At 44.2% G+C, this 144,179-nt stretch overlaps 2 protein-coding genes across 3 annotated transcripts in view; one reads left to right on the top strand and one right to left on the bottom strand.

The window, feature by feature from the left end:
• Positions 1–34,818: 34,818 nt before the first annotated feature.
• Positions 34,819–123,472, bottom strand: LOC111953453 (zinc finger E-box-binding homeobox 1-like). Its single transcript, XM_023972739.2, has 9 exons — positions 123,379–123,472; positions 58,767–58,922; positions 50,171–50,329; positions 48,715–48,917; positions 48,262–48,367; positions 47,375–47,817; positions 45,342–46,688; positions 38,783–38,963; positions 34,819–37,851 (listed from the first exon to the last, which is right to left on the bottom strand). Exons 1-9 carry the CDS (start codon positions 123,434–123,436, stop codon positions 36,950–36,952), a joined length of 3,555 nt encoding a protein of 1,184 aa, XP_023828507.1. The 5' UTR covers positions 123,437–123,472; the 3' UTR covers positions 34,819–36,949.
• A 15,601-nt stretch (positions 123,473–139,073) lies between these two features.
• LOC111953748 (zinc finger protein 438) overlaps positions 139,074–144,179 on the top strand; it is a 103,212-nt gene continuing 98,106 nt past the window's right edge. For both annotated transcript variants that reach the window (XM_023973215.2, XM_023973216.2), the window contains exon 1: positions 139,074–139,290. The gene's annotated coding sequence lies outside the window, so the exon portion shown is untranslated. The remainder of the gene's footprint in view (positions 139,291–144,179) is intronic.

Below are 144,179 nucleotides of genomic sequence, written 5' to 3'. Positions count from 1 at the left end.
GCATCCCCATAGCATTATGCTGCCACCTCCGTGCTTCACAGTAGGGATGGTCTTAAATGGGTGATGAGCTGTGCCTGGTTTTCTCCAGACATAGTGCTTTGCATTCAGGCCAAAGAGTCAAATGTTTATCTCATCAGACCACAGAATAATTTGCCTTAACCGGTTGCTCAGTTTGGTTGGAGTCTGGGTAGTTCCATATTTTTTTCCATTTCCCAATGATGGAAACAACTGTGCTCTTGGAAATGTTCAACACTCTATTTTATACCCTTCCTCAGATATATGCCTCCATCTCGGAGATCTACACACAGTTCCTTCTGCTCTAACATGCACTGTCAACTGTGGGACCTTATATAGACCGGTGTGGTTCTTTCTAAATCATGTCCAAACAATTGAATTGGCCACAGGTGGACTCCAAGTTGTAGTGACATCTCAAGGATGAGCAAAGGAAATTGGATGCAGCTGAACTAAATTTTGTGTGTCAAAGCAAAGGGGTATGAATACTTATGGAAATTAGACATTTATGTATTTAATTTTCAATAAGTTTGCAAACATTTCTAAACTTGTTTTCACTTCGTCATTATGGGGTTTTGTGTGTAAAACATCAATTGAATCAATTTTGAATTCAGGCTGTAACAACAAAATGTGGAATAAGTCAACGTACTGTACATGCATCATGCTATTAAAATATTTAGTCAAGGGAATTCATTTCCACAATATGTCCATTTCTATCAAAACTGAGCGGTGAAAAATGTTAGGGAAAATGTCTCGCTTTATTAAAAGTAATAGCTCTAGAAAAGAATACCTAAATAACATAAAGCATTTAATTTATTTAAGTAGTCTCAACGTTTTTTTTAGCAGTATTTTTTTGTCAATTTTGGAGATCAAAACAGGCATATGGAATGGAATAACCTTTTAAAACCAACAATGATTCAGTTTTCTCTGGCATAGAAAATAGTGTGCCGAGGAATCTTTAGCGAAAAGAAAAAAGAAAGAAAACAAATACTTCAGCTTTTTTTTAGGTGAGGGCCTCCGGTGCAGTGGAGTGAGTAGTATAACGTTTTCTTGTGCTGTGCAGGACTACGGCATGTCATCTCTATTTAGGTACACCTCAAAGAAAACAAACTCCTTCCATGCACTGCCCTGTAAGAGATCTCAGGTGAGTCAGGACGTTACCTGGTGTGTCAGTTGTTTCCCATTTCCTTACCAATTTTGTTTTTTTAAGCTGCCGGTGTCATGGTACAGAAACTCGGGTGCCGCCAGCTAGCCCTAACAAGCCATCTCTCTCTTGCTTTCTACCTTTCCTTCTCTGCCTCTCTCTCTTTCTCTGCCGCTCTCTCTCTCCCGCTCTGCCTCTCTTCTCTCCCTCTTCTCTCCCGCTCTGCCTCTCTCTCTCTCGTTCTCACATGGCACACACGCTCGCACACTAGGCAGAAGAGAGTGATGAGAGAGAGTGTTGGCCCGTCTGTGCTCACAACAGGGCAGGGCAGTGCTGGGCCTGAGCCCTGCAGTATCTAGTAAACAGTCGCTCTCACACAGCCAGGGTGACCTGTGCTTAGCTGGCATGCTGGGACGACAGAGCAGCACAACACAGGAGACTCCGCCTGTCCTCTTTAGTGTCACAAAGAACACACACACTGCAGGCATGCACACAAACACACACTAACTCTTTTGACTCATCACATGCACTGCTGTAACTGTTTATTGTCTATCCTGTTGCCTAGTCACGTTATCCCTAACTATATGTACATATCTACCTCAATTACCTCGTACCCCTGCACATCGACTCGGTACTGGTACCCCGTGTATAGCAAAGTTATTGTTACACATTGTGTATTTATTCCCTGTGCTATTTTCTTAATTATTTATCTTTTTTTCTCTCTGCGTTTGTTGGGAAGGGCCTGAAAGTAAGCGTTTCACTGTTAGTCTACACCTGTTGTTTACGAAGCATGTAACAAAGAAATGTGATTTGATTTGACATCCACCCCACACACACACACACATGCTCTCTTTCTTTAGCCTCAGAGAGAACAGGAGAAATGAGGGGTTTTGCTGTAAAACCCAGGTAGCTGACACGGACAGCGCTACAGGCTAAATGATGTGAAGAGACGAGAATGATAATTCTGCTGTGTCGGCCATTTGTGTGGCTGACTAGCCGCCAGGCTAACAACAGGGGCAACCTATCTCCTATGTAGTGTACTATTTTTGACAATTTCTGTCCCAGTCTTCCCTGGCTGCAAATGAAAAACCCTGTGGCTGTAAAAACACCACGCTCCCCTCTCTCCTCTTCTGCTCTCACACGACTGTGAAGCTGCCATCTTCTATCTACCCTTTAGAGGAGGGGGATGGCTTCAGACAACCAGCTAACCGGCAGGGATAGCACAGTCAGATCTATCTACCTATCCCCAAAAAGTGTCAGGAGTGCCTTCACACACACACTCAACCACACGCACAACCACACACACACACACACACATGGGAAGATTTACACTCGTCAGCGTGAAGGGCGGTGTGATGTGGACATCACATCTCACCTAGGTGAGAGAGAATGGAGAACGGAGCAGAAGCAACATGGTTTTAAGATCTGTTTCACATTGGTTCCACCATGATTAGATCCGGCTGGAGTCTGGGTTTTCTCTCTCTTGCCAGTCAGACCTCAGTGGAACTCTACTTTAGCGTGAGTTTGGACGGTTCTGCCAGAACCTACAGTCTGAGCTGTGTGTTTTTATGATGATGTGTTCAGTGTGTGTGTGTGTTGCAGTTGTGATAGAGGATATAAGGCATTGATATTTTCCCTCGGCCGTCTGTGTCTTTGGGTCTGCCGTCTGCCTGAGCAGATAGTGGCATGAGATGTCTTGCATTTCAAAACATTTCGAGAAAAAGGCGTCCGTGTCCTTGCTCAGTAGAGATGTTTAGTTTTGAATGAGGAGAGACCGCATGAAACAGTAACATCAATTTGTTCTCATCTGGGAAAACCTCACCTCTGCAATTTGTCAGTGACATGGGTCAGAAAATGCAGAGACCATGCCCGACAACCTGCCCACTCGACCCCATCCCCTCCTCTCCAGACCATCTCTGGAGACCTTCTCCCATTCCTCACTTCCCTCATCAACTCACTTCCCTCATCAAAAATGGCCAGAGTCGCTCCCTTTCTCAAAAACTACAGACCGGTATCCCTTCTTTCTTTTCTTTCCAAAACACTTGAGCGTTCTGTCCCTGACCAACTTTCTCTATCTCTCTCAGAATAATCTTCTTGACCCTAACCAGTCAGGCTTCAAGACGGGTCAATCAACCGAGGCTGTTCTTCTTCAGACTGCCAAAGCTGACACTCTCTCCTCTTTTTCTCATCCTCCTAGATCTATTGGCTGCCTTCAACACTGTAAACCATCAGATCCTCCTCTCCACCCTCTCAGGTCTGGGCGTCTCTGCACACTCTTGGATTGCATTCTACCTGGCAGGCCGCACGTACTCTCACTACTCTCACTACTGGTGTGTCCCAGGGCTTGGTTCAAAGCCCTCTCCTCTTCTCTCTATGCACCAAGTCACTCTGCTCCATCATACCCTCACATGGTCTCTCCTATCATTGCTATGCGGATGACACTCAACTACTTTTCTCCTTCCCCCCTTCTGACACCCAGGTGGCGACACGCATCTCTGCGTGCCTGGCAGATATCTCAGTTTGGATGCTGTCACACCACCTCAACCTCGACATGATGGAGCTGCTCTTCCTCCCGGGGAAGCCCTGGCTGCTCCAAGACCTTTCCAAGAAGGTTGACAACTCCACGGTGCCCCCCCCCCCCCCCCCCCCCCCTAGCACTGACTTTGTTGATAGCTACTTTATTGAGGGAAAATTAAGTTACTATGACTAAGATATGTGGTTGTCCCACCTAGCTATCTTTAGATTAATACACTTAACTGTAAGTCACTCTGTGTGTGGTTGGTGCTCAGATACTTACTGGCCAATCTGCCCTCTATCTCTCTCTCTCTCTCTAATTAACCTCACACAGCAGGGGTTAGAACACAATGTCCTCTACATTTATAGAGGAGAAGAAGAGGAGAAGGGAAGGGCTGCTAAACAGAGAGAAGGATGGAGGGAGGGAGGGATGACGAGGAGTAGAGAAATGCATTCTTTGTTGCATGATTCGCTCCTCATTCCCTATTGTAATCCTGTTGTTATTTGGATGTTAAAGGAAAGTGTTTTGCAACTTCCTTCTTCCTCTTTCTCTTTTCCCTCTCTGCTTTGTGTGATGGATGTTCCTTAAGCAGCCAGAAGTGCTGTTTATAAATGCATTGTGCCCCGAACATTTCGAAATCAAGTTAAGAGGGGAAGAAAAATTACCTCAGGAAAAGAACTAAACCTGAGCAATAAAAACGTACTCTTAATCTTACCTTGAAAGCCGCCCGGCGATAGAGGTGGGTGCCTCCCTTTGGAAAGAAAAACAGGACTGCAGATTATTTCCATTTGAAAGAACACGCCAAATTACAGAAATGTGTTTTCAATCGCTCTTTTTCACAAGCAGAAACAGATGGATGGAAGCTGGGCTGTGTGCGTGTGCGTGCGTGCGTGTGTGTGCGTACATCAGCAGATCGTCTGTGTGTATGCGAAATGGAACTTTGCAGCCAGCACCTTCCTGTCTCAGTGATTATCACATACACTCAGATACATAATGAGTAAATCTCAGCGACAACAGTATGTGTCACGGAACAAGACAAAATATGATGAAATAACTATCTGTATCTCAAATATGAGAAAAAAAACTGAAGGATACATTTTTTGAGCGGATCTTGTCTTACAAAAATAGTCTGTGAACAGTATCGAGAACTAGATCCAGATATTTATTTATTTATTTATTTCACCTTTATTTAACCAGGTAGGCAAGTTGAGAACACGTTCTCATTTACAATTGCGACCTGGCCAAGATAAAGCAAAGCAGTTTGACACATACAACAACACAGAGTTACACATGGAGTAAAACAAACATACAGTCAATAATACAGTAGAAAAATAAGTCTATATACAATGTGAGCAAGTGGGGTGAGATAAGGGAGGTGAAGGCAAAACAAAGGCCATGGTGGCGAAGTAAATACAATATAGCAAGTAAACACTGGAACGGTTGATTTGCAGTGGAAGAATGTGCAAAGTAGAGATAAAAATAATGGGGTGCAAAGGAGCAAAATAAATAAATAAATACAGTTGGGAAAGAGGTAGTTGTTTGGGCTAAATTATAGATGGGCTATGTACAGGTGTAGTAATCTATGAGCTGCTCTGACAGCTGGTGCTTAAAGCTAATGAGGGAGATAAGTGTTTCCAGTTTCAGAGATTTTTGTAGTTCGTTCCAGTCATTGGCAGCAGAGAACTGGAAGGAGAGGCGGCCAAAGGAAGAATTGGTTTTGGGGGTGACCAGAGAGATATACCTGCTGGAGCGCGTGCTACAGGTGGGTGCTGCTATGGTGACCAGCGAGCTGAGATAAGGGGGGACTTTACCTAGCAGGGTCTTGTAGATGACCTGGAGCCAGTGGGTTTGGCGACGAGTATGAAGCGAGGGCCAGCCAACAAGAGTGTACAGGTCGCAGTGGTGGGTAGTATATGGGGCTTTGGTGACAAAACGGATGGCACTGTGATAGACTGCATCCAATTAGTTGAGTAGGGTATTGGAGGCTATTTTGTAAATGACATTACCGAAGTCGAGGATTGGTAGGATGGTCAGTTTTACAAGGGTATGTTTGGCAGCATGAGTGAAGGATGCTTTGTTGCGGAATAGGAAGCCAATTCTAGATTTAACTTTGGATTGGAGATGTTTGATGTGAGTCTGGAAGGAGAGTTTACAGTCTAACCAGACACCTAGGTATTTGTAATTGTCCACATATTCTAAGTCAGAGCCGTCCAGAGTAGTGATGTTGGACAGGCGGGCAGGTGCAGGCAGCAATCGGTTGAAGAGCATGCATTTAGTTTTACTTCTATTTAAGAGCAATTGGAGGCCACGGAAGGAGAGTTGTGTGGCATGGAAGCTCGCCTGGAGGGTTGTTAACACAGTGTCTAAAGAAGGGCCAGAAGTATACAGAATGGTGTCGTCTGCGTAGAGGTGGATCAGAGACTCACCAGCAGCAAGAGCGACATCATTGATGTAGACAGAGAAGAGAGTCGGTCCAAGAATTGAACCSTGTGGCACCCCCATAGAGACTGTCAGAGGCCCGGACAACAGACCCTCCGATTTGACACACTGAACTCTATTAGAGAAGTAGTTGGTGAACCAGGCGAGGCAATCATTTGACAAACCAAGGCTGTCGAGTCTGCCGATGAGGATGTGGTGATTGACAGAGTCGAAAGCCTTGGCCAGGTCAATGAATACGGCTGCACAGTATTGTTTCTTATCGATGGCGGTTAAGATATCGTTTAGGACCTTGAGCGTGGCTGAGGTGCACCCATGACCAGCTCTGAAACCAGATTGCATAGCGGAGAAGGTATGGTGGGATTCGAAATGGTCGGTAATCTGTTTGTTGACTTGGCTTTCGAAGACCTTAGAAAGGCAGGGTAGGATAGATATAGGTCTGTAGCAGTTTGGGTCAAGAGTGTCCCCCCCTTTGAAGAGGGGGATGACCGCAGCTGCTTTCCAATCTTTGGGAATCTCAGACGACACGAAAGAGAGGTTGAACAGGCTAGTAATAGGGGTGGCAACAATTTCAGCAGATCATTTTAGAAAGAAAGGGTCCAGATTATCTAGCCCGGCTGATTTGTAGGGGTCCAGATTTTGCAGCTCTTTCAGAACATCAGCTGCTTGATGGTCACATTGACATGCAAAACAAAAGCATAGCATGATGATGGGGTTGATGATTATGATGATGTTGATGATGATAATAATTATGATGATGTTTATGATGACCATGATGATGACAACAACGATGATGACGATGTTGACGATGATCACAATGGTGATATTGATGGTAATGATGTGATTACACACTCCTGTTCCCCACAGAGAGAGTGAAGTAATAACAGCCAGACCTAGCATCAACAACAGTGTTAGCATGAGTCACAGGGAAGATGAGGTGAGTGAGTGGTAAATTACAGCAGTGACTGTAGATGAGTGGTGAGCTGCTGGCAGACTGAATGACTGTGAGTGGACGGTGACTAATGACCTGCCTAATCAATTTCACCTGAAAGCAGGAAAGGATGGGAGGAGGAGGAGAGGGGAAGGATGGATGGAAAGGAGATGAGGGAAGGAGAGTTTACCATGGTGGCAGGCGGCTAAGTGAGAAAAAGTGTCTCGTCTTGTTCTGTTCTCTCTTCTGAGCAACCTGTCTGTCCTTTTCTTCCCCCTGAGAAGCACTGCCCAGGCTGAACTCTGACCCCCTCCCCTCCTTACCACACTCCTCTCCACCGGGTTGAGGGAGGGAGAGAGAGAGAGGAAAAAGGAAAGGATGGATGGATGGCGGGATGGAGGGACGTCAGGAAGATGGAGTGGTTTGTGAGAGGACACCTCTTCCCAGCGGCTCGTGGTCTGATTTGAATTATTCAACTTGTCATGCCCACCTCCAATACTACGCTCTCTTGCTCCTCTCTCTCTCCTCGCTCTTTTTCTCTCTCCTCGCTCTTTCTATTCACCTCTTTCTCCATCTCCCACTCTCTCTCTCACACGAGCGTTGAGCCAGGAACCGAAAGGTCGCTGGTTCAAATTCCCGAGCTGGCAAGGTGGAACAATATGCCGTTCTATCCTTGAGTAAAGCAGTTAACCCCCAACAACAACTGCTCCCCTGGCGCCGATAACGTGGATGTCGATTAAGGCAGCCCCCCCGCACCTCTCTGATTCAGATTTGAGAAAATTAGACATGTTTCTCAAATGTACAATTTCAAAGTTGAACCAAACAAAACATTTTGAAGTGTTTAAGTGGCACAGCGGTCTAAGGCACTGCATCTCAGTGCTAGAGGCGTCACTACAGACAACCTGGTTCGAATTTAGGCTGTATCACAACCGGCCGTGATTAGGAGTCCCATAGGGTGGCGCACAATTGGCCCAGCGTCGTCCGGGTTTGGCCGGAGTAGGCCGTCATTGTAAATAAGAATTTGTTCTTAACTGACTTGCCTAGTTAAATAAAGGTTTAAAAAAAAATAAGGTTAAGTTCAGGAATTAAATCAAAATGGTTAAGGTTTAGGATGGGCTTAATTAAAAACAATCAAAAACAACTTTCTATCACAGGATTCGGGCTTGCAACCAGAGGCAGATGCTTACACCCATCCGCCATCCCTGTCCACAACTCCCAAGCAAAGCCGGAACCTACTTGAAGGTAACAGCGCTCACTGTTGCCCCTAGTGTCTGATTTCCACGTAATTTCCAGACATTCTCAGACATGGATGTCGAATGCTGACTTGTATCATGGGTGACCTGGCTGTTCTCTCTCTCTCTCTCTCTCTCTCACTCATTCTCCTCAAAAGGCTTGATTCAAAAGCGGTAATCAGTGAACTGTCAGGCTGACGAGGGCCATTAGTTCAGGTGAAGAGAGAAAAGATGGGGCCCTCCAGCTCTCCTTCCCTCCTTCCCTACCTCCATCCCTCCTTCCTCCCTCCTTCACCTCCTTCAGCTGACAAATGCAAAACATCCCCTCAGGGTTCCACTCCATAATCTCCAATCACCAACACCTCGGATGAGTCCCAAATGGCACCCTATTCCCTATATAGTGCATTACTTTTGACCAGGGCCCATTTGGGACAAATCCCTTGAGGTCTGTCAGGACAGTCCTCCAACACAAATATATTCTCTCATTTGGGAGATGGATTACAGTATATGAAATGAAACCAACCTGCAACAGACTGATGTATCCAATGTGTTATAGAAACATATTTTACTTATGTCATGATGAAAGCTCTTTACAATGATGTAATATAATACATTTAGCAGGAAAGTTGTCACTTGACAGCCACGATTGTGAAACATGCTAGGGCCATGATACTGTTCAGCACTTCGTCAAACATCCAGGCACTCAGGGGAATACTACCAGTGTGATGGAAAGAAGAACATGTAGAGAAGGCCTTTCTGGACACGTCCGAAATGGAACCCTTTTCTCTAAATAGTGCACTATTTTTGACCCAGGCCCCTTAATCGATCGCCATTGACATTATCAGGGGGCACAGTACTAAGTCAAATGCAGGCTAGGAAAGGTATCGCCAGCAGCCTGGCCTCTCTCCCCCTCTCTCCCTCTCTCCCTCTCTCTCTCTCTCTCTCTCTCTCTCTCTCTCTCTCTCTCTCTCTCTCTCTCTCTCTCTCTCTCTCTCTCTCTCTCTCTCTCTCTCTCTCTCTCTCTCTCCTTCTCTCTCATCCTCTCTCTCCTCTCTCTCTCTCTCTCTCTCTCTCTCTCTGTACTTTCTGCCACGGGAAGAGATAGCGAGGCATTGAAGTCGATCCCACTGTGAATAAAGCAGAGGTTCTTCTGAATCTAATTTGAGAAAGGAGACGTAGTCGGCAACACGAGGGACATACTAAAACAGGTACAGTACAGGCAGATGAATCAAGAATATGAAGCTGCCTTCAGGTTTGAAATATCAAAGGATTTATGGAAAGGGGGGAAAGGCTGTTAGAGGTTTTTTTGGAAGGTCTTCAGGGGTATTTTCCACCTCTGAGGTCCCTGGTCTGCCACTCAGTCTGCCAGTGCTGCTGCTGAAAGCCCACAACTAAACTACCAGGTTCCAGAGCCTCGGGTTCTTCTGAGGGTCATTATGCATGGTTAATTTTGAGTATTACCTTTTCCTTGTAGAGCTTTACCACATTTCCTGGATGAAGGGCCAGCGCATCAGTTTAGAAGTGATTGATTATGAACTTTCTGAGAGGTCTCAGTTATATGCACATCAAATCTACACCTCACATTCCAGGGTTAGAATGTATTTAGTTAATGATCTATTGTCTTATCAAAATTGTGAAGTAGTGAGACAAAAAAAACAACACACTAAATCTATATAATCTGTGTTGGAGAAAGATGAGCCATCGTTCACCCCTGGCTCTGAGGAGCTATATGTAGCTGGTGATACAGGGCAGCCATATGGTCCCATGGTGCTGCCTGTCTTTCTGCCCACTACCCAGCCCTGCCCATGGCCATGGAGGAGATCCAGCCCTGTGAGGGGTGTGTCACCATTTGTCTACCCGGTTGAGGCTGCCTGTAGCTGGGGATAATTTGTACCGCCTGTGCCCTACAGGGCTCTGCCTCCACATGGGGACTGACATAGGTTGTGTCCCAAATAGCACCCTATTCCTATATAGTGCGCTACGTTTAACCAGAGCCCTATGCACAAAAGAAAAGTCACAAAACTGCAAACTTGCCCACCTGGCACTGCAGACTCAAGCAAACGCTCAAAGTATTTGAAAATATTTCCATGTATTTGATCCCAGATCTGTGTCAAATATGAGGGATTCCTCAGGGTTATGTTGTGTCACCACTGGAGGTCTCTGTGGTGCTGTCTGTCTGTTTAGAAGAGGTGTTACAGTACAGGGTGTGTTGTCTACAAAGACTACGAACAGATGATTCTACTTTCAGTCAAAGAGATAGGATTGGGGTTGAGGCTAGGGTTAGTGTTACATACTGTAACACTGTTGATACTGTACACCGCCCTGCTTATTAACCTCTTTTTGTGTCTTAAATGGCACCCTATTCTCTACCTAGTGCACTACTTTTGACCAGGGCCATAGGCACTCTGTAATGAATAGGGTGCCATTTAGGATGTAGAAACTCTCATCAGAGACCAGAGGACAGGAGGGTTAGTGAGGTATTGTGGGAGTGAACAGAGCTGTCATGTCATGCCCTTTTATGGGCTTATCCCCTGACCTATAAACTGGGTGGGACAGAGATTACACGCTAAGGTCCCAGCATCCCTGAGGAGGGGGAAGATGAGGGGGAAGTGGAGGCGATGGGATTATAGAAGAGAAGAAAAAGACAATAGGTTAAATAGAGGATAGTGTTACGGAGAACAATTGATGTCAAGTGAAGGACAGATGCAATCCTTGTTGTGTATGTACTGTATGTGTGAGTGTGTGCTTGCGGAGGTATATTTAAGCAATAAGGCATGAGGGTGTGTGGTATATGGCCAATATACCACGGCTAAGGGCTGTTCTCATGCAAGGCTGAATCCAACGTGGAGTGCCTGGATACAGCCCTTAACCGTGGTATATTGGCCATATACCACACACCCTCATGCCTTATTGCTTAAATATACCTCCGCAAGCACACACTCACACATACAGTACATACACACACACACAACAAGGATTGCATCTGTCCTTTACTTGACATCAATTGTTCTCCGTAACACTATCCTCTATTTAACCTATTGTCTATTTAACCTATCTCGGCGCCGACCGAGATGGCCGCCTCGCTTCGCGTTCCTAGGAAAATATGCAGTATTTTGTTTTTTTATGTGTTATTCCTTACATTGGTACCCCAGGTAATCTTAGGTTTCATTACATACAGTCGGGAGGAACTACTGAATATAAGAGCAACGTCAACTCACCATCGTTACAACCAGGAATATGACTTTCCCGAAYCGGATCCAGTGTTTTGCCTTCCACCCAATACAATAGATCTGATCCCAGCCGGCGACCCTAAGCGATGCCGAAAAAGGGGCAAACGAAGCGGTCTCCTGGACAAGCTTCGGAGACGGGCACATCGCGCTCCACTCCCTAGCWTACTACTCGCCAATGTCCAGTCTCTTGACAATAAGGTTGATGAAATCTGAGCACGGGTAACATTCCAGAGAGACATCAGGGATTGTAACGTTCTCTGCTTCACGGAAACATGGATAACTCAAGAGACGCTAACGGAGTCGGTGCAGCCAGCTGGTTTCTTCACGCATCGCGCCGACAGAAACATACATCTTTCTTTCTGGTAAGAAGAGGGGCGGGGGMGTATGCCTTATGATTAACGAGACGTGGTGTGATCATAACAACATACAGGAACTCAAGTCATTCTGTTCACCTGATCTAGAARTCCTCACAATCAAATGTCGACCGCATTATCTACCAAGGGAATTCTCTTCGATTATAATCACAGCCGTATATATTCCCCCCCAAGCAGACACATCGATGGCCCTGAACGAACTTTATCTGACTCTTTGTTAACTGGAAACCACACACCCTGAGGCTGCATTCATCGTAGCTGGGGATTTTAACAAGGCTAATCTGAAACAGAAACTCCTCAATTCTATCAGCATATCGATTGTGCTACGGCTGGTAAAACCTTGGATCATTGTTATACTAACTTCCGCGAGCGCATATAAGGCCCTCCCCCGCCCTCCTTTCGGAAAAGCTGACCACGACTCCATTTTGTTGCTTCCAGCCTACAGAACGAGAAACTAAAACAACAAGCTCCCGCGCTCAAGGTCTGTTCAACGCTGGTCCGACCAATCTGATTCCACGTTTCAAGACTGCTTCGCTCACGTGGATTGGGATATGTTCGCATTGCGTCCAACAACAATATTGACGAATACGCTGATTCGGTGAGCGAGTTCATTAGAAAGTGCATTGACGATGTCGTACCCACAGCAACGATTAAAACATTCCCAACCAGAAACCGTGGATTGACGGCAGCATTCGCGTGAAAACTGAAAGCGCGAACACATGCTTTTAACCAGGGCAAGGTGACCGGAAACATGACCGAATACAAACAGTGTAGCTATTCTCTCGCAAGGCAATCAAACAAGCTAAGTCCCAGTACAGAGACAAAATAGAGTCGCAATTCAACAGCTCAGACACAAGAGGTATGTGGCAGGGTCTACAGTCAATCACGGATTACAAAAAGAAAACCAGCCCGTCGGGACCAGGATGTTTGCTCCCAGACAGGCTAAATAACTTTTTGCTCGCTTTGAGGACAATACAGTGCCACTGACACGGCCCGCTACCAAAACCTGCGGGCTCTCCTTCACTGCAGCCGAGGTGAGTAAAACATTTAAACGTGTTAACCCTCGCAAGGCTGCAGGCCCAGACGGCATTCCCAGCCGCGTCCTCAGAGCATGCGCAGACCAGCTGGCTGGTGTGTTTAAGGACATATTCAATCAATCTTATCCCAGTCTGCTGTTCCCACATGCTTCAAGAGGGCCACCATTGTTCCTGTTCCCAAGAAAGCTAAGGTAACTGAGCTAAACGACTACCGCCCCGTAGCACTCACTTCCGTCATCATGAAGTGCTTTGAGAGACTAGTCAAGGACCATATCACCTCCACCTACCTGACACCCTAGACCCACTCCAATTTGCTTACCGACCCAATAGGTTCCACAGACGACGCAATCACAACCACACTGCACACTGCCCTAACCCATCTGGACAAGAGGAATGCCTATGTGAGAATGCTGTTCATCGACTACAGCTCAGCATTTAACACCATAGTACCCTCCAAACTCGTCATCAAGCTCGAGACCCTGGGTCTCGACCCGCCTGTGCAACTGGGTCCTGGACTTCCTGACCGGCCGCCCCAGGTGGTGAGGGTAGGTAACAACATCTCCACCCCGCTGATCCTCAACACCGGGCCCCACAAGGGTGCGTTCTGAGCCCTCCTGTACTCCCTGTTCACCCCGACTGCGTGGCCATGCACGCCTCCAACTCAATCATCAAGTTTGCGGCAGACACTACAGTGGTAGGCTTGATTACCAACAACAACGAGACGGCCTACAGGGAGGAGGTGAGGGCCTCGGAGTGTGGTGTCAGGAAAATAACCTCACACTCAACGTCAACAAAACAAAGGAAATGATTGTGGACTTCAGGAAACAGCAGAGGGAGCACCCCCTATCCACATCGACGGGACAGTAGTGGAGAAGGTGGAAAGTTTTAAGTTCCTCGGTGTACACATCACGGACAAACTGAATTGGTCCACCCACACAGACAGCGTTGTGAAGAAGGCGCAGCAGCGCGCCTCTTCAACCTCAGGAGGCTGAAGAAATTCGGCTTGTCACAAAAAGCACTCACAAACTTCTACAGATGCACAATCGAGAGCATCCTGTCGGGCTGTATCACCGCCTGGTACGGCAACTGCTCCGCCCACAACCGTAAGGCTCTCCAGAGGGTAGTGAGGTCTGCACAACGCATCACCGGGGGAAAACTACCTGCCCTCCAGGACACCTACACCACCCGATGTCACAGGAAGGCCAAAAGATCATCAAGGACAACAACCACCCGAGCCACTGCCTGTTCACCCCGCTATCATCCAGAAGGCGTGGTCAGTACAGGTGCATCAAAGCAGGGACCGAGAGACTGAAAACAGCTCTTCTCAAGGCCATCAGACTGGTAAACAGCCACCACTAACATTTAGTGGCCGCTGCCAACATACTGACTCAACTCCACGCACTTAATAATGGGAATTGATGGAAATTATGTAAAAATGTACCACTAGCCACTTTAAACATGCCACTTAATATAATGTTTACATACCTACATTACTCATCTCATATGTATATGTATATACTGTACTCTATATCATCTACTGCATCTTGCCATCTTTATGTAATACATGTATCACTAAGCCACTTTAAAACTATGCCACTTTGTTTACATACCCTACATTACTCATCTCATATGTATATACTGTACTCTATACCATCTACTGCATCTTGCCTATGCTGTTCTGTACCATCACTCATTCATATATCTTTATGTACATATTCTTTATCCCTTTACAATTATGGAATGGTTAGGTTAGATTACTTGTTGGTTATTACTGCTTTGTCGGAACTAGAAGCACAAGCATTTCGCTACACTCGCATTAACATCTGCTAACCATGTGCATGTGACAAATAACATTTGATTTGATTTGATTTGACCACAAACCCCCGAGGTGCCTTATTGCTGTTATAAACTGGTTACCAATGTAATTGGAGCAGTAAAAATAAATGTTTTGTCATACCCATGGTATACTGTCTAATATACCAACGGCTGTCAGCCAATCAGAATTTAGGGCTTAAACCACCCAGTTTATAATTGCATTTAATCATAAGCAAACATGTCCATTGGTTGGGTGTGGTTTGGTTGTACTGTCCTTGTGGGGACCAGAAATCCTCACAAGGATAGTAAAACAAGGAAAATTCGGACGTGTGGACATTTAGATGGTCCCTACAAGGAAAAGGGCTTTTTTTAGGCTTAAGTTTAGGGTTAGGGTTATAATTAGGGTTAAATTTAGAGTTAGGATTTAGGTTTTAGTTACTGTTTTAGGGTTAGGGTTAGGGGTTTGGGTAAATGGGATTTTGAATGGGAATCAATTGTTTGGTCCCACAAGGTCAAGGACAGTAAAACAAACGTGTGTGTCTGTGTGCACATGCTCAGGTGTTTCTGTGTGTGTGGGTTGGTGGCGGTCACACTTTAAAGGAGTAGTCATACCATTTAATTGAATTCTGCGGAGCTACTGTGCCTTGTTATTCCAGTCATGATTGAAAGCTCTGCTGTGTTTTCCTAGCAGTGTAGGAGTGCAGAAACAGACACACCTGGAGACAGTGACTAGCCCTAGGCGCGTACACATAGGCAGTCATAGGGCTGTTACAGTGACCATATTACGGCCACACCGGTGGTCACAAATCATGATGGCAGTCAAATTCCACATGATCGTTTTGTCACAGTAATTAGGCTTCTCCAAGCTCTGATGCTGCTGATGGTCATTAGTAGCCTACCTGTCACGACTTCTGCCGAAGTCGGGTCCTCTCCTTGTGCGGGCGGCGCTCGGCGCTCGGCGTCGCCGGTCTTCTAGCCATCGTCGATCCACTTTTAATTTTCCATTTGTTTTGTTTTGTTTTTCCTCACACCTGGTTTCAATTCCCTCATTTACTTGTTGTGTATTTAATTCTCTGTTCCCCCCATGTCTTTGTGTGGGATTGTTTATTGTAGTGCTTGTGCACATTCCCCTGGAGCGCACAACGGGTTATTTTGTACCCATTTACTCTTGTTGTTCTGGATGCCGTTGGTTTTGCTTAATAAATCTCCGGTTATTACCAAGTTCTGCACTCCTGCGCCTGACTTCTCTGCCGCCCATTACGCACCCCGCTACACTACCAAACTTGCTAACTGCCTCGTACTCAGCACTCTATTGTCCCTCTAATCACTCTGACATCAATGCAAATGTAATTGAAAATCTAATCAAACACTTCATCAGAGCCCATGAGCTCATGTTGCGCAGCATTTCTATAGGCTATGATGCAATTGCGTGAGAAAACAGAAATTTGATGGCCTCTTATAAAGAGGAGGATCTCATCAGCTTTCTATACGCTATAGGTTATTTTTCAACTTTCCTAATATTAAGCACATTGCTTCACATTACAATATATCCTACCTGGCTGGCATGAAAACAAACCACTGGAAAAGCGTCCTCCATTCGTTATTTAAGTGCATAGATTACATATTCTTCCCCCTGCCCCTGTTCTGAAACAGGTGCATGATAATGGTCCATTCTAAATCAAAACTTATTTCACACATCTTATTTAATATATGTAAAGACAACATTGAATTAAGAATGGTCTGATGGGTGACAATATTAGCCTATCACTTGTGAATGATGTAGTAGGCTATCACTTGTGAATGACGCCCAGCGTGTGCAGCAAAGCAAGAAACACTGCATACCTTTTTTTGTGACTTTTTCAAATCATAGTAGCCCTCATGTATGTACTAGCCCATAGGCTTATGTGTTTTGATAAGGCTTGTTTCACAACTAAAGTAGCCCAAAAAACTCTTACAATTATGCACATTAATCCACTTTATAACCGGTGTAGACCCTAACTGGCATACATAGGCTACGTATGAGTTTCATGTTTGGGGAAGATCATTTTCACCGAAGAAATGTACATTTATAATAAAACGTTACATGCGTAATCGCATTTGGCGTCACTTTCGAGAACAGTGTTTCCCCGCTAATTGATTGCGTTTTGGAACGTTTGTTCTTATATCCTACTGACATGTTCGGCATCGCTGTGCTTATAATGTGAAGAAATAGCCTGATAGTTGATCAACATTTTAAACTAAACGTTCTGATCTGTTGCATCAGCCTCATTGCTTTTAAACGGGTTTTTTTATGTGAATGGTTGAATTAATTTGGGATATATTGCATCCCACAACTGTCCCAGAGTATGTTTGGAATATGTATTTCTTGCACAGAAGGACAAGTTGACCAATAGAATAGGTTAACTTTTGTACTGTGGAGAATAGTAGATTGTCATCTTGTTTGCTGATGAAAGTAAATGTGGACAGTTCTAACATCTTCAATATGTGCCTTGGTGTTCGATATGAGGGACTCGTGCATTTGCGTCCGTGATGTGTCTGTCTTCATTCACTTGTAGCCTACTTCTTGTGAGAAGGACCCTATCACATGAGGGGCATTGGCTAATAAGAATTGAAATATCTGAGAGAGCCATGTGAGTGAAAGGTGCTTCGCAGTACGGCAGCCAGTAGAAGGGAATTATAATGATTATATTCAGCCTAGGGCACAACTGGCACTTTGACCACAAAAGGCATGGATTTTTTAGGGGGCATTACGGCCACACAAGGGGGATGCTGCCGGGAAATTTGAGGCCTGGTGAGAATATTATCAAGTGCTTGTCAAACTGTGAATGAGAGACTGATGAAGTGTGTGCAGCTTGCAACTTTTTTCAGATCATTATTAGAGTCCCATCATGCAGCCTTAGAATGTATTAAAAGTCTAAACATTGCCCAATGTTTGTATCACAACTAAAGTTGCATAAACAACTCTAAATATATGAGGACCAGTTTCTTTGTTAACCACTCAACACAGAATAGCCGCATGTGCGCACTTCCTTTGAAATCGATTGGAGAAAATATCCTTTCTAATTTTATTATGCTATGTTCGATTGTATTCGTCATACTATAAAATAATAAAAAATAATTCCACAGAATTCTAAGCAAATCTTGTCTGCTAAATGAACTAGTGTAGCACACAGCCATATTGCTTAGCCATATCAGAGCCTAACATAAGGACAACTCAGAGTATGCTATTCTTCTGAAATAGATTGCATTTTCTTCATATCATGTTTCTTTAGACCTGTCTAAAATAAATAATGGATTTATTGTGAAGGTGTAGGCTATATTAAATTGATTTATTATACTTTTTTTAATTGTAAATGTTCCAAAGGTGGTTTGTGTGGAAGCCAGGACATGCTACACGTGTTTATGTTAATTAACGGTCAATTACTGTGAGACAGGCAGTTATTTGCTTGACAATCAGCAGCTGACAAAATGGCATGACCTACACACACACACACACACACACACACACACACACACACACACACACACACACACACACACACACACACACACACACACACACACAGACACAGAGAGAGAGAGAGAGATACTGAAGAGAGGGGAGTTTTGGATGGACTCTGGAGGCCCCACACCACTAGGTCAGTCAGGGCTTATAGGTACATTATGAGAGGGTTACGGGGTGGTTGTGGTTAATTGCAATGTTTTTCTAACAGATCTCAGAATCCCTGACTGGTAACTCCAGGGGAAGTGATGAAATTGAAAGCAGTAATCTCTGCAACTCTGGAAGGCTCAATTAGGGAGCATTTCAGAGTCTCAAAGTGGTAAAAGTCCAGTTCTGGAATGGAGCCCCAAAATGGCTGGAGAAAGTGAAGTGTATTAGAGGAATGGATGAGGAGAGTAATTGTGAGAGCAGAGAGGATGTGATGTATTAGTGTCACTGTTCAGCTCTCTTAACTCACTGCATCATTTATCACACCTGGAGTACAGAAAACGGACTGGTCTGTACGCTATCACTGAAGTCCCGATGGGTTGTGTGCGCAATGTACTATGCACATGTATGTGCTGTGGTCTATAGATTTTTTTATAGATTTTTATTCAGATCCCCATTCAAGAAGCAGCAGCTATTCTTCCTGGGGTCCACACAGAACATAGAACATGACAAAATACAGATCACTAAAGGAAAATAACAGCAACACAAATTGTTACTTAGAACAATACGACTAAAGAACAATACGACTATTTAAAAAATAATAATAGGAAAGAAAAAATAAAGAAAATAAAGGAACAAATAATACTCATCTCAAACATTCAAGAATGTGTGTGTGTGTTAGTGTATGTGTGTGTCTCTTCACAGTCTGTGTTTTATCTGTTTTTTTTAAACTATGAAATAACACATATGGAATCATGTAGTAAACAAAAAAGAGTTAAGAAATTCAAAATGAATTTTATATTTGAGATTCTTCAAATAGCCACCCTTTGCCTTGATGACAGTTTTGAAAACTCTTGGCATTCTCTCAACCAGCTTCATGAGGTAGTCACCTGGAATGCATTTCAATTAACAGGTGTGCCTTGTTAAAAGTTAATTTGTGGAATTTATTTCCTTAGAATCTCAAATAAAAAAATATTTTGATTTGTTTAACACTTTTTTTGGGGTTACTACATGATTCCATATGTGTTATTCATTGTTTTGATATCTTCACTATTATTCTACAATGTAGAAAATAGTAAAAATAAAGAAAAACCCTTGAATGAGTAGGTGTTCCAAAACTTTTGACCGGTAGTGCACATGAAATATGACATTTTGTTATTTGTTTGCTCAGTGTTAACTGGCTGAACAGACCATTTGGTACTTTCAGAATGTCAATACTTCTTACAAAGACAAGCAGTGATGCAGACAATCTCTCTTCCACTGAATCAGGAGAGACTTACATGCATGTTATTGACATTTGCCCTTCATGTACATTTGAAGGCCAGACGTGCTGCCCTGTTGTGAACCAGCTGCATCTTGTCTAGGTCCTTTTTTGCCCCACCTGATCATACAACTGGGCAATAGTCAAGATGTGACAAACCAGAGCTTTCAGGACTTGTTTGTATGTGATGATATAAAACAATCTCAGCATCTCTTTATCACAGACACAGTCCTCTCCCCATCTTTACAACAATATAATCAATGTGTTTTGACCATGACAGTTTACAATCTAATAGAACACCAAGAAGTTTTGTCTCTTCTACTTGCTCAACAGCTACATTATTCATTACCAGATTCAGCTACCTAGGTAGTGATTTGTACCAAATACAATGCTTTTGGTTTTAGATGTCTTCAGGACTACTTTATTCCTAGCCACACATTCTAAAACTGACTGCAACTCTTTGTTTAGGGTTGCAGTGATTTCACTAGCTGCCGGTGCTGACATGTACACAGGCTTTGTTTAACACTAATGGTAGATCATTAGTAAAAGAACAGTAAAGGGCCAAGACAGCTCCCTTGTGGAATACCACATTTGACATGTTTTACGTTGGAGAAGCTTCCATTAAAGAAAAACCTTTGTATTCTATTAGATAGATAGCTCTCTATCCATGATATGGCAGATGGTGTAAAGCCATAAAACACATTTTCTTCAATGACTACTTATGGTCAATAATAGGCTGCACTGAAATCTAACAATAAAGCTCTCACACTCTTCTTATCAATTTATTCCAGCCAATCATTAGACATTTTTGTCAGTGCTGTACATGTTAAGTGTCTTTCCCTATAAGCGTGCTGAAAGTCACCGGGAAGTAGCATTGTATCTGGTCAAACACAATATTTTTCCTAAGAACTGTCGACAAGCTGATTGGTCGGCTGTTAGAGCAAGCAAAGGGAGCCTTATCATTTTGGGGAAGCGGAAGGAGTTTAGCTTCCCTCCAGGTCTGTGGAAAAAAACTTTTCTCCAGACTCCAGACAGATTAATTTCTTGCCGCACGGATCATTTTCGTAAACAACCGCTGAATTACAGAGCGCCAAATTCAAAAATAATACTAAAAATATTTCTAATCATGAAATCACAAGTGAAATATACCAAAATACAGCTTAGCTTGTTGTTAATCCACCTATCGTGTCAGATTTTGAAAATATGCTTTACAGCGAAAGCAATCCAAGCGTTTGTGAGTTTATCAATCACTAGACAAAACAGTAAGAACAGCCCCAAATTAGCTTGGTCACGAAAGTCAGAAAAGCAATAAAATGAATCGCTTACCTTTGATAATCTTCGGATGTTTGCACTCACGAGACTCCCAAGTTACACAATAAATGTTCTTTTTGTTCGATAAAGATTAGTTTTATAACCAAAAACCGCCTTTTGGTTTGCGCGTTATGTTCAGAAAACCACAGGCTTGTTCTGGTCCTGAAAGGCAGACGAAAATTCCAAAAAGTATCCGTAATGTTCGTAGAAACATGTCCATTTGGAAGACCCATTTGCGACCAAGCTTTAACTTCCTGACTGATGTCTTGAGATGCTGCTTCAATATATCCACATAATTTTCCTGCCTCATGATGCCATCTATTTTGTGAAGTGCACCATACCCTCCTGCAGCAAAGCACCCCCACAACATGATGCTGCTACCCCCGTGCTTCACGGTTAGGATGGTGTTCTTCGGCTTGCAAGCCTCCCCCTATTTACTCCAAACATAACGATGGTCATTATGGCCAAACAGTTCTATTTTTGTTTCATCAGACCAGAGGACATTTCTTCAAAAAGTACAATCTTTGTCCCCATGTGCAGTTGCAAACCGTAGTCTGGCTTTTTTATGGCGGTGTTGGAGCAGAGGCTTCTTCCTTGCTGATCGGCATTTCAGGTTATGTCAATATAGTACTCGTTTTACTGTGGATATAGATACTTTTGTACCTGTTTCCTCCAGCATCTTCACAAGGTTCTTTGCTGTTGTTCTGGGATTGATTTGCACTTTTCGCACCAAAGTACGTTTATCTCTAGGAGACAGAACGCGTCTCCTTCCTGAGCGGTATGACGGCTGCGTGGTCCCATGGTGTTTATACTTGCGTACTATTCTTTGTACAGATGAAAGTGGTACCTTCAGGGGTTTGGAAATTGCTCATGAACCAGACTTGTGGTCTCCAATTTTTTTATGAGGTCTTGGCTGATTTCTTTTGAATTTCCCATGATGTCAAGCAAAGAGGCACTGAATTTGAAGGTAGGCCTTGAAATACATCCACAGGTACACCTCCAATTGACTCAAATGATGTCAATTAGCCTATCAGAAGCTTCTAAAGCCACGACATCATTTTCTGGAATTTTCAAAGCAGTTTAAAGGCACAGTCAACTTAGTGTATGTAATCTTCTGCCCACTGAAATTGTGATACAGTGAGTTATAAGTGAAATAATCTGTCTGTAAAAAATGACTTGTGTCATGCACAAAGTAGATGTCCTAAACCGACTTGCCAAAACTATAGTTTGTTTAACAAAACATTTGTGGAACGGTTGAAAAAATACGTTTTAATGACTCCAACCTAAGTGTATATAAACTTCCGACTTCAACTGTAGTTACGAGGCAAGGTATGGATTTGGACAACTAAATTCACAGTTTATCTTTACAAAAACACTATCTTTGATCGGTATAATACACACAGTATGTATATATTATGAAAACTTTTCAAGTTCCAATGTTTTCGTAGACTTTTAATAACATAACAAAAACGACAATAATTTTCATATTCCATATATCGTTGTTACCACCTTTTTGGCTGATGAAATATGTTGTCCCAAAGTCCATTTATTGCATGTTACCATTCTGAGGTAGTTTCTCCATAGACCCACCATACATTTCAATCCTCCACACTGAGAGGACAAATGATTTGTTTGCTGCCTAAAGATTTACAATGGGCGTGTGGTGTCATAAACCCCCCCCCCCCCCCCCGTCCTCCACGTCAATCCCTCTCCCCCTCTGCGGGGTTGAGAGATGTCTCTGCAGGACTGTGATCCACGGTAACCTGACCCGAACAGGCCAGTCATGACACACCACATCAAGGCCGACTGCAAATAGGGACATCGATGTGAAATTAACCGTAGCACAAAACAGCTGACTGCGAATGCAAACTATTCCAGATAAATTCTACACATGCATTGAAATAAAAGGCAAACATCAAAGCAATGACTTAGGTATACAATTGACAAGGAAGCATAAAGACAAACAAACTCAACCAAGGAATGAAGAAAAATCTGCACATTTAACACCACGATTACACCGACAGCATCATTGCATTATGGTACACCAGAAGTACATTCATTTCCAATGGGATGCTGCTTTTGCCTTGAAGCATTGCGTTGCAGAGTTAGCTGCAATGCGTTCTGTGTGGCGCAAACGTTGGATTTATCGAATGTATATGTCTAACTGTATGCATAGACGGCTTGACGGAAATGGAAGCAGAAGTTGAATGTTGAACTTTTGTTGTACACAAGAAACTATTGGTGTGATCGAGGCGTAAGGCCGTGCCCGTGATTCAGCACAGCTGAATGGACAGCGCCTCGGTACATAGAGGGCACTTGAAGCTCTCTGTCTCTTTCTCCTTCTCTCTATCCCTCTCTCGCTTTCTCCCTTTCTCTCCTCCCATCCTGCCTCAAGGAATACATGGATTGTGTAGTAGACCAATGCATTGTTATTGTTGTGACTTTGTATCTGTTAGGTATGTGGTGCTCCCAGAAATCTGATCACCTTTACGGTTCAATACAGCCGTCTGTAGCTCACCAAAAATAAAATCCAGCTCCACGTAAATCTTGTAAACCTTGTTGTAATTTTATAGCCAGGGGTTAATCTAATTGGTAATTGGGAGCTGGGGAGCCCTCCATTTTGGTGACCGTCCGAAACCAAAAGCTGTTTTATTACTATTGAAATATACATTGTGATAGCTGTAAACCTTATTATTATTATTTTTGCCCATTTTGGTTTCATGTAGGCCTATTGGTATGAAAATAAACACCTGAAAAACTTGATTTTGAGAGCATTTCCCCAAAGTACATGTCTTGTTTTTGGCTTAAAACAATTGTAGGCTATGACAAATGTGCATTGTCATGCAGCTACAGAATGATAATTGAGATAATGCAAATAATGAATGATTACCTAGTTGGGCTAACTTTTTTTAAGTTCGTGCTGTCGGCCTACATCATCATTCTCTGCTGAGTAGGCAACCCAATAATATCAGACAGAGACAAGTTGGCCCGGAAAAACATTTTCGCGGGCCGCCTCCTGTGTTGGCTAATATGTTGCAATATTACTTTTCTCAGAGCAGTTTTGTTGATACAGAATGTTTCAATATGCTAAATCCAGCACATTGACAATCCAATCACCGGCATCCACACATTTAGGACTTCCACATTGACCGATGCAACCAATTGACATTGGAGGTGGGGGGTCTTTTTCTAATGTTATGACTGCTATGACGAYACAACTTCTTATGGTACCTACTTCTGTTTATGGTTCTATAGTATATATGTAAATGTTCATGAACTACTCCAGCAGGTATATTTCAATGGTCATCCCCAAAGCCAACACTTACTTTGGCCGCCTTTCCTTCCAGTTCTCTGCTGCCAATGACTGGAACGATTTGCAAAAATCACTGAAGCTGGAGTCTTATATCTCCCTCTCTAACTTTAAGCATCAGCTGTCAGAGCAGCTTACTGATCACTGTACCTGTAAATAGCTCACCCAACTACCTCATCCCCATATTATTACTTACCCTCTTGCACCCCAGTATCTCTACTTGCACAGCATCACTCCAGTGTTAATGCTAAATTTTAATTATTTAGCCTCTGGCCTGTTTATTGCCTTACCTCCCTACTCTTCTACATTTCCACACACTGTACATAGATCTTTCTATTGTGTAATTGACTGTACATTTGTTACTCTGTTTTGTTTTTTACCTATATTTAACTACGCAAGTCAGTTAAGAACAAATTCTTATTTTCAATGACAGCCTAGGAACAGTGGGTTAACTGCCTTGTTCAGAGGCAGAATGACAGATTTTTACCTTGTCAGCTCAGGGATTCGATCTTACAACCTTTCGGTTACTAGTCCAACGCTCTAACCACTAGGCCACCTGCAGCCCGTGTTGTTGTTTTTGTCGCACTGCTTTGCTTTATCTTGGCCAGGTCGCAGTTGTAAATGAGAACTTGTTCTCAACTGGACTACCTGGTTAAATAAAGGTGATTTTTAAAATGTTATTATGTATGTGTTTCTTATTATGGTAGAGAAGAAATGGAGGATGTGGGAGGAATTACAGCAGTAGGTAGTAGTCTGAGTCAATGTGCTGATTGAAATATTCATTTTTTTATACTCTACACACCTGAAAGCAGTAGCACTTACTGTGATGAAAGGTCTCTAGATTGATTTTCAAGCAATGGTCACTTTTTGGATATGTATATCAAACCTGACCACATGCTGTTGGCCAAAGAAGGACCATTTGTCCCAAATAAATATTCTGAATAAAAACACTTATTAAACATTTATTGCACAAACACACACTCATACATGTTTACATTGACATTTTAGTCATGTAGCAGACACTATTATCCAGAGCATACATTTTCATCCTTCTTTTTTTACATACTGGTCCACCATGTAAATTAAACCCACAACCCTGGTGTTACAAGCGCAACGCTCTACCAACTGAGCTACACGGGACTCACGCACACACAGACACACACACACACTGTATACCGTACAATCCGGTATTTAGTGGTTGAGTAAATGGCCATGATATTTTAGTGAGTGCTATTTCCTGAGCACCATTTTTTCTCTCCTATTGGCTTTTCCTCTAAATTTCCCCTGGGACACTGTCCCCTGGGTTTGGTTCCATGTCAGAGACACAGCAGCCATGATAGCTCATCAGGCTTCTGCTCCATTATTGGCACCGGTGCGTCATATCCTCTTAGCAGTTATCCTCTTAGGCTGTGTACCAAATGGCACCCTTTCCCTATACAGTGCACTAACCAGGGCCCATAGGCCCTGAAAACCTTTATGCTATTGGTCTGGAACAACCTGTTTTGACACCTTGTGATTTTACTGGCTTACATTAAAAAAAAACTTTTTGCTATTGATATCAAAATCATAAAACTGATCAAAAATTGTCGTAATTAGTGAAGGCAGTTGGACATGACAATGTTACAGAAGATAATGTCATTATCATAATGCTATGGTAGCGCTGAAAGATTTTACCTTATCCCTCCTCCCCCACCTACTCAGCAGACACAATCACCAGCTCACTAAGTGCCATGTGACAGATTACTCTCTCACACACACACTTTGGGAACATTCGAGCAGAGCACTTTGTCAAGTCGTTGGGCATCGTTGGTCACCGCCTTCCAAAGTGTGTTGCATTATGGGATATAAATTGTCCAACTTGCGCCTACAGACGACTGCATGAACTTTACAAAAATCCTGTTATCAAAGGTCATGAAGTTTTGACTGCTGTCCACTACAAGTTTCTGCAGTTGCTCTTCACTGACTTCATCCTGCAGCAATCACCTGCATTGTGGGATGATCTTTTGTCAACCAATCAATAGTTTTTTTTGGTTTGACTTGTTTGGATATACAAATGAATGTGATATTTGAGGCTCTCTCTCACTGATTGATTGTACAATGTACACACACATATTTCAGTTTGTGAGTGCGTGATCTGGGTTTGGAGAAGAAAACCCCCCATTAATGTCCGACTTTCGGTTGTCAGTTGCACCTCTCCCTGAGTTTCGTCTACAGTCGTTTGCTTTAGCCTTACAACTCAAACACACCCATTCTCTTCTCCACATTCATCATACCCACTCTCCACATAGACAAGGGAGGCACTGCAATTGTTGAATCCCCTCCCACACAAACACACCCACACCTGCTCTCAATTTCTTTTAACCATAGAAACAGATGTATTGTATACTGTCTCACACCTACAGACATGGACCAAATCCCTCCTGAAAGTATCCCTTTTCCAGTCCTAAGGTTGAGAAGAGTAACAGTAACTGACATGTTAGAGTATTGTATCATTTTCAGCTCCTCATCAGACTATAGATTTTGGGTCCCTTCCATTACTAATTCATGTTACGGGTCGACCCTCCTTCTCCTTGCAGGAAACCTGAGCTAGATCAATAGGAATGACCTTAGGCTGGTCTGGGCAATGTTCAGGAGTGAACACAATCAAATCAAATACTTTTATTTGTTACATGTGCCGAATAAAACAGGTGTAGAGCTTACTTATTTACTTAAGAAAATATTTACTAAATAAACTAAAGTTAAAAAAATACAATAAAAAGTAACACAATAGGCCTCCCGGGTGGCGCAGTGGTCTAGGGCACTGCATCGCAGTGATAGCTGTGCCACCAGAGATTCTGGGTTCGCGCCCAGGCTCTGTCGCAGCCGGCCGCGACCGGGAGGTCCGTGGGGCGACGCACAATTGGCCTAGCGTCGTCCGGGTTAGGGAGGGTTTGGCCGGTAGGGATATCCTTGTCCCATCGCGCACCAGCGACTCCTGTGACGGGCCGGGCGCAGTGTGCGCTAACCAAGGTTGCCAGGTGCATGGTGTTTCCTCCAACACATTGGTGTGGCTGGCTTCTGGGCTGGATGTGCGCTGTGTTAAGAAGCAGTGCGGCTTGGTTGGGTTGTGTTTCGGAGGACGCATGGCTTTCGACCTTCGTCTCTCCCGAGCCCGTACGGGAGTTGTAGCGATGAGACAAGATAGTGATTACTAACAAATGGATACCACGAAATTGGGGAGAAAAAGGGGGTAAAAAATTTAAATAAATACATTAAAAAAAATAAAAAAAGTAACACAATAAAATAACAATAACGAGGCTATATAAAGGGGGTACTGGTACCGAGTCAATGTGTGGGGGTATAGGTTAGTCGAGGTAATTTGTACATGTAGGTAGAGGTAAAGTGACAATACATAGATAACAAACAGTGATTAGCAGCAGTGTAAGAAGAAGCATGGGGGGGGGTCAAAGCAAATAGTCCGGGTGGCCATTTGATTAATTGTTCATCAGTCTTATGGCTTGGGGGTAGAAACTGTTAAGGAGCCTTTTGAAACTAGACTTGGCGCTCCGGTACCGCTTGCTGTGCGGTAGCAGAGAGAACCGTCTATGACTTGGGTGACTGGAGTCTTTGACAATGTTTTGGGCCTACCTCTAACACTGCCTAGTATATAGGTCTTGAATGGCAGGAAGCTTGGCCCCAGTGATGTACTGGGCCGTACGCACTACCCTCTGTAGCGCCTTGCAGACAGATGCCGAGCAGTTGCCATACCAGGCGGTGATGCAACCGGCCAGGATGCTCTCAATGGTGCAGGTGTAGAACTTTCTGAAGATTTCAGTCTCCTGAGCGGGAAAAGGTGTTGCCGTGCCCTCTTCACGACTGTCTCGGTGTGTTTGGACCATGATAGTTTGTTGATGATGTGGACACGAAGGAATTTGAAACTTTCAACCTGCTCCACCACAGCCCTGTTGATGTGAATGGGGGTGTGTTCAGCCATCCTTTTCCTGTAGTCCCCAATCATCTCCTTTGTCTTGCTCATGTTCAGAGCGGTTGTTGTCTCTGACCTCCCTATAGGCTGTTTCATCATTGTCGGTGATCAGGTCTACCACTGTTGTGTCGTCAGCAAACTTAATGATAGTGTTGGAGTCGTGCTTAGCCACACAGTTGTGGGTGAACAGGGAGTACAGGAGGGTACTAAACTCACACCCCTGGGGGGCCCCCTGTGTTGAGGATCAGCGTGGCATATGTGTTGTTGCCTACCCTTACCACCTGGGGGTGGCCCGTCAGGAAGTCCAGGATCCAGTTGCAGAGGGAGATGTTTAGTCCCAGGGTCCATAGCTTAGTGATGAGCTTTGTGGGCACTGTTGTACTCTGAGCTGTAGTCAATGAACAACATTCTCATATACAGTGGGCTCCAGAATTACTGGCACCCCTGACTGGCAATGCACAAACGATACTTAAAAAATATAAACAATATAATTACAGAGATAAACTCAAAATACCAACATGTGAGAAATACTGTACTTTATTAATGTTTCAATGGAACCAACCAAAATCATACAATTATTTAATACGAAATAAATTGAACCCAAATCAAGGTTTCATAATTATTGGCACTCCTCATTTAGTACTTAGTGCAACCACCTCTGGCAAGGATAACAGCATGGAGTCTTTTCCTGCAATGTTTGACAAGGTTAAGGAACACATTTGGAGGGATTTTGGACCATTCCTCTATTCAGATCCTTTCAAGATCCATCACATTCTTGGGCTTGCGCTTATCAACTGCCCTCTTCTACTCAGCCCACAGGTTTTTGATTGGATTGAGGTCCGGCGACTGAGATGGCCATGGCAGAACATTGATTTTGTTGTCACAGAACCATTTCTGTGTGGATCTTAAGGTATGTTTCGGGTCATTGTCTTTTTGGAAAGTCCAACTACGGCCGATGCTGTATCTGACCAAAACTTTCAATTTTGGTCTTATCTGACCAGAGCACCTTCTTCCAGTCATAATTTAAATGACATTTGGCAAACTCCAAGAGCTTGCGTCTATGTCTTGTGGTCAGAAAGGGCTTTCTTCTGGCAACCCTTCCAAAAAGCCTGTGGTTGTGGAGGTGGCGTCTGATGGTGATTTTTGAAACCTGCTGACCCCAAGACGCCAACAAGGCCTGCAATTCTTTCACAGTGATTCTTGGGGATTTTGTTGCTTCTCTCACCATCCTCCTTCCTATCCTGGGGGGCAAAATGCATTTGCGTCCTCTACCTGTGAGGTTTTCAACTGTTCCATATCTTTTGCATTTTTAAATAATTGCCCTGACAGTGCTCAGTGGTATATTCAATCGTTTGTGGATCTTCTTGTAGCCATTACCAGATTTATGAAGGTCTACGACCATCTGTCTCTTTTGAACTGCCAGTTCTTTTGTTTTCTTCATGGTGTTGGATGACAGTGGGATATTGAATGTGTGTTACCTCATTTTTATACCCTAGTGAAACAGGAAGTGATGTAATGGCTCAATYTAGTTCCTTAAAACTTAGATAAACTTAAATAAGTGGCCTTAATTTGTGGTTTAATTTATTTACAATAATCTTTAAGGGTGCCATTAATTGTGAAACCTTGATTTGGAGGACATTGATTTTTAATTAAATTATTTTGGTTGGTTCCATTGAAACATTAATAAAGTATCGTATTTCTCACATGTTGGTATTTTGAGTTTATCTCTATAATTATATTGTTTATATTTGTTTAAGCATTATTTGTGCATTGCCAGTCAGGGGTGCCAGTAATTTTGGAGCCCACTGGAGATGTTTCTTTTGTCCAGGTGGGAAAGGGCAGTGTGGAGTGCGATTGAGATTGCATCATTTGTGGATCTTTTGGGGCGGTATGCAAATTGGAGTGGGTCTAGGGTTTCTGGGATATGATGGTGTTGATATGAGCCATGACCAGCCTTTCAAAACACTTAATGGCCACCGACATGAGTGGTACGGGGCGTTAGTCATTTAGACAGGTTACCTTCGCTTTCTTGGGCACAGGGACTATGGTGGTCTGCTTGAAACATGTAGTCATTAGAGACTCGTCAAGGAGAGGTCGAAAATGTCAGTGAAGACACCTGCCAGTTGGTCCGTGCATGCTCTGAGTACACGTCCTGGTAATTCGTTTGGCCCCACGGCCTTGTGAATGTTGACCTATTTTAAGGTCTTGCTCACATCGGCTACGGAGAGCGTGATCACACAGTCGTCCGGAACAGCTGGTGCTCTCATAAATACTTCAATGTTGCTTGCCTCGATGCGAGTTTAAAAGGTATTTAGGTCGTCTGGTAGGCTCACGTCGCTGGGCAGCTTGCGACTGGGTTTCGCTTTGTAGTCTGTAATAGTTTGCAAGCCCTGCCACATCCGACGAGCGTCAGAGCCGGTGTAGTAGGACTCAGTCTGAGTCCTGTATCGATGTTTTGCCTGTTTGATGGTTCATCTGCGGGCATAGCGGGATTTCTTATAAGCGTCCGGATTAGTGTCCCACTCCTTGAAAGCAGCAGCTCTAGCCTTTAGGTTGGTGCGGATGTTGCCTGTAATCCATGGCTTCTGGTTGGGATATGTACGTACGGTCACTGTGGGGACGATGTCGTCAATGCACTTATTGATGAAGCTGGTGACTGAGGTGGTATACTCCTCAATGCCATTGGATGAAACCCAGAACATATTCCAGTCTGTGCAAGCAAAACAGTCCTGTAGCTTAGCATCCGCATCATTTGAGCGCTTACGTATTTACTGGTACTTTCTGCTTTAGCGTTTGCTTGTAAGCAGGAATCAGGAGGGTAGAATTATGGTCAGATTTGCCAAATTGAGGGGGAGGGAGAGATTTGTATGCGTCTCTGTGTGTGGAATAAAGGTGGTCTAAAGTTTTTTTCCCTCTGGTTGCACATGTGACATGCTGGTAGAAATGAGATCAAACTGATTTAAGTTAGCCTTGCACATGCGCATGTTGATTTTGTCCCCCTACACCAGATGCGATCAGGACACACAGGTTGAAATATCAAAACAAACTCTGAACCAACTATATTAATTTAAGGACAGGTCAATAAGCATTAAGTGTTTCTGGTCATTTAGCTAGCTAGCTTGCTGTTGCTAGCTAATTTGTCCTGAGATATAAACATTGGGTTGTTATTTTACCTGAAATGCACAAGGTCCTCTACTCCGACAATTAATCCATATATAAAATGGTAAAAGGTTGTTTTCTAGTAATCTCTCCTTCCTTCAGGCTTTTTTATATGGCTGTTGGCAACCAACTTTAAGGTGCATTACCACTATCGACTGGAGTGTGGACCTCAGTTCATCTTTCAATCACCCACGTGGGTATATACTCCAAAAAACAAATGAGGAGATGGCATGTGAATATATGCTCCTAAAAACCAATGAGGAGATGGGAGAGGCGGGACTTGCAGCGTGTTATGCGTCACAAATAGAACATTTACATTTACATTTACATTTAAGTCATTTAGCAGACGCTCTTATCCAGAGCGACTTACAAATTGGTGCATTCACCTTATGATATCCAGTGGAACAACCACTTTACAATAGTGCATCTAACTCTTTTAAGGGGGGGGGGTTAGAAGGATTACTTATTCCTATCCTAGGTATTCCTTAAAGAGGTGGGGTTTCAGGTGTCTCCGGAAGGTGGTGATTGACTCCGCTGACCTGGCGTCGTGAGGGAGTTTGTTCCACCATTGGGGTGCCAGAGCAGCGAACAGTTTTGACTGGCGGAGCGGGAACTGTACTTCCTCAGAGGTAGGGAGGCGAGCAGGCCAGAGGTGGATGAACGCAGTGCCCTTGTTTGGTGTAGGGCCTGATCAGAGCCTGAAGGTACGGAGGTGCCGTTCCCTCACAGCTCCGTAGGCAAGCACCATGGTCTTTAGAGCGGATGCGAGCTTCAACTGGAAGCCAGTGGAGAGAGCGGAGGAGCGGGGTGACGTGAGAGAACTTGGGAAAGTTGAACACCAGACGGGCTGCGGCGTTCTGGATGAGTTGTAGGGGTTTAATGGCACAGGCAGGGAGCCAGCCAACAGCGAGTTGCAGTAATCCAGACGGGAGATGACAAGTGCCTGGATTAGGACCTGCGCCGCTTCCTGCGTGAGGCAGGTCGTACTCTGCGAATGTGTTAGAGCATGAACCTACAGGAACGGGTCACCGCCTTGATGTTAGTTGAGAACACAGGTGTTGTCCAGGATCACGCCAAGGTTCTTAGCACTCTGGGAGGAGGACACAATGGAGTTGTCAACCGTGATGGCGAGATCATGGAACGGGCAGTCCTTCCCCGGGAAGAAGAGCAGCTCGCTCGGTCTTGCCGAGGTTCAGCTTGAGGTGGTGATCCGTCATCCACACTGATATGTCTGCCAGAACATGCAGAGATGCGATCACCACCTGTTATCAGAGGGGGGAAAGGAGAAGATTAATTGTGTGTCGTCTGCATAGCAATGATAGGAGAGACCATGTGAGGATATGACAGAGCCAAGTGACTTGGTGTATAGCGAGAATAGGAGAGGGCCTAGAACAGAGCCCTGGGGACACCAGTGGTAGAGAGTGAGCACGTGGTGCGGAGACAGATTCTCGCCACGCCACCTGGTAGGAGCGACCTGTCAGGTAGGACGCAATCCAAGCGTGGGCCGCGCCGATCCAGCTCGGAGGGTGGAGAGGAGGATAGATGTTCACAGTCTGGCAGCCAGCGTCAGAGGATAGCATGGAGAGTAATACTTAGAAGGATGAGAGCAGAGGAGAGAGAGTTAGCTTTAGCAGTGCGGAGCGCCTCGTGACACAGAGAAGAGCAGTCTCAGTTGAATGACTAGTCTTGAAACCTGACTGATTTGGATCAAGAAGGTCATTCTGAGAGAGATAGCAGGAGAGCTGGCCAAGGACGGCACGTTCAAGAGTTTGGAGAGAAAAGAAAGAAGGGATACTGGTCTGTAGTTGACATCGGAGGATCGAGTGTAGGTTTTTTCAGAAGGGGTGCAACTCTCGCTCCTCTTGAAGACGGAAGGGACGTAGCCAGCGTCAAGGGATGAGTTGATGAGCGAGGTGAGAGTAAGGGAGAAGGTCTCCGGAAATGGTCTGGAGAAGAGAGGAGGGATAGGGTCAAGCGGGCAGGTTGTTGGGCGGCGGCCGTCACAAGACGCGAGATTTCATCTGGAGAGAGAGGGGAGAAAGAGGTCAAGCACACGCAGGTAGGGCAGTGTGAGCAGAACCAGCGGTGTCGTTTGACTTAGCAAACGAGGATCGGATGTCGTCGACCTTCTTTTCAAAAGGTTGACGAAGTCATCAGCAGAGAGGAGGAGGGGGGGAGGAGGGGGAGGAGGATTCGAGAGGGAGGAGAAGGTGGCAAAGAGCTTCCTAGGGTTAGAGGCAGATGCTTGGAATTTAGAGTGGTAGAAATTGGCTTTAGCAGCAGAGACAGAAGAGAGGAGAATGTAGAGAGGAGGAGTGAAAGGATGCCAGGTCCGCAGGGAGGCGAGTTTTCCTCCATTTCCGCTCGGCTGCCCGGAGCCCTGTTCTGTGAGCTCGCAATGAGTCGTCGAGCCACGGAGCAGGAGGGAGGACCGAGCGGCCTGGAGGATAGGGGACTAGAGAGTCAAAGGATGCAGAAAGGGAGGAGAGGAGGGTTGAGGAGGCAGAATCAGGAGATAGGTTGGAGAAGGTTTGAGCAGAGGGAAGAGATGATAGGATGGAAGAGGAGAGAGTAGCCGGGGAGAGAGAGCGAAGGTTGGACGGCGCGATACCATCCGAGTAGGGGCAGTGTGGGAAGTGTTGGATGAGAGCGAGGGAGAGATACAAGGTAGTGGTCGGAGACTTGGAGGGAGTTGCAATGAGATTAGTGGGAAGAACAGCATCAGTTAAAGATGAGGTCAAGCGTATTGCCTGCCTTGTGAGTAGGGGGGGAAGGTGAGAGCGGTGAGGTCAAAAGAGGAGAGGAGTGGAAAGAAGGAGGCAGAGAGGAATGAGTCAAAGGTAGACGTGGGGAGGTTAAAGTCACCCAGAACTGTGAGAGGTGAGCCATCCTCAGGAAAGGAACTTATCAGGGCGTCAAGCTCATTGATGAACTCTCCAAGGGAACCTGGAGGGCGATAAATGAATAGAACCAAGTTCTATTTTAGCGCCTGGCTACTCAGACGCTCGCAAGCGTTGTGGGTGCAGTGATTGAATAATATGTATGTGTACATTTATTTTGCAACGGTCGCGACGCGAGCGGTGTGGTCAGCATGTTAGTGCCAGCATCGGTTTGTGGTGGTAAATAGATGGCTATAGCATGCTTGACATTTAAAGGTCATTTCCAATTGAGCCTACATCTGCAGCGTTTACCTTGAATACAATCTGCAAACTTTGAAGATGGAATCCGCAGTATGGGAATCAGCGCCACTGTCTGCCTAACGGCCGTTGTTGTCGTTTTTATTTAGTTGACAAAGCAGAGCTGGCGAATGTCTCGCATCGTCGTAAAAACAATTGTAGTACATATGCTCGCTGTTCTATCGCGCACGCAATAATGACAGAGCGGAAAAAGCCTAATTATGCAAGCTAATATAAGAAATAGATCAACAAACAAGGGGTATGTAATTGATGTATTTTATTGTGAGATGGGGAGTCATAAAAAAACAAACGCAAAAACTATCACTATAAAAATGATTGTGGATTAAAACAGGGACATATAAAAAGAGGTTGTGGCCTTGACATAGCAGACATACAAAGTAACAAATTGGCACAAATAAAACAAAAAAGGTCAATATTATTTTGGCTTGGCAAAAGGACAGATTCATGGTTATGGATCATCTGTCAAAACAACAGCACACTCATGCTATTAGACATACAGTTAGTTCTCAAAGAGTTTCAGTAGCTTCATATTAAAGTGGGCAAAAGGTCAAAACTAACGTGAGAATTAATGGATGCAGGAAGGCAACATGTTCAAATTTCCTGCTTGTGGGGTGTGCTGACAACTTGAGATAGCAGTACATTTTATTTTTGTTCTAAAACATACTTCAAAATGCCAGACTCTTTTATGTTCCAGCTTTGTTGTAGTCATTTTACCTTTCAAATTATTTTCATACTAAAATATATTATTGTGTTAATACAAACTACAGTATTGTACACTACACTGTAATAAATAACCATAAAGAAATATAAAAAAATAAGACACATAAATACAAAAGTTTTCTATAACTAAACAGATAACCCATATCATTGGGAATGGTAATAATACCGACATTGCTGAAAACATACAGTACACACATTTAACATATACAAAAAAACATCAACAACATAKTAATACTGACAGGTAAAAAATATTGTCTGAATAACCATTCTGGTATCATATTTGCCTACTTTTGTTACCTGAAGAGAGAGAGTTTCACATGTGTTAAACAAGTGCACTGGGACTGGACTGGGGAAAAGGATACATTTCAAGGCAGGAAATACTTCAAAATCATGTTTCATCATCCCGTTACAAGTCCTTTTTGCCGTTGATTGCTCTGATTATAAAAGAGGCAGATTTTTATCTCAAATATATAATTCCAGTCTAAATTATAATATATGGTAATGCTATCTTCTACAACATCAGGACTAGTGGTAGTGAGCCAAAAACAGTATATCAACTCAAAGAGTTGACATGTTTGAGCTACTATCAAATCTGGGCTTTGAAACAACCTGACAACAGCTGCTAAGGAGAAACAGCAGTATGCAATGGCACTTTTGATATGCATGGTGTATTTTTTTTATATATATTTTTTTTTGCATAAGGCTGGGAGTGGGAATAGGGTCCAGGGCTTAAGGGTCAAATGATCTCTACTTACTAGGCCTAGATCATGAATGTTCTTCTTTATTCTTCTGCTTGATCTGATTCAGTAATGATGAGAACAGATTTATTAAATGAACAAAACGAACTAACAAAACATTTAGAACAATGTGTCATTGCAGACTTGTGTACCTCCTTCCATACTCCCCTTGACGTCTTCTTCATCTATAAGGTAATAATCAACTACTGGAACATCATCATGGCTGAACTTCATCACCTCACCATAGTTTTCATCTTTAAGGCTCACAATCCATGTAAAACAAACAAAAGGTATGCTAACATTATCAGCTAACGTGCTGATGCTGTATACTGTAGGTCTAGTGCGATAATACTGAAGGGTAGACAACACATAACTGTTAGAGCCATAAGTAAACCAAGCCACTTGTAGTGCACAGGATCTTTTTTTCCTCCAACTTAATAAAATACTGATTTTTTTGTTCATTGGCAATAAAAAGGTATAGAAATCTCTCCCAACTGTACAGCTTTTTAAAGGTTAAAATATGAATAATAACACTGATAAAAAGAAATGACCCAAGGTTGTTTTAGTAATAAAACATTATCTAAAACGTGTCGGTTCTAGCTTACAAAGTCTGTATAATGCATTTTTTGTCTTTAAACTTTGTTTTTGATTTTTACAAATACATTTTCCAACACTGAAAATTGTTTCTCCTTCTGTGGAGTAAGTCACTAGTATTTTTTTCAGGCACACCTGGATTCATACACAGTAGTGAACTGAAATGCATCGTCCGTCAGAGCAACCCAAACGTTATCCCTTTCCTCTCCCCCAACGTCATGGGGAGAAAAAGGATCCTTCCATTTCATAGAGGAAGAAATACAGGTCTGCTTCCTCCCTGTTTTATTTTGTATCTCCTTTCGCTCTGGTCGGTGTTTTGTTCTAGTCTTCTGAAACAGTGTTCCCGTTTGTTTCACCTTCATTCTCTTTCATGACCTCCCCTGATTCTTCCTTCTCCTCTGAGGTCACCGCTTCCTCTGTGTCCATTGTCTCCTCCTTCACCTCCTGAGCCTGCTCTGACTGCTCCTCCTCCACCTCCTTCTCAGCCTGCTCCTTCTCTCCTCCATGTTCCTCCTCTTTCTCACTGTTCTCCTTCACCTCCTCTTGCCTTGTATGTGCCTTTTCCCCTGTAACCTCCTTTTCTTCCTGCTCTTCCTTTACTTCAACCCCCACTACCCCCTCTTCCTCTTCTTCTCCTTCCTCCTCTTCACCCCCTACCACTATTCTCTTCACTTCTTGCTCTTCCTCTTCTTCATTCTCTCCCCCCTCCTGACCAGTGTCTTCTCCCTCCTCCTCTCTTCCCTCCTCCTCGTCCCCTCCCTCATCTCCTATCCGCACCACTTGTATATCATCCATATCCAGAACGCTGTCCGGATCTCCCTCCACCGCCTCCCCTGCCACTGTCTCCATGTCCTCATCACTTTCCTCCTCGTCCTCCCTGGTGCTGCTCCCTCGCTCGTCAGAGTCCAGGTGGGAGGGAGGGGAGGAGGTGGGCCTGCTGTCTGACTGCTCCTGCTGCTCCTCTCCCAGGCCCAACCCCACGGGGCTCTCAATCTCCAGCACTTCCTCCCCTACACCTCCCTGACCTCCCCCCTGCGCCTCCTTCTTGCAATAGGAGTAGCGGTGGTTCATGTGCTGGGAGTAAGAGCCTGAGTGAGAGAAGCGCTTGCCACACTTGTCGCACTGGTAGGGTTTCTCTCCGGAGTGGAGACGCATGTGTTCTATCAAGTGGTGCTTGTGTTTGAAGGCCTTCCTGCAGATGCCACACTCGTGGGGTCTCTTGCCTGTAGCACGGGAGAAAATAAATATACAGTAAATAAAAAGATATCTCAGACAGAAATTGATAAATCATTCAGGACAGGATTATTGTTGAGTGAAATCTTCTCCTGTCAAATTGTTGTAATTCCCCAGACAGGTGTGCTTGTGAAACGGTTGATATTATAGCGCCAAAGGTCGGTGAAATCTATATTATTTATCATCACGTATCCATGGGAAATATCTTAAAACAACACACAACAAAAGAGAAAACCTGACCAGAAATGCTTCAGGGTTGAAGGCTGAACATTACACCAACGAGAGGAACGGGTAGTTCCAGGCTAAGTGAAGTCACTTGGATGTAAAACGGTGGTTCTACGCCAGGTATCAAAGTCATAAAGACAGAACGCCTCAGAGTAGGTTGACCTGTGCTTGGCCACAACACTACCCATGTTCTCATGTAAAATTACTAACAGAGCTCTTTTGCAACATCCCTCCAACATTTCATATGGGAAGGTAATGTCGTTGGCAGGGGGAGCTTGGCGGCAAGCAATTCCCAGGCTTTACAGCGTGTGTGTGTTTGAATGAGTCTGTGTATGTGTTTGTGTGTGTATTGGATAATAGCTACCCAAGATTGTGTGTATGTGTATTGGAGGTGTCCTCCACCCTTCTGCAATACACAATAGTAATAACAACACTGCAGTCAGTCTGTGTGTGATTTCTGAAATTACCCCCTTCAGTTTCACTTTGCCTCATATTTCCCTGAGGTTTCTCTGGGGAGGTGCAGTAAGGATGATAATCAGTAGGTATGAAATGGAAGAAAACAGTCTGAAACGGGGAGGTACTATCTAAACTTAACCAATAACAAACACTCGCTTTCATTTTCAGTTGCAAAGGGATTCGCTACGTTGCACCCTAATGAACATGACCCAGATTTGATTGATCTAGTCCCCGACATACCTGTGTGTTCGTATTTATGTCGGAGCAGAGAGCTGCTCTTCTGGAAGATCTTGTCACACAGGTCGCAGGCGTACATCCCACTCTCCGTCTTCCTCATCTTCTTCCTGGAAGGGGTGGTGTCTGAGTCATTCTGCTCCTCCATGGTAGACACGCCCTCTGAGCTTGTGTCCTGACGCTCCTCCTGAACAACAAATATAAATACATGTGAATATACACTCGGCCATTTTATTAGGTACACCACCCCATTCATAAAAATGGTTCGCTCCTACAGACAGTGAGTCATGTGGCTGTGGCTTGCTATATAAAGCAGGCTGACAGGGACTGCATTTCAAACTCAAAGTAGACAACCCTCGGCCCTATAATGATGTTTAACATCGTCACATTCCGAGTGTACCTTAAATGTCCCTTGCCAAGCGAGGGAGAATGATGATCGGAGAGGTAACGTCCTTGGTGGAAATCTGGAAGTTGAGCTTAAAAGCAACCAACTTAAAGCGATTAATGTACCTACTAGTAAGCCAACATATCTTGCTAGCACTCCTGTCAGGTAGCTAGCTACAGTTACCCATAGCTGGCAAGCTAGTTTTATACTTTGGTCATTTATTCCAATACATTTCAGAATTCCCCAAAATATGTTTATGAATCTAGCTATGTTTTATAAGCTCCTCACTATGAGACTAAGCCAATTTGCCAATGGTAAACTCAATGTCTGTATATATTTTTTAGCAAGCTAGCTTCATATTTTTTTCCTGACATGCCGAAAATGCAGCCTTGTTGATTAATTTGACACTTTGCGGCCACCAGAGTTTGACATGTGACTACAGTTTGCTACTTTTAATTGTGGGTTTGCTACATTGAATTGTGGGTCATATCAACCCCACAAGTGACCAAAGTTGTTCACTCGCTCCCTCGAGCTAAATCGAGGGGGCAAGGTAAGTGAATTGAACCACTTAAGATGGCAATCAAACTGCATCCAGTTTCGATGGGGATTCCCCCGAGGGAAAGTGGCTAGCGCAATAGCTGAGGGGGTAAAAATAAAGTGTTTGAACTCCAGCCAGGCATTTAGTTACTGTTTGATTGAACATTCGAATGAGCAGAACGAGTGACCTAAGCAACTTTGAGCATGGTATGATCGTCGGTGCCAGCCGCAAGTTCCAGTATGTCACAACCGGCCAGCCTCCTGGGCTTATCACGCACGACAGTGTCTAGGGTTAGCGAGAATGATGCGACAAACAAAAACCATCCAGTCAGCGGCAGTTATGTGGGGAAAAAACAGCTTAATTATGAGAGGTCGAAGGAGAATGCCAAGAATCATGCAAGCTAACAGGCGGGCCACAAACAGGCGAATAACGGCACAGTAAAACAGTGGTGTGCAGAACGGCATCTCGGAACGCAAAACTCGTCGGTTCTTGTCATGGATGGGCTATTGCAGCAGACGACCACACCGGATTCCACTCCTATCAGCTAAAAACAAGAAGAAGAGGCTCCAGTGGGCATGCGATCACCAACACTGGACTCCCAGTTTCTGATGCGTCATGATAAAAGCAGAAAAAGGATTTGATGTAAGCAGCATGAGTCCATGGCCCCATCCTGCCTGGTGTCAACGGTACAGGCTGGTGACGGTTTTGTAATGGTGTGGGAAATGTTTTCCTGGTACACATTTGGTCTTTTGATACTAACTGAGAATCCATGTCCCGAAGAATTCAGGCTGTTCTGAAGGCAAAGGGGGGTTCGACATGGTACTAGATTGGTGTACCTAATAAATTGGAGTATATGTTATATAATGTATTAGAAAGAGGTGTGATTATTATAACGATCTGAGCTGATGTTCTGCCTCTCCTCCGTGGGATAGAAGGGAATAACATCAAATCAAATTTTATTGGTCACATACAAGTGATTAGCAGATGTTATTGCGGGTGTAGCGAAATGCTTGTGCTTCTAGCGCCGACAGGGCAGTAATATCTAACAAGTAATATCTAACCAATTGCACAACATATACCCAATACACAAAAAGCTAAGTAGGAATGAATTAAGACTATATACATACGGACGAGCGATGTCAGAGCGGAACAGACTAAGATACCGTAGAATAGTATAGAATACAGTATATACATATGAGATGAGTAATGCCAGATATGTAAACATTATTAAAGTGACTAGTGATCCATTCCTTAAAAAGCACTTCATGATGACAGAGGTGAGTGCTACTGGGCATAGTCATTAAGTTCAGTTACCTTTGCCTTCTTGGGTACAGGAACATTGGTGGCCATCTTAAAGCATGTGGGGACAGCAGACTTGGGATAGGGAGAGATTGAATATGCCCGTAAACACACCAGCCAGCTGGTCTGCGCATGTTCTGTGGATGCGGCTAGGGCCTTGCGAGGGTAAACACGGTTAAATGTTTTACTCACGTTGGCCACGGAGGAGAGCCCACAGTCCATGGTAGCGGGTTGCGTCGGTGGCACTGTGTTATCCTCAAAGCGTGCGAAGAATGTGTTTAGACTGTCCGGAAGCAAGACGTCAGTCTCGGCGACGTGGCTGGTTTTCCTTTTGTAGTCCGTGATTGTCTGTCGTCCCTGCCACATACGTCTCGTGTCTGAGCCTTTGAATTGCAACTCCACTTTCTCTCTAAACTGACGTTTAGCTTGTTTGATTGCCTTGCGGAGTGAATAAATACACTGTTTTTATTCTGCCATATTACCAGTCACCTTGCTATGGTTAAATGCGGTGGTTCGCGCTTTCAGTTTCGTGCGAATGCTACCATTTATGCACGGTTTCTGGTTAGGGTACATTTTAATAGTCACCGTGGGTACTACATCTCCTATAAACTTCCTTATAAAATCAGTGTATGCGTCTAGATTATTTTCGCAAGCTACCTGGAACATATCCCAGTCCACGTGATCAAAACAATCCTGAAGCGTTGATTCCGATTGGTCAGACCAACGTTGAATAGTTCAAAGCACGGGTACTTCCTGTTTGAGTTTCTGCCAAAAGGACGGTAGGAGCAAGATGGAGTCGTGGTCAAATTTGCCAAAAGGAGGGCGGAGGAGGGCCTTGTAAGCATTCTGTAAGTTTGAATAGGAATGGTCGAGTCTTAGCAGCGCGAGTAGTACAGTCGATATGTTGATAGAACTTCGGCAGCTTAGTCCTCAGATTTGCTTTGTTAAATCCCTAGCTACAATAAATGCAGCCTCAGGATATGTGGTTTCCAGTTTGCATAAAGTCCAGTGAAGTTCTTTGAGGGCCGTCGAGGTAACGGCTTGAGGTGGGATATAAACGGCCGTGGCGATGACAGAGGAGAATTCTCTTGGGAGATAATATGGTTGGCATTTAATTGTGAGGTATTCTAGGTCGGGTGAACAAAAGGACTTAAGTTCCTGTATGTTTCTAGAATTACACCATCAGTCATTAATCATGAAACACACCCCTCCACCCTTCTGCTTCCTGGAGAGATATTTATTCCTGTCTGCGTGATGTACTGAGAATCCTGCTGGCTTTACCGACTCCGACAGACTATTCCGAGAGAGCCATGTTTCCGTGAAACAAAGGATGTTACAGGCCCCGATGTCTCTCCAGAAAGAAATCCTTGCTCCATGCTCATCAACTTTGTTATCCAAAAACTGAACATTAGCGAGTAATATACTCGGAAGTGGTGGGTGATGTGCGCACCTCCTAAGTCGAACCAGCAGGCTGCCTCGATTGCCTCTCCTCCGCCGGCAATGTTTTGGGTCGGCCTCTGGAATAAGTTCAATTGAACAAGTTCAACAGAGGGCGGCAGGTAGCCTAGTGTTTAGAGCATTAGGCCAGTAACCGAAAGGTTGCTGGATCGAATCCCCGAGCTGACAAGGCAAAAATCTGTCATTCTGCCCCTGAACAAGGCAGTTAACCAACTGTTCCCTGGTAGGCTGTCATTGTAAATAAGAATTTGTTCTTAACTGACTTGCCTAGCTATATAAAGGTTAAATAAAAATAAAAAATTGCTCTGGGGAGAGTGAATAAAGGATCTGCTCCAGGGAAGTTGTAATGCTGGTAGTTCTGATGAGTTATAATGTAAAAAAAAAAATTACGTAAAAAAACTAAAAGTGCAAAGTTTCCTAAGAGCTAGTCGCGATCCTGCCATCTCTGTTGGCACCATCTTACTTATAGATATGTAATTTACGTGAATCTAATTTACGTCACAATCTTTGCATTCTCTCAACCAGCTTAAAAACAAAATGTGCCAGGTCAATGACCCAACACACCTCCAGGCTGTGTAAGGGCTATTTAACCAGGAAGGAGAGTGATGGAGTGCTCCATCAGATGACCCGGCCTCCACAATCACCCGACCTCAATCCAATTGAGATGGTTTGGGATGAGTTGGACCGCAGAGTGAAGGAAAAGCAGCCAATGCTCAGCATATGTGGGAACTCCTTCAAGACAGTTGGTAAAGCATTCCAGGTGAAGCTGGTTGAGAGAATGCAAAGAGTGTGCAAAGCTGTCATCAAGGCAAAGGGTGGCTACTTTGAAGAATGTGTAACACTTCTTTGGTTACTACATGATTCCATATGTGTTATTTCACAGTTTTGATGTTTTCTCTATTATTCTACAATGTAGAAAATAGTAAAATAAAGAAAAACCCTTGAATGAGTAGGTGTGTCCAAACTTTTAACTGGTACTGTATTTAATATAGTGTTTACTGTTTTTAAGTATCAATTCTAACAGTAGTACAGTAATACAGTTATGGAGAAGCCTGGAGAAGTAATTTCATTGTCTGATTAAAACAGCAAACAAAATGTGCAGGACAATAATACAAAACAAGTGATATGGAGCTAAAATGGATTTATAACTGATTTAGTTTTAAATGGTCCATTGGTGTGTCATTCTGTTTCCCAGGAAAAAGAGAGTATCAGGAAGGGATGGTGTAGGTAGGCTGACTAATACCACTTCCTGTTTATGGCTCTCAGGGAATCATAACCTCGCCATAACAATTTCACAGTTAATCTTTTACTGGCTGAGTGAAAAATACCATCATGATGACATCATCCCACCTTGGTGTGTTGGCCCTGAAAACCAGTCCTTACCCTCATCATGACTCATCAATGGTGAGTAAAAACTTTTCATGAGCGTAGGCTACGGCTGAGTTGCAAATGGCACGGCATCCTATTCCCTTTTGACAAGGATCCATACAGCTCTGATCAAAAGTAGTGCACTATATAGGGAATAGGGTGCCATTTGGGACACACAAACTACTTTTGAGTATTCAGCAATGAGAGACAAAGAGGAAGTGTGGCAGGCAGCATCATCATTAAGGAACTGATATACAATAGCTTTATGGACAGTTATGGGTTTTAACAAGGCATGCTCTATGCCAATCCACTTAATAGTTCAACATAATGCAACAACAAGTCAATGGTGAGACAGGAGCCTGTGCGTTTAAACAGATTCCTACAGATCAATAGGTCTCTACAGTAAGTGCTGCCTCATGTCTTCTGGCTGGGTGACAGCAGCAGCAGCTCAGGTCTGTGCTCGGGGAGTGATGGCTCTCACACATCTATCCATCATTATGGATTCATTACATGTCCTGGCTCTGACTTTACCACTGTATTAGAGTTTGCTGGCAGAATTCAGCACTTTCTGTATAATGTAGAGTAATTTATTAGGCCAGTTTCCTCTGTTGTATAGCATTGTCAAAACATTTTGACACTAACACTTTTAGTCATTTTGAAATGTTTGGCAATACCCACTTAATATCCTTCTACTATTTCTCCCTACATCCCTGAGAGAGAAGGGAAGAGAGAGAGCATGAGAGAGAGAATGATCGAGAAGAGAGGAGAGCTAGGTCTTCTCACTAGAGTCCTGTCCAACTTTCCCCCTCTCCTCCTCCCCCCAGCGCTGAAACAAAACAGTTCATCACAGGAGACACAGACAGTGGTGCCAAAATACCACCACCTCCACCCAGAGCTACAGGAGAGAAACTCATTCAGCTGGGAGAGTTCCCAGCTCAATAGGTGGAGCTTAACCTTCTCAGTATGGCTGAGCTGTAGTGGAACAGAGCCAAAAGAATTGAAGCACTAAAGGGGCAATAGACTGACTCCTGAGTGTTGAGGCCGTGTTGTTTCACTCAAAACAAATAAGACACGGGTAGAATGAAAAATAGGAGGAATGATTACATCTCAGAACTTCCCATTCTTCCAGCACCTCCTCCCTCACTAAACCTGAGCCAAGTCAGGCATTGAGTAACAAGCAGCAACATACCAGACGAGGGACTTAAGCAAGAGAACATGATTCTCAGTCATGCACCTGCAATACCGATCATGGTAGACTGTTTCCATGTAACAGGGTCATTTTCTCTAACCGGCAAACACATTCAAATACATGTAGTTAAGGCCATACACACAGCAGATGATTTTCTTGCAACTGACTGAATAAGAGCATCTGCTATGTAAAAGACCAAAATGTAATGTAAATGTAAACGGCTGCTTTCTCTTAGCTGGGTTACTGTAAAGAACTTTGACTGCTGCTTTGAAAAGAGCTATACAAATACATTTAAATTACTGATTGATTGATCCACTGATTAACAAACCTTGATGCCGTTGATCTGCAGTGTGGTCTTCTCCTGTGTCTCTGTCCCTGCAGGGCTGCTGGCTGTAGCTGTAGTGGTATAGGTGTAGGCCAACTGCGGGATGAGGATAGTCTGGTTGTTATTGGTGGTGAGCGCCCGGAGGCAGGGCACACCCGTGCTGCCCTGATCAGTGATGGCATAGATGGTCCCGCTGGGCAGCTGAGTGGTCATGATGCTGATGGGGTTGGCACTTTGTGGGCCGGCGGTGTACAAGGACAAGGTTTGGCTAGTCACGTGGTGGCCTGCGGCGCTGGCAGAGAGCGGACGTTCTTTCTTGGTTGTGCAAGTCTTCGTCAAGTTCAGGGGTTCGTCCTGATGGGAGTAAACAGTGGCTTGGTAGGAGGCCGCGGTGGCAGCGGTCTCCTCTCGGGTGGGCTTTGGTAGCGACAGGTCCAGGGGGACCTCCGTGCTGTCTGGGGAGGAGGGTTTGGCTGGGACGGGCCCCCCGGTGGTCAGGTTTAGTGGTGTAGGGGAGGCCGGGCAGGGCCCAGAGCCGTTAACCTCAGCCGGAGTGGCCTCAGCTGGGCTGGACTGCATCAGGGTGGGGCTCTCTGTGTCCTGCTCTGATCTTACTTTAGGGGACACAACAATGGCCCCATGACACTCAGACAAGGGCCCTTCTTCCTCAGACGGAGGGGTCGGGGCCCCTAGTGAGACCTGACCGCTCTGCATCTTGTCAAACCACTTCTTGACTACGTCGGCAGGCAGGCTGACCGAGTCGGAGATCTTGCTGAGCTCCTCCTTGGTGGGCTCAACATTTAAGGCGAAGTAGGCCTTGAGGAGAGACAGAAGGTTCTTGGGCTGGTCCCCGAACTCCTCAGACAATAATGAATCGATGGCAGACTTTGATTTGTCCCCATTGATCCTGAGGCCTGAGGCTTTCTTACAGTGCTTGAGTGTGTGGAGAGCGTCCAGACCATCGGGGCACTCGTTACAAAGCAGGCAGGTCTTAGTAGTCTCCTCTTCCATCTTCTCCTCTTTGCTCCTGGGGGGCCTGCTAACTGTCAGGTCCTCTGGGAGTTTTTGCTGGGTCTTGCTGGAGGGCTCTGTCTGGGCCTGGCCTGGTGTTGTAGCCAGGGTCGGGGGCTCCTTTTTCAGGTTCTGGGCAGTGAGCTGGGTGTGTGTCTGGCTGGGGTCCAGGCTGTAGTTGATGATGATCTTGGTGGCGTTGCCGTCCTGACCCATAATGGGCAGACTGATGGCTGAGATGAGCTGCTGGTGAGGAACACCTGTCGCCCCCATGCCAGTCCCCGCTGACTTAGCGTTGTTCTCCAACATCTGTCTGATCATGTTACTGTCCACCGCCACCTTCAAGATTAAGATGAAAATGGTTTGTGCATTGTTTAATAAATCATTGTACAAATAGCAACAACAAGCGCATTACAAGTATTTCATGAATTCTAAGTTGTATTTTGGTATTCTATTATGATAACCATTAACTGTTGCAAAAGCAGCAGCTYCTCTTCCTGGGGTCCACACAAAACACGAAACATGACATAATACAATACATTAATAGACAAGAATAGCTCAAGGACAAAACTACATCAATTTAAAAAAGGCACACGTATCCTACATATCAATACATATACACAAACTACCTAGATCAAATAGGGGAGAGGCGTTGTGAGGTGTTGCTTTATCTGTTTTTTTAAACCAGGTTTGCTGTTCATTTGAGCAATATGAGATGGAACGGAGTTCCATGCAATAACGGGTCTATATAATAAATACTGTGCGCTTTCTTGAATTTGTTCTGCATTTGGGGACTGTGAAAAGACCCCTGGTGGCATGCCTGGTGGGATAAGTGTGTGTGTCAGGGCTGTGTGTAAGTTGACTATGCAAACAATTTGGGATTTTCAACACATTAATGTTTCTTATAAAAAGAAGAAGTGATGCAGTCAGTCTCTCCTACAGTCAGTCTCTCCTGTACTTGAATTACAAATACATTATTAAATACAGAGTACTATTTTTAGTCCTATTACAAATGTACAAATCACCTTCAAGACGTTCTGTAGGTCTGCCAGGTTGATGCTGATCGGAGAGACCAGGCCCATGGTGGGGAGCATCACCGCCTGCACCGCGCCCTGCAGGGGGGCAGCCGCACCCCCGTTGAACACCCCTCCTCCGTGACCGTTCACTCCTGTTGCCCCCGCTGCTGGAGACACTACCATGGGCTTGTACTCGTAGTCCATTGGCTCGCTCTTGATCTGGTTGAGGGGTAGTTGTTCCTGCAAGGGTTTGTCTCGGATCTGGGTGCGTGTGGTGGAGGAGGGCGAGGCGGGCATGGCTGGGGATGGGCATTGGGAGGCCTTTGCGGGCAGGGGTCGGCCGTTGACTGCTGAGATCACGCCGATGCACTTCTTACTGCTGATGTGGGAGCTGTAGGAGCCGGAGTGGGAGAACCTCTTCTTACAGTTGGAGCACTCGTATGGCTTCTCTCCTGTAGGGACAGACACATACACATACACGCACACACACACACACACACACACACATACAAGACCTCCATTAGGAGCAGAAGTAAATGAATAAACCTCCCAGGGAAAAAGGGTCTAATGCATTTCAAAAATGCTTAAACGCTGAGGTAATGGCACCATTGGGAAATACTCTTTAATTGTTGGCCGGCGCGCCAACACAAACACAATTATATCACATTAGGACAGAGCACAATGCTCTGAAACTCAATCAAGGACACATAAATACACAGAGTTACTAAACATAAATATTTGTTTGACGGAAACAGAAACATCTGGGCGGATGGCGTGGCCAATAGTAACTAACTTCTACAATTACCCCAACCCTTTTCCACATTAAAGAATACACACGCACACACACAAACACACAAACAAACAGGGCTGCCATGGTGACTGAGGGGTCCACTCACCGCTGTGGATGCGTAGGTGCTCTTTCAGGTGGTGCTTGTACTTAAATGCTTTTTCACATTCAGTGCACTTGAATTTCCGGTTGCCCCCCGACTGTGTCATGTGCCTCTGTCAGACACAGGAGGAAAGGCGGGAGGGGATGGTCAGTCACACAAAAATTAACTTTGTACTAGTACAAATGTATGCAAGAGGAACATTAGACAATGGCCATTGGCCCCAAAAAATCCAATCCTTGGATAAGAAATGGTCAAAATGTCTATTAAAAAATAATGAAGTTATGAGGGAATACTGATCAACACCTACTTTCCCACTTCCTGGGTTTTGGACACAAATTTCACATCACATGACCTTTTATCTACATAATCTTCATACACTATGCGGTGCTGCACGTAGTAGTTGACAAACAGCATGTATTTTTGTGTATCTATCTAGTGTTATGTTATGTTACCAGGTACCTGGTCTCTGCCAGCTTTGTGGGCACTCATGTGTCTCTCCAGCTGAGTGCGGTAGGCGAAGGTGTAGCTGCACTGGGAGCAGCTGAAGTTGTCCTCGCTCTTCTCATGGCGCAGCTTGATGTGCTCCTTCAGGGACGTGTAGCGCTTGTAGCCGCGGGCACAGTAGGGACAGGTGAGGAGCTGTGAGAACGCATCCGGAGTGCCTGGTGGGGGGGAGAGAGCGAGAGGAAGGGAGCACGTAAGCGAGCGCGTGTGTGTGTGTGTGTGTGTGTGTGTGTGTGTGTGTGTGTGTGTGTGTGTGTGGTGTGTGTGTGTGTGTGTGTGTGTGTGAGAAAGAGAAGGGGGAGTCTGTGTATGTATGTGTGTGTGTGTGTGTGTGTAGTATGGAAAGGGGGCTAGTCTGTAGAGTAATCAGAGGGTCAATAGATAGTAAGGGTCATTTGATTATGATGATTGATAGACACAAGAGCTCTGGACAGTTTTTTTTTTTTTTTTTTACCTATTTCACCAGGTACTAAGCGATCCTCTATTAAGACTCACAGTTTCCACACTAACTACATGACAGATGCAACATACTCTCACTTGCATTCAAGAGAGCTGGATACTGTAGATGCTGTTGGTAATTCATGAATAACATAGTAGGTGTTGTAAATGTGCAATCAATGGCACTAGTATACATGAGTAACATGAGTAATGTCTTTAAAATATTGGAATTCTAAGCCTATATCTTTCTCTAAAAAAACACCCACTGGTTTCAAATGAATGCCCAGACATTCAATAAAAGCCTGCTGGAAACACGGTAGAACACGGCGAGAAGACCTAATGCACACCGAGCTCCAGTTCCCCAGGGTTGTTTTGCTGCTCCAGTGGGTCCCACACAGGTAAAGTATTACCTGTTAACAGGTGATGTATTAAGCCTCCCTACTGGCCACACATAATGTCTCTCACACACACACACACACACATTATCACCCAGGTACTAGTGAATCATCACTGACACAGGTGTGAGACATTTGCTCAGGTGTTGCTGTTTTCAAACTCTCTGGGGATGACAGGTAACAGCCAAAAGCTCTTTGGACACAGACTGGGCTTTTATGGCCTTTCACAGCTGTGTGTGTGTGTGTGTTCGTGCGTGTGTGTTAATGTGGGGGGAGTTAACACCTTTAGAGGGAGAGACAGAAGCCCGAACAACAAATCAAGGTGTTGCCTGGAGGCATAACACCTGTAGGGGATGGGGGGGTGGTGTCAAGGTACAAAGTATTTTTGGGGGGATGTGTGCTACCCCTGCTCTGTGCTGAGCTTGACTCAGAGGGGAATCTATGGCCAATCAGGGACACTATTTAATGAAAACTGGTACTTTGAACCAGTACAAAGCAGAGGAGTGATGAAGTGAGGTGTGTGTGTGTGTGTGTGAGAAAGGTGTGCAGGTGAGGTGTGTGTGTGTGTGTCTTTGTACCATTCTCGTCATGTCCGCTGGCCTCAGGCGTCCCCTGGCGGGGCTCGTCCTCAGGGGCTTCTGGGTAGATGATGGTCGTGTCTCCCTGCTGCAGTATCTCCTCCACCAGAGCATCTGTACTGCCGTCATCCTCCCCATCAGAACCACACTCCTCCCTCACTGAAACACAGGGACAGGCAACTATTTGGACAAGAACATGAGGAAAGGGACATCAAAGATCCTCTCCATTGTTATAAAACATCACAATTGTAATACATTAGAACTGTGACCTACAACTAGGTGAGTTAGTAAATCTAATGTATCCCTAGAATCAACCAATCCCAATGCAATAGACTTCAAACCTAAACGTCTCTCTGCCTCCTCCAACCCCAGGCCTAGATCAACCTCCTCTCTGGATAAGAAAGAACAACCTGGCCACTGTGGGAACTAATATCCTAATACAACAGTAAATGAGATCCGTTATCAGGGAGCATATTCTCTCCTCCGGATCACATTTGCTGCCGTTGCGCCACTAATGAGGGCTAATTGACGAGCTAAATAAGGCTGTAGGAAACAGCATAACTCGAGGACACATTTAGGAAGTGGAACGCTTCCGTCTCTCTGCTCGGCTTCGCTTCCTGAAGCACGTACACAACAGGGTATAGCGTGTCAGCAGTTAAAACAATAACGAAATACACCTAGTTATTATCATTATTACTAACCCTTATTTTGCCAGGTAGGTTGACAGAGTAAGAACACATTCTATTCGACAGGAAGTGAGAAAGTATGATTATAAAACACCTAACGGCATTGTTTACCTCCCTAAAGAGAGACAACTTTTATTTACTGAGCAGATGTATCAGGCTAGGGGAATTTAATTCTCCTGTTAGTTTCTTTAGTGTCGAGGTTTTTCTGTGCGTGTAAAGGTCTGTGATAGTGAGACCCAGCTGTGTGTTGCTGTGTCAGAGGGGAGCTTGTACGCTCCGTGACTCAGCCAGGCAGGCCCAGTAAATTCCAACAGCCCTCCTACTTAACAGGGCCCAGCCCTTGGCTGGCTCTCTCCTGGCTCGCTCCTTGCTCTCTCCTAGCTCTCTCCTGTGCACTATAACAGTGGATGAGACAAGGTGAGAAATGGACGGTTCCACTACACGGAACACACATCCCTACTCCAACCACACGGTACACACACACAGTTATTGGTTACCATGGTTATTAAACACATTCAGCCGAACCTCCTCCATCCCGCTGCCTCACAGCAAAAAAGGAGAGGGAGGAGAAGGAGAGCGAGTGAAAGTGAGTGTGAAAGAGAGAGTGAAAAAAATCCAGTGGCCAACACAGTGTATGTGAGAAAGAGAACCAGAGAAAGACAGCGAGAGATACAGAGAGAGAGAGAGAGAGAGAAAAAGAGAGATGTAATCACCAGGTGCTGAGAAAGTCTGACTGCAGGATTATATCCATCCTCAGTATAGGATGGAGGGGGAGAAACAGATGAGTGCCTCCTAACCCTCACATTAAGCCACAGCGTTACTTCCCATGACCTCAATGGATCCCTCACTCTCTCTCTCAACCATTCAGAAAAGTCTTAAGTTTTTCACCGTTGAGCTAGATTTGTAAGATTACATTTTTCTTGCAGTTCAACGTTCTTTTAATAACACTAAGCAGCTAAATAACAACCTATTTCAACAGTCACACATGTTGCTGTTTTCTGTATCTACAGTCCACTACCCTGGCCTGAAGTTACCTGATCCCTGCCTCACTCAGGGTCTCAGAATGATGTAACAGCCTACATCTCCAACACACACACCAACTCGGGACACTGAATGTCGAGTGTGTGTGTGTGTGAGATAGGGTCGCTCTGGCGGTCGGCTCTGAGGTGTTACAGGTCTCTGGTTGTTACGGTTACGGCCCCATTCACCGTCTCTCTCAGACCTCTGCTACAGTAAATAAGAGCTGAAGGCCACAAGGGTCAAAGCCAGTCAGGCAGTCTATGAAAAGTCAGTTTATCAGCATGTTTCAACATGGCCAAACATGACACATGGACGTGAACTCACTGAAGCATGAGTGGAAAACTTGGACAGGTTCTGGAGTTATCTGACTAGACCCTAAAGAAGATTTATAAAAATTGTATTTTGTAATTGTCTGTGGCAGGGCTTGCAAAACTATTACAGACTACATAGGGAAACCCAGCCACGAGCTGCCCAATGACGCGAGCCTACCAGACGACCTAAATGCCTTTTATGCTCACTTTGAGGCAAGCAACACTGAAGCATGCATGAGAGCACCAGCTGTTCCGGACGACTGTGTGATCACGCTCTCCATAGTTGATGTGAGCAAGACCTTTAAATAGGTCAACATTCACAAGGCCGCGGGGCCAGACAGAGTACCAGGACGTGTACTCAGAGCATGCGCGGACCAACTGGCAAGTGTCTTCACTGACATTTTCAACCTCTCCATGACCGAGTCTTTATTACCTACATGTTTCAAATAGACCACCTTAGTTCCTGTGCCCAAGAAAGCGAAGGAAACCTGCCTAAAAGACTACCACCCTGTAGCACTCACATCGGTAGCCATGACTTACATCATCATCCTGGAAACCCTAGACCCACTCCAATTCACATACTGCCCCAACAGATCCACAGATGACCCAATCTCAATCGCACGGCACACTGCCCTTTCCCACCTGGACAAAGGGAACACCTATGTGACAATGCTGTTCATTGACTACAGCTCAGCATTCAACACCATAATGCTCACAAAGCTCATCACTAAGCTAAGGACSCTGGGACTAAACACCTCCCTCTGCAACTGGTAGACAACAACACATCTGCCATGCTGATCCTCAACACTGGGGCTCAGGGGTGCGTGCTTAGTCCCCTCCTGTACTCCCTGTTCACCCACAACTGCGTGGCCAAGCACGATTCCAACACCATCATTACATTTGCTGACGACACAACAGTAGTAGGCCTGATCATCGACAACGATGAGACAGCCTATAAGGAGGAGGTTAGAGACCTGGGTGCCAGGACAACAACCTCTCCCTCAATGTGAGCTTCCTGCCATCCAGGACCTATATACTAGGTGTGTCAGAGGAATGGCCCAAAAATTGTCAAAGACTCCAGTCACCCAAGTCATAGACTATTCTCTCTGCTACCGCACGGCAAGCGGCACCGGAGCACCAAGTCTAGGTCTAAAAGGCTCCTTAACAGCTTCTACCCCAAGCCATAAGACTGCTGAACAATTAATAAAATGGCCACCTGGACTATTTACATTGACACCCCCCCACACTTTGTTTTTACACTGCTGCTACTTGCTGTTTTATCTATGCATAGTCACTTTACCTACATGTACAAATTACCTCGGCTAACCTGTACCCCCGCACATTGACTCCGTACCGGTACCCCCTGTATATAGCCTCGCTATTGTTATTTTATTGTGTTACTTTTTATTTTGTACTTTAGTTTATTTAATAAATATTTTCTTAACTCTATTTCTTGAACTGCATTGTTGGTTAAGGGCTTGTAAGTAAGCATCTCACGGTAAGGTCTGCACCTGTTGTATTTGGCGCATGTGACAAATAACATTTGATTTGAGTCGGTATTAAAATGTCCCCACCGCGGGGGAATTCTCATGTTGCTTATGAGTGCATTTCACACTACTTTTGGATTATAATTGGATTGTAAGGCTCGTATGAATCTCCTGCATACTCCTGCTTAATATAATGTTTGTGTCATCGTTGCCAATCAACTGCATTCAACCAGTATAAATGCCCTTTGGCTAACTTCGCTACAGCCTATGTCAATGAGCATTAGCATACTAGCTAACAACTACTGCATCAAGAATAGGTATTTTGCAAAAAATACCAACGAAATATAATCTTAGCGGCTGTTCAAGCAATAATCAAATCAATGTTGTAAGCATATGAGAACCCCCAAAAAGCGTATGAGAACCCTAAGCGTATGTTTAGAAGTAATAACTATGTACATCTATGCTATGCTGTATGAGTGCAGATCGGGAACAGCAGCTGTTTTCCCCCATGGTGGCCGTTGTTCAGGGACTACTTGTTTATGACGTGAATAGCGACCTTGATCCTTGATATAAAAATCCTCTTTCCTTGTTGTGCTTAAATAAAGAGTTCAATTCTAGCTTACGCTAGAAGGCCGGAATCATCAGAACACCCACACACTATCTCTGTAACCTGATACAGAGGGGTCCCATGAGCGTAACTATACATGACGACCACATCAGCATTTCCTGTCCTGGGTGAGCTGGACTCACCTTTGACCCCTACTTCCTGTGGCCGTGCATCCTGCCCCTACTAGGTGTCTTCTATCGGGGAAGGAGAGGGGGAGCCAGCATGTCTCTGCGATAAGCAGTGAGTGATAGACCCAGTCTGTTAAAATAATCTTGAAACAACAGGATGCAAGCCAGTGGGATCTGGGATGAATGTGAGGTTTATCTTATCTAGGCTCGGGATGATTTACTTAACTTGAGTTCAGCATTATCACAGAGTCAGTCCCTGAGTATCCACCACACAACTTTCCCAGTGCTCTATCCCTCTGTCGGTTTCCCTTTCCTTTCCTGTTCTTCCATGGTGTCTTAACTTACTGACTGAGAAATATCATGACTTAAGCCCTACAGGAATTTATTATGTGCTCCGCAATGCCCATGACTCCTGCTGTAGCTATTATCCTGAGTTAGGGCATTCAAATGTTTTATTGAGACTCATCTTCAGGGGAAACGCATGGCCCATTGCCGATGAGCTATTAGGTGAACGGCAGTGACCAGACAGAAGGAATTTACTCAAACGAAATCATCATACTGTGTATCGACCATATGACGTGAGCACATGCCATGCCTAATAACACACTAATCTTACAGAGTGGAAAGAACTCTGTATATTTCCATAAGGCAGGTCAGTTAAACCTGGGTTTCATGAGATCATTGTATTAGTTACCTCCACTGACTATATATTAGTGGCTACCTCCTAGTATTAAACCACACATTCTCCTTTCCTCTCCTCCCTACCCGTTCACTCTGAACTGAACAGAGAATACAGTCATTATTGAATCAGTAATGGAACAAATCCCACCTCAATACATTTTTTTCACCTCTCCTTGGTACATTGAATCATCCGGCCTCTTCACTGAGGTGGTGGGTACGGCAATGCTTTACTCCAAGGGCTGTGGCAGTACTACAGTGGATATTCATTTAGAACGAAATGAGTAATGACAGTGAGCAGGGGGCCAGTGATACCATATGATCAGGAGAAATGATTCAGGAAGAGAGGGGGAAAACGGAGGGAGGGAGCGAGGGACTGCAGCAGGGTGAAAACCACGTCAAGACTTTAATTTGAGCCAGCGCCACAAGCAGCCAGGGTAAGGGAAAGATTAGTGGGTGGCTGCAGCTTTCAATGGTTACGCCGACCTAGAGTACCGACAACTGTTTTCCATAGAGAAAAGCAATGGGGACAGAGAGAGAGAGAGAGACGGAGGATGAGTGTGGAGGTGTGTTTGTTTTTAAAGGAAAAGGGCTGAGACTTGCAATATGTTTCATCAGTTTATTCCCACAGAGCTGGCCTTTATTAGAGAGAGAGAGAGAGAGAGAAAAAGAGAGAGCGAGAGGGACGAGGAGAGAGAGTGGAGGACGAGCAGGGAAAGAGAGAGAGAGAGAATTAGGAGGGAGAAAAGAGGAAGGGAGAAGGAATGTGCCTGATCAGGCCAGCAGCCAGCTTTCTAAAGCCTCTGCAATTTAAGTATAACTCATGCTTTTGAAGTGTTTAATGTTCTGAGAGACCAATGACATTCTTCCCCGACTTCCCCTTTAAGAGGGAGCATGCAGATGGACAGGGGTGGATATGGCATAATAGTGATGTCAATGACAGCAGGATCTGTCTGGAGAGTAGGCTACAGTATGTCAGTCAGGTGTGAGACAGCTGTTGAGAGCTTGAAACTGTCTGCATCACAGGCAGTACACAAAAAGAAATGCTCAAATCGGTTCTGTACTGGCAGCTATACTGATTACCATACTCATCTATCTAACCATGAAGAACATTCTGTTCTATAAGTCTGTTTACGTACATAGTCACCATCATCTAAACACAACTCTGTCACATCACACTGTGTCAAATAACCTGTCCCTTCCATGTCATCCACCAGCAAACATACTTAGTAGATGTCATCCACTGCATATACCATAGCTAAGACACTGGGCAAACTGAACCAGCTCCATACAATATAATCAACGATCCAAATCAATCAGCCCTGCAAATGACCTGTTACATTGCATGTACAATGCATTCATTTTTCCACATTTGGTTACGTTACAGCCTTACTCTAAAATTGATTAAATAAAAAGACATTTGCATCAATCTACACGCAATATCCCATTATGAACAAAGCGAAAACGGGTTTTTAGAAATTGTATTAATACATTTTTAGAAATGTATTGAAAATAAAAAACAGAAATACCTTATTTACATAAGTATTCAGACCTTTTGCTATGAGACTCAAAATTGAGCTCAGATGCATCCTGTTTCCATTGATCACCATTGAGATGTTTCTACAACTTGATTGGAGTCCATCTGTGGTAAATTCAATTGATTGGACATGATTTGGAAAGGCACACACTAGTCTATATAAGGTCCCACAGTTGACAGTGCATGTGAGAGCAAAAACCAAGCCATGATGCCAAAGGATTTGTCCGTAGAGCTCCGAGACAGGATTGTGGCGAGGCACAGATCTGGGGAAGGGTACCAAAACATTTCTGCAGCATTGAAGGTCCCCAAGAACACAGTGGCCTCCATCATTCTTAAATGGAAGACGGTTAGAACCACCAAGACTCGTCCTAGAGCTGGCTGTCTGGCCAAACTGAACAATAGGGGGAGAAGGGCCCTGGTCAGGGAGGTGACCAACTACCCGATGGTTACTCTGACAGAGCTCCAGAGTTCCTCTGTGGAGATGGTTGTCCTTCTGGAAGGTTCTCCCATCTCTGCAGCACTCCACCAATCAGGCCTTTATGGTTGAGTGGCCAGACGGAAGCCACTCCTCAGTAAAAGGCACATGACAGCTCGCTTGGAGTTTGCCAAAAGGCACCTAAAGGACTCTCAGACCATGAGAAACAAGATTAAACTTTGGCCTGAATGCCAAGTGTCGCGTATTGAGGAAACATGGCACCAACCCTAGGATGAAGCATCGTGGTGGCAGCATCATGCCTTGGGGATGTTTTTCAGTGGCAGGGACTGGGAGACTAGTCAGGATCAAGGGAAAGATGAACAAGCAAAGTACAGAGAGATCCTTGATGAAAACCTGCTCCAGAGTGCCCAGGACCTCAGACTGGGGCAAAGGTTCACCTTCCAACAGGACAACAACCCTAAGCACACAGCCAAGTCAATGCAGGAGTGGCTTCGGGACAAGTCTCTGAAAGTCCTTGAGGGGCCCGGACTTGAACCCGAAAGCTTCAAGTGTGCAGCAACGATCCCCATCCAACCTGACAGAGCTTGAGAGGATCTGCGGAGAAGAATGGAAGAAACTCCCAAAATACAGGTGTGCGAAGCTTGTAGCGTCATACCCCAAAAGACTTGAGGCTGTAATCACTGCCAAAGGTGCTTCAACAAAGTATTGAGTAAAGGGTTTGAATACTTATGTAAATGTCATATTTCAGTTCTTTTTTTTTTTATACATTTGCCAAAATGTTTTTGCTTTGGCATTATGGGGTATTGTGTGTAGATTGATGATGGGAAAAAAACATTTTAATCCATTTTTGAATAAGGCTGTAATTTTGGGTGGGGAAAGTCTAGGGGTCTGAATACTTTCTTGGGGACCAAACAATTAATTCCCATTCAAAATTTTCCCAAACCTAACCTTTAAGCGAAACCTAACCTTAACCTTAACCCGAACCCCAAACTCTAACCCTAATTGTAACCCTAACCCTAAACCTACTGTAACCCCTAAGCCTAAAATAGCCTTTTTCCTTGTGGGGACAGGTGAAATGTCCCTACTTGCCTGAATTGTACTTGTTTCACTATCCTTGTGAGGACTTCTGGTCCCCATAAGGACAGTAAAAACAAAAACACACACACACATATATACACACCATGAGCTAATTCTCTATGCGAGATTGCCTTGGTACAGCTGTTAAAATGTTAACATCCTTTAATAACACCTCACATTGTTGGTTTTGGGACGTGACATCAGACCCTTCTCGCGGTGTTTGTGTAAGTATGTGCGTAAGGTAAGCTCAGTTCAGTCACAGCGCGGTACATCACTCCAATGCCCACTAGCAACATCAAGCTCTCACCATGGCAGGTCTATTTTGGAAAGCTGAAGGTCTCTACCCTGGTGGCATTGTCCTGTTTGAATACCAGGATTCCTGTCAACCCTGCAGCCTGTAGTACCTGTTTCCTTTCACTGTATCACAGTTACACGCAGGTAGAGCCCGGTCAAGGTACTAGGTATTCTTAACTGACATCACCTTTTACTGAGTTCAGTGCAAGGAAAAATCAGTAAATCGGTACTACAGTAAACGCTCAGCAAAAAGCACACAGAGAAACAGACACGGAGAGAGAGAACGAGATCTGTCTGCGTGCGTGTCCCACTCTGTGTGTGTGTGAGACCATCACCTTCATCCCAGCGGTCTCCGTTGTGATCTTCACTGGGTACGTTGCTGTCACAGTCAGCCCCGTCTGCCAGGCTCCCGTCCTCCTCCACGATGTGCAGCTTGTCCTCATCATCTGAGTCTGAGCCAGGGGTCTTCACCACATTACTGTAGTTGGTTACTGCGGGCGGAGAGAGAGGAGAGGGGTTGGTCATTTCACTGTCTATCAACCGTTAATATGATAGAAGTGAGACGCGATTTAAGACAATGAAGATGGAAGGTGCTGTATTGGATGAGAGAATGGTCCCCAGTAGGGATGCAAATTTTGGTAAATTTTGCTGTCAACTAACTGACCATCATTAACCGGTAAACAATTTTTTCCCCCAAACAGTATAATGACGTGGCCAGCAGAAAATACTATCAGACATCTTCATATAATGATGAGATGCTTATGTTTCTGCCCTAACAATGGGAGTCGTCTAAAGGCAGGAAACAAGTTTAGGCCCAAAATAAGCCCATAGAAACGCATTGGACATATTTTGGACATATTTTGGCGAGAGTGAAACCTCTCACTTCGCCTCTTCCTCTCTGATACATACAGTACATGCATACACAGACCGGACATTTTTCATGAAGAGCTTAATGGAAACATGCAACAATAGCAAGCCTATCGTCTTACAGTCAAAAGGCTATATATAGCCTATTACTGAACATGCAACTCCTGTAATGAAGCAGCTAATAAAACGTTCTTTTTTTCAAACATTTGCCAAAATGCAGTTTGCGGGAAACACAGTTCTAAACAGAGCGCCTAATGCCAGCAGTTCCAAATGTGACAGAGATGAAAATCTATAGGCCGATAAGCATGACCGGTCAAATGTATTTTCGGCAGCTAACCGATTAACGGTTAACCATTAACATCCTTAGTCTCCAGTCTTGGAATATAGTCAATTATGCCTGGAGATTAGCCAAATCTAGACAGAAAATACACAAACAAATCAAATGTAGGCTAAAGCCAAAGCACGGCATTACTAACAACCAAGGAAACAGAGCACTCCTGAATGGTATCTTCTCGACACAGAACGGCTTTTCTCAAACCACCTCTCTAAATTCAGTATTTTACTCCTGGAGGTGCCCACAGCCAACGACCTCCATTCCATTTCAGCGTTAGTTTACACAGTGGAATGGGAGATAAGGGAAATGGGTTTGATTCTGTGTAGCAGCCTAAAGTCTAATTATCTGTGGTGTGCTAAGGTATATGCTAGCCTAGCCTAGCATAGCACACTGACATTCTATTATACAGCAGGAGAACAGAGCGTTCTGTGAAATGGTTATGTACTGCTTATGAATATGATATGTATGGGTTATAAATATGTAATGAAGTGTTCAGACCCATAAGAGGATGTACAGTAAAGGGAAAGATTCATATATTGGAACTCGTGTGCTTACTAATAGCCTATAGTCAACATAACCTAATCCAAGGCTGACTCCATATTAAACCTTGAACTCTCCCCTCCCCCATCCATGTGTACATCTTTACCTCTACATTATTACTGGCAGAGTGAGATGTGTAAGGGTCTCTTTCGCTCTCTCTCTCGCTCTGTCTGTGTGTGTGTGTGTGTGCTACAGGGTTAGAGCGCTAGGAGAGCCTCAGTCTACAGAAGTGATTATTAGAGACATACATAACACTGATGCTCTACAGAAGGTGTGTGTGGTTGCTTGCGAGTGCGCTAGTTGTGCGTGGGTCAGCTGTTTGTTCACCCGCACCCGCCCGCAATTGCTAATAATCTATCAGCAACTACCTGACTGTATGTGATAAAGGGAAAATCTGAGGCCCGCACCTGACCCTAACCCGCTAATATAGAAAATGCTCTATAGGCTACAGTCAATTTCTTTTTTTTGACAGGGAAGGCAGTTTTTTTTGTTGTTGCCTGATGTAGATATGTTTCTGCTTATAATTTCCAACATTTAGATAGGCTATTTGTTAGTCAACTTGTCTATAATTAGATACATGCAGTTATCACAAGGATAGTGATTTTATCTGTCATAAAATGTTGCCCTAGAAGACTAAATAAACCCTTGCTCAGCAGAATGTAATAAATCGATAGAATTGAATGCTTCAATCTAGTTGACAGCGGTAAAGTTATCTCTGTCATCTCTGCTTCTTACACAGAGCAAAGGTGTTAAGGGACCGGGAATAAAATGCAATAACAAAACAAAACAAAAAGTGATGTGCAACATTTTCAAATGACATCAGTTTGACCGGTTGTAAGGAAATAGAAAGTTGTGAAAACAAACCAACATGTTTCTGATAAGATTTCAGTTCTGCTTGGATGCATATTTTAAGTGGTTAAAATAAATCAGCTTTTATGATGCTGATATTGATGATGAAACCGTGGATGGATGGCGGCATTCGCGCAAAACTGAAAGTGCGAACCACCGCATTTAACCATGGAAAAAGGTCTGAAAATATGGCTGAATATAAACAGTGTAGTTATTCCCTCCTCAAGGCAATCAAACAAGCAAAATGCCAGTACAGGGACAAAGTAGAGTCGCAATTCAACGGCTCAGACACGAGACATATGTGGCACGGTCTACAGGAAATCACAGACTACAAAAAGAAAACCAGCCACGTCATGGACACCGACGTCACACTTCCAGACAAACTAAACACCTCCTTTGCCGACTTTGAGGATAATACAGTGCCACCGTCGCGGCCCGCTACAAGGACAGGCCCCCCCCCCCCCTTCTCCTCCGTGGCTGACGTGAGTAAAACATTTAAACATGTTAACCCTCGCAAGGCTGCTGGCCCAAACGACATCCCTAGCCGCGTCCTCAGAGCATGCACAGCTGGCTGGTGTGTTTACAGATATATTCAATCGCTCCCTATCCCAGTCTGCTGTCCCCACATACTTCAAGATGGCCACCTTTGTTCCTGTACCCAAGAAGGCAAAGATAACTGAAATAAACGACTACCGCCACGTAGCACTCACTTCTGTCAACATGAAGTGCTTTGAGAGACTAGTCAAGGATCATATCACCTCCACCTTACCGGCCACCCTAAACCCACGTCAGTTTGCATACCGCCCCAACAGGTCCACAGACGATGCAATGCAATCGCCATCACACTGCACACTTGTCCCATCTGGACAAGAGGAATACCTATGTAAGAATGCTGTTCATTGACTACAGCTCAGCATTCAACACAATAGTACCCTCCAAGCTCATCATCAAGCTGGAGGCCCTGGGTCTCAACCCCACCCTGTGCAATTGGGTCCTGGACTTTCTGAAGGGCCGCCCCCAGGTGGTGAAGGTGGGAAGAAACATCTCTACTTCGCTGACCCTAAACACTGGGGAGAGCCCCCTCCTGTACTCCCTGTTCACCCACAACTGCGTAGCCATGCACGCCTCCAACTCAATCATCAAGTTTGCAGACGTCACTACAGTAGTGGGCTTGATTACCAACAACCACGAGAAATCCTACAGGGAGGAGGTGGGGGCACTCGGAGTGTGGTGTCAGGAAAACAACCTCTCACTCAACGTCAACAAAACAAAGGAGATGATCGTGGACTTCAGGAAACAGCAGAAGGAGCACCCCCCTACCCACATCGAAGGGACAGCAGTGGAGAAGGTGATAAGTTTCAGATAAACTGAAATGGTCCACCCACACAGACAGTGTGGTGAAGAAGGCACAATAGCACCTCTTCAACTTCAGGAGGCTGAAGAAATTTGGCTTGTCACCCAAAACCCTGACAAACTTTTACAGATGCACAATCGAGAGCATCCTGTCGGGCTGTATCACAGCCTGGTACGGCAACTGCACCGCCCTCAACCACAAGGCTCTCCAAAGGGTGGTGCGGTCTGCACAACGCATCACCGGGGGCAAACTACCTGCCCTCCATGACACCTAAAGCACCCGAAGTCACAGGAAGGCCAAAAAGATCATCAAGGACAACAACCCGAGCCACTGCCTGTTTATACCGCTACCATCCAGAAGTCGAGGTCAGTACAGGTGCATCAAAGCTGGGACTGAGAGACTGACAAACAGCTTCTCTCTCAAGGCCATCAGACTGCCAAACAGCAATCACTAACTCAGAGAGGCTGCTGCCTACATTGAGACCCAATCACTGGCCACTTTAATAAATGGATCACTAGTCACTTTCAACAATGCCACTTTAATAATTTTGACATATCTTACATATCATATGTATATACTGTATTTTATAAGATCTATTGCACCTTGCCTATGCCACTCGGCCATCGCTCATCCATATATTTATATGTACATATTCTCATTCACCCCTTTAGATTTGTATGTATTAGGAAGTTGTTAGATTACTTGTTAGATATTACTGCACTGTCTCATGGAGTTAATATTAAAGGTATGTGAGAGGTTATGTCCAAATTTCAGTTTCCATTAAACCCATCTGAACAGTAGGCTACAGTTCCCTTGACGTGCCATAGGCCTATTTGAAATCCCGGTCTTGTGACTGGTGAATTTGTATAGCACCTCACAATCATCACACGTCACATTCTCTTTTACCACTTCACCAAAACATTCCCAAACATTACTTTTCTGTCCCTCCTTAGGTCAAAAATCTATTTCACTGCTTTTCTCTGATTTAATTAAACTCTGACATTGTCCCTTTTGCCTCCGTGGAACAACTTTCACTTTTCTGTCCATTCCAAAAAGCTTTTGGTGCACGTACAGTTAGGCCCTAAAGCTTAGGCTTATGCACTAATGCCAGATAGCCTAAAATAATGAAAGAAAAACAAGAATGATACATTTAGATTTATTAAGGTATTGTTTGTTCTTTATTCAACCGCCACACACCTGCCCTTCGTCCACACAATAGCTAATGACCCTTAATCCACCCGCACCTCAGATACAACCGCGGGGATTGCGGGTTAAGAGTCAACACGTGCATCACTAGTGTGTGTGCTATTGAGCTTTACAGTCATGGGAGTAATCATACTTCATACTGCCTCTCGTCTCTTTTCATTTCAACCTGTTTCTTCATCTCTCTCTATTCCACCTGTGGTCACCCCCTCTCCCTTTCTCTTTTCATCTCTTTTTCCCCAGCTCTCAGCACTGTGCCTCTCTCAGGCCAAATCAATTCTCCTCTGAGAGGCGCCCAGTCAGCAGTGGGCTCAAGCTGCAGCGCCAAAACACAGATCACACACACACTACACAACCACCCACACACACTCCCTCCCCAGCCCACGCTCTCTGGCCTTATCGCCCACATTTACATTAAGCTGATTTGGTGGTTCTCTTTCCTAACCCCACTCCATCTTCTCTCTGTCTGTCTGTCTCTCTCTCTCTCTCTCTCTCTCTCTCTCTCTCTCTCTCTCTCTCTCTCTCTCTCTCTCTCTCTCTCTCTCTCTCTCACTCCCCTTCTCTGTCTCACTCTCCCTCTCTCTCTTCCCCCCACTCTCTCTCCCTCTCTCTCTCTCACTCCCCTTCTGGAGCATAGTGGTGGATGATGATAATGTGGAGATGCGGCAGCCTGTGGCTGGGGAATGATGTTCTGTAAGAATAGTTCTGCAGAGCTGAGAATCACGGGGAGGTTCGTTTTCTGCATAGAGTACACATGGTTGATATTCACAGAGACTCCCCATAGGCACACACACAGCTCAGGAAGAGAGGGATGGGAGGGAGGCCATTATATGGAGTGTGTTCCCAGGGTCAACACAGCTCTGCATCTGCAGAATTCCACAGCTACAGTATCATCGGGAGACTCATCTCTCTGTCTATCATCTCTCTGTTCCCCCTCCTCTTTATCTCCCCACTCCCACCCCCACACTCCTGTCAGGCTGAGTCAGGTGATGTATAGACCCTCTGGCCGGAGTAGAAGCAGCAGTGCTGAGTGACTCTTCAATCTGAAACAAGAGCCATACAGTCAGAGGTACAGGTGCTAAAGTCAGCAATAAAAACACGTACAGGAGCATCACTGAGAGCGGATTCAGATGCGTCAGAGAAATGACAAACGGCAACCCAGAGCCACCACAAAGTCGTTTGATGGATAGGTAAAAGTGAAAGGGGTTGCCGGCAGTGAGAGGGAAAAAAAATCATCCGAAATTATAAATCCTCACTAGACACAGCCATGTTTGTTCGCGTCACCTCAGAACTGACAGAGTAAAAGGATGGCGCTTAGCACTGACCATTAGCTGGATAGGAAGTGAATTCCTCTGGGCCACAATAGTGTGTTTCTAACAGCGGTAGGTAAGCAACACCTAGGGAAAACAAAGCAGGAACAGAGGTCCCTCTCCGTCAGCCTGACCTGTTTAGACAGCTGTGTTCATTAGCACTAGCACGCTAACAGACACCAACACACAACAGGACTCTATTGCAACTCATCTGAGGAGAGGAGAAACCTCTACCACCCTTTAACTTAGAACACCAAAGAAGAACATTTTTACATTCATTTCCTCTAATCTTGGCACCCAGAACCAAATCGCCAAATACAGAACCAGTAGGAAATACGTTCCACTGAGAATAACTAGTTAGGCTATACAGATGATGTAAACCTAAGCCAAAAGTCAACCACATTTTCACAGCTTATCTGGGAAGACATCCAGTTCTCTGGTCCCAATGCATACATTGGTGTTTCTCACAAACTACCTAGTGCAGGAGGTGAAGAGACCACCTAACACGGGTGTGTGAATGAAAGCCTGTTCTTTAAGAACAGAGCAGAGCAGTCAGTAAAACTCTGACTAGTCTCTAGACTGATCTACCATTACACAACAGTCACATCCGCTCCTCTCTGGTGTAGTGGCCACCAGTCAGGTATCAGGCCAACCCTTTTAAATTGTGTGTCCCGAATAATGGCACCCTATTCCCTGTATGGTGCACTATTCACCATACAGGTGTATAGTTCACCATACAGGGAATATGTACAGAGCTATATGGGCCCTGGTTAAAAGTAGTACACTGTAAAGGGGATAGGGCAAGTCTGATAGGGCAAGTCTGGGTTGGCACCCCCCCTTGGGTTGTGCCGTGGCGGAGATCTTTGTGGGCTATACTCGGCCTTGTCTCAGGATGGTAAGTTGGTGGTTGAAGATATCCCTCTAGTGGTGTGGGGGCTGTGCTATGGCAAAGTGGGTGGGGTTATATCCTTCCTGTTTGGCCTTGTCTGGGGGTATCATCGGATGGGGCCACAGTGTCTCCTGACCCCTCCTGTCTCAGCCTCCAGTATTTATGCTGCAGTAGTTTATGTGTCGGGGGGCTAGGGTCAGTCTGTTATATCTGGAGTATTTGTCTTGTCTTATCCGGTGTCCTGTGTTAATTTAAGTATGCTCTCTCTAATTCTCTCTTTCTCTTTCTTTCTCGGAGGACCTGAGCCCTAGGACCATGCCTCAGGACTACCTGGCATGATGACTCCTTGCTGTCCCCAGTCCACCTGGCCGTGCTGCTGCTCCAGTTTCAACTGTTCTGCCTGCGGCTATGGAACCCTGACCTGTTCACCGGACGTGCTATCTGTCCCAGACCTGCTGTTTTTAACTCTCTAGAGACAGCAGGAGCGGTAGAGATACTCCTCCAATGATCGCTATGAAAAGCCAACTGACATTTACTCCTGAGGTGCTGACTTGTTGACACCTCGACAACTACTGTGATTATTATTATTTGACCATGCTGGTCAGTTATGAACATTTGAACATCTTGGCCATGTTCTGTTATAATCTCCACCCGGCACAGCCAGAAGAGGACTGCCACCCCTCATAGCCTGGTTTCTTCCTAGGTTTGGCCTTTCTAGGGAGTTTTCCTAGCCACCGTGCTTCTACACCTGCATTGCTTGCTGTTTGAAGTTTTAGGCTGGGTTTCTGTACAGCACTTTGATATATCAGCTGATGTAGAAGGGCTATATAAATACATTTGATAAAGCCTTTCTTCCCTGAATATCCTCGGCCTGCTCTGCTTTCTTCTGTGAAGTGCCTATTTAAAACCAAGCCGATGGCAGCTTGCCCAGCCATGCCCACCCTACTGTCACCTACTGTACCATGCGCCTTTGGTACTCAGAAACCTGTTTTGACACATGCCAAGCTGAGTCAATAAAAGCCTGTGAAACAGGAGCGGGGCGGGACAATCCTTTTGTGATAACCTAACCACCTCATTGGCCCCCTCACAAGCCCCTGTAACCTCAGTATACTGGGATCATTTCAACAGACTTAAATATTCTGATCTGATGTTATGTCACAGATTTACCTTCTTAGCTCAGTGACGGACGGTCAACCGGCCTACCTACTATACCTAGGACATTCTCTAGAGTGGACGTTGGGTGGGCACTGAACGGGGGTGAAAAAGTTGTGGATTCAATCAATACACAGATCAATACATTGTTGGTTCTTATTGGAAAATACTGTGCAAGAAATGGAACCAAGAGTAAAGGAAGTCTTTAGATGAATGCAGAAACCTACAGTACAACACATACTGCACTATGGTGTCTGAACTATGCCTGGAATGTCCAACCAAAACACCTCCACAGTGTTTGGGCCTTAAAGAGACAGGTAGGTGTGTGTGTGTGTGTGTGTTGTGTTGTGTGTGTGTGTGTGTGTGTGTGTGTGTGGTGTGTGTGTGTGTGTGTGTGTGTGTGTGTGTGTTGTGTGTGTGTGTGTGTGTGTGTGTGTGTGTGTGTGTGTGTGTGTGTGTGTGTGTGTGTGTGTGCTTTCTCCCTCTCGCTCTCTCACAAAACGAATCACTTGCACTCGTTCAGGATCCTTTGTTGCAGCGTTTAGTTTGTGTGATTGGACAGACAGGAGCAGCTTTCACACCACTTCTATATTTAACCCACTAGGCTACACTCTCCTCTCGCTGAAGTATACCATTTACACACCCACACCCACACACACACACACACCGGCCCATCACAACACACACCAACCCCACCACACACACACACACACACACACACACACACACACACACACACACCACTTATTTTAGAAAGGCCACGCAGCACAGCAACTCACAGAACAGCGCTGCCAGGCAGTCAACGGACGGTGAAAATACCACAGGCATCCCCCTCTAAAGAATAGACCAGCGCCGTCACAGAGTCTGCTGCGGAGTGAGGTACATTGCTTTCCTCACGAAACCCACAACAACAAAAACGAACCAAACTAAAACAAAGCCGTGCCATTCAAAACCCAGTATGCAGACTCAAGGTGAGACGCCCTGTACTTGACTGAGGCAACGGTACTGTTATTTAAAACAAAACCATGCACTCCAGATAGGACTAGACAGGAAGGTCACCTAAACAGTTAGGTGACAAAACATATATTTTTTTAAATTAAAAGGCACCTTCTCACCTCACTTCAAAAAGACACATAGGTCTAACCAATATGAACCTTGATTATCCGACTTTCTCACGTTTGCTACAATAGCTGGGGCGGCAGGTAGCCTAGTTGTTAGAGCGTTGGACTAGTAACCGGAAGGTTGCAGGACCGAATCCCCGAGCTGTCAAGGTAAAAATCTGTCGCTCTGCCCCTGAACAAGGCAGTTAACCCACAGTTCCTAGGCTGTCAATGAAAATAAGAATTTGTTCTTAACTGACTTGTCTAGTTCAATAAAGGTTAAACAAAAAATGTCCTGAAGGAATGAGACTTGGAAGAGTGGCAATGCGAGACTAAACCAATGCAAATGCTTAGCTGGGTTCCAGGAATTGTGATTATGGCCATTAGAGGCTGGTGGGAGGAGTTATAGGAGGACTGGGCTCATTGTAATGGCTGGAAGGGAATCAATGGAACAGAGTCAAACACGTTGTTTCCATGTGTTTGATATGTTTGGTACCATTTCATTCTAGCCATTAAAATGAGCCTGTTGTCCTATAGCTCCTCTTACCAGCCTCCTCTGATGGCCATGTATGATCAGTCACTTTATGAACTCTCGATCAGCCTCTTGCCGCAACAAAATATTTCACATGAAACCATGTGGTTTTGGAACACTTCACATGTGATATTTCACATCAAGTTTCAATGTGGATATTTTTCACATGAGATGACACAGGTGATGCCCTGCAAACACAAATGAGTCGTTAGGATGTCCCCGGAACGTCACGCAGTCAAAGTGTTTCCAACTGATATATTTGACACACTGTAATGTCACAATGTAATTGTGTATGTTTATTTATACAGCAATTATTATTCAACGTGTCCTCACCTGGGATTTGAACTCACAACCTTTTGGTTCACGGTATTCTGATCTTCCTGCTACGACGCCATATCAATAACACATTTTACTTGGATTCCTACACTTTGGACTTCAAAGCAAATCTCAGATTTGTGGGGGGAAAAAAATAGTATATTTATCATATTGATTCAGGAGTAACATTGAAACAGAATAATATGTCCCACCAACATTAACTATACAGAAAACCCTCAAATTCCTCAAATAAGTAAATGAAATCAACGATGAGAGAATAGTCAGATTAACTGATAACTAAAATAGCAGTGCAGATGGCACTCTTTGCTAAGTGCAGAGATGTATTATAGGTAATTAATCTGTAGGGGACTTCTGAGCACAGGAGGTTGGTGGCACCTTAATTGGGGAGGACGGGTTTGTGGTAATGGCTGGAGCGGAATTAGTGGAATGGTATCAAATACATCAAACACATGTGTTTGATGCCATTCCATTTGAACCGTCCTCCCCTCAGCAGCCTCCGCCGCATCTAAACATTTTACAGACTTTGTGGCGCAACAGAAAGTTCAGCTTACCACAAATTCAGAGATGTTGAGTTCAAATCCTAGGTGGGGTCATATTAAAATATCAGGTCTAAGTGATCATGTCAAATGTAATCATATTGATTAAAGATGTTTACAATATTTTATCTTGAACAGTGTATCACTTGCTTTTCAACGCCATGCCATTTTATTACTTACATTAACAAACAAAAAAAACATGTGAAATAGCTGTTTTCACATGTTGAGCTGAAATGTTCACATGTCAAAACAAAACAGTTCACATGTATTACATGTACAGTTCACATGTTAACATCACCTTTTTTCATTAGGAGAATAACATGTTCACCTCACATGTTACAAACTTTCACATGTGAAAATCTAACTCTCACATGTGAAAAACATTCATATGTAGAAGTCGAATTTGCAGTTTTACATGTGAAAAGCATTCAAATGTTGTCACGTGTCGTTTCATATATTTACCAAGAAAAAAAGAAAAAAGTTAAATAATTGATATTTTGTCTCTCTGTGTTTTCATAATTTTGAATGTACATGAACGTACTGTATCCCACCGAAGAAAGCATCCGAGCGAGCCAAACAGCGCCCCTCTGTCTCTGTAATTGTAGGACATCTATCTGATGCGGTCTGGTCATAAAGAGTATGACATTGTTCCTGCCCGTAGCATTGAATGCATGGGAAGCCAGTGTGCATTTGGCCTCCCTTGATAAAAAAGTATAAAATAATAGCCAATCTCCTCCCGGTATCGAACCAGGATCTGTAGTGATGCAACTAGCACTGCTATGCAGTGCCTTAGACCACTGTGTCACTACAGATCCTGGTTCGATACTGGGCTGTGTCGCAGCCGGCTGCGTCCGGGAGACCCATGAGGCGGCGCACAATTGGCCCAGCGTCATCCGGGTTAGGGGAGGGTTTGGGCGGCGAGGATGTCCTTGTCCCATTGCGCTCTAGCGACTCCTGTGGCGGCCCGGGCGCATGCACGCTGACACGGTCGCCAGTTGTACGGGGTTTCCTCTGACACATTGGTGCGGCTGGCTTCCGGGTTAAGCGAGCATTGTGTCAAGAAGCAGTGTGGCTTGGCAGAGTCGTGTTTCGGAGGACGCATGGCTCTCAACCTTAGCCTCTCCTGAGTATGTACAAGAGTTGCAGTGATGGGACAAGACTGTAACTACCAATTGGATATCACAAAATTGGGGAGAAAAAGGGGGTAAAAAAAAAAATATATATATTTTTAAAGACCAATCAGCGTTGAGCTAAACTGAGTGAGCTCAACTGTGGATGGTCCTGGCACACCAAAAGAAAAGTGTCAAGGGAAGCGGATTTGGATTTGTGTTCACTCCTATCACAAAGAAATACGTAATTGAACAACTTAAATTGTTGCATTCCGTTGTGTTGTTGTCTTCCGGTGGCTAGCTAGCAGCGGTGGAAAAAGTACCCAATTGTCATACTTGAGTAAAAGTACAGATAGTGAAAGTAGGCCAGTAAAATACTACTTGAGTAAAAGTGAAAGTATTTGGTTTTATACTTACGTATCAAGTAAAAGTATAAATAATTTAAGATTCCTATTATTTAGCAAAGCAGACGGCACAATTGTCTTGTTTAAAAAAAATGGATGCCAGGGGCACACTCCAACACTCAGACATTATTTACAAAAGATGCATATATTTAGTGAGTCCGCCAGACCAGAGGCAGTAGGGAATGACCACGTGTTCTCTTGACAAGTGCGTGATTTTGACTATTTTCCTGTCCTGCTAAGAATTTAAAATGTAATGAGTACTTTTGGTTGTCACGGAAAATGTATGGAGTAAAAAGTACAATATTTTCTTTAGGAATGTAGTGAAGTAGTAGTAAAAGTTGTCAAAAATATAAATAGTAAAGTAAAGTACAGATACCCCAAAAACTACTTAAGTAGTACTTTAAAGTATTTTTATTTTGTACTTTACACCACTGCTAGCTAAAATTGGCCCTTTCCTAAGTAAGCCATGGATTGAGATAGGGATTTGGACTTGTGGGTTTTACTTAATTCTCCGTACTGGCCAATGATTATAACGGCGATTCTGATCCAACCATAAAATACATTGTGAGGGCCTCCCGGGTGGCGCAGTGGTCTAGGGCACTGCATCGCAGCGCCAGCTGTGCCACCAGATACTCTGGGTTCGCGCCCAGGCTCTGTCGCAGCCGGCCGCGACCGGGAGGTCCGTGGGGCGACGCACAATTGGCCTAGCGTCGTCCGGGTTAGGGAGGGTTTGGCCGGTAGGGATATCCTTGTCTCATCGCGCACCAGGGCCGGGGGCAGTGCGCGCTAACCAAGGCAGCCAGGTGCGCGGTGTTTCCTCCGACACATTGGTGCAGCTGGCTTCCGGGTTGGAGGCGCGCTGTGTTAAGAAGCAGTGCGGCTTGGTTGGGTTGTGTTTCGGAGGACGTATGGCTTTCGACCTTCGTCTCTCCCGAGCCCGTACGGGAGTTGTAGCGATGAGACAAGATAGTAATTACTAACAATTGGATACCACGAAATTGGGGAGAAAAGGGGGTAAGATAAAATAAAAAATACATTGTGCCCCTGGACTGAGAGGATGGAAGGTCAATATGTAGCTAGATGTAGGATAACGTTAACTACCTAACGTTGCCCATGAAAGGAAGTTAGGCTAGCGAGCAAGCATTTTAGCCAGTTAGCCTAGGACAACAAAAAATAAAAGCAAGTACAGAGTCATAAATCGTTTCGTCAACATGAACGAGAGGAGGATGGCATTGGTATTTCTCTACAAATCAGAACCATGGACAGCCACATCATATTTAGCTTACATAGATTGGACTAAATTATTTTAGGTATCTTTTAGTTGTCACTGTTGTAGATGAAGCATAGGGGATTTGATGATGTTGAATTTGAAATGTTGCTGGAATAGTGGAGGCAGCTCCTGTTTTCTTTGCGACTTGCAGTAACTCTCCGTTGTTCTAAATTAATAGTTGTTCAGAAGTCAGAAAATTGTCTGAAACATTTACTTTTTTGACCATGCTTTAGGTCATGTAACTGTTTGTGACATGCAATATGCTTTGTGGACTTCACCGTACAGAGGTTGCTCTCCGGTATTGTGATGAAATAAAGGTCTGGTTGAATTTATTCTGCCACTGTGTCTTCTTATTGTCTCGGCCATAGGCATATATAGGTAGGCTGTCATTGTAAAATAAGCATTTGTTCTTAACTGACTTGCCTAGTTAAATAATGGTTAAATAATACAAATAAAAAAATATCATGGTCGCATTACCCACGCATTGCTACTGCTACTTAGTCCAGAGGTTCTTAAACTTTTTGGGGCAGGGGACCCTTACTGTGTTAGCAAATTCATCAGGGACCCCCTCATAATGAGAACACAACTCGAGTGAGATAGAAATAGCATACACATACTATAACTTTGGCAGTGCATGGCCGGACAAATCAAGTCTCGGGCCCTCTGAAGGAATTCTGTAATTCTACACATTTTGTCATGGGGCAGAGAGATGTTCTATTATTGCATCTTTAAAGATAATATCCTGCAATTCTAAAAAATCAAATAAAAAATGAGGGAGAGAGAAAATGTATCAGTTTTAGAGCTTAAATTACAGTGCATTTATGTAAAAATAAAAACATTTTGGGGGAATACAAGAAGTAGTTGAAAAATGTATAATTGGTGGAGTACTGTTGATAGAAATGTCCCTGTGAGCCTCCCAAGCCCATGTTGTCCAGGGTTAAGAACCTATATTGTAGATGAATAATATTACATTGTATAACACGCTCTGAACATATTCCATGGATCCCTTGGCTAAAATATGTTCAATCTGTTGTTAGTAATAATACTTTTTTATACGGCCGCGGACCCCTGCAATAACTCCGCGACCCCATTTTGAAAACCCCTGACTTAGCATATTCTCAGCCTAACATTCACCCATTCACCCACTTCACCACAGGTAGGCTATCCCAGCCATCAGAGCCCTCAACTCAGTGGAGATAGCCTGAGTGCAGTCATATCCAGCATCAGTTATCTTTCCATGACTACACAACACAGAAAGAATCATACAAGTCTGAATCACTGTTCTAAGTTTAATATTAGCCCTAAAAAGGAAGAGAAAAAAACAACGTTGCCATAATAGTAACACCTACACCAAGGGGGCTTCAGCAGTGAATCATTCAAATCTAAGAACCAGCATAGGGCTCCTCATATTCATCAAGTGAGGAGACAAAAGACTTGTCATCTTAATGGTGCTAARCAGCTTTAGCATAGAAGCTAATGAGTCTCCCCACAGGTCACACGCTCCTCCTACAGTATCTCTTCAGGTAGAGTGTGTTGAGGCTGAGGGCTCTACACTGCACTACAGTGGCTTGCGAAAGTATTCACCCCCTTGGCATTTTTCCTATTTTGTTGCCTTACATCCTGAAATTAAAATAGATATTTGGGGGGGGTTGTATCATTTCATTTACACAACATGCCTACCACTTTGAAGATGCAAAATAGTTTATATTGTGAAACAAACAGGAAATGAGACAAAAAAAGTGAAAACTTGAGCGTGCATAACTATTCACACCCCCAAAGTCAATACTTTGTAGAGACACCTTTTGCAGCAATTACAGCTGCAAGTCTCTTGGTGTGTGTCTCAATAAGCTTGGCACATCTAGCCACTGGGATTTTTGCCCATTCTTCAAGGCAAAACTGCTACAGCTACTTCAAGTTGGATGGGTTCCGCTGGTGTACAGCAATCTTTAAGTCATACTACAGATTCTCAATTGGATTGAGGTCTGGGCTTTAACCTGTCTCGGACAGTTAAAGCATTAGGAAGTGAAAAATAACTCATATCCCACTGTGTATTCGATAGGGGTGAGTTCAAAAACTACAAACCTCAGATTTCCCACTTCCTGTTTGGATTTTTTCTCAGGTTTTTGCCTGCCATATGAGTTCTGTTATACTCACAGACATCATTCAAACAGTTTTAGAAACTTCAGAGTGTTTTCTATCCAATACTAATTATAATATGCATATATTAGCATCTGGGACTGAGTAGGAGGCAGTTCACTCTGGGCACGCTATTCATCCAAAAGTGAAAATGCTGCCCCCTATCCCAAACAAGTTTAAACTAGGCCACTCCAAGACATTTAAAATGTTTCCCCTTAAACCACTCGAGTGTTGCTTTAGCACTATGCTTAGGGTCATTGTCCTGCTGGAAGATGAATATCTGTCCCAGTCTCAAATCTCTGGAAGACTGAAACAGGTTTCCCTCAAGAATTTCCCTGTATTTAGCACCATCCATCATTCCTTCAATTCTGACCAGTTTCCCAGTCCCTGCCGATGAAAAACATCCCCACAGCATGATGCTGCCACCACCATGCTTCGCTGTGGGGATGGTGTTCTCAGGTTGATACGAAGTGTTGGGTTTGCGCCAGACATAGCGTTTTCTTTGATGGCCAAAAAGCATAATTTTCGTCTCATCTGACCAGAGTACCTACTTCCATATGTTTGGGGAGTCTCCCACATGCCTTTTGGCGAACACCAAATGTGTTTGCTTATTTTTTTCTTTAAGCAATGGCTTTTTTTCTGGCCACTGTTCCGTAAAGCCCAGCTCTGTGGAGTGTACGGCTTAAAGTGGTCCTATGGACAGATACTCCAATCTCCGCTGTGGAGCTTTGCAGCTCCTTCAGGGTTATCTTTGGTCTCTTTGTTGCCTCTCTGATTAATGCCCTCCTTGCCTGGTCCATGAGTTTTGGTGGGCTGCCCTCTCTTGGCAGGTTTGTTGTGATGCCATATTCTTTCCGTGGGATGTTCAAAGTTTCGGATATTTWAAAAAAACCCAACCCTGATCTGTACTTCTCCACAAATTTGTCCCTGACCTGTTTGGAGAGCTCATTGGTCTTCATGGTGCTGCTTGCTTATTGGTGACCCTTGCTTAGTGGTGTTGCAGACTCTGGGGCCTTTCYAAACAGGTGTATATATACTGAGATCATGTGACACTWAGATTGCACACAGGTGGACTTTATTTAACTAATTATGTGACTTCTGAAGGTAATTGGTTGTACCAGATCTTTTTTAGGAGCTTCATAGCAAAGCGGGTGAATTCATATGCACGCATCACTTTACCGTTTATTTTTTAGAATTTTTTGAAACAAGTAATTTTTTTCATTTCACTTCACCAATTTGGACTATTTTGTGTATGTCCATTACATGAAATCCAAATAAAATTACAGGTTGTAATGAAACAAAATAGGTAAAACGCCAAGGGGGATGAATACTTTTGCAAGGCACTGTACATCAGGGAGGGAGGTTAATGGAGATAATTCTTCTTCCACCGTTTTAATGTTGTCAACTTGAGTACGACTTCCAACTTCATTGGCTGATCCCTCCTCGTGACCCTGTTGGAGTCATGTCCAACCAGGTTATCAGAGGGATCAGCCATCTGTAAAAAAGAAAATAGACTACTTCACACCGGGGATAGGCTCAATGGCGCTGCCCATGCTGTCACATGCTATAACGGTACAGATACAAAGATGAACGCTCTATCTATATCTATGGGAGAAAGGCTTTCAATAGGGCTGTGACGATACCAGTATATTTCTACCATGGCATAAATGAGAACACGAAACAGACAAACTTTTTGGGTCCTTTAAAAAACATGCTGTATGTAAAATAGTGTGCTATAGCTTGGAAAATAAATAAATACGACTCTGGACAACACAACATAATGATGTTTGTTTCCAACACTGGGGCATGTTTTCATAAAGAAGTTAAATCTGATTTGTGTTTTGTTTTTCCGCGCCACGATACCAACGAGTATGGCGATACTGGTATCGTCCTGGCGCTACTTTTCAATAACTCCAGGAAAGGAATGACCTCTCACTGAAGAAAGAATCCTTGTTGTTTAGGTTAGGAATACAAAAACATTACAGAACATGAGAAAACTATTTGATAAAGTGTTTAAGTTTAACCTGAAATACCTGAAGAAGACATAGCATAGGCCTAATTCGCATATAAGAAAAGCTGTAGACTACTAGTACCTGGAGATAAAACCTTTAAACCACATAGGCCTACCCAATGAACATTAAGATGAGCCACAGCCACACATAGACAATCTTTGTCCTCAGCTAGTAGTGTTTGCCTGGCTCTCCAGAGCTCTTCTAAATAAGGCCAGGTAGACCGGTGTAAGTGATGTTAGCTGGGCTACTCCACCACTCAGAGCTCAGACACGTTCCTCAGAAATGCCCCTGCCTGCTCACCTCGTAAGGGAATGGAATGAGCAGTGGGTGGGTGGGTGGGTGGTTGGTGGGCAAACTCTGTGTGTGCGTAGGTGCATGTGTGTGTATATGTTTGTGTACTTCTACGCGGGCTGGAGAATGTGTGCGTATGGCAGTGCATTACGCTACACAGGCAGGGGAAAGTGTGTGCGTGCTGTGGCCTACATGAAGCTGTTAAAAGGCATGCCTGGTATGTAAAAAGCCCTCCATCACTATCAGCAGTAGATGGAGCACACTGTGTCACATGACCTCAACAAGGACAAGCTTCAAGGGAGTGGACAGTCATATGCATACACACACACACACACACACACACACACACACACACACACACACACACACACACACACACACACACACACACACACACACACACACACACACACACACACACACACACACACACACACACACACACCACACACACACACACACACACACCACACCTCTATTAGCAACCTAGCACATAGCCCAGCACTTTACATTTGAATATGAACATTCGCAACACCCCTTACCCCACACACACACATACAAGTCCTAACACTATGCAGGTCCATACTGAGACCTGATGTTATCGTTCCATTGTTTTATCGGTTGTACTGGGTGGAGTCTAGCTGTTTTTTTATAGACTGTCTATATAAAGCCAAGGTGGCTGTGAGTGTTCTAGCAGGGCAGTGAGATGTAGAGGAGAGGAAACAGCTGGCGTAGCCTCTGGGAGGTACAGTACCTGCACCTTCGCTCCAGCAACCTCTCACGGCCTGGTCTGCTTCACTTCTCTCACCACCTCCCTTTATTTATCTTGCCCTAGAACTCTCCTTCTCTTTTCTACCTTTCATACCTCTCCAGCTGGTACAGGTTTTGTTTAGTCAGCCAGTTTGAGAGAAACCTGATGGCTTCAGTTACTAAAAAAACACACCGCAACAACAACACCAGCTACACAGCAATCCAAATATTGTGATAGCAATATCACTATCACACACCTGGATAAACAACTCTTCCTCTCCTGGGGAACCGGTTTAACTGTAACACCTCTAGAGGGAAATATTTAACTGTAACACCGTACAGATCCACATACACTGAAAAAGCAGTTAAATACATAGGCCTAACTACTTCACGCCTTCAAACCCCTCCACCCTCAGAGGTGACAGAATATGTTGTCCAGTGTCCCTCTCCACTGTCAGATCTCACTGAGAGAAACAGACAGACAGGGGCAGTGAGTGAACACCAATTTAAATCTCTTAATTTTCCCTTACCCTTGGTTACTTTTCTCTGACATTTCCCCCCCTAACTGACACTTGATGCGAGAGAGAGGACAGAGGAGGTTGTCTCTGGGAGGCTAATATTAGAGCAGCTTCCTGGGGCTTTCCAGGCATGTACTGATGTGCCATTGATTGTCTGAACAAACACACACACCATTGGGCACACGGCATCACCATCACCCGGAATCAGATCAGCTGTTTCAATTGCTGCTTTGCTCTCACCACTTTGAATAGCCTAGCTAGCTAATAATCATGATAGGACAGAAAAGATGAAAAAAAAGTATTCTCCATCGTCCGTCCATACACTGTCCGTATACTATTTCTGTAGCCTAATACATGGCTAAAGTGTGAAGCCTGGCCAGCACTCAGCTGTTGCAGTCTAGGAGCAGGAGACTGAACATTCCAAGCCCTATTATCCTTGCTAGTGTGACTGTAGAGGAGGTGGAGTAGAGTAGAGTAGGGTACGGTAGAGTAGTAGAGTAGGGCCGTGGGTGAGGGGGAAAGGCCATTGGACATCATGCGAGAAGTACGTAGGGCAGGTGGTGTGATACTACCGAGCCATAGTAACAAACAGTAGAGTGCATGTGCACACAAACACACGTCTATTGCCATTCTCTTTCACCTCAACAGCACCCTGTCAAGTCAATGTCCTCCTGCTAATGTAACACAACAGGTTCACAGGTGATGTGGTAAGAGTAGGCAGTACAGTACTAGACTACTAGAAGGCACTGTGGTTCTCTGCAATCCATGCATTATCAGTCAGCAGAGCAGTCACACACTTCACATACCTGCCAGATGTAGGAAAATCCAGTGAAAAGGCATGGACACACATATAGGCATGGACACACACATGCAAATGTATGCACACACACATACACACACAGTCTTGTACAGCTAACCTTGTGGGGACACACAATTCAGTCCCATTCAAAATCCTATTTTTCCTAACCCCTAACCATACTAACCGTACTCTTACCCTTACCCTAACCGTATTACTAACCCTAACCCTAACCTTAACCCTAACCCTAAATCTAATCCTAGCTCCTAACCCTAACCCTTAACGTAATTCTAACGCTAACACTAATTCTAACCTTAACCCTAAACTCCCTAGAAATAGCATTTGACCTCCCCAGCTGGTCAGATTTGTGTTTGTTTACTATTCTTATGGGGACCACACACACAAACACACAAGCATAGACACACACACAAGGCAATAACAGTTTATTTCCTCAGAGCTTACACACACACACACACACACACACACACACACACACACACACACACACACACACACACACACACACACTCCCCCCTCTGTCGTTTTCTTAATATCTAAAATCACTTCCATATCACAGAGCCGAGCCCCCCTACCACCCTCGCATGTATCCCCCTCTCTCTTCTTCACCCTGTGGATCTGGCTACAGATGGAGAGTAAAGAGGGGACAGAGAGATTTTTTTTAAATGACGAGAGGGAAGGGGGGAGTAGTCAGCTATGCGACAGGGGCGTGAGGAAGGGGAGGAGGGAGAATCCACCAAGAAACTGCTAATGACTTACAAAGACAAAGCTGGCCTGTCGGATACAATGCTCATCTGTGCCTGGAACTGCCCGAGGGAGGCAGTGTCACAAACAGTCAGAGTCTGTGACTCCCTGCCCTGCCAAGCAGAGCAGGGAGGGAGGGACCATAATATACTATAACATTTGAAATGTCTCTATTCTTTTGAAACTTTAGTAAGTGTAATGTTCACTGTTCGTTCTGATTATTTATTTCACTTTTGTTTTATCTATTTCACTTGCTTTGGCAATGTAAACATGTTTCCCATGCCAATAAAGCCCTTTGAATTTAACTGAATAGAGAGAGAGAGAGAGAGGACTGTAAGAACAGAAAAATATGGAAAGAGTAGACAAAAATGAACTACAAGAAATAGAGTCAGTGAGCGAGACTTGACAGAGAGGAAAGAGAGTTAAAGGAAATCACACTACAAACTATCACCGTCAGGCACTTAAGGAAATCATGAATGTCATGGATATATTGGAATTAGCACCTGGATGTTCCACAGCGCTACTGGCAAAATATTCTGTGGACAAATTAAACTACATTTGAGTTGTTTTGGAAGGAACACAAAACACTATGTGTGGAGAAAAAAAAGGCACAGCACACCAACAACAAAACCTCATCCCAACTGTAAAGTATGATGGAGGGAGCATCATGGTTTGGGGCTGCCTCAGGGCCTGGACAGCTTGCTATCATCGACGGAAAAAGGAATTCCCAAGTTTATCAAGACATTTTGCAGGAGAATGTTAGGCAATCTGTCCGCCAATTGAAGCTCAACAGAAGTTAGGTGATGCAACAGGACAATGACCCAAAACACAGAAGTAAATCAACAACAGAAGAAAATACACCTTATGGAGTGGCCCAGTCAGAGCCCTGACCTCAACCCGATTGAGATGCTGTGGCATGACCTCAAGAGAGCAGTTCACACCAGACATCCCAAGAATATTGCTTAACTGAAACAGTTTCGTAAAGAGGAATTGTCCAAAATTCCTCGTGACCGTTGTGCAGGTCTGATCCGCAACTATAGAACACGTTTGGTTGAGGTTATTGCTGCCAAAGGAGGGCCAACCAGTTAGGGTTCACATAATTTCCCCACCATGCACTGTGAATGTTTACACGGTGTGTTCAATAAAGACATGAAAACGTATATTTTTTTGTGTGTTATTAGTTTAAGCAAACTGTGTTTGTCTATTGTTATAACCTAGTTGAAGATCAGATCAAATTGTATGACCAATTTATGCAGAAATCCAGGTATTTCCAAAGGGTTCACATACTTTTTCTTGTAGATTATCAGACACGCAACAAGGTCTGATTTCATTATTACTGAAACAGGATCCATGTGGTGTATATATAAAGATCCAGTCCATTTAAAAAAATTGAAGGCCTCATATACTTCAGTGTTGTGATGCAAAAATTCAAGGTTTTGTCAGATATTTATCCTAATCAGACAGGTTTTTTACATGGACGATACATTGGAGATAATATAAGATCATCTCCAAAATATAGTTATTTTTTTAAACAAGCCTCAAAGTTGGTTGCAATTTCAGTTTAATCCACCTTAAAAAACAGAAATAATACAACTCAAATACACTAACCATCACTCCTGTGTTCCAATGTCACGTTGTGTTAGCTAATCCAAGTTTATAATTTTAAAAGGCCAACATCATTAGAAAACCCTTTTGCAATTATGTTAGCACAGCTTAAAACTGTTGTCCTGATTAAAGAAGCAATAAAACTGGCCTTCTTTAGACTAGTTGAGTATCTGGAGCAGCAGCATTTGAGGGTTCGATTACAGGCTCAAAATGGCCAGAAACAAAGACCTTTCTTCTGAAACTCGTCAGTCTGTTCTTGTTCTGAGAAATTAAGGCTATTCCATGTGAGAAATTGCCAAAAAACTGAAGATCTGGTACAACGCTGTGTACTACTCCCTTCACAGAACAGCACAAACTTTCTCTAACCAGAATAGAAAGAGGAGTGGGAGGCCCCGGTGCCCAACTGAGCAAGAGGACAAGTACTTTAGAGTGTCTAGTTTGAGAAACAGATACCTCACAACTCCTCAACTGGCAGCTTCATTAAATAGTACCCGCAAAACACCAGTCTCAACATCAATAGTGAAGAGGCGACTCCGGGATGCTGGCCGAAGACGGCTAGGCGAACCGAACTAGTGTGCTCGCATACTCCCTTAAAAGACCTTCACCTGAAAAACAAGACCATTTTTGAGATGCCGTAGCCAGTATTCACTTCCTCAAAATAGTCTGAATTAATCTAAGTTTGGCGGGTCATGTTTCGGAGGACGCATGACTCGACCTTCGCCTCTCCCCAGCCCGTTGGGACGAGACAAGATCGTAATTGAATATCACGAAATTTAGGGGAAAAAGGGGGTAAAATGCAAATTATTATTAATAATAATAATATATGCACAAACTCTTATGAACTGTTTCGGCTGGGAAGCATGCGGACGACTTTAGACTGAGAGAAGACGATGTGATATAGCTTACTGAAAGTGCACCCAGAGTTCCAGGGTGGCAGTAGTGATGGTAGTCCATGTAACCCTGTCTCTGTCTGTCTCAGAGGGGTTGAGTTAAATGCGGAAGACACATTTCGGTTGAATGCATTCAGTTGTGCAACTGGCACCCCCTTCACCTTTCCTCTTCTCTGTGGTTCCCTGGTCCCCAGTTAAAGGTCAGGTGTTGATGCGGTGGCAGAGTAGTAGTCAGACGGCCTGACAGATGCCTTGCTGAGCAGAGCCCCAGGGGCAGGTCAAAACCACCACACAGGCTGCTCACACACACACATGCACGCACACACTCACAACTGGACACACGCACACACATACACTGAAACAGGAGGAAACGTTGAAATAACGAAACAGAAGTGACTTTTTGTTTGTCTGCAAAATTGTATTTCTACAACCCTTGCAACCTGCACGTTAGAATTATGATCAGCACACCTATGAAACCCCGACAACCAGGATTCATGTAGACAGCCTAGCTTGACTAATTCTGACACCTACACAAATGGCATATATAAGCCTTTTTTTATTTATATCTGAGAAAATGCTTTGTCAAATTTCTAAGGACGTTTGAGAAATCTCCCCTTCTCTCGGTTCTAGAATGTCAGCCGTCGCAGATGACCCTCCGATGACCTCACTTCCTGCTTACAAACCCTGCCTACCCCCTTCACAATGCTACAAGCTGTGCTGCTGTTCTCATGTGACATTAGCCACTTGTTACTAGGCAGAGCTGTAAGAAAGGGTTAACGCCATCAACTTTAATCAACAAAGAGTCCTTCTGTCAACCCTACCATACCCCACACAGACCCCCACAACTCCCTACCACTCTGCCCCAGGCGTAGTCCCCCCTCACTGGGCTTTCAAGCAGGGTTAAGCACCCCCAGACACCAGCCCTAGCCCCAGCACCAGCGTATCCTTCAGCCCTACCCCGATCATTAGAGCGGTCAGCCAGCACAGCTAAGACCATTACACTGCTCCTAAATGACCAGGACAACCATCACTTAAACCCTCCGTCGGGCCGGCTGGGGAAATCTGTCTTGTTAAACCAGGTGAGGGGGGAGATGGAGAAAGTGAAAACGAGGTTGACTTGAAAAAGCCTTTCCCTGATGACACCTTCAATCACTGTGCTGTTCTGTGCTGGGAGTGACTGACAAACTCTATGGGTGTCTACAATAGGATCTTAATTTGAGCCAGTTTGCTACAACAGGAAAATAATCCTGCAGCAACAGGAAATGTGAATTATTATGTGCATTATAATTAATGGACATTTTTGTAGTCATTTTTTCCTAATTACAAAGTAGAAATGACAAACTTCAGAAGGCTTTGCAAACCTCAAATACACTACAAGATTTAAATGTCATGCATTGCAGGAAGGTTCTCCTGCAACAGGGTGATTCAATTAAGCTCCTACATCTGTATAGGAGACTAACACACACATTAACCCCATAATTTCTTAACATTAGAATGACGAATGAAAAATAAGAAATCGTACCTCAATGAAACATGGTCTTATATTAGCCTACAGTGCATTTCGGAAAGTATTCAGACCCCTTAACTTGTTCCACATTTTGTTACGTAACAGCCTTATTCTAAAATGTATTAAAATCGTTTTTTTCCCAATCAATATACACACAATACCCCATAATGACAAAGCAAAAAAAGTTTTTTAGAAATGTTTGCAAATGTATTAAAAATATAAAACTGAAATATCACATTTACATAAGTATTCATGCCCTTTACTCAGTACTTTGTTGAAGCACCTTTGGCAGCGATTACAGCCTCAAGTCTTCTTGGGTATGGAGCTACAAGCCTGGCACACCTATATTTGGGGAGTTTCTCCTATTCTGCTCTGCAGATCCACTCAAGCTATGTCAGGTTAGATGGGGAGCATCACTGCACAGCTATTTTCAGGTACCTCCAGAGATGTTAGATGGGGTTCAAGTCCGTGCTCTGGCTGGGCCACTCAAGGACATTCAGAGTTTTGTCCCGAAGCCACTCCTGCGTTTTCTTGGCTGTGTGCTTAGGGTCGTTGTCCTGTTGGTAGGTGAACCTTTCATCAAGGAACTCTCTGTACTTTGCTCCGTTCATATTTCCCTCGATCCTGACTAGTCCCGCAGTCCCTGCCGCTGAAAAACATCCCCACAGCATGATGCTGCCACCACGATGCTTCACCGTAGGGATGGTGCCAGGTTTCCTCTAGACGTGACGCTTGGCATTCAGGCCAAAGAGTTCAATCTTGTTTTCATCAGACTAGAGAATCTTGTTTCTCATGGTCTAAGAGTCTTTAGGCAAACTCCAAGCGGGCTGTCATATGCCTTTTACTGAGGAGTAGCTTCCGTCTGGCCACTCTACCATAAAGGCCTGATTGGTGGAGTGCTGCAGAGATGGTTGTCCTTCTGGAAGGTTCTCCCATCTCCACAGAGGAACTCTGGAGCTCTGTCAAAGTGACAGATCAGGTTGTTGGTCAGTTCCCAGACCAAGGCCCATCTCCCCAGATTGGCCAGGCAGCCAGCTCTATGAAGAGACTTGGTGGTTCCAAACTTCTTCCATTTAAGAATGATAGAGGCCACTGTGTTCTTGGGACCTTCAATGCTGCAGACATTTTTGGTACCCTTCCCCAGATCTGTGCCACGACACAATCCTGTCTCAGAGCTCTATGGACAATTCCTTCGACCTCATGGCTTGGTTTTTGCTCTGACATGCACTGTCAACTGTGGGACCTTAAATATTTTTTATTTAACCATAATTGAACTAGGCAAGTCAGTTAAGAACAAATTCTTATTTACAATGACGGCCTACCGGGGAACAGTGGGTTAACTGCCTTGTTCAAGAACAGAACATCCGATTTTTACCTTGTCAGCAACCTTTCGGTTACTGGCCGAACTCTCAATCCACTAGGCTACCTGCTGCCCCATAGACAGGTGTGCCTTTCCAAATCATGTCCAATCAATTGAATTAACACAGTTAGACTCTAATCAAGTTGTAGAAACATCTCAAGGATGATCAATGGAAACAGGATCCACCTGAGCTCAATTTGAGTCTCATAGCAAAGGGGCTGAATACTTAGGTAAATAAGGTAAATCCGTTTTTCATTTTTAATACATTTGCAAAGTTTTCTAAAAACCTYTTTTCACTTTGTAATTATGGGGTATTGTGTGTAGATTGAGGAGGAATATTTTATTTAAATACATTTTAGAGTAAGGTGTCAAGTATATTCCTCTCTGCTCCCGCGCCTCAGCCGGCTCGTCAGGTTCCCGTGCCTCATCAGAAGTGTCCGGCCCACTCCTGGTCCCAGGGACCGTCCCTCTGGTCGGCGTCCTGCGGCTGGAGCCACGCGTCAAAGCGGGGGTACTGTCACGTATACTCCCTTTCCGGCGTTTGAGGTCAACAGGCTGCTCATTATTACGCACACCTGTCACCATCGTTACACGTCCCAGCGCCTCATCAGACTCATCAGGACTCCATCACCTGCCACCTTCCCTATATATGTCACCCCATTTGGTTCTTTCCCTAGGCGGTGTTGTTTCTGTTCCAGTGTTCATGTCTGTACGCTACCTGTGTGTTTTGTTTTATGTTAATTTATTTATTAAATACACTCCCTGAACTTGCTTCCCTACTCCCAGTGTACACATTACATAAGGCTGTAACATCATTTTCGGGGGAAAAAGTCAAGGTACCTGAATACTTTCCAAATGCACTGTAAATGCCCTTTCCCTGCACTGGTGCTGATGTGAACAACAGAGTCAAATAGCTGTCTTAGCAGGTAAGCTCTGTCATCAGTTATTGACGTATTAACAGCCTTCTGGTGTGTAACAGACAAAAGAAGTGCCGCACTACACAGTGGAGATGGAGGTGTGTGTGTGTGTGTGTGTGTGTGTGTGTGTTGTGGAGCTGGAGGGGGGGTCATTACCACTGGCAGAGGGACCATTAGCTTTCTGTGGCAGAAATCGAAGAGAGCATCAACACTCTCTGGGGGCAGTCGATAGGCACAGATCTCTCATTCCCTCTCCCTCCCTCCCTGACTGCCTGCCTCTGACCCAGCCAGTACTAATAAGAGCATAGCCCTGCTCTATCTAGGCCTCACCCATCTGATATAACCTGACACAAACACAGAGAGGTCAAGGATACGAACTATGAATACTTATCTTGCCTCAATTTCTCAATATAATCTGTCCTACAGTATATCAGGAGTTCAGTATGGTGGCTGCACAGGGACAAACATAGCACTGACTGTGTGAACTGAACTTCCCTGGCTGGGGGAATTCCATGAGGCAATGTGACCGTGAACAGTGGCCTTCCTGTTTACCACTTTTTTTGCTCTCATCGACCAATAGAAAGAGGAAATAAAGAATGTTCTATGCAGAGTGAAGGATGAGCAGCTACTAGACTGGTCATACCAATGTGAGATTGACTAGAAGTGATGGGAGTCTAATGATTTTTTGTGACTTTGTGGCTGTGCTATCTAGTGGCTACTCCTGCCTGCTGGAAGGCCAAAACATTTTCTGGTTTGGGATTTTTGTTTGCTTCTTCAAAGATCTGTAACTGTTGCTACTGCTGGGTGAGGTGTGAGTGTGATGCTCGTCTTTATCTCTTGAGTGTGATGCTCGTCTTTATCTTGTTGGTGTGTTGTGCGTGTGGTGTGTGTGTGTGGTGTGTGGTGCTTGTGTGTGTGTGTGTGTGTGTGTGTGTGTGTGTGTGTGTGTTGTCAGCCAGATCAGCGATCACACTCAGGCTTTTAATAAACCCAGCAGACGGGAGTGGCCGGCCACGAGGTGTGCTGAAAGGCCATGGTGGTGTGATGGATGGCAAGCCTAGCACCGATCCTCCTTACTGTAAACACGCACACACGGGTACACACACAGAAAGAAGAGGAGAGAAGGAGGAGAGGGGGAGGGGAGGTATACATTGACACTTTGCTAACATTATTCATCCCTCTGCTCATCCATGCGAGCGAAGCCCCCTGTCCTGTCTTCCACATTGATGAGCTGTGTCTGGGAATTAGTCATTTTATTTACATGGAAACACAGGTTGGAAACACACACTGAGAGAGGGACACTAGATAGCACAGCCACAAAATCAAAATGGCTATTTCATAAAAAGTTATAAAAAAAACATTTGCTTTTTGGTCTTAATTTAAGGTCAGGGTTAGGCATGAGGTTAGCAGTGTGTTTAAGGTTAGGGTTAAGGAAGGTTAGGTTTAAAATCACATTTGAAGATGATAAATTGTAGAAATAGGCGGGGTTTATGACTTTGTGGCTGTGGGAACTAGTGACGAACCTGCTGTGGGGTTTTGACAGCAAGGATTGGGAAGACTAAGATGTGAGACTACCTTAAACATCTAAAGTTGAACAACCATTTCAGTAACAGGTGCAATAAGTCCAAGTAACAGATTGGAATAGTTTAGAAAAATGTATCTTATTTATAAGACAATAAAAATGTGTACTGTTGGGGTACTGGAGGACCAGGAGTTGGGAAAACACTGGTGTAGAATCATCAATGACAGTTTTAGTTAGCCAGGTCAAAAGGGCATGTTCGTCAGATTAAGGAATCAATGTACATGCAAAAACATAGATATTGAAACAAACTATTCTAAAAATAAACCTGCAATAGAGCATGCTGGGAAATATGATAATGATGGGCGTGGTTTTGGTTCAACCCTGGTAATTAACACAAACACTGGGGTTCTTTTACACCACTGAGTGTTAAATTTAACTCTTGAATCAACACTAGATATGTAACACTGAAAATTCAATACTAGTTAACACTGGCCAGTTTACTGTGTGTTATGAAAGGGATACATCTACAGGCTTCCATACATTTCAGGAACCTTTCGGAATTCTTAAGAACCGTAGATGCTATGTCAAGAACCCCACACTTAACTCAAAGACTCTTTATTTGGCAAGAGTTCTTCAAGAAACCTTAAGAGTGAGGAATAACCATTTAAAAACGTAAACATTTTTCAGAGTAGACAGACAGGCAACGAGATATGAGTATGTTTTGGTGTGATGACTAACCTCATGGTTATTTATTCCTTCCTGTCTACAGGTTTTTTGGGGGGAAATAACGAGTGGCTCTAAGGAATGACGAGGATAATAGGAAACCTAACACACTATTAGACAACGTGACCTGCAAGAAAACAAAACTGAAAGACGTAAGAGACACGCCGGGCAGGAGAAGGAGAAGTGTAATCAGAACCTCCAGTGGCTTCCTGAGGTGGGGAGGGAGGGAAAAGGAAAAATTAAGACAGCAACAAGAGTCACATTAAGAACCGGGTACATTTTAGGTACATTTTAGATAGATTGCCTCTGAAAGGACCAATTGAAGTGGAAGTGGGGATTTGGGAAATTGGCTGTCATCATGTCAACTCACAGACACTGACCCAAGATATTGGTACAAAAAAAAAAAAATAAGTAGGCTGGCCTATCATATGAACACAACCACATTTTTCCCAGTCTGCTAAGCGGTCACACTACATTCCCCTTCAGGATGTAGTGATAGAGGCTGTATGGGCCTAGTTGGCAGTGGGCAACGGCTTGGGACTGGGACAAGAAGTGGTCATAGCAGAAGGACGATTAGAAGGGATCACAGATCACAGAGCTGACACCACACTTCCACAACCTGAGGGTTAGGATGCCAGGGTCCGAAACTCTACTATGGCTTCGTCCTAAATGGCACCTTATTCCCTTTATAGTGCAATACGTTTGACCAGGGCTCATAAGAAATAGGGAATAGGGTGCCATTTGGGATGTACTGTAGCCTAAGTCTCTAGGTCCGGCTCTGCTACGGAGGGCAGTGACAATAATTATGGACCTGACTGTATATCATTTATGCATGAACCAGAATAATTCCCATCTTTCCCTGTAACGTGAAATGGCCATGGTCAATGTTAATCATGTACTGTACGTAAACAAGAAGTGAAGAGGTGCGTGTTTAGGCTATGTCGATTACCTAACGTTGTTAACTCAAGCAAGCGTTTCTATCACTTAGTCCCGAGACTAGCTAATGAGCTGAAGTGGTCCGTGTTAACGAAATGGTGCCTTGACATAACATTGGTGTGCTAAACACATAGGCTACCGTAGGCCTTTAGATGTGCAAGGTCAAGGTACTGTACCGCTGATTGAAACGCCATGACACACACGCACAAGGACACTAACACACAGACACTAATGCACGCACACCACACACACACTAACACAAGTACACTAACACACAAACACTAATGCACACACACACACACTAACACAAGCACACTAACACAGAGTGAGTGGTGCTGCAATACATTTTTCCCACAGGGGAGGGCAGGGTGCACAACGGTGCGTCACAGTAACTCATCCTCCTATTATTGTCACATAAAAATGCTGCCGCCCATGAGCCATGTCACTAGCCACAGCTAGTCAGCCGCCCCTGTTCCGCTCACTCCATTTTCAGTCTGTACAGCACTTTTACTAGCCATCCACATCCACCAGTCATCCGGAGCTCACTGCTACGCTACAGTAAATATAGGCCTGGCTAGCGGATAGCATACAGTACTGTATACACAGCCTGTTACCTTATAGACCATGTCACTAGCCTATACTGTACCTTTACAAGGCCCCGGGTTCACAGCTGTAGTGTGGTGTTCCATCTATACACTACATTGTGCGGATATGGACAGTAAATCTGGTGCTTGTTCACCCCTGCTCAGGTCTGTAATCTACCTATAAGCTATAGTTATAGCTATAGAGTCTAGCTAGAGTTCACAGTGGTTGATGTTTTTTTAAGTGTGTCTAGTGTGATTCGTTCACTACAGTTTGTGGACATGCCTCTATACGCAAGAGTGGAGGCTGTTTCCTTGAGCAAGGATAAATCTGGCCCTTATCCTTGCCCAGGGCTATAGTCTAGCTCTATAACTATAGCCATGGACATGCACACTAAAACTCTTGGCTTAGAGGTAAAACATAGCCTAGCTATAGCGTAGACCCAGTAATTGCACCCGTCAGCAGATCTCAGGCCTGTATTTATGGTGCTGGTGATGGAGGCTTTGTTTTATGAATTGTTGGGATCAAACTTGTAACTGTAACTCTTCTGGCTGTACTGGTTATTATAGACACTGTCAGCGATGTGTTGTCTATACTATTAGAGTGTGTGTTGTTAGTGTGTGGTGTGTGTGTTGTGTGTGTGTGTGTGTGTGTGTGTGTGTGTGTGTGTGTGTGTGTGTGTGTGTGTTGCCAAGTCACCAGGCTCCACTCGACCTTGTTTCCCTACTTAATATTTAAAAACACTCCATCCCTTTAAGTGTTCGAGGACTGTCGTCACCCAGCAACACACCAGCCTCTGTACCAGTCAAGCCATATCATCTTAAACAAACAAGCAGACACTGAATAAAAAGGTTCCACTTTGTCACTGATGCAGAGGACCGCTTTAACCGTGAAGCGATCATGTTTACTAATGTGGCAGAGTGCTACCTGCTCTCTCTCTCTTCGCACACACACACAACACACACACAACACAACACACACACACACACACACACACACACACACACACACACACACACACACACACACACACACACACACACACACACACCACACACACACACACACACACACACACACACAAAGTTCATAGTTATGTAGCCATGCAGAACAAAGATCAACACAGTAACATAAAATGCTCAAAATGACTGAAGGTGAAAGTTATGTATGACACAATTCATCCTCTTAAGCTGCAATCAGGTTGTTACAGAATCAATCCTGTCTCCAAATAAGCCGTAGGATCAAAAGCCCGAACACAGCCTGCCTGTTTGTGTGCTGTATTGTGACCGCCACACATCTGCTACTTTGCTGTAACACCCGTAGGATTCTGATTAGGGCTCCAACAAAGGGACATGTAGGTGCGTAGAGGTTTATCTCACCTATATTTAACCAGTAGGCTAGTTGAGAACAAGTTCTCATTACAACCGCGACCTGGCCAAAGATAAAGCAAAGCAGTTCGACACATACAACACACAGAGTTACACATGGAACAAACACACATACAGTCAATAATACAGTAGAAAAAAGTATATATACAGTGTGTGCAAATGAGGTAGCATAAGGAGGTAAGGCAATAAATAGGCCATGTTGCGAAGTAATTACAAATATAGCAATTAAACACTGGAATGGTAGATGTGCAGAAGATGAATGTGCAAGTTGAGAACTGGGTGCAAAGGAGCAAGATAAATAAATAAAATACATATGGCATGAGTAGTGGATGGGTTTGTTTACAGACTGGGCTATGTACAGGTGCAGTGATCTGTGAGCTGCTCTGACAGCTTGTGCTTAAAGTTAGTGAGGAGAATATGAGTCTCCAGTCAGTGATTTGCAGTTCGTTTCCAATCATTGGGCAAGAGAACTGTAAGAAAGGCGGCCAAAGAAGAAATTGGCTTTGGGGTGACCAGTGAGATTATACCTGCTGGACGCGTTGCTCGGTGGTGCTGCTATGGGACAGTGAGCTGAGAAAGGCGGGCTTTACCTAGCAAGACTTGTAGATGACCTGGAGCCAGTGGGTTTGTGACGAGTATGAACGAGGGCCAGCCAACGAGAGCGTACAGGTCGCAAGTGGTGGGTAGTATATGGGGCTTTGGTGACAAAACGGATGGCACTGTGATAGACTGTATCCAATTAGTTGAGTAGAGTGTGGAGCTTTTTTGTAAATGACATCGCCGAAGTCGAGGATCGTAGGATGGTCAGTTTTACGAGGGTTATGTTTGGCAGCATGAGTGAAGGATGCCTTTGTTGCGAAATAGGAAGCCGATTCTAGATTTAATTTGGATGGGAGATACTTAATGTGAGTTGGAAAAGGAGAGTTTACAGTCTAACCAGACACCTAGGTATTTGTAGTTGTCCCCATATTCTAAGTCAGAACCGTCCAGAGTAGTGATGCTGGACGGGCGGGCAGGTGCAGGCAGCGATTGGTTGAAGAGCAGGCATTTAGTTTTACTTGCAGTTCGAGGCCACGGAAGGAGAGTTGAATGACATTGAAGCTCGTCTGGAGGTTAGTTAACACAGTGTCCAAAGAAGGGCCAGAAGTATACAGAATGGTGTCGTCTGCATAGAGGTGGATCAGAGAATCACCAGCAGCAAGAGCTGTATACAGAGAAGAGTGTCGGCCCGAGAATTGAACCCTGTGGCACCCCCATAGAGACTGCCAGAGGTCTGGACAACAGGCCCTCCGATTTGACACACTGAACTCTATCAGAGAAGAAGTTGGTGAACCAGGTGAGGCAATCATTTGAGAAACCAAGGCTGTTGAGTCTGCCGGTAAGAATGTGGTGTTGACAGAGTCGAAAGCCTTGGCCAGGTCGATGAATACGGCTGCACAGTAATATCGCTTATCGATGGAGGTTATGATATCGTTTAGGTCCTTGAGCGTGGCTGAGGTGCACCCATGACCAGCTCTGAAACCAGATTGCATAGTGGAGAAGGTACAGTGGGATTCGAAATGGTCGGTGATCTGTTTGTTAACTTGGCTTTCAAAGACCTTAGAAAGGCAGGGTAGGATAGATATAGGTCTGTAGCAGTTTGGGGCTAGAGTGTCTCCCCCTTTGAAGAAGGGGGATGACCGCGGAAGCTTTCCAATCTTTGGGGATCTCAGACGATACGAGAGGTTGAACAGGCTAGTAATAGGGGTTACAACATTTTTCGGCAGATCATTTTAGAAAGAGAGGGTCCAGATAGTCTAGCCCGGCTGATTTGTAGGGGTCCAGATTATGCAGCTCTTTCAGAACATCAGCTATCTGGATTTTGGTGAAGGAGAAATGGGGGAGGCTTGGGCGAGTTGCTGTGGGGGGCGCAGGGCTGTTGACCGGGGTGGGGGTAGCCAGGTGGAAAGCATGGCCAGCCGTAGAAAAATGCTTATTGGAATTCTCAATTATTGTGGATTTATCGGTGGTGACAGTGTTTCCTAGCCTCAGTGCAGTGGGCAGGTGGGAGGAGGTGCTCTTATTCTCCATGGACTTTACAGTGTCCCAGAACTTTTTGGAGTTTGTGCTACACGATGCAAATTTCTGCTTGAAAAAGCTAGCCTTAGCTTTCCTAACTGCCTGTGTAAGTTGGTTCCTAACTTCCCTGAAAAGTTGCATATCACGGGGGCTATTCGATGCTAATGCAGAACGCCACAGGATGTTTTTGTGCTGGTCAAGGGCAGTCAGGTCTGGAGAGAACCCAGGGCTAAATCTGTTCCTGGTTAAAAAAAAAATGAATGGGGCATGCTTATTTAAGATGGTGAGGAAGGTACTTTTAAAGAATAACCAGGCATCAACTACTGACGGGATGAGGTCAATATCCTTCCAGGATACCCGGGCCAGGTCGATTAGAAAGGCCTGCTCGCTGAAGTGTTTTAGGGAAGGTTTGACAGTGATGAGGGGTGGTCGTTTGACCACTGACCCATTACGGATGCAGGCAATGAGGCAGTGATCACTGAGATCTTGGTTGAAAACAGCAGAGGTGTATTTGGAGGGCAAGTTGGTTAGGATGATATCTATGAGGGTGCCCGTGTTTACGGATTTGGGGTTGTACCTGGTGGGTTCATTGATCATTTGTGTGAGGTAACGTTAGGATCCTCACAATCAAATGTCGACCGCATTATCTACCAAGGGAATTCTCGTCAATCATAATCACAGCCGTATACATTCCCCCCCCAAGCAGACACATCGATGGCCCCTGAACGAACTTTTCTGACTCTTTGTAAACTGGAAACCACACACCCTGAGGCTGCATTCATCGTAGCTGGGGTTTTAACAAGGCTAATCTAAAAAAAACTCCCTAAATTCTATCAGCATTACGATTGTGCTACCAGGGCTGGAAAAACACTAGACCATTGTTATACTAATTTCCGCGACGCTTATAAGGCCCTCCCCGCCCCCCTTTCGGAAAATGTGACCACGACTACCATTTTGTTGATTCCAGCCTACAAACAAAAACTCAAACAACAAGCTCGCCGCGTCGAGAGGTCTGTTCAACGCTGGTCCGACCAATCTGAATCCACGCTTCAAGACTGCTTGGATACCAGCGGATTGGAATATGTTCCGCATCGCGTCCAACAACAATATTGACGAATTGCTGATGCGGTGAGCGAGTTCATTAGGAAGTGCATTGACGATGTCGTACCACAGCAACGATAAAACATTCCCAAACCAGAAACCGTGGATTGACGGCAGCATTCGCGTGAAACTGAAAGCGGAACACACTGCTTTTTAACCAGGGCAAGGTGACGGAAGCCTGACCGAATAACAACCAGTGTAGCTATCTCTCCGCAAGGCAATCAAACAGGCTAAGTCTCAGTACAGAGACAAAATCGAGTCGAAATTCAACAGCTCAGACACAAGAGGTATGTGGCAGGGTCTACAGTCAATCACGGATTACAAAAGAAAACCAGCCCCGTCGAGGACCAGGATGTCTTGCTCCCAGACAGGCTAAACAACTTTTTTTGCCCGCTTTGAGGACATAATATAGTGCCAACTGACACGGCCTACAAAACCTGCGGGCTCTTCCTTCACTGCAGCCGAGGTGAGTAAAACATTTAAACGTGTTACCCTCGCAAGGCTGCAGGCCAGAACGGCATTCCAGCGCGTCCTCAGAGCATTGCGCAGACCAGCTGGCTGGTGTGTTTACGGACATATTCAATCAATCCTTATCCAGTCTGCTGTTCCCACATGCTTCAAGAGGGCCACCATTGTTCCTGTTCCCAAGAAAGCTAAGGTAACTGAGCTAACGACTACGCCCCGTAGCACTCACTTCCGTCATCATGAAGTGCTTTGAGAGACTAGTCAAGGACCATATCACCTCCACCCTACCGGACACCTAGACCCACTCCATTTGCTTACCGACCCAATAGGTCCAAGACGACGCAATCGAACCGACACTGCACACTGCCCTAACGCCATCTGACAAGAGGAATACCCATGTGAGAATGCTGTCATCGATTACAGCTCAGCATTTTAACACATAGACCTCCAAATCGTCATCACGCTCGAGACCGCTGGGTCTCGACCATCCCCTGTGCAACTGGGTCCTGGACTTTCCTGACGGGCCGCCCCCAGGTGGTGAGGGTAGGTAACAACATCTCCACCCCGCTGATCCTCAACACTGGGGCCCCACAAGGGTGCGTTCTGAGCCCCTCTTCCCTGTACTCCCTGTTTCACCACGACTGCGTGGCCATGCACGCCTCCAACTCAATCATCAAGTTTGCGGATGACACACAGTGGTGGCTTGATCCAACAAACGACGAGACGCCTACAGGGAGAGGTGAGGGCCCTTCGGAGTGGTTGGTGTCAGGAAAATAAACCTCATACTCAACGTCAACAAAACAAAGGAGATGATTGTGGACTTCAGGAACAGCAGAGGGAGCACCCCCTATCCACATCGACGGTCAGTAGTGGAGAAGGTGGAAAGTTTTAAAGTTTCTCGGTGTACACATCACGGACAAACTGAATTGGTCCACCCACCCAGACAGCGTTGTGAAGAAGGCGCAGCAGCGCCTCTTCAACCCTCAGGAGGCTGAAGAAATTCGGCTTGTCAGAAAGCACTCAAAACTTCTACAGAATGCACAATCGAGAGCATTCCTGTCGGGCTGTATCACGCTGGTACGGCAATGCTTCCGCCACAACCGTAAGGCTCTCCAGAGGGTAGTGAGGTCTGCAGAACGCATCACCAGGGGCAAACTACCTGCCCTCCAGGACACCTACACCACCCGATGTCACAGGAAGGCCATAAAAGATCATCAAGGAACAACCACCAAGCCACTGCCTAGAGCTGTGCATTCACCCGCTATCATCCAGAAGGCGAGGTCAGTACAGGTGCATCAAAGAGCAGGGACCGAGAGACTGAAAAACAGCTTCTATCTCAAGGCCATCAGACTGTTAAACACGCACCAACTAACATTTAGCGGCGCTGCCAACAATACTGACTCAACTCCAGCCACTTTAAAAATGGGAATTGATGGAAATTATGTAAAAATGTACCACTAGCCACTTTAAGCAATGCAGCTTAATACAATGTTTACATACCCTACATTACCCATCTCATATGTATATATACTGTACTCTATATTCATCTACTGCATCTTGCCATCTTTATGGCAATACATGTACCACTAGCCACTTTAAACTATGCACTTTATGTTTACAATACCTACAGTACTCATCTATACGTATATACGTACTGTCACTATAGAACCACGGAGAGTATAACTATGATCTTGCCATGTCCGTTTCTGTACCAACACTCATTCATATATCTTTATGTACATATTCTTTATCCCTTTACACTTGTGTGTGTGTGTAAGGTAGTAGTGTGGAATTGTTAGGTTAGATTACTGTTGGTTATTACTGCATTGTCGGAACTAGAAGCACAAGCATTTCGCTACACTCGCATTAACATCTGCTAACCATGTGTATGTGACTAATAAAATTTGATTTGATTTGATTTGATTTGATTTGATCTAGTACAGTCTAGGGATCTATTGAGGTAGATAGATATTTTTACTCCTTTTCCATCCATTGTTTGTTTGTTTCCAATTGGTCACTGGATTGTGTATCTCGGATCTCGGTGTGTGTGTGCGTGTGCGTGTGTGTTCCCATGTGGAGCATTAAAAGGTGTGTGCTACCCCTCTAATGGTATAGGCCTACTCCCTGTTGGGTTTTAACAGGGCACAGATCCAAAGTAAGCCCCCAAATAATCTTGCTACTCTACTGCCAGGAGAGGAAACGAGAGAGGGATTATGGAAAACATTTACCTTTATGCTTTCTGCTCACTTAAATGGCCTCTCTCTCTCTCGCTCTAGAAATATCTAGCCCAGTGGTTCCCAAACTTTCTATAGTCCCGTACCCCTTCAAACATTCAACCTCCAGCTGGTACCCCCTCTAGCACCAGCGTCAGCGCACTCTCAAATGTTGTTTTTTGACATCATTGTAAGCCTGCCACACATACACTATACACCACATTTATTAAACATAAGAATGAGTGTAAGTTGTCACAACTCGGCTCGTGGGAAGTGACAAAGAGCTCATTATAGGACCAGGGCACAAATAATAATAAATTATTTTGCTCTTTATTTAACCATCTTACATATAAAACCTTAATTGAAAATTGTGAATAACTCACCACATGTTAATGAGAAGGGTGTGCTTGAAAGGATGCACATAACTCTGCAATGTTGGGTTGTATTGGAGAGAGTCTCAGTCTTAAATCATTTTCCACACACAGGATGTGCCTGTATTTAGTTTTCATGCTAGTGAAGGCCGAGAATCCCCTCTCACATAGGTAAGTGGTTGCAAAGGGCATCAGTGTCTTAACAGCGCGATTTGCCAAGGCAGGATACTCTGAGCACAGCCCAATGCAGAAATCTGGCAGTGGATTCTGATTAAATTCCATTTTCACAGAACCGCTTGTTGCAATTTGGATGAGGCTCTCTTGTTCAGATATCGGTAAGTGGACTGGCGGAAGGGCATGAAAGGGATAACGAATCCAGTTGTCTGTGTAATCCGTTTCGGGAAAGTACCTGTGTAATTGCGCACCCAACTCACTCAGGTGCTTCGCTATATTACATTTGACATTGTCCGTAAGCTTGAGTTCATTTGCACACAAAAAATCATACAATGATGGAAAGACCTGTGTGTTGTCCTTGTTAATGCAGACAGAGAAGAGCTCCAACTTCTTAATCATAGCCTCAATTTTGTCCCACACATTGAATATAGTTGCGGAGATACCCTGTAATCCTAGATTCAGATCATTCAGGCGAAAAAAACATCACCCAGGTAGGCCAGTCGTGTGAGAAACTCTTCATCATGCAAGCGGTCAAACAAGTGAAAATGATGGTCAGTAAAGAAAACTTTAAGCTCGTCTCTCAATTTAAAAAAACGTTTCAATACTTTGCCCCTTGAGAACCAGCACACTTCTGTATGTTGTAAAAGCGTTACATGGTCGCTGCCCATATCATTGCATAGTGCAGAAAATACACAAGAGTTCAGGGGCCTTGCTTTAACAAAGTTAACCATTTTCACTGTAGTGTCCAAAACGTCTTTCGAGCTGTCAGGCATTCCCTTAGCAGCAAGAGCCTCTCGGTGGATGCTGCAGTGTACCCAAGTGGTGTCGGGAGCAGCTGCTTGCACGCGCGTCACCACTCCACTATGTCTCCCTGTCATGGCTTTTGTGCCATCTAACATGAGCAGCAGCTACGTTAGTGGAATTCCCGCGAGAGAGTAACGGTTAATGTGATTGGATGTTAATTATTTGACTAGGCTAGCGGTATTTGACATTGTTGTTATTTGGTGAATCACATTTTGATTTGGCGTACCCCCGACGGCATTGGGAATACCTGATCTAGTCAATGGCACAACTGAATGCACCAAAATGTATCTTCCGCATTTAACCTAACCCCTCAGAGAGATAAAGACTTAAAGAGTGAAAGAGGATGGATATCATCCTGACAGCATCAGCGTAGCTTGCAGTGAGCCCACAGGAAGTGCTGATTCAATTTACCTCGAATTCCAGTAGCCAGAGGAACTTGCTCTGGGAGAATTGCTGGCTATGCACTTTTTCTAAATTCATCTACATTTTCCTTTACCTTTTCTGTTCTTTTCTCCCACCTCTGTCCTTCTCTCTCTCTCTATGTCTCTGTTTAGCAGTCCCATGGCACACTAAACTGTGGAGGAGAGAGGTAGGTAAAGGCTGATCTGATGTTGTCTGGTAGGCCCTATTTGTAATATGCAGCCTGGGGCTAGGGCTGACTAGTGGCCTGTCAAACCAAAAGGCTTCCATAGACACAGACAGCGGTGCCAATGCCGATTGAAACAGTTTATCCATTTGTAAGCTGAATATACACAATATTGTTTATTGTATTCATAGGCCTAATTAATTCAAAGATTTCAAATTTGGCCATCAGTGCCTTCCCAGAAAAAGTAGGTGCATGATGCCATGTGCATATGCCAAGTCATGCATAGAGTATGTTGATATGGGAGTTTGAAGGTGGGAGGAGGATGCCTGGCTCTCTCATACCATAACAAACTCTGTCCATCTAACACCAGTGTCCACCAGTATATGGCCCGCCCGAACCAATATGATTATTATTTCATCATCCCCATCCAATAATGTACTTCGCCGTGTGCATTTTCCTATCTATTGGAGAGAGGTACAGCAACAACTGGCAAAGGCAATTCTCATGCTGTTTTAATGGAGATGAATAAAGGATGACGTCTCAGGGACCGACAGATCCGACAGTAGTATTTATCTTCCCCAACACACACATACGCACACACACACACATACACACACACAGGATGGATGGGAGAATAGAACCGAACAAGGTTCAATGGTACATCAGACTGAAGCAGAGAAATTACTATTTTTGCTAGCCTAAACTTTTAAGGACACCTTTTAAACTCCCCCCCCCACCCCCCCCCCCKAAYWKRWKYKSACYYCGTATAGGCATATGTGTAAAAGGCTGTCACTTTTTAAATGTAAAGGAAACTTTTTCAACTTCCCCAAAACTTCACAAATAAAAGTTATTACGTGGGTAAAGAAGGCTGTGTGATGCCACTTCCAAAGAAACCATGGCCAAATACGAACATTACAAGAGAATGCCCTTCTAGAAAAAGGAGAGACAGAGAGAGGGTGCTTGTTGTCACTGGGTCTATACTTTGTTCGCCTCCACAGGCCTTTGTCTTTGATCTACCTTGGGAAGAAGTAAAAAGAGCTCCACATGGAAGGGGAAAGAAAAAAGGAAGAAAAATAACAGAAAAAGGAAAGCAAAACAAAGTGAAATACCTCTGTTCCATTCCCAAGGTGTCTTTCTGTCAGTTTCGGYAGGMGGGGGGGGGGGGGGGGGGGGAGGGTGGTTCTGTAGAACACTGCACAGAGTAGCTTAGTCAGCTAAGTCAATAGCTATACCTCGGAACCCATTGCGGGCAGAGAAAGCAGAATGGTCTGCAACATCTCTGGCGGCAGAGTAACCTCACCTCTGTCTTTTCATGTAATGGCTGCCAACTGCTTCTGCTGCCCAACCGACCAGGGCTATCAAAAGACGGTTAGCTGAACTAAAGCGTAGCTAAGTCTGACCATGTCTCAGGCATGGTCAGGCCTACACATCAAGCTAGCATGTTACATGACAGTAAGACTACTGTATACATTCTACTTCTGTTTAAGGAAGATATATAAACTATAATTTTTGGGAAACAGGTTTTAACATATGTGAGAGTTGAGGATTAGGTGTTTAGAGGAGGAGAGGGGGGCAACTAGTTAGCGCTCTCTGCTCTCCCTCTACATGCCCCTTGTTCCTCTATCTATCTATCTATCTATCTATCTATCTATCTATCTATCTATCTATCTATCTATCTATCTATCTATCTATCTATCTATCTATCTATCTATCTATCTATCTATCTAGTCCTCCAGTCCTCTTTAACCTAACTTGACTCTTGCTCTCTGTTGCCTGAGGTACGTAGAGTCAGTGGTTCTCTCCAGTTGGGCTGCCCACCCTCTCTTTCTATCTCTCCTTCCCTCTTAAGGCGTCTGCATGCTTCCCAGCCGAAACAGTTTGGAAGAGTTTGTGCATATATTATGACGACATTTTGTGACGTTTTTGTTTGTTTTGGACTTCGGTAAGGTTTTTTGTCGGTTGTTCGGGCACACAAAATGTTTTCTGAAGTCTACGCCTCTTCATTGGTGATTGGTCAACAGTAGGGATTCTTCACTAAAGTCTTTGTCATTCAACGAGAGATGACTTGTTTTCATGCACATTTTTCATTGAGAAATACGGCACCAAACATCTTAGTTAGATGTAAAGTTGCTGTATGGGATCTCCTAGGGCAAAAACATCAAAATGAATGACATATTTCTTGAGTTATCTTTTTAGGAAGTGTATAGCCAATGCACGGCATCTCAAAATGGACAAACAGTACTATTGCCACTTTTTTCACGTTTTTTCAGGGAGTAGTAGAGCACACTCGTTCGGTTCGCCTAGCTGACTTCGGCTAGCCGCCAGCTGAACTGAAGTATGGTGACGCCTTTACCCTCTGTCTCTCTCCCCTTCTTCTCCCCAGAGCACTCCTCTGCCCCATACAGCAGTTTATTTAGCTCCCCTGTTTACACTCCAGAGCAGCCAGACATGCTTCTCCCTCTTTGGGAATGACTGACTGGACCCTCTCTCTCTCTCAGTTCACTTCCTCTACGAACCTCTGCTGAGGATTTCTGGGAGACACACCAACCCACACACAGCTTTTACACCAATTAATGCTTAGCAATTAACCGAAATGTCCGTTATTTTTTTAAGCTACTAATTGACCAACATTGGTTAAATGATTTGAATTCCATTTTATTCTTTTTTTTCCTGTGAGCTCAATGCGCACATTGCAGTTTCTCTAGAGATAAATCAGATCAAGCCCGGACTGTGTGATGTACTAGGGAGTTGTAGTTTCCAACAGGCCAATATTTTACATAGTTTAGCACAGAAAATGTGGTAATTAAATACAATGACGATAATCGATTGCACGCCTCATTTACACTTGCTATGTTAAGTTAGTGTGGTGTAGACACAGAGATCGAGATAAGAATGCACGTTCGAGAGAGATACGAGTAGTTGCTTCGTGAGGTATCTCTACCAGACAATACATGATCTAAGTGATTGACAGATGGTATTCAGCAGTCATAAAAGTATGCCTTATTTACTTTGAAGAACTACTAAAATTGTGATTTTGTCAGACAGCATAGGCAGCAGCTCTATAGAGATGAAATGGAATTAAATAATAACGTAATCAAATTAAATCAATTCAATTTACACAACAACTAATCAAAACACAGACAGACGAGCTGCACACTTTATAAAAATAACATGTAAAGCAGAATCTCCCAAGTCTTACGTGACAAAGGCCACTGTATTTCTCAGTGCAGGGAGGCTAAACGGTACAGACATAGCGGCGATGGTACAGCTGTCTACCTGTCACTCAGGCCTGGCCCAGGTTAATGGGAGCTGACACACTGGCTAAACTGGCCCGCTAGGACGTTCTGAGCATTTAAACCAAGCTCTTTACCAACCGTCCTCAGACTGACTGACTGGCTGGCTTCCTCTCTGGCCTCCAGGAGAATGCTGTCTGGCTGTCTGCACATCTAATGAATGCTGAGTCACAACCCGGTTAGCACATTTGGTTCTTTGGAAGTTGTGGGAATGTACGTTTTTGGTTTCCCATTGGTTCTGGGAACGAAGCCATGAACCAAAATGGAACATTTTGTAAACGTTCTGGGATCTTAGGAACAATTTCAACTGTTCTGGGAACGTACATTTTAAGGTTGCAGGGAGGTTCTGATTATGTTATAATGTGGTTCCCAGAAATTCTTCCTGGGATGTTTTATTAACGTTCTTAGAACAGAAATTATAGGTTATTTGAAGGTAATTAAATAACATTTTGTTATTAAAATACACTTAATAACGCTGCTACTAGCTTAGTTTAACTGTTTTTCCCACATGGAAATTCATTCTTAGGTATTAATCAAGCAAACACATTTCTGTTTTATTGTGGCATCAGTGAGATTCAAACCTATGATCTTATGTTCTCTATCCATGGAATTAGTCCACTGCTTCACCAGGATGGCGCTAGCATGCTATGTTTTTTTTTACTCATACAAAGCTGTCATTTTAGTCTATTCAAACAGGAAACAAAGCACTCATTAAGATCAGGTGTGGCCAATTAGTGGGCATTGCCAACACACCTGAACACACTTAACAAGATAGAGGATAGAGAGAGCTTTGTTGAAGCAGAGAACGGAATGTATATGTTTTTAAATAACATTCTTAGAACATTCTTTGAACTAGCGTTTTCTTGTGGTGTTTATGAAAGGTTGTCTTAATGTTCTGATAACATGACTTTAAATAAAACCATAAGGAAACTCGCAGAAAACGTTATGCTGAAGTACTGAAATTCCCACAGAATGTTGTTTCTTAACGTTCTCTGAACAMTCTAAGAACATTACTTTAAATTGAACCTTGAGGAAATGCTATGCTGAAGTCCCACAAAAGAAACATATGGTTCTCAGAGCATTGTGCGCTAGCTGGGAAGGTTGTATGCAAATAACCTTTGGACAGCCTTGCTCTCACCAACCTCTAAGAAACATATGGTTCTCAGAAAGTTATGTGCTAGCTGGGACAGATTTTCATTAAACAGGACTTTGGTTTACTGAGCTGTAGGTCCAGAATCCTCACTGCTACAATGTGTACTTTTACTCCAGACTCTAGGGGTAACTCTCACTATAACTAACCTCTCTAGTCATCACACCAAGCTCTCAACATTGGTGTGGAAGTAGCCTAAGTGTATTGGGGGCTGGTATTCAGTTCAGCAGTCATGGGTTAACAGGGCAGGGTCACGCCTATCACACAGATGAGCCCCGGACAGAGAGCTGCTCTGTCTTCTAGTCGAGTGTAGTGTGACTGGGGGGGTGAGGAGCTAGAGACAACTCCTAATCTGGGAGAAGGAGAAGGAGCTTGTGCTGCTATCTCCTGCATAGCTGGGCTGTATCAGGGGTGATCATCACAGTAGGCCTGTGTTAAGGCTAGCAGGAAATCCCATCTTTGAGTGGTACACAAGGGAGTACTTCTGCCTCCTTAGCCTCAATTTCCATGCTTCTCCGCCTCGCAAAGCAAGTCTGCCTATGTGTCATGAAGTTCTCTCAAAACAGAGATATTTTGAAAGTACAAGACCGCAACGTCAGTCAAGCCTCAACACACCAGATATTGTACAGACAACTCCCCAACTGGGAAGACCCATTTATACCAAGTTACAGAGGCAAACCCAGGAGAAACCTAGGATCACAGGGCTGTATTAAAAGGTATAGCCTAGGCCTCCTACTCATTGTTCCCCCATGCCCCTCCAGTTGCCAACCAGGCTGTTGTCTGGCAGAGTATTGCGTCCCTGACGGGGCTACACCATTCCTCCATTAGACACTGTCACAGTGTCCTATAGCCTAGCACTCCGCAGCCAGAGCAAGAGCCAGGCGTGACCATAGCACTGGGTGTGGGAGAGGAGAGACATCTGGTAGGGATTTGAGATTGGGCAAGATGACCAGTGACCCTGTCCTGCACCCTCTGCTCTACAGAGAGAGGGGGGGGGGTAATCTGGTTTACACTGAAAGAAGATACCACGAGGGTGTCAACTTTCAAGTCAGCCAAACACACTGCAAACTATTCAAAAGTTGTAGGCCTATACACCGCCAGCAGGTAATTATGAATAGGATTTAATCTATAGGCCCTACAGTACATCATGATCATTGCATTTACAGCAAATGCTTTAAATCACTGGGTCTGGGCAGGGCTGGTCTGGTCGAGTGTCCCTCTATTCTAGTTAAATGGGAAAGCAAAATCTCCATGTATGTCACAGCCCCGTGAATCCGGCTGAACCATGTGAGTTAAAGCTGTGGGAACACCCAATGAAACGTCTCAGCACACACCCTTATATAGAGACACAGACTGGAGAGAGGGAGAGAGTGGGGAGGAAGAGAGAGGGGGGAGGGAGGGGGAGAGAGAGAAGAGAGGGAGAAAGATAGAGAGGGGGAGGGAGAGAGAAAGAAAGAGATAGTATTTGGTACAGAGAAGAGTAAGGGGACTAGGGCCTTTGAGCACAGATGTAAACATGTTTTTGAGCCCCTCTTCAGAGACAGAGAGCAGTGCATCACTCCTCCTCTCCTTGTAAAAGGACCAGTACCATCTCCACTGGGAACCCTGGTTGCTGCATGAGCTCAGAGATGACCGTTTAATCAATAACGCCAGGTTGCCACGGCAACCTTGCTATCCTGTTGCTGGTTCCTGGTATCTGATGATTGCACTCCCCGTTAGCTGCACCTGCCTCCCATCTCTCCCTGTCTCATCCACACCTTATCCATCAACCCATTGGCTTTGTCTTCATCTCAAATGGCACCCTATTCCCTATATTGTGCCATGGTCAAACAAAGTACATCCCATGGGCTTTGTCACATAGGAAACCTCACTTAGTAATCAGCACACTAGATACATATAAAGCAAAATTATATTAAACAATAGACAGATAGGATTTTCATTCAACAATACTGAGAGAGAGATGACTGTAAGAACAGAAACACAAAGAGAAAGAATAGAGGCTTTGATCCAGACAAAAATACAGTAAGGGCTGTAATACCCAGACACACCCTCTCTGTTATGGATAATAAACACAGAGCTGATAGATATCATATCTCCCTCAGAGAGTGATGTCATTCTACCTGGAGAGTGCTCAGTGCTTCGCATCATATTTCCGTCCCCCCCTCCCTCTTTCTCTCTCTCTACAGTATCTGTTCCTCTCTATCCCCCCCTCTCACTCCTTCCCTCCGCCCTCTCTTGTACAGGCTGGTGTTAAACGTGTGGAGGATAGCACATCCTGCTTTTTTCATTAATGGAGAGCTCATTAATCTAGGGTGATAACGAGGACATGTGTCAGTGAGATGATTAAACCTCCCCTGCTTTACAAATAGGCACCCTTGGGGATAAACAAGCTAGGGACAGACTCAGGCAAAAGGTTTGACTCACACACACACACACACACACACACACACACAACACACACCACACACACACACAACACACACACACACACACACACACACACACACACAGATAGCAAATACTCACACATCAACAAACAAATATGCACGTAAGCACACGTCTCTTAGGACACATATTGCCTATCTGGAGGACATCTGGGTGTTGTGATACTACATGTGTATGTACTTACACACCCTCACTACCTCCACCTAACACTACGTCGCTCAACAGCCTAAAAATCTTTTATCAAATCAAATTGTATTTGTCACAAGRGCCGAATACAACAGGTGTAGACCTTACCGTGAAATACTTACTCACAACCCCTAACCAACAATGCAGTTTTAAGAAAAATAAGAGTTAAGAAAAGATTTACTAAAGTTWAAAAAAAGTAAAAGACAATAAAATAACAATAACGAAGCTATATAWACAGGAGGTACGGGTACCGAGTCAATGTGTGAGGATACAGGTTAGTCGAGGTAATTAAGGTAATATGTACATGTAGTTAGGGGTAAAGTGACTATGCATAGATAATAAACAGTGAGTAGCAGCAGTGTAKAAAAAAAYGGGAGGGTCAATGCAAATAGTCCGGGTAGCCTTTAAATTAACTGTTCAGCAGTCTTATGACTTGGGGGTAGACGTTGCTAAGGAGCKTTTTGGACTTACACTTGATGCTCCAGTACCGCTTGCCGTGCGGTAGCAGAGAGAACAGTCTATGACTAGGGTGGCTGGAGTCTTTGACAACTTTTAGGGCCTTGTTCTGACACCTCCTGGTATAGAGGTCCTGGATGGCAGGAAGCTTGGCCCAGTGATGTACTTGGCCGTACGCTCTACCSTCTGTCACGCCTTGCGGTCGGATGCCGAGTAGTTGCCATACCAGGCGGTYATGCAACCAGTCAGGATGCTCTCGATGGTACAGCTGTAAAAGTTTTTGAGGATCTGAGGACCCGTGCCAAATCTTTTCAGTCTCCTGAGGGGGAATAGGCGTTGTCGTGCCCTCTTAACAACTGTCTTGGTGTATTTGGTCCATGATAGTTTGTTGGTGATATGGGCACCAAGGAACTTGAAGCTCTCGACCTGCTCCACTACAGCCCCGTCGATGAGAATAGGGGCGTGCTCGGCTCTCCTTTTCCTGTAGTCCACGATCATCTCCTTTATCTTGACCGTGTTGAGCGAGAGGTTGTTGTCCTGGCACCACACTGTCAGGTTTCTGACCTCCTCCTTATAGGATGTCACAACACATACTACCAAAAAAAAGAAAAGACACACATCTTCCCTGATTGATCTGTCTTTCCTCAAAACGTCCCTGGCTATAGCAAGATGAGGGGGTAAGAGGATGGAGGCCCAGTAGAGAGGAAGGGCCTACAGCAGAGCTGTGTGAGTAGATAGGAGAAACGAGGGAAAGGGCAAGTTGGTAGGTCTAGGACACTCACTGGGAGGAAGCAGGACTTACAAATACATCTCTGGAGGTTATTTTCTCTATTTTCAACAGGATGTAGGGATGATGAGTCACAGGCATTATTCAGGAGTAACCAGACCAAACCGAACCAACACTGGGCTCCCGAGTGGCACAGCGGTCTAAGGCACTGCATCTCAGTGCGAGAGGTGTTACTACAGACACCGTGGTTCGATTCCAGGCTGTATCACAACCGMCCGTGATTGGGAGTCCCATAGGGTGGCGCACAATTGGCCCAGCATCGTCCGGGTTTGGCCGTTGTAGGCCGTCATTGTAAATAAATATTTATTCTTAACTGACTTGCCTAGTTAAATAAAGGTTATCTTTTTATTTTTTATTGCCTCCCTCCACTGCATCCTTTACACACTTGGATGATTCTCATAAAACCAGTTTTAACCATAGCAGCAGCATATTGAGTTATAAAACCATTATGCATCTGCAACAATCAACTATGATTCTGAAGACTAAGATGCCTAGTTAATGGCACAGTGTCTTGATGAGGGGTGGTCGTTTGACCGCCGACCCATTACGGACGCAAGCAATGAGGCAGTGATCGCTGAGATCCTGGTTGAAGACAGCAGAGGTGTATTTGGAGGGCAGGTTGGTTAGGATGATATCTATGAGGGTGCCTGTGTTTACGGATTTGGGGTTGTACCTGGTAGGTTRATTGATCATTTGTGTGAGATTGATGTTATAAAGCTTAGATTATAGGATGGCCGGGGTGTTAAGCATGTCCCAGTTTAGGTCACCTAACAGCACGAGCTCTGAAGATAGATGGGGGGAAATTAATTCACATATGGTGTCCAGGGCACAGCTGGGGGCAGAAGGTGGTCTATAGCAGGCGGCAACAGTGAYAAACGTGTTTCTGGAAAGGTGGATTTTTAAAAGTAGAAGCTCAAATTGTTTGGGTACAGACCTGGATAGTAACACAGATCTCTGCAGTAGACTGCAACTCCGCCCCCTTTGGCAGTTCTATCTTGTCGGGAAATGTTATAGTTAGGGATGGAAATTTCAGGGTTTTTGGTGGCCTTCCTATGCCAGGATTAAGACAAATGCATAATATCTGATCAATAAACAAAATAAATACTATGAAATAGAGAAATACAGATCCTAATCTTAATGCTCCAAGTGTAATTATGGTGGAAAATGTATTTTTTTTGTTGTTGTCAGTTTTATGAGAATCACCCACCTAGGCTAACCATAGCCTCCTCCACTAAACAGCTGGGACTTGTGATGAAACCTCTGAAACCTCTGGTTCTGTTGGGGGCTGAGCAGGAAGTTATGCTTAGTGCCTACTACTGTCTGTCTAAGCATCATGAGGATATTTTCTGTCCTGACAGACAGACTAGTCACGCTCTTGTTGTGCTTCCTAAAGTAGGGGCCCTGTGATGCTGTAATTATCACCCATGCATGAGGGAGGGAAGGGAGGTGTGTGTGTTTGTGTGGTTGCGAGCGTGTGTGTATACCATGCAGGGGGTAAGGGGTAGACTTGCAGAGATCATTCCCTACATGAAGGCTTTGCGATCCATCAGCAATCATTTAGTCGAACACACACATTAAATCCAATCTGTCTGCCCTCCGCCACCTAATCCTCTTTCCACGGACAGACAGACAGAGACCGTAATCCTCCATATCTGTATTTTAATAGCAAGCTAGGCCCCCCCACTTGCCTATATCATGATGTATGCTTTATTGGTATGTTAATCTGGTTGTTGATCACACAACCCCATTTAAAGCAGGCTTTAATATGCATCTCTAGGGGATTAGATTAGCAATCCAGGGATAGGACTATAGGATAGGAGCATGATTATGATTTGGCTCAATGGACTCATCATCTACAACAGCATCTACAATTGGGGCACATATACATAATCTTACATTATTCTAATCTTACAAGATACAGGAGATCCTCCTCCCCCAGTTAATGCAAAAGGAAACATTTCATTTTGAGAACTTGTTACTGTTACGGCTACCTTAAAAAGTATCCTTGTTTTCTTGAGGTTTAATCCTACCCTCCTATATATAGGATATAAATACAGCTTTGTGGAATTGATTGAATCACAACTCATTCCATGCCTGCAGATGGAATCAAAGCCTACTGTCTGTAGGCAAGATTCCTTCTGTTCTAATTCTAAAATTGATTGACAACTCATTCCATGTTTCCTGACAGAGAGGATACAGTAAGACGACTTCAGTTGTGACTCTACAACTGCGTAGCAACATTCTCTCTCCCTGTCTAGACGTTCTGTCCCCACGCGCCAGCCAGAGTGAGGAGATTCCTTTTGATCTAATAGATTTATTAGACAGACATTCGATTAGGAAGCCACTGCTTTAAATTAGCCAGCCAGGGGGAGGAAACAGGGGCTGCTTAACTCAGGGAATTAAGGCCTAAGTGGAGAGTCAGTGCCCTCTATGCTTTACCTTGCCGTGGCCTTTACCATGTTAAGACATTTCCATTTGGGGGAAATAACATCACGTCATCATTTCTATTGCCAGATTTAAAGAAAAATGTAATCTTCCTGAGTCGTAGATAGATCACTCTGAATCTGATCAAGCAAAGCATTCTATTATTTCAAGTATGATGGTATTTTACATGAGTGGATCATGTAAAACAATGTAACAGTGCCCACAAAGTATGTGTATCCATTCCAGAAAGACAGGTGTGGGCCAAAATACATGCCCATGTTATTGAGTGGCAAAGGAGCCGTGGTCCAAACATCTGTTAGTAACAGCCCCCCATGTGAAACGCTTCTCTGTGACTCTTTTTAAGGTTTACTGCCTGGGCTGGATGGGAGGGGGGCACAAGGCATGAGGCCTCAGAAAGAAACGGTTCACTCACAGGTTAGCATTCAGGTGGAGGTCAGGAATGCATTAGCAAACTAACACACACCTACAAACACGCACGAATGCAGGCACACACACATGCACATACACACACACACACACACACACAGCATTAGACCCATGCAGAGAACACTATGATTCTCATGAGGTAATCTCATGGGTGCATCTCCCTCCTTTACCTTCCTTCCTAACCTCGTTCACACAACAGCTACAGCACCGTTCACCGACAGGAAGTGAGCTTCCACTGACCCTGACCCACCTCTCAGCCGTGTTAGCTACAAGGACTTTCTAGGTAGAAAGGATCAGCTTGCACAAATCCTAAACATTACTGGGGGAAACGTAAAACTGACCCAAGACCAGTAGCTAATTTAGTTTCTACACTCACCAGAGATACATTTATCAGTTAATGGTACATGGTACAGGGCAGATGGTCGAGGGCACCGTGCCACGAGACGTGCTACATCCTGGCACTAGAACAAGGAAGGCACAATCGCACACTGTTTACTGGTTGAATGAAGCTTCTTTATCCTCCAGACTTCTACAGTGAAGGGGGGCAGTTAGCATAGCTGCCAGAATAAGGACCGGGTCATTTGTATTCAAGGCAGGTTGGTGTTTGGGAAACATTGGATGTCAGTGGCACACACTCAAAAGGTGAAAGCGTGAAGATTTGACTTGATACAGCATTGGGTGACAGGGTTAATAGACAATTTTCTATCAATCAAATGAGTACCAACTTTGAATGACTCCTCCAAATGAGCCAATCACCTTAAGTCAGCCCACCGGGTCTATCTAAGACAGAAGGGAAAATCACTTCAACAATGCATGCATTGAGACTCTGGGATTACAGGTGGCAGCTCTATACATTCTGCAGTGTGAGGAGCCAGACCTCCTTTATGAACCTGTATCTGCTGCTATTTGAAAAAAATGCCCTCTCATTCCTGCAGTACCCCTTAATTTACACAACTAAAATTGTAATACTTCTGTTATCACAGAAGTAATTTTCTTCTGCTTTGTTCACAAGGCTTTTAAAACTAGCCTAAACGCGCAGCACAGCTATTCCTCCCAACTAAAGGCTTTTATGCTGTTCCCAGTCTGGGGAGCCCACTCCAAACAAGAAACCTTAAATAGGCTGCTTCACAACAATACACACAAATATAAAAGTAAAATAATGTAATTAGGAAATATATAAATATTAGGATGAGCAATGTCGGAGTGGCATTGAATAGAAGTAGAATACAGTATATACATATGGAATGAGTAAAACAGTACGTAAACATTATTAAAGTGACCAGTTGGGCAGCCCGAACCACCCTCTGGAGAGCCCTACGGTTGCAGGGTGTGCAGTTGCCGTACCAGGCGGTGATACAGCCCAACATGATGCTCTCAATGGTGCATCTGTAAAGGTTTGTGAGGGTCTTAGCGGTCAAGTCAAATTTCTTCAGCCTCCTGAGGTTAAAGAGGCACTGTTGCACCTTCTTCATCACACTGTCTGTGTTGGTGGACCATTTCAGATTGTCAGTGATGTGTATGCCGAGGAACTTGGAAGCTTTTCTCCTTCTGCACTGCGGTCCCGTGGATATGGATGCGGATGGGGGCATGCTCCCTCTGCTGTCTCCTGAAGTCCACAATTAGCTCCTTAGTTTTGTTGATGTTGAGTGAGAGGTTATTTTCCAGGCACCACTCCGCCAGGTACCTCACCTCCTCCATGTAGGCTGTCTCATCATTGTTGGTAATCAGGCCTACTACTCTTGTGTCGTCTGAAAACTTGATGATTGAGTTGGAGGTGTGCAAGACCACACAGTCCTGGGTGAACAGGGAGTACAGGAGGGGGCTGAGCACACACCCTTGTGGGGCCCCTGTGTTGAGGATCAATGTAGTGGAGGTGTTGTTTCCTACCTTCACCACCTGGGGGCGGCCCATCAGAAAGCCCAGTTGCACAGGGCGGGGTTCAGACCCAGTGCCCCGAGCTTATTGATGAATGTGGAGGGTACTATGGTGTTGATAGCTGAGCTGTAGTCAATGAACAGCATTCTTATATACTGTAGGTATTCCAGATGGGATAGGGCAGTTTGCAGTGTGCAGTGCGATGGCATCATCTGTGGAACTGTTGGGGCGGTATGCAAATTGAAGTGGGTCTAGGGTGTCAGGTAAGGTGGAGGTGATATGATCCTTTACTAGCCTCTCAAAGCACTTCATGATGACAGAAGTGAGTGCTACAGGGCGATAGTCATTCAGTTCAGTTACCTTTGATTTCTTGGGTACAGGAACAGTGGTGGACATTTTTAAGCAACTGGGATAGGGAGAGATTGAATATGTCCATAAACACTCAGCCAGCTGGTCTTCGCATGCTCTGAGGACGCGGCTAGGGATGCCGTCTGGGCCGGCAGTCTTGCAAAGTTTAAAACGCTTGAATGTCTTACTCATGTCTGCCACAGAGAACGAGAGTCTACAGACCTCGGGAGCGGGCCACGTCGGTGACACTGTGTTATCCTCATTCCCTTTGTAATCTATGATTGTCTGGAGTCCCTGCTACATAAGTCTCGTATCTGAGCCGTTGAATTGTGACTCCACTTTGTCTCTATACTGACGTTTTGCCTGTTTGATTGCCTTACAGAGGGCATAAACTGCACTGTTTGTATTCAACCATATTCCCAGTCACCTTGCCGTGGTTAAATGCGGTGGTTCGTGCTTTTATGGCGCAAATGCTGCCATCTATCCACGGATTTTGGTTTGGGTAGGTTTTAATAGTCACATTGGGAACAACATCCCCTATACACTTCCTGATGAACTCAGTCGCCGTGTCAGTGTATACGTCAATGTTATTCTCAGAGGCATCACGGAACATATCCCAGTCCTTGTGTTTAAAACAATCTTAAAGCATGGATTCTGATTGGTCAGACCAGCGTTGAATAGACCTTAGCACTGGATAGGCCTATGGAATAGGGTGCCATTTGGGAAACATCCCCAGGCCAGGAAGACTGTTGTTTTGACAGAGATAAAGCCCTTTCAGGTTGTATCCTGAGCTGCAATCTCACACAGACTTCCTGGTTGTGATTCAGAGAAGTGATTGACTGAAGTGGCTGAAGACAGACTAAAGACTTGAAGTAGCCTAGGGTATAAACACATGTTCTTGCATTATACTTTTCATTTCATTAATGTTAATTAATACTCTTCCATTTAGATTTATTTATGGGGTTCAGTTCTTTGGGGAACAGGTTCATTATTGTGGGAGATTATTAAAGTGTGCATTAAATGTAATTCCTTTCTGACCACTTCATTTTCTTGTAGAGCACTGGGCAATTAACATTGTTCAGAAGCTCTTAGATTCTTAATGACAGCAAAAGATAACTGAATGACAATACTTTACGTCTTTCTTTCTACCAACTTCTTCTTTGTGTGTTCACTAAGTGGTGTCCTTTTCATTTTAAAAGATTTTTTTTTTGACTAATTTGATGTGCCATGAAAGAGTAGGCTATAGCTGAAACGTTTTATGGGTAGTTGGTAGAAAAAGGGAGGGAAAGCGGTGAACAAATACATTTGAGAAGGGCAGGCACTTCATTCAAGCTGACAGAAGATATTAAGAAGCTCACATTGCTCTTAGTGAGCAGCAGCATATCCTTCTGCAGGAGGACTGAGGAACTGCCTGACCATGAGATGAGCCACACCCTGCTTGGTCTAGGCTAGCTCCACTGCCAGACAAAACTTTAAATCTCTTTCCCCATCGCTCTCTCTCTCTCTATCCCTCCTTCCCACTCTCTCATACTTTTTTAGGTGTTATTTATGAGTGCTGAAGTGATTTTCTGGTGCCTGCAGCACCTGCTCATGTTGGAGTAGGATAAACCTGGCAGTTGCCAGAGAGAGGGAGAGGAGGAAGAGAGAGAGAAAGAGATAACAGAGACGGAGAAAGAGAGATGGAGAAAGACAGACACACACACAGAGATAAAGATGGGGAAAGAGAGTAAGAGAGCAAGATGGGAAAAGAAAGAGAAAAAGAGAAATTTGGAAAGAGATCGAGAGATGGGGAGAGAGAGAGGTAGTGCAACACCAGGCATGTTGTGATGTTAACTCAGTGCTGCGCAGCTAACAGATGAGACACCTAATGATGCCTGGTTGTAACGTGTACGCTAAGAATCGGGACGCAAGCACAGGGAGTGAATTTAATAAATTAATGAAACAAAACAAGAAACACGAGAAGCGTACAGACATGAAACACAGGAACAGAAACAATAACGCCTAGGGAAAGAAACTAAGGGAGTGACAGATATAAGGGAGGTAGTGGTTAGAGCGTTGGGCCAGTAACCGAAAGGTTGCTGGATCGAATCCCCGAGCTGACAAGGTAAACGTCTGTCGTTCTGCCCCTGAGCAAGGGAGTTAACCCACTGTTCCCGGGTGCCAAAGAAAATGAAGGCAGCCCCTCGCACCTCTCTGATTCAGAGGGGTTGGGTTAAATGCAGAAGACACACATTTCAGTTGAAGGCATTCAGTTGTACAACTGACTAGGTATCCCCCCCTTTCCTAATCAGGAAGGTGATGGAGTCCAGGTGAGTCTCATGAAGTGCAGGTGCGCGTAACGACGGTGGCAGGCGTGTGTCGATCAACAGCAAGAAACAACTAACAAACACACAAACAAACACCCAAAGACTATTAAGCACTAAATAAATGGTGTCATATGACTCTAAACATGATCAATTAGAACCCACAGTTCATTGGCTCTCCCTCTGTCTAAATGGGACAGGAGGCTGGGTGCCAGTCTGCCAGAATAATGAGCACGACCAGGATGATATCTCTATGAGTAAGAGGAGGACAGATGTGGTACTGTCTGGCTATATGGCTGACCTCGTTTTTACTCCTGTTCTCCGTCCACCCCAACTCTGTGGGTGAAACGTGTGTAGCGAGGCTGAGGCCAAGGTGTGTTTTGATGGCCAACACCTGAACGATAGATACAAAAAAATGTATCAACCCCTACAAAAATGTCCATTAATATAATCCACATAATAATTAACATTTCCTGTTGCTGCAGGATCAAATAAAGATCCTACATCTGTCGTGGTTCCTATAGGGTTCTCTGTTCCCGGAGTTGGCAGAGAGAGTTGGAGGGGTTGGAGCTTGGACAGACTAGGTGTACTTTGCTCTAGTCTCGAGTCAATGACATAAGGTGAGTATTAGGTCGGTAGTTAGACACACCAAAACCTGATCAAATTAAGGACCATAAGCAAATGAGACGATACAGCCTCTGATCAACAGGCATAGTGGTGAATGAAGCTTATAAAGCTGTTTATAGACCAAACTCATTCATCAACCGGGTTGCATCCCAAATGGCACCCTTTTCCCTATATATTGCACTACTTTTGACCAGGGTTCATAGGGCTCAAAAGTAGTGCACTCTATAGTGAATAGGGTGCTATTTGGGACGCAACCCAGAGGGATGTGTGTATCCAGAGCCATTCTAATGATATGAAAATGTTGACAGAGACTAAAATGGCTCCTGTGATGTCCCTGTCCTCAGGATACAGTGAGTGACTAACACAGGGCCACACAGTCACACTGTGATAGGTAGCTAGCCAGCCTACAGCTTTAACAGAAACCCTGAGTCACCTTGTTTATAAGTCAGGCAGAGAGGAGAGGAGTGGAGAGGAGAGAGGCTGGCTGCTACGCTGAATGTCAGAGTCTGTAAACATCACAACACACAGGACTAATGAGAGTGAGATAAAGTAAGTTGAGTAAGTTGAGTGAGTGAGTGAGTGACTGAGTGACTGAGTGAGTGACTGAGTGAGTGACTGAGTGAGTGACTGAGTGAGTGACTGAGTGAGTGACTGAGTGAGTGAGTGGCTGTGCCGGCCCGGCCTGGCCCTGCCAGTGCGATAGAGATATAGTGAGTGAATAGTATTTTTCAGCAGAGCTCAATGCTAGGTGTAGTCAGTGTGTGAGACAAGACTGCTCTCACATTCTGCCATTAAAGCTTCCTCCCAAATGGCACCCTATGCCTATAAAGTGCACTATGGGCCACTATAGGCCCTGGTCAAAAGTAGTACCTAAATAGACATTATGTTGCCATTTGGGACTCCCGTTATCAGTCTGCTTCAGGAAGAGAAAAGCAACAAACGGTTTTGTTATATTTCAGTCTTCTGTGATGTATATAAAGTGTAATATTGGGATGCAAACTCAACAATGAATACATGTCAACTCTACATCTGACATGGTACAGGTGTGTTGTTTTCTGTAAGCCCATAACCATGTGTGTGAGATGTATACTTTTGTTTCAAAGTAGATTTGTTTAAGACTACCAAGAAACACTCCGTGTGACCCTGATTTAGCCCACTGCAGTAAAGGTTCATGATAAAAACAAATGTGATGCAGGTACAAAACCTTATGATCTCTGCATACATACAGCCGCCATTTTGCTTCAACAGTTGTGCATTGTCAGGTTTTGAGGAAAAAATGGTAGTGAAATGTCAGGTTAAATGTGAGGAACAAAGATTCCACTGATGAGTTTGTGGCCCAAACACAAGCTGGCATGATGAGGGCTGGCGGCCCAGCGCCTGCTGCCTGCCTATTGTTAACACAGGCCTTTCATTAACCGCTCCACTGGGGAACAGGGGAGGAGAAGAGGAGGGAGGAGAGGCTGAGGCAATACATAGTGAGGAGGAAGGGAGGAGAATGGGAGAGGAGGAGGGAAAGAGAGAGAGGGAAGAGAGGCTGAAGCGAAAGACACTGAGGAACAGGGGATAAGAGGGAGGACAGGAGGGTAGAGTAGAGGGAGGAAAGGGGAGGTTGAAGCTACAGACAGTAGTGTCAACACCCAACAGGACTAGCCCAGCCTAAAGATCAGCCACCAAACACATGATTAAAAAAGACACATAAACCTGCTCACAATGAATAACCCCCAAAGGATGGCAATTTAGAGCTGCCATCTCCCCCAGGTATAGGCTATACACAACGGTACACTATAATTTCAGCTCCCACCTGGCGTGGGATGTTCCCCAATGATGTAAGGGGGGCCCTGAGTGAAAAAGTTTGGGAAACACTGGTCTGCGGAACAGGCTTAATTTGTTTTTGGACTATCATTTCAACTCCCACCTGTTTCTATGTAATATGGAACAGGTAGGAGGAAAAAGAGAACAAAAGAGAAAGAGGGAGGGTCGGGAGAGAGGGAGGAGGGAGGAGTAGACACTTAATATGTTTTTGGACTGTAATTTCAACTCCCATCTGTCTCAATATCCAGGTAGAGAGGGAGAGAGGGAAGAGTAGACATTGAATTTATTTCCCTAAGAAGCGATACACAACAAATCCTGAGGCCTGTGGGCTGGGTGAGGTCATCTTACCAACATACCTGTCTGGCATGTCAGAGTGGAGGAGAGGAGGAAATGTCATTGGTCAAATCAATGCATTTTTTTCAATTGCTGAAGGACAAAAATAGGAAATAGGCCTATATGAATCACTCAATAGTGTGATAGCAGGGAGCTTGACAATATCTCATTGCTTCCTTCAAGGTCCCATTCTCAGTCCTCTGAGTGCATCTGAAACCACTGAGGAAGGCTCCTGACCTGATCTAGCTACAAGGAGCTATCCTATTCTATTCTGGAGCCCAGTCTCCCTCTCGATCCTTCTGAGCCCCCCCCCCCCCCCCCCGGGCATGTTTTTGTTCAGTTCAGTGGACCTGACGCCTCGCTGCATAGCCTACTCCCCGATACACACACACACAGCTCCACCTCCCCCTCCCTGTCCCGCCAACCCCCAACTGAATAACTACACAATATTTCTGTCCTTTCAACAACAGTGTTGACACTCCGTTGCTTATTCCTCCTCATTCATTATGTCAGCCCCCGCATTGCCCCCCGGCACCTCCAGCCCTGGCAGCCCAGTCACGCTGCTCTGTCGTGGGCCCTATATGGGTTATAGAGAGGGGGACTCCTGCCTGCTGCTGGAGCACATTATAGGACTCATCCTCAGTTTAACGCACTCTAAATACGTGGCTTAGACAACACYCAGGAAAAACTAAACACAAAATGACACAGTCAGGAGGCATCGGCAGTAGACACAAACAAGCCTTCAGCAAAAAATGTGCATGACACAGACAAATAGCCTAAACACATTCTCAAAACAAAAGAGGGGTGTGCACATCCCCCAAAAAATGCACACGCAAACGCAAGAACCTGAGCATTGCGTGTCGGGAGACTGAGGAAGATTGTGATGAATTCTCAGAGTGTTCCACAGATTCCTCCGTCAGTCTTGGGGTCTCTGGGAAGAGCATGGGTCATATGCAAATGGCCATGCCCAGTACAGATAGAAGTTTCCCACAAGCAGAGTGTGAAAAGGTCTTTCCCTCCCCACGCCAGCCCCACTCAATGGGCCTTTTCTTCTTCCACTGAAAGTGTATGAAGTATAGCAGGCAGACTGCAAAGGTAACTAGGCTCTTTCTCCTCAGGCTTTCTCCAACCAAAGCCTTAACACACAATGGTTCATTTAAGCATTCATCCACATACAACCCCAATAAAGCACATTCAAACACAGTTAAGGGGGTTAGTGAAACTGACTTGGGTTTTAAAACGGCTTTTCTAAGGCAAGAGAAAGCACCTTTTTATAGGGTAATGCAATGCCTCTACAGGAGCTTGCTAATCATTAAGCTCCCTCAACAACAGTGGGAAAGGGTTTGAGTGCGTTACCTCAGATTATGGGCACAAACAGAATTGTCTGCCGGGAAATCATTGAAATGTGTGACATGGTGAATTGAATGGTGTAAATTAGAATTTCATATCATACATTTTAAAAAGCCTGGAGATACATAAAAGTGACAAACAAAAACAACAAAAAACGGATTATTCAAGACACAAGACAGAACCTCGGAAGTCTATAAACCCAATACCTAGGCTATAGTTTGCCTCGCTAACCTAAATTAATCCTCTCCATTCCGTTCCATAGGAAACACTCACACGATTCTAATGTAAAAGGAGCTGTCATGTTTGACAGAGTGAGGGAGTGTCCACCTTTCTTCCCACTGGCTCTCCTCTCCAGCAGCACCTCAGTGTCACTCTGCCAGCTCTCACAGCCCCTCTCCCCCCTTATCCTTCTCCCTTGTCCCTCTTCCTCCCCACCAAACTCCACAGGACTGAGGGGCTGTACTGGTCAGGGGGATGGAGGGAGACAGAGAGGGATTGAGGGAGTAGGGACAAGGGTTTTTACCCCTCAGGATCCTTTTATTGAAAGGACTTAAACACAAACGCAATTGGACATGCTGGAAGGAACCCAACAATGGCACAGGGGGGAAAGTGAAGTCATAGTGGAGGCACGCATGGGTGCCTAGGTCAGGGGGCAATCAACAGCACCCCTGGCTACTGTGTCTTCCCCCTGGAATAAAGGACTGGTGGAGGAGAGGGGGGGGGTGAGTGGGGATGAGAAGAGGGGGCGGGGGATTTTCCTCACACTTGGCACTTTCATATGCAGCAGAGGAAGTTGCTCCAAAGCAAAATAACTGATAAATGAAAATTTCCTCTACTGCTAAACTCCACTCACCAGGGGTAGTAGACCTTTAAATGTTAACAGCTGGCTTTTAAAACACTAAAGCAGCATGCCGGCCCACAGAACACCACCCCTCTCCCCCTGAAGCCTTTGGAATGGCCAAAACATCTTATTTTCTTAAGAGTGTTAGCTTAACCAGTGTTTCTTTATTGTTCTCACACAACTTTACAGCGTGTGGTTACATTCAATATTATTTAGAGGGAAAAATGAGTCCAGCACACTAATTATACTTTTGCCAGCCAAATAAACATCCTCTGTTACATCATACAGCTTTACAGAAGCCAAAACTAGACCCACAGACCCATTCTTCTTCTTCTGTAGCATTGAGACAAAAACCTTCCAAAACTGTTTTGTACTGTATGTGTGTGTGTTACAAAGAGACAGACAGAGAGACAGAGACTCCTTTGATAAATTCAAAGAAATAGAAATCCAACCTATATACAAATACTGAGTGTACAAAACATTAGAAACAATATTGAGTTGCACCCCCTTTTGCCCTCAGAACAGCCTCAATTAATCAGGGCATGGACTCTACAAGGTGTTGAAAGCGTTCCACTGGGATGTTGGCCCATGTTGACTCCAATGCTTCCCACAGTTGTGTCAAGTTGGCTGGCCGTCCTTTGGGTGGTAGACCATTCTTGGATCACACGAGGAACTGCTGAGTGTGAAAAACCAGCAGTGTTGCAGTTCTTGACACATTCAAACCGGTGCGCCTGGCACCTACTACCATATCCCGTTAAAAATCCTTCGTTAACCCGTCTCCTCCCCTTCATCGACACTGATTGAAGTGGATTTAACAAGTGACATCAATAAGGGATCATAGCTTTCACCTGGATTCACCTGGTCAGTCTAGGTCTTGGATGTTTTGTATACTCAGTTCCTTTGAAATGTAGGCCCAATACCTTCCACTCGCACTCATCTACAAAGACGGGCCAAAAGTGTTAAGGTTAATACCATGCCACATTCCTCTTTTCCCAAATTTGAAGTGTTAAATTGCCATTCCAGGAAATGGCCACTGCTATTCCTGAGGGGAGCTGGACTAGACCTGGACGGGATAGGAGAAGTGACAAAGGAAGCCAATGGAAACACTAGTATCCCACAGATTGCAAACACCTGTCGTCCTGCCAGCTGGCCGGCTGTTAGCACCTCCATGTTTACAGCTGTGACAGGAGCTCACCTTGGTCTTAGCCTGTTCTGCTCTGTCCGACCCAGGAAGACAACCAATACAGGACAGGGGAGGGCCAGACAACTAAGTACCTTTTGGCTTCAGTAACCAACACTACAGACCCCTGCCCCTAAAAGGCTTTTAACCTGATGACAAACATAACACCCCCGCCAAATATGAGGTATTGGATCAACCCAGGTTCTCGCTGTCTCACATTGTATTGGTACAGTATATTGAGCCCTTCCACCCAGCAGGTTGATGCACCCATATCACATGATTAAGACATCACTATGGTCTCCTGAACTTTATGTCCGATCCCCCCCTCTTGATGTATTATATAGTAGTCTATGTATTTGAAAACATATAACATTTCAAATTGATAACATGAATACAAAGAATAAGGTATAAAACAGAACTCAATTTATTTCTGAAACGAACATCAGATGGACAAAGTTTACAGTGCCAAAATGTCGTAAATGTAGCCTAGGCTATAAATAATGTAGGCCTACCATGACAGATGCAAATGCGCTAGAACAGGTCCGTTATAAAGGTGTGTACCTTACAGAATGCACAAAATTAACCGTCGTCAATCAAGAGCGGACATGATATGGACCGGTGACCAACACCTTTTCAGCCTAAAAGCAATAAGGAGCACACTAAATATGTCCATGTCATACAATGACAGTAAGCGAAAACAAACGAGGAGAGTAAGCACAACAAGCATATCCAAGAGAAAAATCACATTAAATTCACTCATGATGACAGCATGCAGCGCCTACAGACACGGTTGCCTTTTCTACCTGCACAAGTTGCCATTTGTTGCGGCGCACCGCACAGGGACCGCTCTCCGCTGCTTTGGAAAGGGAAGATAGAGAAGGAATCGTCTCACGGGAATCTAACAGCGTATTCAGTCCCCCGAAATCAGACTCCTGGTTTGTTTTTATGTTTTGACAGAGGGGTGTTTACAAAGACCAAAGACCCGTTTTCCGGATCAGGTAAACATGTTCTCAGTTCCTGCAAGCTGTGCTGGGTGGCTCGACCACTTGCGATGCTGTGCTGGTGACTGTGCTCACGAGGCTGTAAGTAGACTACGCATGTCGTCAGCTAGCCTACAGGAGAAAAACCCATATGCCTCCAAACAGCCTACAACACAAACATTATTCCTATGTGTGAAAAACTACCACCTCCGATGTTGAAACAAAAGTCACAAGTCCCTTAACTAAATAAAATGAGAACACACGAGACTAATAAAATGCACAAGGCAAAGACAAGCAAACCGAAGATCATGATCTGTGCAAGTCAAATAGGGTTTAACATGATTTCCCGATAAAAGCCTTCCACTATTAAATTGATTAAATTACTTGCGAGAAAGAAAGAAAAATATTCCGCGAAACGCACTGGCTACCCGGACAACTCTACATTGCAGCCTTTTAACCACACACACAAAAGCACAAACAAAAACAAAATAACAATTATTTAAGTATAAAAACTCTGGATGAACAGATTGGCTCCAACTTCAAGTTTCGCTCCCACGCCACCAAACCTTGAGTGTGTAAAATCAGAATTCCCAGCGCAGGACTGTGGATGTAAACCCACACTCCTTATATAGGCTGTGCCTTGGGCTACCCGGACAACTCTACATTGCAGCCTTTTAACCACACACACAAAAGCACAAACAAAAACAAAATAACAATTATTTAAGTATAAAAACTCTGGATGAACAGATTGGCTCCAACTTCAAGTTTCGCTCCCACGCCACCAAACCTTGAGTGTGTAAAATCAGAATTCCCAGCGCAGGACTGTGGATGTAAACCCACACTCCTTATATAGGCTGTGCCTTGTTTATATAGGCTGTGCCTTGTTCACACAAACAGCGCTTGATATATTCATCCCATTCTCTGAAACGTTACCCAACAATGCATGCTACAGAAACAACGTTTTTCGTTCGAAGTTCATTTGCATTTATGTTTATTAATTATAGCTACTTTACCTTGTTCTGCATATTTTCTACTTATCTAGCAATAACTTTTCGAATGATTTGTAATGCACACTTGCCATTGTCAATTGTGAAAACGCGTGCATCACGCCTACACATCTTTTACAAATAAAAGTAGTGAGAAAATAGATGTGTAGCCTACATAAACATAACAGCATGCATTTTAATATAATATGAAGCAGCAGAACAGCACAATTTCCACAGTAAAAACATTTCCTAAAGCCCGAGCCCTCAATGTAGCAACAGTGTCTTGTCATGGTTCGCGCTACCTGCTACGTTGCGACAAAGAGAAAAGCGACAGAAACAGTTATTTTTCTCGAAAGAGCATTGAAGAAATAAACCTTATACACATATTCACTCATTTRAGAACATCAATCTATATTCCATATTGATGGAAAAATACCGCAGTCCGCAAAAACAACCAGGTAACGTTATTTTCCCAGGCACAGGTTTTAAAATGCTACCCAAAGGCGAGAGACGGTGAAACAAGCTATCAAGTTGAAAACTAAAAAACAATGGAAAAGTGAATTTAAATAGAATGAAAAGGGACTGGACGGGAAACAAAATCCAAAAGCGAGTGAAGTGACGGGATTAGGTGCGTATAACGGTCCAGGGTGGTGCACTCAACCGCTAGGCGGAGGGAGAGTCGCGAGACAGGTATAACGGTACGCCACATAGGGCTATAATGGTGCGCTTACTTGCTACTTTCCAGCACTTTGACCCACTAAAACCGGGACTCCGGAGGTACTAAAGTCTTCGGAGAATAGAGCATTCGATAGAACACATTCTAGTCCACTTCACCACACGAAAAGAAGGGACATCAGAGTAGTTTTACATACCGTTATTCCTCCTCGGATTTGCCTGCTTTCTGCGCTTACACCTGGGGCCATCCGCCATGATCCTTTCGCTGTGTCTAAATGCTGCTGGAGAGTCACCTCCTCTCTCTCCCCCACTCCCCCCGCTTCACCTCCCCTCCCTGCACCTGGTTTACGACACTCTGCTTTACGACATTACCTTCTACCTCCCAAACCCTAGGGTGCGTCCTATGGTATCCGGGATCCTTGGGACGTCCCTATCCCAATGAAGTTTACAGTTAAAAGAGTAAAGGTAAGTGTTAAGGTTAGGTACGGGTTATGGTAAGGGTTAAGGTTAAGGACCCTAGTGACCCAAACCATAGGACCAAGAAAACTAAACTCTTACTCCATGCTTTCTTTCTGCCCGTGATCATCGCACTTTTCAACATGCTTATATAAAAAAAAATATATATATATATAAACTTCAGAGTTTCTGGTAGGGTTGGGGCCATGTCATTATGGAAGCTTAAAAGTAATTGACCAAGACTCTAGTGAGTCTTATGGTTAAAAACAATTCCTTAGTAGAGCTTATGTTTTAATTTAGGTTCATTATGACAGTGACACAACTGGTACATGTAGTGGTGGGTGGAGCTTAGCTATTTGCACCTGTTATATCACTCCTCTGTGGGTGTTGTTTTTGGTTGCATGGACTGAGTAAGGCTATAACATGGAGCAAGATTAATCAATCCAAAAAACATTTTAAAATGCAAAAGTCTTACAAATATATATATACATTTTTACATAGAATTATTGTAAAAAAATACAAAAATAATAATATAAATGAAGAATGTTTCAGAGGTTTTTCACCAAATTTGGAATAGATTTGCTTAGGATACCATCAAATGTATGATGCATCTAAACAAGCTTTTCTCTCCACAAATCTCATAGCCTACTCTCTGGGAGAAGAGAGGGCACGTGTAGGATGAAGGAATGCGATGTGATTGTTCCGAGACTGCAGAGAGGGAGAGAGAGAGAAAGAGAGAGAGAGGGTCATGAGACCGTCAGCCAGCCAGCCAGTCAGCCCAGCGGTGATTCAATCCTCCTGCCTCCTACCTAAAGAAAGGCCTGGCTGTTCTCCTGTAGCACCAGGGTTCACTGCAGCGCTGGGGACGACAGGGCCCACACCTGGTTTCAAATACTATTCAAAATCACATCAACTACTTTATCTATGCTTGATTGAGTTTGCCTGGCTAGTTCCAAAACTGCAAATCCCACCCATCTTGCACTCTATGTTCAGACTAGCACAAATGCTCAAAGTATTTTGAAAAATGTTGAATAGTGTTTGAACCCAGGTGTGGCGTACGGGAGGAAGACAGGGCCATGCAAAAACAATCTGCAGATCCAACTGTGTCTAATCAAACCTGACCCTCCACAGTCACACAATGGCAACCATTTGGGATGCAACATGTGTGTGATAAGAGTTGTGTGACTGTGCACCACTTTTGATCAGAGCCCCAAAGGCCCTTGGGTATGATGCTATAAGCTTGGCACACCTGTACTTGGGGAGTTTCTCCCATTATTCTCTGCAGATCCTCTCAAGCTCTGTCAGGTTGGATGGGGAGCGTCGCTGCACAGCTATTTTTAGGTCTCTCCAGAGATGTTAGATCAGGTTCAAGTCCGGGCTCTGGCTGGGCCAGAGAACATTCAGACACTTGTCCTGAAGCCACTCCTGAGAGTCCTTTATGTGCCTTTTAGCATATTCCAAGCAAGCTTTCATGTGCCTTTTACTGAGGAGTGACTTCCGTCTCGCCACTCTACCATAAAGACCTGATTGGTGGAGTGCTCCAGAGATGGTTTTCCTTCTGGAAGGTTCTCTCATCTCCACAGAGGAACTCTAGAGCACTGTTAGAGTGCCCATCGGGTTCTTGGTCACCTCCCTGACCAAGGCTCTTCTCCCCCGATTGCTCAGTTTGGCCAGGCGGCCAGCTCTAGGAAGAGTCTTGGAGGTTCCATACTTCTGTACCTCGACACAATCCTGTCTCGGAGCTCTACGGATAATTCCTTCGATCTCATTGCTTGGTTTTTGCTCTGACATGCACTGTCAACTGTGGGACCTTATATAGACAGGTGTGTGCTTTTCCAACTCATGTCCAATCAATAAATTTTACCAGAGGTGGACTCAAATCACATTATAGAAACATCTCAAGGATGATCAATGGAAACAGGATGGACCTGAGCTCAATTTCCAGTCTCATAGCAAAGGGTCTGAATACTTATGTAAATATGGTATTTCTGTTAATAAATTTTTCTAAATTTGTAAAAAATTCTAAAAAACAATTTTTGCTTTGTCATTWTTGGGTATTATTGGGTAGATTGATAAGAGAAAAAAAATATTACATCCATTTTAGAATAAGGCTGTAACGTAACAAAATGTGGAAAAAGTCAAGGTGTCTGAATACTTTTCGAATGCACTGTAGCTGAATAAAATACATTTCTGAGGGAATACCCACACTATTCTGCATTGAGCGGTTCACAAAGAAACAGGTCCTCTTACAGTATATGCTTAATTTAGAGTATTTTTTAAAAATTGTATTTAACTAGGCAAGTCAGTTTAGAACAAATTCTTATTTACAATGACGGTCTACCGGGTAACAGTGGATTAACTGCCTTTTCCAGGGGCAGAACGACATATTTTTACCTTATCAGCTCGGGGATTCGATCCAGCAACCTTTCGGTTACTGGCCCAACGCTCTAAACACTAGTCTACCTGCCGCCCCAAGTTATGCAACTTTAGTTGTGATACAAATGTTGGGCTGTATGTTTAGATATCCACCATAAACTTTTTTTAATTTGGGCTGTGACAGTTTATTACAAATCAGTCTGACATTACTTTTGACAGTATTTCAATCTGAAGACAGTATGGTTTTAAGTGACTGAAATGCATCAAAAAGGTATTGTCACACCCTGACCATAGTAAGTTGTTTATTCTCTGTGTTGGTTGGGGCGTGATAGTGACTTGGGTGGGTCATCTAGATGAATTTGTATGTCTATGGTGGCCTGATATGGTTCCCAATCAGAGGCAGCTGTTTATCGTTGTCTCTGATTGGGGATTTAGGTAGCCATTTCCCCATTGGTATTCGTGGGATCTTGTCTATGTTTAGTTGCCTGTCAGCGCTAGTTGTATAGCTTCACGTTTCGTTTGGTTGATGGTTTGTTGTTTTGTTCAGTTAGTTTCAGTTTATAAAAAATATTTGGAACTCTAAGCACGCTGTGCCTTGGTCTACTCATTTCAACGATCGTGACAGGTATTGGGAAGTTCAGAAGATCATCAGGCAATAATGTTGTATAATATTCTGTGTAAAAAAGAGCCTCATCTTTGATGATGTTCTTTTCCCCCCAGTTTGATTTAGTGCCTGGTTTTGTCCACTTGGTCCTAACGGCTTGTGGGAAAACAGTATGTACCTGAGAGTCTTATCTTTCAGTGATGGGGTCATTTTATTGTTCAAAATATGGAGCTACATTTGTAGGAAGACAACAGAAACCACTCAGTTTATTACAACTGCATCTAGCGGCTACCAGAGGTTACTGACATAAGTGATGTGGGTGATTGTGCCGGATCCCAATGGTTGATTATCCAGGGCTTGGACCGGTAAAGGAGATGAGTGGGTACGAGGTGATGTTCAGGGAGGAGGCAAGGGCCTGGTCGATGAAATTCCCGATGAGTCCACTAGAGCTGTAGAGACAACACCTGAGGGACAAGACAGCCAGTAAAATGGAAACCAGGAAGGGTTTGTAGGAAAGAATTATGATGGAATACTCACGCCTACCTATTATCATGGGGCCACACCGCTGAAGCTGGTGCCCCTACTGGCAGCAATAGGAACACAGCCCCAACTGTCTCTGGTGACGCCGCTCTGCCGTGGAGAGGTGTGTGGGCCCTACCTCCATGGGTTCAGACTCTGACTCAGGTAAGCGAGGGGTGAGGGAGGTGCCAGCGCTCTTGAAAAAGGTTGTCCAGACGGATGGCCATTGCGGTGAGCGTGTCCAAGAAAGGTTGTCGTCCCGGCACACCAACTCTGTCTGGACCTCCTCGCGCAGTCCTCTTTGGAATAGGGTGCAGAGCGCCGGTTCATTTCATCTGCTGCAGGCTGCCACGGTCCGGAAGTTGATGGTGTACTCAGCAGCGGTCTGGGCACCCTGCCGGAGTTGGAATAGTCGCTCACCTCCCTCTCTCATCCGGTGGATGATTGAAGACCACCCTGAACCTCTCATAGGAACTCAGCTCTTCCTCTCCTCTCTCCCAGACAACTGTAGACCACTCCAACGCCCTCCCGGTCAGCAGGGAAATGACTGTGGCCACCTTGGAGCTCTCAGTGATGGGGGCTCCTGTCTGACGGCCGAAATAGAGGGAGCACTGGAGTAGGAAGCCACGACATTTGGATGGCGTCCCGTCATACTTGTCTGGGAGGTACAGTCAGGCATCGCCTCCCTGGGCAGATTGCTGGGTGGGTTGGGGGACTGGCTTGCTGGGACGACTCCGTGGTCCTCCGCAAGTTGGAGGCAAATCCTCTCGGGTGGACGATTCGTAGGACCTCACCCATAGCCGCACCCAGTTGCGCTAGCTGATTGTGTTGTTGGTGGGGTAGGTGTCCCTGTTCTCCGACCATCTGGGAGATGTCTTTCTCTTCTGCTCCTTCCATAATTTGTGAGGCAGTATTCTGTAACGTATACGCTGGGAGTCAGATAAAACGCAGATAAACAAAACAGGAGAAGCGTACTAAACGAGACCAAACCAATACTGCCTGATGACTGAGGCTACTGAGGGCTAAATAAAGGGAGAGTAATCAAGGTGATGATGAGGTACAAGTGTGCATAATAATGAGGATCAGGAGTGTGTAATGATGGTGCCAGGACTGGTGGTCATTAGACCGGTGATGTCGAGCACTGGAGAGGGGGATAGAAGAGGAAATTGAATTGAATTCAATTATATTTCCTTTAATTCAAATTCGAATTGCAATTCTGTATCCTGTTTACCACTTAAATTCAAATAAAATTCAAGAATTGAATTGGAATTGATGAGGCATTCTCAATTCAACTCTGAATTGAGCACAATCCTGCTTGCTAAGGTCAAAATGAAATTCTTCTTCTTGAGGTCCCATGATAGGCAGGCAATTATAGGTCACACACAGGAGCAACTGTTGCTGTTTGGCCAAGCTATTCTTATACCTACAGACTATAGGGTTTCTTGTACACAGACTTGAGGCGTTCCTTTTGTGTGGAGAGAGAAGGCTTGGCATTATGTCTTCTTAGTATATTTGAGCCAAGAGCCAAAGGGTAAAAAAAACTAAATTTCAGCTTTTAAACTTAAGACAGATTTTACAATCAGATTGTTTTACAGCAAAGATATTTTACCTGTTCAGCTTGTATGTCACGTTCCTGACCTTATTTCCCTTGTTTTGTATTTATTTAGTATGGTCAGGGCGTGAGTTGTGGTGGGCAGTCTATGTTATTTGTTTCTATGTTTAGGTTTGTTCGTTTGGCCTAATATGGTTCTCAATCAGAGACAGGTGTTTGTCATTGTCTCTGATTGGGAGCCATATTAAGGTAGGCTGTTTTCACTGGTTGTTTGTGGGTGATTGTTGCCGTGTCTGTGTTTGTTCGCCACACGGTACTGTTTTCGTTCGTTTGTTCACGTCGTTTATTGTTTTGTAGTTGTCAAGTGTTCTTCGTGTTCGTCTTCGTTTAATATATTAAAGTATGTATTCAAACCACGCTGCGCTTTGGTCCGATCCTTGCTCCTCCTCAGACGAGGAGGATTACGACGAGCGTTACATTGTAACTAATAACACATCTATTATCATGTTACCTATATCATTCACTGTTTGGTCAAACACCTCTAGAAGGGTCCCCTCTCACCTGCATACATTAATTAGAAAACTAGAGAAAACTGACTGTTTATGGGACTGCAGGCTAAATAATTCAGCAGAGTGGTCGGTCGGTCGGTCCACAGTGAACGGCCATGCGGTGGGGCCTGGGTTGTCCTGACAGGGAATAATAGTTTTAGCATACCCAATGAGTCCCTCCTAACCTGTTTCAGTTTCCCACGGTAGTCAACCCGCCAGGCCATGTTGGATGGGGGGAGGTGAGAGAGGAACGGTTTCACCCACGCCCCACCCTCCCTCCCTCCATCTCTGATGAAAAAAGGCCCAGAAACAGTCTACATCAGCAAAGATCAATGATGAGGCGTTTAGCTAAACCACGTTCTGTTCCTGTTCATACCCTGCTCGTGCTATTCAAAGACGACTGACTGGAAAAAGAGATGGTTGTTATCCAATGGAAACTCTCTCAAATCTTTCCCATTTTCCTTGGATTATGCCACTGTTAGCGTGAAGTCATTTTTAAAACGAAACGTCTGTGGAAAACAAAGAATAATAATAATATGACTACCAATAATGAAACGGTCTGAAGAGAGGGAGAGTGCTCTCTGGTGTGTTTAAAAGCAACTAGAATAAAATAGCTCAATTTATTTTCTTTGGCAGAACTATTAGGATAAATTCATATACTGGGGGATGAAGACTGATGGTTATGCTATTATATACATACACCCTTCAAGTTGACCCTACAGCTAGAGTAAGATGGTTCAAAGAGGTCAATTACAATGCATTGACTTCATTTATAAAAAATTGGCACCAAGGATCAAAAGCAATATTGTAGCTAATAATACAGATATTGAAAGATACAGCATTCTCATGAATCTAAAATTCACGAACATCCTCCCAACACGGCATAACCTACTACAGATGTTCTTAAAGCGGCACAATTCACAGAAATAATGAAATCAGCAATAAAAGAGGATATTGTCTTTAACTAACTAACCCCATCCCAGGAAGTGAGAGAAATGAAAGGATGACTAGAGCTGCTTGCGATGGCTCCTGTCGAGAGACAGAGGCAGGGGATGGGGGAGAGGAGGCAAGGGAGAGGGGAGGAGGGGATAAGAAAGCCATCCTCCTCCACTACATTAAGGAATCATGCTCCTCCCTTAAAATTAGTATTGATCCTCTTATGGCTAGGGTCGTTTAGGAGTTTTATGTAACAGCGGCGTGGTGCAGTGGAGCTCCTACCGGCCTAGCCAGAGCAGGAGGCAGGAGACAGGAACCTAGCTAGCAGCCTGCCGGTGGGCCTGTGGATCTGTGGAGGAGGGCTCTGCACTCTATTTTCTATATAGTGCACTACTTTTGACCAGGGCCCTGGACAAAAGTAGTGCACTATATATGCAATAGGGTGCCATTTTGGGATAGACCTGTAGTAGAGGGCTCTGGAGCAGAACAAGAGACCTGGTGTGGGATTGGGTTGCAGAGAGGGGCCCAGTCTAGGCCTGGACCCCACCAAGCCATCTGGGCTGTCAGTTAAGAGCATCAGCTTTGCTGGGGAGGGACTGAGAGAGAGAGAGAGAGAGAGAGAGAGAGAGAGATGAGGGGGAGGGAGAGGAAGAGATGGAGCTAAAATGAGAAAGGGGTAGTGTTGGCACACTTCAAGATAACAGAGAGGGAGGGAGGGAGCGAGAAATAGACACCGAAAGGAAAATAGAAACAGTTCAGGTTGAGACAGTGACAAATGGGGATGCGTGATAAGAAGGAAAGCAAGAGCAGAGGAATAGAGAGCAAAGAGGAGAGAAACAGAAAGCACAAAAAGAGAGCAGAGAGAGAGAATAGAATAACACACCATTGGTTCCAAACAAAGAGAGGCCAGCAGCAGTGAGCAGTCAAAGTGTGGCAGTGATAGAGAGAGAGACACCAGAGCCTAAACAGGCTAATCTCTCCCTGGAGAGCACAGCTAAATGTGAGGCCCAGGCCTTCCTCCACACATCCCTTACATCACCACACCAGACTCAGAGTTGTAGTGATAGATGATAACAAACTAAAGGAGAGTGTACTACACACCCACAGCTGCCCGGGTGGGGCAAAGATGGTTATTGATAATAATAGAGAGATCCATTACCAATAACAGGCAAGACAAACTCATTTTCAAGACTTCACTAATATCATCAAAATCAATCAATCACAGCACATATTTGGGCTCCTTCTGTAGATTTGACCTGATTAAGTAGAATCCTGTTGAAAATAATGTTAAAGTACCAATTATATTCCTATATTCCTTTTTATTTATAGCCGAGTGTCAAAACACTGGTTTTAAATGTCCAAATGCATAATCAATATGCTGAAATGTCTTGATATTTTGAAGACCAAGACATAAAAATGACTCCCTACACACGTGTCACACTTGTGTTCAGATAACTTGTATTTTGCTTAATTAGTACATTGTAAACTGCTCAACATTTACCAGGCAGTCACTCAAGACTGGAATTGATTAGCTTGTTCTACTGTAATCAATAGCGTGCGCAAATTAATCACTCACGTCAATATTTGTATTGAAATCAATGAGGGGATTCGATTAATCTGGCCCGGGCGCCCCTCATAGACGTGTTTTGCACCGGGTGAAAGTTGATTCCATTCGTTTTTTGGGACCGTGTGGCGAAGTCGGAACGGAACAAAACAAAAGCGACGTAATTAAGCTTGTGGAGTAATGAGTAGGATTCTGATTTTAAATACAAATGCTTTATCTGCCTTCAATGAAAACTATTATGAAAATTCAAACAAATATTTTATGGAAAATAGTTATGTTTCTGGACCACGCACCTTGCTGCCTTGTTGACAACATGACTGAGTGGCGCAGACTAGTTTGATTCGAAAAGAGCGCTCCTCCCTCACCACTTTTGCCCGTTCACGTCTCAGGCCATAGACTGGTGCCCCACGGCTCAGCATAATCGAATCCGCCCAATGGAACTGGGACCACGGTCACAAGAAAAATGGGGGCGCTCTTCCTACAAACGTCTCTGGCCTTAATAACACATACGGATTTGAGGGTCAAATTATCACTCAAATGAAAGCCAGCCCCTATCGCTATTTAGAAATCGACGTGAGAATATGATTTGCTGAAGTTGTATTGTAGTAACACGTTCTGTCCACCATGGGGAAATTCATGTAAAATAAAATAATACAATATGTCAAAAGAATGTTTACAACAATGACATATATTTCGTACTACTTTAACCATGGAGTGAGTAAAGAAAATGCTCCTAAATACAATTTAAGCTCTAGACTAGAGCATCCATGGTGACTATAAACCTTTGACGTCCCTACTAATAAGCAATAATAGTTACTACTACCAAAATACCAATGTATATTACCGGATAGTTTGTCATAAACAAACAATAAATGACACAAATAAACAAATTATATTGCCACATTTTTCTCATACATACTCTTGCAAATGTTTCTCATCCATACTCTCTGACCGAAATTCTGAGTCACACACACACACACACACACACACACACACACACACACACACACACAAAGACCCTGCAAACCCAACAATGTTTGAGGACTAGATTTCAATCTTAGTCCGTTTCCCTCCTAAACACCAGGTCATTCTGAACTCACTTCCTGTCTGCTATGACCTAATTTTATTTATTGTTACATACACCAAATAGGTGCAGTGAAATGTGTTGTTTTAAAAGGGTCAGCAATAGTAGTACTGGAGCAAATGAGGGTTAAGTGCCTTGCTCAAGGGCACATTGACAGATTTTTCACCTTGTGGCCTCAGGTATTCGAACAAGCGACCTTTCGGTTACTGGCCCAAAGCGCTAACCGCTAGGCTACCTTCCCATCTGCTCTATGGATTTTTCTCCTCACCAGGAAATATTTGACTGACACAAACAATCCGAGTCAGGACAGGGGGAAAGATCCAGGGCATTCACACATTGTTGTGAAGTAATGCAGGACAGCACTGGTCATCTGAGTGCACCACCTTCTTTTGGGAATCACATTCAAATGGCCTCATATTTTTCTCTCTGTATAAGATGAGACCTGAAAAGGTTTTGGAAAGGGCCCAGTATCACCCAACTAGACACACACCACACACACACACACACAAACACACACACACACACACACACAACACACACACACACACACACACACCACACACACCAACACAACACACACACACATCACAACTACACACACACACTTAAATTAACAAACACAAACTCACTCATATGAATTTACACTGACTGTGTCATTAGCTGAGGGACTGAGGTCTTCTAACCTCAGGGTGAATACAGTAACGTCTGTCAGCCCAACTATCCAAGATACATACTTACCTTGGCCGCTCAGTACAGCGCTCTCTCGCTCGCTCCGTGAGAGTGTGTGGTACATGCGTGTGTGTCATGAATGGAGACTTTGGAGCTTTCGAGTATGGCAAGGAAAGCATACGTGTTTTTGTGTGCATACATATGTGTGTGTATGTGTATGCATAAGTGTACGTGTGCCTCACACGCTGAGCCCCAGACAATCTTTCCTTCCCCAGTCTTCCCCCTGTTGTGATTGTCAAAAGAGACAGCCGTCCCCTGGAAACCACTGTTTTAAATTTATACTGTGTTTATTGGAGCGCCTGTTGTATTTTACTGCTCATTTGTTTCTGTTGCTGGAACGGCCACCCTTACGTTTTGCAAAGACGTCAAGCTCAGTATATCAAGGTGTTATTGTTGGAGGCATCTTCTCACATTTTAAAATCGCTCTGCGATGAAATAATACCTGTTTGGTGAGATGTAGTGAGAAGGAAATTATTACTCAGGTGTTACAGGCAGAAGGAAGGATATTTTTCCAGACCACTCTTCTCTTTCTCCCTTCATCCTTACTTTAATATTGATCTACCGTGCTGAATGAGAGTCTTCCAAATGGCGTATCTGACTGCAGCTCCATTCTTTTCTATTGTGGCGATGGGAAAGGGTTTTCCACAATGGTTTTACGGTCAGTTACCATGGTATAAGCATGTATGACCACACAAAACAACCAAATGTATGATTATGATGAGTAGAATAAAACAACTTCCACTGACATTTCAAATCCATTTCCGTGCCTTCATTGCATGTTTACTCTATATGCTGTTGTAACGGAGGTAGTGTGCCGTGTCATAAAGTATGTGTTCATCTTAGATGACAATGGGCATAACTGCATGTAAATGACTGCAGTTTCCCTCCATTTAACTTCCCCCTTATAAATCCCAGTTGCCAAACTCCAACAGACCTTCTCTGGTCCTCTACTCTGTAAAGTAACTTAGGTTTCATTAAAGGGAGGATTGCCTGGGCTCCTCGCCTTACCATTATGACTTTAAAACTGGCGACTTAATGCAATTTCACATCTCAAAGTCCACGCGTCCGCTACAGGGTCCAAACCCCTGACTAAGACTGAGCCCGACCACCCACACCTTTACAAGCACCGACCGGCGAGGTGCTGAAAGGGTTACGGGACCGCCGGGGAGTATGGGTAGTAAGGGAAACCAGAAGCCACAGTTTAAATTCCAGAACAGGAAACGACTGTAATAACACAACATTGTCAAAGGGCTAGCTGGAAATAAACATCCTACAATGATATTCTCGTTTATTATTCATAATAAAGATGGTAAACGGGGGAAAAATAGAAGTTCAGCAGTGCATGAATTCTATAATTGGTGCCTAATCCGGCCTCTCCCAATAACTCATGGATTGGTTGACAGGAAGTGGGATAGAAACCTTCTACAGCACTAAATTCGTTTTTTGAGGTTTCAAAATGATCACTTACAGTTTGTAATAAGTTGTGTGAAACACTCACTCAACACAGACCTGCACCTAAAGAGTAAAACCATGACCACCAACTGAGTATACGTAGACTCCGTGGAGTAACGCAAGCCATACACCAAAAGTCACTTTAAATTCATTTTAATGTTTTACAGCTCTGGAGAGTGCGATCGAGGGAGGGCATACTGCCTTGCCTTGATCGCTCGGAGGAGAAATAGAGGTGCAGAGAGAGAGGGACAGAAAGAGGCGAGGGGGGGGAATCGAATTTTGTTCATCCCTCCAGGTCCCAGATGTTTGAGCCTCTCGGCCATAGAAATATAATTTCTAGAATGGACATCCCCATTCGAGTCAATGGGCTGTGGGTGAGTATTTCTATGCTGTTTCCTTCAGTGCCTCTAGATCTGTTATTGAACATGGCCCCACAGAAAATATCTAATACTCAACCCACCTTAACAGCATGGCTTGGATGGGACAAAACTGTCCATAGATAGAATATGTTTGAAAAACACCAATGAGGTGTGTTATACACTCTCCTCATTTCCATAAGGTTGCATACGAGTGTACCTAAGAAATCCCTATAATAAGGGGGAAATGTATTCCGCACCATTGGCATAAAGGTGCGCTTGAAATAACACCATCAGAGGAGCATGAGTTTCAACTTGACAGTGGACACATACATACATAATTAACCAATCTAAAAAAATGCATATTTAATCTCAAAGCATTTCATCTCCAAACATCAAAACACCCTCACTACACTGACATAATGAGCATGGTACTGGAGCCTAAATTATTTGTATTTGTGGTAAGAGAGAATTGGCATGGGAATCTTTGCAAGATCATCCTCTACCTGCATAAAGCTGCAAAAAATTGCTATGAAAAGTAACTCCTTGTTTTGGTTTTGGGTCAAATTAAATGATATGAATGGTTGATTGCATATATACAAATCAAATAAATTTTATTGATTATTATTTTATTTGTCACATACACATGGTTAGCAGATGTTAATGCGAGTGTAGCGAAATCGTTGTGCTTCTAGTTCCGACCATGCAGTAATATCTAACAAGTAATCTAACCTAACAATTTCACAACAACTACCTTATACACACAAGTGTAAAGGAACGAATAAGAATATGTACATAAAAATACATGAATGAACGATGGCCGAACGGCATAGGCAAGATGCAGTAGATGGTATAGAGTACAGTATATACATATGAGATGAGTAATGTTTGGTATGTAAACATTATATAAAGTGGCGTTGTTTAAAGTGGCTAGTGATAGATTTATTACATCAATTTTTCATTATTAAAGTAGCTAGAGATGAGTCAGTATGTTGGCAGCAGCCACTCAATGTTAGTGGTGGCTGTTTAACAGTTTAACAGTCTGATGGCCTTGAGATAGAATACAAAGTGTTGTTTTTCAGTCTTTCGGTCCCCGCTTTGATGCACCTGTACTGACCTCGCCTTCTGGATGATAGCGGGGTGAACAGGCAATGGCTCGGGTATTTGTTGTCCTTGATGATCTTTTTGGCCTTCCTGTGACATCGGGTGGTGTAGGTGTCCTGGAGGGCAGGTAGTTTGCCCCCGGTGATGCGTTGTGCAGACCTCACTACTCTCTGGAGGGCCTTACCGTTGTGGGCGGAGCAGTTGCCGTACCAGGCGGTGATACAGCCCGACAGGATGCTCTCGATTGTGCATCTGTAGAAGTTTGTGAGTGCTTTTGGTAACAAGCCGAATTTCTTCAGCCTCCTGAGGTTGAAGAGCACTGTTAGAGTGACCATTGGGTTCTTGGTCACCTCCCTAACCAAGGCCCTTCTCCCCCGATTCCTCAGTTTGGCTTGGCGGCAAGCTCTAGGAAGTCTTGGTGGTTCCAAACTTCTTCAATTTAAGAATGATGGAGGACACTGTGTTCTTGGGTACCTTCAATGCTGCAGAAATGTTTTGATACCCTTCCCCAGATCTGTGCCTCTATGGACAATTCCTTCAACCTCATGGCTTGGTTTTTGCTCTGACATGCACTGTCAACTGTGGGACCTTATATAGACAAGCGTGTGCCTTTCCAAATAATGTCCAATCAATTGAATTTACCACAGGTGGACTCCAATCAAGTTGTAGAAACATCAAACAAGGATGATCAATGGAAACAGGATGCACCTGAGCTCAATTTTGAGTCAAAGGGTCTGAATACTTATGTAAATAAGGTATCTGTTTTTTAGCTGTAATAAATTTGCTAAAATTTCTAAAAACCTGTTTTCGGGTTTGTCATTATGGGGTATTGTGTGTAGATTACTGAGGATTTTTTAAATAAGGCTGTAACGTAACAAAATTTGGAAAAAGTCAAGGGGTCTGAATATATGTATGTGACTCGTAATGGGTAAGGATTGCCTGACTAAATGGGCAAACCTCCTGTCTCTGTCTCTCACTCCCCCTTCACCCTATCCATCCATGGAAGACACTTTGTGATTTCCAGCCAAACACCTGAAAGGGCTTCTGTGAACCGATCAATATTGTCATTACTGCCACAGCACAGCCCATTCTTAATTCTATTTGGTGATGAAGCAAAGATTTAGGTATTGATCACAAAAAGTTGTGAAGTGCCACCTACTTTCCCCAAGTCTATTGTGCATAGGCACAGGAACTCTATGCATGGCTCTGTAATACTAGTAATATATAGTAACATAGAATTTCATATTTAAACATATTAATAATTTCATAGGATCTCTGGGAGTCGTAATCTATTCAACGTCAATAATCTGTCTGAGGGAAAAATGAATGCTGCCTCGGTAAGTCATTAGAAGGTAGTCACCTATGTTTTTCGCTTGCTGCTTTGGGAGATGTGAAATATTGATAAGCTGCCTCTGGATCGCTATCAGCATGAATGATAGCACATCGTTCATTATACACTACCTGTAACTGTATTTCACCAACACTAAAAATATCCTATAGGAAGCAAACTATGCTTTAGCCTGTAATATGCGTTTTCAATAATAACATCTGTACACCTTATTTTGTATGTGAGACTGAGAGAGAATGTGTGTGTGTGTGCCTCTGTGCGTGCGTGCATGTATGTCTGTGTGAAGGGGATTCCTCAGCAGCAGGGCAGCCCCAGCATGTCTCTCTCGCTCAGGCTGTGAAAGACCCCCTCTATCTCTCTCTGCCTCACTACACAGCCGCAGCAGTGAGCAACACCACCTGCCAGGGACCATTCACTAAAGCCTGTGACAGTGGTTAACTGAACAGGACATGTGTAGCCTGAAGTGACTCCGATCGCAGCAAAACTAAAAACATTACGCCTGAATACATCCAGGAAGTCAGAAGCATACTGTTCTACACCCTCAGGGAGCTGCCAGGGACCCAGAAGCTGTGAACGAATGTGTGTGCTGTTTGTGTGTGTGTGTGTTTGTGGAACTGAATACACATACATGTTACAGGAGCAACATGGTGTGCGTCTATCATGGAACTGTCATCAGAATAGCGTACTACTACTACTGCTAGTACTACCACTACTACTATCACTATCACTACTAGTACTACTACAACTACTATACTTTACTAACACAACAGAACAATAAGGCTTCTCATTATTTGATTAAACCTACTGTAGTGTTTCTTTTTATGAAAAATAATGACACCCAAACTGTTTGTGGTCCAACTATAGTCACTTATGGATGTTTCTGCAGTATTTACCAAGATGTTCTAATAAACCTAAACCTAGGCCTATGCGAAATCCACATATATTGTAACCAAGGCTGGCATAGGCTGTTATATTGTGTGTACAGATCTTGACAGGCAGCATAGAACATTGCAGAGCTGTCCTCTCAAACATGTACTCATGTTCTCATCATTCCCTCCACTGTATGTGCAAGCGTCAGGCAAAGGACAACCCCTTTCCTCTTGACAACATTGGAGGTTTACATTTCAACGCCGCTTATTGGCTACATTCTACGAGCCATACCATTCCACTCGAAAAGAGGGTTTCGGGAAACTATGCGATTGCGACACATTCCATTCTTTACAATATGCGTGAAAAATATTGTAATCAAAGCATACTATATTTACAGTATCACATTTTCTCACTATTAACAGCGGACATTTGACTACAATTTGAATTGAAACACGGTCTACTTACTACTCTCTCACCTGCCGTCCCTGGCTCGAGGTACTGCTCAAAATGTCTGTCGAGAAACAGTTAGGAAGATCCGCCGTTCTGCAAGAATTGAATATGTCGCAATTTACAAATTAACGAAGAAGCCTCCAAAACAACTGGGGATACAGGTGAGATGTCTTAAAATACCTCGACAATTTCGTCAAAGCCTAACCCAATGGGCTTGCTGTATTGTATTACGGAGGTCATTTCAGCCAATAGGAATGTAACGATAGAGAGCGATAGCAGGCTTAGGCCTTTCCATAACATTGTAAATCAGGAAATCATAAATAACCAGTGTACTATCCGTTTATTTAGGTGTGCGAAATATCTGCGAATGTGTGCTTTCCACTCCTTTGCAAACACGACAGCCGTGTATTTACAGTCATATCAGCACACGTCATATAGGTCAGTCGTCCATGGCACTTTCAGGATCAGACAAGATCAGAAAACAGATTAGCTTTATGCCTTTCGTAGTTGCAATTGGAAAATCTATATGATACCAATCATGTATCTGGGTAGTTTTATGCACTGTATACTGATACTACATTTACCTGTGCAGGTGCCATAGCCCTATAAATGACGCCGCGCGTCATTTATAGGGCTACAGGTGCCATAAATATCAAATTGTATTGGTCGCATACATATGGTTAGCAGATGTTATTGCGAGTGTAGCGAAATGCTTATTTGCACTGATGGTTGCCTGGCCTATATAGACAAATCCCCCATGCAATAGTTTCATTGGGCCGATTGAATTATTTCTAGTAAAAGAAAACAGTAGAAACGTTCACTAAGTTGTTTTGTAAAAGAGAATTGGAAGTCCACCTGTAGCAAGGCTTTTCTCACGGGATGATTTCACTTCCACTCATGTGCAATTAGCTTGGGGAAGAGGTTACTTCTCGGAAGTAGTTACTTCTTGGAAGTACTTTGAAGGTACTGCCATTTGTTAGCGCAATGTTAACTTATTATGATGCATGTTATTGTTAAACATGCCCCCCTTAACATTGCATGTCCTGTTTCTTGATGACAGAGGAAAAGAACAGCATGCAGTCAGATGAATGGCAGTAAGGCCTAAATGTCTGGAGCAACACTGAATATGCACTGTCAGTGTTTCTGAGGACACACCAAGGGAGGGCTATGGTGTGATTCACTGAAGTGGCTTTCTGATGGCAGGGGGGAACTTTCCACTAATGGGAAAGACATCTCAAATCTTAGCCCTGGACAGAGTGATGAAAATGTCTCCTTACATGTTTGTGTTGTGTTCCAGGGTGATTTCCTTACCAAATCTATGGTGTTTGTTTTGCTTTCCCTCAAGCAGCATGTGGACAAATATACCTACTTCTACCTCTATCAAATGGACCACAGTCCTATGAATAGCTTGCCTGACAACTCAAACTGAATTATTCTGCTGCTCTATCATTCACTAGCTAGCATACTTCAGTCTGAGACTGCCATAATTTAAGTCGTTTGTGGTCACATCAAAACGAGGGGTGTTGTACAAAACAAAGCGGTTGGATAATCTAACCAATCAGAATATCAAAGCCAATGACACATTTTTAAACGCCGCTTTACCCACGTGTGTTCTGGCTCTGGCCCAACCCATCGGTTTCTGCGACTAATCAGACAGTCTACAATGGGAGGTCGTCGGGGTTGTAATCAGATCCAGACTACGGAGAAGAAACTAACATCCGTGGGTGTGGCATAGCGTTTGGGTAGCCAGGCAAACGAATAGCATGCAATGCTAATGATAAAGTATTCTTAATTATGCCTAATGCATTTCTTTCCTGTAACACTGAAAATATATTCCCTCAGTTTTTAGTAATAAGGTCAGATACAGTACAGTGTTATCCAGTGGAAATGTGGGACTCTGATCTAGTGTAAACACACTGTTTGAAAGATGTGGGACGTTTACTTTGGCATGTTAGGCACTACAGTGTGGTTTCACATGTGGTGAGGGGGAGAGAGGGGAAATGGGAAGAGAGAGGTGAGGGAGGGGAGAGAGAGTTAAGGAGGAATGGCTGTTTATTTAACATTTCCGGTCAATCATAACCAAGTCAATATCGCTCGTATGATGTAAGAGAGAATGGAGAGAAATTGCTTTACTGAAATTGAACTAGTGCTCAACTCTACTGTTTGACTCCCAACTATATCACATCCCGAATCTCAAGAAAGAAAGGAGAGGTGTATTCATTCCACCGATTCTGTTGCAAAATGTTTCTTAAACGGAACGAATTTGGATTTGTCTAATAGAAACCCTCATTTTAGTAACAAAACAAAACATTTTGCAAGTGTTTGGACTAATGAGTACAACCCTGAACTAGAGCTAAACTCTACTCATCTTAAATGCAGTCAGTACATTTTAAATGAAAGAACAAGAAAGTATGTTAGACGTGTGCCAAGTCTGGAGAATAGTTAGTTCTAGAGTTAGTTCTGGAGAATAGTTAGGTTGTACAGGAAGAGTATCATTTCATGGTATGAACTGAGAGATGCTATGCACGGTGAGACTACATGCCAAAATATACACAGTACATTCTGTATTTTGTGTGTAATGCATTCTCAATGATATGGTCATTGATGGTGTAATCTTGCTGTCAAAATGGTTATGCCCCAGTATGATTCTTAGCTAAATTTACACAATGAAAAATATTAGTATTACCATTTTGCTAAATTTTGATAGCCTATGTAATGAATCACTAGGTGTGGCTGGTTGGATGGCAATGATGAGGAACAGTGAGAGATTCAATACACAGAGGCACGTCTTAAACCAGGCAAGGCTGGCATATTTATTCAAATAAAAGGGTTCACAAAAAGGGCGATAAATACAGAGGCTGCATTTAATTTAGTCTGGAACTTAATTTAGAAGGGGATGGCTGCCGTTTTACGGGCTCCTAATCAACTGTGTTATTTTGTTCGTTTTTTTCTCACATTTTTTGTAACTCTTTTTACATAATATTGCTCCTACTGTCTCTTATGACCAAAAATAGCTTCTGGACATCAGAACAACTCAAACTGGACAAATATTTTTTCTTTAATGAGTCCGACGCGAAGGATATACTGCTTTGTCGAGACAAGGCCCAAATCCCCATCATCCGCGTGAAGAAAATAAAAAGTGGGAGGAGGGCGGGATGCCTTGTAAGATTTTGCCGACGACTAGGTAAACCACCACTACCCTCCGTATTATTGGCCAATGTGTAATCATTGGAAAACAAACTGGACGATCTACGATTAAGACTAAGGTCAACCGATTAATCGGTTGACCTCTAATCCACACGGCAGACATTGCAGACATTGTGGGCTAGGTTAGGAATGCTGTGTTGCACGTGTAGTGCAAAATTTTACGTGGCGTCATTATGTCATGTACCTACGTTATATTAGTATGCACGTCAGCTTTGACCTCGATTTTGCACATCTGCGTTAAACTAGACATCGGGTCGATGTCTGTTGGCATTTGAAGAGGGCCACTGTCCAGTGTTTGTGTTATTTTGCCCGGCTTAATCTTTTCTTTTTATTGGCCAGTCTGAGAGAGAACTCTGCCTAGAAGGCCATCATCCCGGAGTCGCCTCGTCACTGTTGACGTTGAGACTGGTGTTTTGCGGGTACTATTTAATGAAGCTGCCAGATGAGGACTTGTGAAGCGTCGGTTTCTCAAACTAGACACTAATGTACTTGTCCTCTTCCTTAGTTGTGCACCGGGGCCTCCCACTCCTCTCTCTATTCTGGTTAGAGCCAGTTTGCGCTGTTCTGTGAAGGGAATAGTGCACAGCGTTCTCACATGGAATAGCCTTTATTTCTCAGAACAAGAATAGACTGTCAAATTGTTTTGTTTCTAGCCATTTTGAGCCTGTAATCGAACCCACAAATGTTGATGCTCCAGATACTCAATTAGTCTAAAGAAGTTTGTAAGTAAGCATTTCACAGTAAGGTCTACACCTGTTTTTATTCTGCGCATGACAAATAAAATTTGACTTGATTTAAATAGCTGGCCTGCTATCCAGTTTACCAGCCGATTGTCCTTTCCTGCAGCCTAGCTCGCTGCAGCCTAATCTGCTGGTTATGGGGTGTGGATGTAGCTCCAAACAGTGGCATTCCCTCGCCAAACCTACTTCTGAATTTTTCTGCACAATGAGTTATTGAATGTAAAAGCTTTATTTCTCTCACTTTTTATCAGCTTGAATGGTGAAAACATCTGTAAAAGAAGTTTACCAACCTGTCCTCAATTTAGCCTATAGATTATCCTGAAAGGTATTTCATGAAATATCAAGCGATTCTACCTTACACGGAACCCAAACCGGCTGCGCGTGTGAACCATCGTGCATACATTTATTTTGTCCCCCCACACCAAACGCGATCACGACACGCAAGTTAAAATATCACAACAAACTCTGAACCAATTACATGAATTTTGGGACAGGTCGAAAAGCATTAAACATTTATAGCAATTTAGCAAGCTAGCTTGCACTTGCTAGCTAATTTGTCCTATTTAGCTAGCTTGCTGTTGCTAGCTAATATGTCCTGGGATATAAACATTGAGTTGTTATTTTACCCGAAATGCACAAGGTCCTCTACTCCGACAATTAATCCACACATAAAACGGTCAACCGAATCGTTTCTTGTCATCTCTCTTCCTTCCTATTGGGCAATGAATGGAGGAATGTATAATGCCTCACACAGCTGACTCTAGACCAATCGCGTTCACGTTGTCATGGTGTGTCACGCGGTTGCTAAGCTAATTGTCACGCAATCTCTTCTCCAAAGTAAGGGTATTAGTCGAGAAATTTGCCTATTTTCCTCAAGTACATGTCACGATTACAAAGCTATATGATATTACAGTAAACAAGTTAACTATTTCTACTGTAGTTCTTGTAAACTAAATTCATGCTAATGTTGGGTTTTTGAGCTAGCGCTCAATTGACTCCCAAATCAAATTTTATTGGTCACATACACGTGTTTAGCAGATGTTATTGCGCTACAGTCAATTATGATTGCGTGTCTACTTATCTTAATAATGATATAGTTAATA

Source organism: Salvelinus sp. IW2-2015, linkage group LG27, assembly GCF_002910315.2.
Source record: "Salvelinus sp. IW2-2015 linkage group LG27, ASM291031v2, whole genome shotgun sequence".
NCBI classification, from domain to species: Eukaryota; Metazoa; Chordata; class Actinopteri; order Salmoniformes; family Salmonidae; genus Salvelinus; species Salvelinus sp. IW2-2015.
The sequence above is the reverse complement of the archived record's forward strand: the minus strand, read 5'-3'. Positions and strand labels throughout refer to the sequence as shown.

Coding starts and splice junctions, on each gene's coding strand:
- LOC111953453 (XM_023972739.2), bottom strand. CDS start 123,436: ATGGCGGATGGCCCCAGGTGTAAGCGCAGAAAGCAGGCAAATCCGAGG. Junction 58,923..123,378: donor AAATCCGAGGAGGAATAACG/GTATGTAAAACT, acceptor CTCCGCCCGCAG/TAACCAACTACAGTAATGTG. Junction 48,368..48,714: donor ACAAAGCTGGCAGAGACCAG/GTACCTGGTAAC, acceptor TGTGTCTGACAG/AGGCACATGACACAGTCGGG.